Here is a 144,179-nt window from a genome sequence, read left to right as displayed (position 1 = left end):
AGGGGTGTGCGTTACCTCTGTGACAAAGGACCCTGGAAATTCTGCAGGATATCCTTTTCACCAAGGTCCCAGGCATCAAAGGTTGACATAGGTTTCCATCTGCCCTCTTGTGGTTTCTTGTGCTTATGGGTTCCTACTTTCCCTTGGTCTCCTCCATTTTATGAGCATCTTCCCTTTCTGACTGCCTCCCTAGGACTTCATGCTAGATTTTCCCCTTATTAAGTGTGATTACTTTGAGTTCAAACTCTCAAACTAGACTGTTGATATTAGCTTGGATCTTAGTTCATCTCTTTAGTATATTAGATTTCCCACCTGAAGCTTTGCTTGCCCTCAAGTCTTACTAAAAGTATTTTTTTTTATGTTTTCCTTCAAATGATAAAAATACTAATATTAAGAGGAAAGTTTCAAGGACAGTGTACAGACACATGCTACTGGTAGCTTCACCTTATCATGGCCTTCTAGTTCAATTGATATGTTGCTTTGCAGTGTTAGCGAAGTGTTCTCAGCATCATCCTTATCACACATTGCTGTAATTGTTTATTTACTTATCACTCTCAACAGCCAGACAGTAATATCCTTGGTGAAGGGACAAAGCCTAATTCAATTTTGTATTTTCTGTGCAATCACAATTCTTGGCATTAGAGAGGCACTCAATAATTATTTACTGAATGCTTAGGCTTCATTTAGAAGGATAAAGAGGAAATTCAAGAGATGAATAAAGTGGGGAAGGGTGTTTTAGCCAGTGGAAGCCATGAATAGCAGGGCACACTAGGAAAAATTGAGGACAAGCTCAGTACTGTTAAATTTCCTTTAAGGAATTCATACAATAGAAATACAGGTAGGCAAATAAACCAACCATCAGATTGGGCCTTCAGAGAAGCTTCACCAGGAGTTTCAATAAAATACTACAGGAAAATAACAGTGGGAACTACTGAAAGTAGTGTTCATGTTTTATTTTTAAAATTTTTTGGGTGTGAAACACTTTAAAAGTTTTCATTGAATTTGTTACAATATTGCTTCTGTTTTATGTTTTGGATTTTTGGCCCTGAGGTAGGTTGGATCTTAGCTCCCTGACCAAGGGTCGAACCCACACCCCGTGCACTGGAAGGCAAAGTACCAACCACTGGACAACCAGGGAAGTCCTGAAAAGCTCATATTTTAAAGGGCATAAAGTGGAGGCTGTCTTTTTTTGGTCTTATATCTGTTTTCAGACAGTTTAGTGTGACTTTTAAATGAGCTGGATAAACCATTGTGTTTTTCACTTAAAAAAAGAAGCTCAGAGCTAAGATATTTGAGCATTTGCTTTTGTTCTTTTAAGCAAGGATTTTTTTGATATTGATTTCTTCATTATTTCTTTGTTTCTCCCTTCCATCTTACACTAATGACTTTCATCCTAGTAAAATGAAGGGAGAAAAAGGGAGGGGAGAAAGGAAAAAGATGAAGGAAGGAAGGGCAAGACAGATGGAGGCTAGGATTAGGTTTATAGATTTTCTTCTGAAAGATTCTGAATCAATAGATCTGAATCAGATTGTACTGTGAAACTGTGTTTTTAGACATTTCCAGAATTGATGGTGATGTGTAACTCAGGTTGAGAACCATCATCTAAAGAGTTTGGTAACAAATTGAAAGAAAAATGAGCAGAATCACATAAGCTCATCTATAATATGAATCCAGTGTAAGCTACTGATTCACCATTAGAATATTAGTGACACGTACAGTCAGGATTGGATCAGTGAATAACTATCCTGGTTCTAGTGAAAGTAAAATTCGCCTAGTCATGTCCAACTCTTTGTGACCCCATGGACTATACAGTTCATGGAATTCTCCAGGCCAGAATACTGGAGTGGGTAGCCTTTCCCTTCTCCAGGGGACCTTCCCAACCCAGGGATTGAACCCAGGTCTCCTGTATTGCGGGCAGATTCTTTACCAACTGAGCCACAACGGAAGCCCAAGAATACTGAAGTCGGGAGCCTGTTCCTTCTCCAGGGGATCTTTCTGACCCAGGAATCCAACTGGTGTCTGCTGCAGTGCAGGTGGTTTCTTTACCAACTGAGTTATGAAGGTTCTAGGTCACATTCTATTGCTCTCTACCTAGGTCACCTGTAAACCAAACACCAGTAAATTTTCTGACTTGATCCACATGCAGAAAACTGGCCATTTTCTTAAAAAGATGCTGATATATTATTTTCAAAATTCTCAATATTTCATTTGTAATTAGAATAATTTTGAGGCAGTGAGAGATTTTCAGTTATATTTCTATTGATCCATTTCTCTTCTGTAATAATTAGATACAGGCTTATAAATTCAATAATATATATGAAAGAAATATAGCATTAAGGATTGCCTGTAAGAAAATGCAAATTATAGAGACTGGGTAGGTATAGGGTGATTATGGCAAGAAGGAGCTCTCTAAAGAAAAAAAAGATGACTCAGAATTGTCATTTCAACTCCATTAAGCTCATTCTCATATCAAAATTACCTGGAATATAATTCCAAATTATTCCATAACATAATATTGAAAAGTCTAAGAAAACAACTACACAGAATCTGAAGTCATAATAAATTTCAAAGTCATTGCTGTCATGAATATAACATAGAAGTATTAAGGAACATGAAAAATTCCCACCAAGCCAAACAAAAGAGGAGGAGATGGGGAATCTACCTGAAAAAGAATTTAGAATAATGATAATAAAAATGATCCAAAATCTTGAAAACAAAATGGAGTTACACATAAATAGCCTGGAGACAAGGATTGAGAAGATGCAAGAAATGTTTAACAAGGACCTAGAAGAAATAAAGAAGAGTCAATGAAAAATGAATAATGCAATAAATGAGATCAAAAACACTCTGGAGGGAACCAACAGTAGAATAATGGAGGCAGAAGATAGGATAAGTGAGGTAGAAGATACAATGGTGGAAATAAATGAAGCAGAGAGGAAAAAAGAAAAAAGAATTAAAAGAAATGAGGACAACCTCAGGGACCTCTGGGACAATGTGAAACGCCCCAACATTCGAATCATAGGAGTCCCAGAAGAAGAAGACAAAAAGAAAGGCCACGAGAAGATACTCGAGGAGATAATAGCTGAAAACTTCCCTAAAATGGGGAAGGAAATAGCCACCTAAGCCCAAGAAACCCAGAGAGTCCCAAACAGGATAAATGCAAGGCGAAACACTCCAAGAGACATATTAATCAAATTAACAAAGATCAAACACAAAGAACAAATATTAAAAGCAGCAAGGGAGAAACAACAAATAACACACAAAGGGATTCCCATAAGGATAACAGCTGATCTATCAATAGAAACTCTTCAGGCCAGAAGGGAATGGCAGGACATACTTAAAGCAATGAAAGAGAATAACCTACAACCGAGATTACTGTACCCAGTAAGGATCTCATTCAGATATGAAGGAGAATTCAAAAGCTTTACAGACAAGCAAAAGCTGAGAGAATTCAGCAACACCAAACCAGCTCACCAACAAATGCTAAAGGATCTTCTCTAGACAGGAAACACAGAAAGGTTGTAAAAACGCAAACTGAAAACAACAAAGTAAATGGTAACGGGACCATACCTATCAATAATTACCTTAAATGTAAATGGGTTGAATGCCCCAACCAAAAGACAAAGGCTGGCTGAATGGATACAAAAACAAGACCCTTATATATGCTGTCTGCAAGAGACCCACCTCAAAACAAAGGACACATACAGACTGAAAGTGAAGGGCTTGAAAAAAATATTTCATGCAAACGGAGACCAAAAGAAAGCAGGGGTCACAATACTCATATCAGATAAAATAGACTTTAAAATAAAGACTGTGAAAAGAGACAAAGAAGGACACTACATAATGATCAAAGGATCAATCCAAGAAGAAGATATAACAATTATAAATATATATGCACCCAACATAGGAGTACCGCAATATGTAAGGCAAATGCTAATGAGTATGAGAGGGGAAATTAACAATAACACAATAATATTGGGAGACTTTAATACCCCACTCACACCTATGGATAGATCAACAAAACAGAAAATTAACAAGGAAACACAAACTTTAAATGACACAATGGACCAGCTAGACCTATTGATATCTATAGGACATTTCACCCCAGAACAATCAATTTCACCCTTTTCTCAAGTGCACATGGAACCTTCTTCAGAATAGATTACATCCTGGGCCATAAATCTAGCCTTGATAAATTCAAAAAAGCTGAAATCATTCCAGTCATCTTTTCTAACCACAATGCAAAAAGACTAGATCTCAATTACAGGGGGAAAAAAAAAAAGATTAGAAATTCAAACATATGGAGGCTGAATAACCAACAAATCATAGAAGAAATAAAAAAAGCAATCAAAATATGCATAGAAATAAATGAAAATGAAAACACAACAACCCAAAACCTATGGGACACTGTAAAAGCAGTGCTAAGGGAAAGGTATATAGCATTACAGGCTTACCTCAAGACACAAGAAAAAAGTCAAATAAATAACCTAGCTCTACATCTAAAGCAACTAGAGAAGGAAGAAATGAAGAACCCCAGGGTTAGTAGAAGTAAAGAAATCTTAAAAATTAGGGCAGAAATAAATGCAAAAGAAACAAAAGAGACCATAGCAAAAATCAACAAAGCTAAAAGCTGGTTTTTTGAAAAGATAAACAAAATTGACAAACCGTTAGCAAGACTCATTAAGAAACAAAGGGAGAAGAACTAAATCAACAGAATTAGAAATGAAAATGGAGAGATCACAACAGACAACACTGAAATACAAAGGATCATAAGAGACTACTACCAGCAGCTCTATGCCAATAAAACGGACAACTTGGAAGAAATGGACAAATTCCTGGAAACTTTCCAAAACTGAACCAGGAAGAAATAGAAGATCTCAACAGACCCATCACAAGCACGGAAATCAAAACTGTAATCAGAAATCTTCCAGCAAACAAAAGCCCAGGACCAGATGGCTTCACAGCTGAATTCTACCAAAAATTTAGAGAAGAGCTAACACCTATCTTACTCAAACTCTTCCAGAAAACTGCAGAATAAGGTAAACTTCCAAACTCATTCTATGAGGCCACCATCACCCTAATTCCAAAACCAGACAAAGATGCCACACACAAAAAAGAAAACTACAGGCCAATATCACTGATGAACATAGATGCAAAAATCCTTAACAAAATTCTAGCAAACAGAATCCAACAACATATTAAAAAGATGATACATCATGACCAAGTGGGCTTTATCCCAGGAATGCAAGGATTCTTTAATATCCTCAAATCAATCAATGTAATACACCACATTAACAAATTGAAAGATAAAAACCATGATTATCTCAATAGATGCAGAGAAAGCCTTTGACAAAATTCAACATCCATTTATGATTAAAACTCTCCAGAAAGCAGGAATAGAAGGAACATATCTCAACATAATAAAAGCTATATGACAAACCCACAGCAAACATTATCCTCAATGGTGAAAAATTGAAAGCATTTTCCCTAAAATCAGGAACAAGACAAGTGTGCCCACTCTCACCACTACTATTCAACATAGTTTTGGAAGTTTTGGCCACAGCAATCAGAACAGAAAAAGAAATAAAAGGAATCCAGATAGGAAAAAAAGAAGTGAATCTCTCACTGTTTGCAGATGACATGATCCTCTACATAGAAAACCCTAAAGACTCTACCAGAAAATTACTAGAGCTAATCAATGAATATAGTAAAGTTGCAGGATATAAAATTAACACACAGAAATCCCTTGCATTCCTATACACTAACAATGAGAAAACAGAAAGAGAAATTAAGGAAACAATACCATTCATCATTGCAACAAAAAGAATAAAATACTTAGGAGTATATCTACCTAAAGAAACAAAAGGCCTATACATAGAAAACTATAAAACACTGATGAAAGAAATCAAAGAGGACACAAACAGATGGAGAAATATACTGTGTTCATGGATTGGAAGAGTCAATATTGTGAAAATGAGTATACTACCCAAAGCAATCTATAGATTCAATGCAATCCCTATCAAGCTACCAACGATATTCTTCACAGAACTAGAACAAATAATTTCACAATTCGTATGGAAATACAAAAAACCTCGAATAGCCAAAGTAATCTTGAGAAAGCAGAATGGAACTGGAGGAATCAACCTGCCTGACTTCAGACTATACTACAAAGCCACAGTCATCAAGACAGTATGGTACTGGCACAAAGACAGAAATATAGATCAATGGAACAGAACAGAAAGCCCAGAGATAAATCCACGTACCTACGAACACCTTATTTTGACAAAAGAGGCAAGAATATACAATGGAAAAAAGACAACCTCTTTAACAAGTGGTGCTGGGAAAACTGGTCAACCACTTGTAAAAGAATGAAACTAGAACACTTTCTAACACCATACACAAAAACAAACTCAAAATGGATTAAAGATCTAAATGTAAGGCCAGAAACTATGAAACTCCTAGAGGAGAACATAGGCAAAACACTCTCTGACATAAATCACAGCAAGATCCTCTATGACCCACCTCCCAGAATATTGGAAATAAAAGCAAAAATAAACAAATGGGACCTAATGAAACTTAAAAGCTTTTGCACAACAAATGAAACTATAAACAAGGTGAAAAGAAATGGGAGAAAATAATAGCAAATGAAGAAACAGACAAAGGATTAATCTAAAAAATATACAAGCAACTCCTGCAACTCAATTCCAGAAAAATAAATGACCCAATCAAAAAATGGGCCAAAGATCTAAAAGACATTTCTCCAAAGAAGACATACAGATGGCTAACAAACACATGAAAAGTTGTCCAACATCACTCATTATCAGAGAAGTGAAAATCAAAACCACAATGAGGTACCATTACACGCCAGTCAGGATGGCTGCTATCCAAAAGTCTACAAGCAATAAATGCTGGAGAGGGTGTGGAGAAAAGAGAACCCTGTTACACTGTTGGTGGGAATGCAAACTAGTACAGCTGAGAACAATGTGGAGATTCCTTAAAAAACTGGAAATAGAACTGCCATATGACCCAGCAATCCCACTTCTGGGCATACACACTGAGGAAACCAGATCTGAAAGAGATACATGCACCCCAATGTTCATCACAGCACTGTTTATAATAGCCAGGACATGGAAGCAACCTAGATGCCCATCAGCAGACGAATGGATAAGGAAGCTGTGGTACATATACACCATGGAATAGTACTCAGCCATTAAAAAGAATTCATTTGAATCAGTTCTAATGAGATGGATGAAACTGGAGCCCATTATACAGAGTGAAGTAAGCCAGAAAGATGAACACCAATACAGTATACTAACACATATATATGGAATTTAAAAAGATGGTAACGATAACCCTATATGCAAAACAGAAAAAGAGATACAGATGTACAGAACAGACTTTTGGTCTCTGTGGGAGAAGGCGAGGGTGGGATGTTCTGAGAGAATAGCATTGAAACAAGTATACTATCAAGGGTGAAACAGACCACTAGCCCAGGTTGGATGCATGAGACAAGTGCTCAGGGCTGGTGCACTGGGAAGACCCAGAGGGATGGGATGAGAGGGAGGTGGGAGGGGGGATCGGGAAGGGGAACACATGTAAATCCATGGCTGATTCATATCAATGTATGGCAAAAACCACTACAATATTGTAAAGTAATTAGCCTCCAACTAATAAAAATAAATGGGGGGAAAAACTGAAAAAAAGAAAAAGAAAACAAACAATAAATGCTGGAGAGGGTATGGAGAGTGTAAATTGGTTCAGCCACTCTGGAGAACAGTATGGAGGCTCCTTAAAAAACTAAAAGTAGACTTTACGATATGACCCTGCAATCCCACTCCTGGGCATATAACCAGAGAAAAACATGATCCATAAAGAAGCATGCACCCCTGAACAGCCTACCATGCTATCTCAAATTATTAAAATATGATTAAAATCTTGTTTCCTAACAACAAAAGAAAGAAAAAGAAGTATAAAAGAGAACATTATCTATTCAGAGTCCAGATTTTTTAACCAAAATAACTTCAATTGATTACAATGTTAAAGTTGGACTTTGCTGTAGTAGTTATATTTTTAGGCACCTTGACTTTTAGATGTTTAAAAGTATTTTCTAGTCAAATATCTTTAAAAATCAATCAGTATCAGATTAAAAAAAATCACAGTATCAGAGCTTCAGTGATGTGCAGTTTTCAAACTGCAATGCATTTCTGGTTTGTCTATTTTTACTACATAGTTTAATTTGAGAAAGATAGGAATTGAAAGTAGCTTAGGTTTTATCCTAGATTGAGAAAGTTGAAGTTTAGATGAAACAGCTATTGCTATTTGACAGAATTATGTTGCTATTTTAGTGCTACTAATCAAGTATACAAAAATGTTCTGATTATTTTTAAGTTGTATATAAACTTATATTTTAAAGGATAATGAACACTGCATTTTGCTTTTTTGTGAAATATTTGGCCTTCAGTCAAATATTCTGACTTCTTTATTCACATATTTTGAGGATACAGATTTATTAAACTGAAAAATATGTCATATGTATGAATTTTAAATAATATATATGAATATATATAGTTCTATATAGATGTGTGTCTTTTTATGTATAATTTGCACTGAATTTAAGTATTTTAAGGCCATCTCATTTACTTCCACTCCCTGAGAGTACCACTTCTGTAATCTGAGAGTTTCTGAATATTTTTTTTCTGTAGACAAAATAGAATTAAGGAAAATGCTCTAGACAAACTAACAAGTATTTTAGATGATTAATTACAATTCAGGTCAATAAAAGATATTAAATAGATAACTACTTCTAGTTATACTTTAAGTCTAATTGTATGTCTAATGGTATGAAATTTTTATAACATACATATAATGATGAAATTCCTCATTAGAAGATAATATAGAGAAAGATATTATTTTATAGTCCAAGTCTATTTATATGCAATGCAGGATGCAGCAGTAGAGTTGTCTGATGAATATATGTAATAGTTAAAGTTAAGTATTATACTTTCATAAAAGCAGCTTTGCATTTACTTTAACTGAAACTGGTGGTGGTGGTGGTTTAGTTGCTAAGTTGTGTCCGACTCTTTTGATCTTGTGGACTGTAGACTGTCAGGCTCCTCTGTCCATGGGATTCTCCAGGAAAGAATACTGGAGTGGGTTGCCATTTCCTTCTCCAGGGGATCTTCCTGACCCAGGAATCGAACCCAGGTCTCCTGCATTGCAGGCAGATGATTTACCAATTGAGCCATGAGGGAAGCCCAAGCTGAAACTGGTAGTCTATAAATAAGGTACAGATCCTACTTAATATACAGAGATGAGTACCTCTATACATTATACACACATGCACACACACAGACAACTAGACATGTTAGGACCAGATTCTATTTGACTGGAACTTTGGGAAATTCACATTTAAGACAAAAACTTGGCAATTGCTGTCAAAATAATAATTCTGAATTTTAAAAAATTTTGCTATGTATTCAGAGTCATTTCTGATATAGTCATTTTTGATTACTTTAAATATAAAACATTTTCTCTGTAGATTCTGAAGTTTTATTATATAATCTTTTTATTGAGGTATAGTTTATATATATATATAGTAGACATATCTATTCAGGAAAGTAAATATTGAAATATAAGGTACATTTTTGTTTATACATTATAATCTTATAAAGGCTAATGTACCAAGTATTAATCACTAATAAATGCTGATGTGCAAAAGTTGGATCACTTTTGAAATCAATATATGTAAGGTATGAGTCCTCATCTTACACTGAGAATGACATAGAAGGAAAGCTAGGGCAACTCTTAGTTCTATCATATGTCAGTCCTTCTTTACTTAGTAGTAAGTTGAAGATATACGTCCATGTGTCAGAAAGCAAAATAAAAACAGTTGAGTCACTTTTGTGCAGTACTTGGTAAGAACCAAATACACACACATATAAGCTATGAAATATGAATTGGGTGATTTCAGTGATTGTGCAAATGAGTTCAGTGCTCTTATATTTGTACCTAATCTGGGACCCCAGGTTTGCCATGATGAAGGTGTTTGTATAACTCAGTGAAGCTATGAGGCAGGCAGTGCAGGGTCACACAAGACAGAGTGGGGTCATAGTGGATCACAGCGGGTCATAGTGGAGAGTTCTGACAAAACGTGGTCCACTGGAGGAGGGGATGGCTCAACACTCTAGTGTTCTTGCTACTCCAGTATTCTTGCCACAAGAACTCCATGAACAGTATGAAAAGGCAAAAAGATATGACACTGGAAGAGGAGCCCCTCTGGTCAGAAGTTGTTCAATATACTACTGGGGAAGAGCGTAAGGTAGTGATAAAGATGAATGATAAAATTCTTTCTAATAATTAAAAACAAACTTCTTTACTCAGAACACCATTACATGGGAAATAAAAAAGACATGATAATTCAAGGGAGAGACCACAGAAGAAAGTAAAAACAACTGTATAGTTAAGTACTGGTAATGGAACTTCTTCCTGCTTTTTGAATAAGGGTCCTGCATTTGCATTTTGCACTGAGTTCTGCAAATTATTGAGTTATCTCTGCCCAACTTATAGAGGCTCTGGAGAGGATACTACAGTGGCTTACAGGTTGGTGATTCTGTCTCCCAGGTGCTGTAACAGATACTTTGACCATCCTTCCTGGCTCCACCATTGTGGCAAACCTCTCCAGATTCTCTAAGCCAGCTTGCTCAGGCCAGCTCACTCAGACGCACACCACTGCCCTGGCCTGCAGTGTTCACTTGCTTTGCCAACCATGGGGCTGGCATTTCTAAAATGTTTTTTTTTTTTCCCCCCACAGTATTGCCAAAACATTAGAGCTCTTTTCCTTTCTCTAAGGAGTCTGGCTGAGCCACAAACAGAGAATGTAATTCATCCCCTCACAGGTCTGAAAGATTCAGAGAACCTGCAGTACTTACTTTGCACCTGGCTCCTCCGTGGATCCCGTGATGGGAATGAACTTGCTGGTTACTTTTCAGGTTGGCTCTGTGCCAATGACTTTGCTGATGCCTCTACCTGTCCTTTTTATTTCTCCTCCATGCAGAAGCTCATCATAGAAGCCATCAACTGAGATTGCTGTTTGGGGCTGAGTGAAGAAAGCTAAGAAACTGCAACAGACTCCACTTTCCACCCAGACTTTTAAGACTAAGCCTAATCTATCTATCTACATATATATTGTCTCAAATGCATCCCATTTCACTCTTTTCAAAAGGAGTCTTTCACTTTTGCACTGATTTATCAGTATTCTTTTAATATTAAGAATATTGAAGCTTTGTAGATGACTCACTGTACATATTTTCTCCCCATCATTATTTCATTTCTGTTTTGTCATGCCTTTCATCATGCATGGCCTTCCCTGGTGGCTCAGAAGGCAAAGAATCCGCCTGCAATGTGGGAGACCTGGGTTTGATCCCTGGGTTAAGAAGAACCCCTTGAGAAGGGAATGGTTACTCACTCCAGTATTCTGACCTGGAGAATTCCATGGACAGAGGAGACTGGCAGGCTACAGTCCATGGGGTCACAAAGAATCGGACATGACTGAGCAACCGTGTATATATTTTATTTAAAATTTTACATAGGTAAAATTTGTGATTTGTTTTGTTCTTACTTTGATTGGAATTCTTATAGTATTCTGTTGTTAAGTATATAGTTTTGTTTTTGCTCAGTTCAGTTCAGTCGCTCAGTCGTGTCCAACTCTTTGCGATCCCATGAATCGCGGCACGCCAGGCCTTCCTGTCCATCACAAACTCCCGGAGTTCACTCAAACTCATGCCCATCGAGTCGGTGGTGCCATCCAGCCTAGATACCCATAATTACATAATACAAAGAAAGTTTTCTTCCATTCCTTGTTTACTCAAAGTTTTGGGTTATTGTTATAATAGAAAAATCGATGTTGACTTCTTACCAAATACATTCTGAGTAGGTATAGAGATAATTGGATATTTTCTCCATTAATATAAAATAGTAAATCACGTGCGTGGGTGTGTGCTCAGTCATGTCTGACTCTTTGCAACCCCATGGACTGTAACCTGCCAGGCTCCTCTGTCCATGGAATTTTCCAGGCAAGAATACTCCAGTGTGTTACCATTTCCTACTCCAGGGCATCTTCCTGACCCAGGGATTGAACCCACGTCTCTTGCAGTGGAAGACAGATTCTATAGTTTCCTAATGTTGAATTATTCTTTCAAAATATACCTCTTTTGACCTTGTGGTATTATTGCTAAATTTCTATTATGGTGTTGTTGGTGGTATTGCTAAATATTCAGTGTTTACATTATTAAGCCTATGTAAGTATATTTCACAGGTGATAATTTTAGCATATTATGAATATTTGTTTTCCTTCCTTTTTTTCTCTCTTGTGTGTGTTTGTGTGCATGTTTGTGAGAATTGCTATTTCCCTCCACCACTTATCATTAGTACCTCTAAGTATAATATAATTTTCAATAAGGTCAATCACATCTGGTAAATTCAGACATTTCAATTATTTTCCTGGAAACAACCCTCCTGGAGACACTCTTTTTCCTGTATGAGCTGGTTGGACTCTTTTTTTGAAGCACAATGGTCATTCTAGGATTCTTCTTTTCCTTCATACTTCGAATTTTTCATCTTCTCTTCTGGAACTATTGCTTGTGGCTCCCATCTCCCTCTTACTTGATTTGTTGCAGAGACAGGAATGAGAGCCCTCAACAAGTTACACTGCTCCAGTCTGAGTTCATGGTGCTTTGTGCTGCATGCATTTATCATATCCCTTCAGTGTCATCCTGATGATTTCTGTTCCTGTATTTCCCCCTTCACTTTGATTTACTCTCTTGATTTTGAGAAGGACTTTCTTCAGTAGCTTGCTGAGAAAACATATGCATAGGAGATAAAATTTTTGAAACAGTTCATACATTAACATGGTTTATTTCATTCTCATATTTGACCTTTCAACAGGGCTTTGAATTCTAAGTTGGAAATATTTTCCTTCAGAATTTTGGAGGTATTTCTCTTTTGCTAAGAAACATCAAAGCTATTCTATTTTCTGCCCACTTCTAATATCCCTTTCTCCTTCTATGGAAAGTATAGGATTTTCTCCTTGACCACAGTGTTCTGAAATTTCACAATGATGTGCCTTTGGAATGGGTCTATTTTCATTCATCTGACTAAAGGAACTCTTCAGCCTGCATTTCCTTCTGTTTTAGTTTTTGAACTATTAATATCCCATTGTTGATCACCTCCCCTCTGTTGTCTCTGTTTAATCTTTATTTGGCTGTTGAGCCTCTTGGACTAATCATTTAATATTCTTTTTCCTTTCTTACAATAATCTTTGTCCTTCTGCTCCACTTTCCACAAGATCTCTCTTAACTTTATTTTCCAAAATGTCTTTCATTTTTTCTATCATGTTTTAAAATCTGATCTCCTTTTGCTTTTCTAAATGTTCATTTGCATTTGTTCATTTTTTTCATAGCTGTAATATTATCTCAATATGAGGGGTTTTATGATATTTTTCTATTAAAATTTTTATATATATATATATATATATATTGCTTATAAACATGCTTTTTCTATTTTGGCTTCTCTTCCATATTAAATACTTCCCTGAGTGTTTGGCAACCTGGTAGTTGTTTATTTTTGTTTAAAATTGTGGGAATATAAATTTATTTTAATCACTGAGAGTGTATGGGACTTCTTTGACTTTAAACTTTACTTGATGATGGTCTTAAATAATATGTTTTGAGGGATCCTTGGGCTGGTCATATATTCTTGAAAATATTCTTTAGGTCTCCTATCTGTAAAGTAAATGTAATGGCTCATTAGTTAATGGTTTCCAGAGTTCAGTATTCAGTATGTGTATGGATATTGACCTCTTATTTTCAGTAAAATACTATGTGACCAACTCTATGGAGGCAGAATCAAATTGTACAGTCACACTGAGCCCCAAGAAGAGCCCTGTACTTGATTTCATCGTCTATTACTTGAAATTGTAATTTTTGAATCATAGACCCCACAAGTTATGTACCCAGTCCTGGGTATCTATACCCTCAAGTCTGCAGATCCAAGGCCAAAGACCCTCAGTTTTATCCTCTCCAATTCTCTCTGAGGGTAGAAAAAGGGCATTTGCCTAACAACATATAATACAAGTGGGCATCTAGGGATCTAACTGTTTCTAAGTTGGACCTCACAGAATTCACTAGCCCTGCCTTTTATCCTCCATCCCCCTTCCTCATAAAGTAGCTCTGCCTAAATATAGCTTTCCACTGGCACCAAGGCCAAGCCTACCGGAAGCTGATTTTTCTCTGCCACTCCTATATGTGGCCAGCAAGCCAAATTCAGAATGTCTGTTGATAAGTACTCTTTATCAACAGTGAGGTAGGGTCCTTCCTCTGACTGCCAGCCCTACATTGTGTGACAAGTGGAGAACCCTGGCCCTAGAATACCTCTCTGTGTGATAGGGGAGGTATTGGAGGACCTGTACCTGTCTTTCTGCTCATCACATACTTTGTGCTTTGCCAATAAAATCTGTTTCTTAGCCCATTAGACTGACTTGGTAGCAGCTTCAACAAGGCACAGTCCCAAATGGATGCATTCAATACTGTGAGGGAACAAAATTTGCCACCTCAAATTGTGGCTCTTTGGAATAAGGATTGATTTAGGCTGTTTTCTTTCTTTTAAATTCTTATTTCCTACTATTGACCATTACCTGCTTTAAAATTTTATTTGACCATGCAGCATGTGGGATCTTAGTTCCCTGATCAGGGATGAAACCCACACCCCTTGCAGTAGAAGCCTAGACTCTTAACCACTGGACCACCAGGGAAGACCATAGGCTAGCTATTTTTAAGAAACAGAAGACTTAAAACGTTGTTCTTTTTACCTTCCCCTTAACTACCTAACAGACTTTATATAGAGTGTCTGTTCCCAGAATAGAGCTATCATTAGGTCTATCTGCAAAGAATCTGGGCTAGGTGTGTTGCAGACTCAGCAAGGCTGGGAGAACAGAGCCCTCTTAATTTATTATTGTGTCTGGTCCAGACAATATTTATTTACCAAATATTTGCTTTCCCATTTCCATGTCAGTTGCCTTCCTTCCTTTTGATGTCACAAGGCAAGGGTTTTGGCCATTTTGGCTAGTTATTTAGCTTTCCTGGGTCTCTCCTATGTGTATACATGTTATGAAGCTTTTGATTTTCTCCTGTTAATCTATCTCAAGTTAATTTAATTCTTAGACCAGCCAGAAAAACCTAGAAAGGCAGGAAAAAAAATGTTTTTCCTCTCTGATAGCACAAAACTAAAAAAAAAATTACTTTTTTGAAACCTATAATAAAAATAGTAATTGCAACAAACATTCATATATTTTGTTTTGTCATTTGCAGTGCTGCCAAGACTGTTATTTTTATCTTTACAACACTGGCAGACATGCATTATCTCCCTATTTTATAGGAAAAGAAACTGAAGCTTGGGGCAGTTAAGTGATGTATCCAAATTTACAAAAAGTTTAAGTGGTAATGCTCAGTCTCAAAATTGCTGCCTCCAAACAGCCTCTTAACCAGTGTGAACATGCAAGACTGTCTTCTCCAGAAGCTGAGTTTGATCTTTTTTAATATTTTAAAAATATTAAATCCATTTTTGCTAAGTTATTCATTGAGGAAAGCTAATCCTCCTGTCTTTCCCTCTTTGTCAAGAGCTCCTTAAATAATACCTAAGTTTATTAACTAAACACTTTCCTTAGCAACCATTAATCTTCCAGAATGACTACAAAGCTTCTTTGTATCAGAACAAAAATCAGGGTAATGATTTATTTATTTATTTCTTATACCATGTCATCAAAAACACATTTATAGAGCACCTAACAGGTTGTAAAAACTAAGATACAGTGTGCTTTTTCGGCAACATTTTAATGCAAAAGTGAGGGCAACACTAAAGTTAAAACGTACATGGGTGCTCAGTCATGTCTGCCTCTGCGACCCCATGGACTGTAGCTTCTCTGTGACCTCATGAACATGCCAGGCTTCTCTGTCCAGGGGATTTTTTCAGGCAAGAATACTGACTGGAGTGGGTTGTTATTTCCTCCTCCAAGAGATCTTCCCGACCTGCCTCCTGCATTGCAGGCGGATTCTTTACCACTGAGCCATGGGGTTAGCCTGCGGACAGAACCACAAATGGCCAAATATCTAACTCTTGAGATCAAGCAGCTTTATTTAACTTGTCAATCTTGTTTTTTTTTTTAATTTATCAAAACAGTTAAAATTTATCAAAACAGTTAAAACATATTGGCTCTATTTTGAAATAAAACTCTCTGAATAAAATCAAATGTTTTGGATAAAAGTTGAGACGTTTAAATCATTTATAGTGGAAAATGTCCTCCCTCACCATCCCCTCCTTTACCTCTCACTTCTATTACAAAGGCTGAAATGAAATTTTATGCATCTGGCTTTGACATCTTTGATTTTGCCTTCTGTAAATTGCTTTATCTCTAAAATGTGAACTTGAACGAGATCTCTTTGAGAATCAGTCCAGGTGTGAAATCTTTACTTCCATTAGGCTAAATAATCAGATTATTGGATATATTCAGGTTATTTAATTTTCCTTTCTCATTCATATGTGTGGTTAGCCCTCTTCCCAATAGTTTTAATTAAACATTGTCACTTGTTTGAGCTTGCTTGAAATATGAGAAACAGGAATATTAAACAGATAATAAATGAATAATTCATTTAAATGAGTGGATAACTTTATTGTTCCAAACACAGAAGCAAAATGAAATTCTAAAATAAAATATGATTGGATATGACAGGAAGACGAGTCATAACTGTTCGATTTATAAATGCATCAAAAATTCAAGTATAAAGAGAGAAAGCAAAACAATACTAGAAGAAATCACACTTTTATATTTTTCTTAAAATAAGGAAGGCTTTTCTATATGTGGCAGAAGCAAAAGCCATTTTTTGAAAGATTAATTAATTTGACTGCATAACACATAATTGCTGGTGATAAAGTCATAAGACAAAAGGTATACTGGGAAAAGTTATCACCAAAACAAAATTGACAGTGACAAGTGACCCGAGCAGGTTTGGTTTCTCCTGAGGCTTCTTTCCTTGACCCTGTAGATAGCCATCTTTGCTCTGTGTCCTCACATGGCCTTTTCTCTCTCTGTACATCCTTGTCTCTTCCATAATCTTGGATTATGTCCAAGATTAGACATATTAGATTCTGAGCCCGCCCACATGACCTCATTTACCCTTGCTGTTCAGTCGCTAAGCCATGCCTGACTCTCTGCGACCTCATGGACTGTGTGGCACACCAGAACCCTCTGTCCTCCACTAGTTCCCGGAGTTTGCTCAGGTTCATGTCCAGTAAGTCAGTAATCATCTCCAAACACACTCACACTCAAGGAGGCTGGCAGGTTAAAATTTCAGTATACAAATTCTGGGGGAACATAGTGCAGTCCATAACACTTTGATCTGGCAAAGATATCCTTTTCCCTATCAACATCCTTCTGGTGCCAAGTGATAATAGCATATCAGGACTCAGTCTCTCCCTTTTCACCTTTATGCTGGGATGCCCAGAGTTGCCTCAGTAAGTACAGAGTGAGTCCCACAGTAAAAGGTCTGTATGCCTTTAAGTCATTTCTAGACTGAGTGGCTAGCAATAACTTGTTTCTATGCGAAAGGGATGGCAAAACACAAAATTTTATTTGAATAAATCTCTACCAAGTTGCTGTGGCCAGCGCAGCAGGTAGGGATTGAAAGTGGTCGACACACAGTTTGGGAAAAAGAAACTAGAGACAGAATTAAAGTTTTAAAGATGGGACTAGGGGACTCAAGACCTCTTGGATCAAGAGACCTGTTCCTCGGAGCCATATCACATTTATTCAGTGTCTTCGTAAGCAGAAAGTATCTGCTGTGCTATGATGAAGTCAGCCTCCTGTGTCCCCTGTCACGTCTCCCATTTTATTGATTACTTCAAACTATCTTTGTTGTTTTCTTGTACAAGGGATATTACCTAGCTGGACGTCATATGCCTGCATATGCCTTGGGAAAACATCTTGGTGTGTGAACAGGCAGCATTCTTGCTCTGACCTGGCATTCCAAGGTCCACCCTATGTTTTTCTTTAGCTTAGCAGGGCAAAACAACCCCAACTGATCAACCCGATGTACTTTTATTTGGGTTATGCTGTATCATTATATTTTGCTTTTACTTTTTTCCTATGGTGATTTTCTCATGGCTTAATCAGAGCAACAGGTGGCTGACTATTAACCCCTGCATATCTCTGTTTTTGTTTTTGTAGCAGAAGATATGTTGATCTCGCAACTTCTTTCTTTATTAGTTCTTGGAAGGTTTTTTGCATGCATCTGAGGACTAAACAGAAGATCATAGTGAAACAGCAAAACATAGCTAGTGTTCCAATGAGACCACCTCTGATGCCTTTGATCCACTTGAGAGGATTCAAGTTAAGGCCCTCTGCTTTTCCTTGAAGTGTACCTGTACCTGGTAATAGCCTAAGAGAAGCATGCTGCATGCCAATGACTTTTGCTTGTAGCTTTTTAATATCTAGAGTAAGGTTGTCAGCTGTATGGCCCTGCAAGTGCCATTTACCTTTTTCCCAGTAGTGTTCAGATTGGTTCTATTCCTGCAGGGTCACACAAAAAGTACTAATGTTCCAGTCACTCTTTAAATGTGTTTGTAATTTAAGATTTTGTACTTCTCCTAAGAGTAGCACTGTATTTTCTAAATCCACCAACCTGTGGTTAATCTCCTCATTTGTGTGACTTTGGCTCCCCAAGCAGAACTGGCATTTTCTGCGCCACTCCTGCACAAAGGTGGTGGTTTGTACCGACTGATGGAGAGCTATTCCTGCCATTGCTGCTGTGGTGGTGATGGCAATAACCCCATTACGGTGGCAATAAGGAGCCCAATAAAATGCTTGACTCTTTTCAAAATAGTATTTAGTACTGTGAGCAAAGTATGCATGTCACGGGAGAGTTCCCGAGGCCTATTTTGAATTACTGGGAGCCAAATTCCTAAACATCTATGCAAAATCACATAGGAATGAGTGAGTGATAGTTGTTCAGTCATGCCTGACTCTTTGCAGCCCCATGGACTGTAGCCTGCCAGGCTCCTCTATCCATGGATTCTCCAGGCAAGATTACTGGAGAGAGTTGACATTTCCTTCTCCACACATAGGAATGATTAGAGTTAAATAAAGAACTGTTCAAGCAGGTATACAGTTTTGCAATCCTGGTAGGACAGGTTCCTTTCTGTCTGATTAATACTTAATAGAGCCAATCACATATGGATCCCTAACACAGTTCAGTTCAATTCAGTTTCTCTGTAGTGTCTGACTCTTTGCAACCCCATGGACTGCAGCACTCCAGGCCTCCCTGTCCATCACCAACTCCCCAAGCTTACTCAGACTCATGTCCATTGAGTTGGTGATGCCATCCAACCATCTCATCCTCTGTCGTCCCCTTCTCCCACCTTCAATCTTTCCCAGCATCAAGGTCTTTTCAAATGAGTCAGTCCTTCATGTCAAAGTATTGGAGTTTCAGCTTCAACATCAGTCCTTCCAATGAATATTCAGGACTGATTTCCTTTAGGATAGACTGATTGGATCTCCTTGCAGTCCAAGGGACTCTCAAGAGTCTGCTCCAACACCATAGTTCAAAAGCATCAATTCTTTGGTGCTCAGCTTTCTTTATAGTCCAACTCTCACATTCAAATATGACTACTGGAAAACCCATAGCTTTGACTAGATGGACCTTTGTTGGCAAAGTAATGTCTCTGCTTTTTAATATGCTGTCTAGGTTGGTCATAACTTTTCTTCCAAGCAACAGGCATCTTTTAATTTCATGGCTGCAGTCACCATCCATAGTGATTTTGGAGCCCCCCCCAAATAAAGTCTGTCACTCTTTCCACTGTTTCCCCATCTTTTTGCCTTGAAGTGCAGATGCTATGATCTTAGTTTTCTGAATGTTGAGTTTTAAGCCAACTTTTTCACTCTCCTCTTTCATTTTCATCAACACAAACTTGAGTATAAAACGTCCAATTTGCTGATGTGTTGACTGTCAAAGTTTAATTTGTAGAATGAGAATAATTTCCATACCAAATTTGATATGTTTTTCAGGCTTGTGGCCAACTTTCATATTTCTGTTTGAGCCCTACCTAATTCGAGCTGTGGAGAAGGCAATGGCACCCCACTCCAGTACTCTTGCCTGGAAAATCCCATGGATGGAGGAGCCTGGTAGGCTGCAGTCCATGGGGTCGTGAACAGTCGGACACAACTGAGCGACTTCACTTTCACTTTTCACTTTCATGCATTGGAAAGGAAATGGCAACCCACTCCAGTGTTCTTGCCTGGAGAATCCCAGGGACGGGGGAGCCTGGTGGGCTGCCATCTATGGGGTCGCACAGAGTCGGACACGACTGAAGCGACTTAGCAGCAGCAGCAGCAATTCAAGTTGTGGCTATGGCAGAGACATGCCACTGCCATGGCAGATAATGGGATATTCTGAATGTGCAGTAATATTAGTGTGCTTGTGTACAGACACATGCCAACACACCTTCTTATAAGGACTGCAGGATGAGTTATGGTGTGAGCAATTAGAGACTGCATACCCCTTACGCGACTAGTCCCAGACAATTCCATGGGGACCATTAGGTAAGACCACCCCTCAATTCCGTGACAATTATCCCAGTGTATTTGATCTTGTCAGTTGGCCCGTATGTGTCTGTTCTCACATAAGGGTCTATCTGGCTTAGTTAGATTATTTTGATCAGTCTCTTGATATCCAAAGTTCAATCTAGTAAATACAGTTGAGCCTTAGTGTATATTCTATTCAAAGAATTTACAGAAAGCCAAGCCTGCATTGATAGATTAAGACAGCCCTGGTCAGCACCCAGGCAAACAGGCCAAGTATCATAACCCAAAGTACTATTAAAGGGGTCCTCTCTTCCTTTTGATGAGTGGGCAAATGCTTGTCTTCTGGACCAGGAGGAGTCATTAACATAAACAGGGATAGATCCTTCACCTCAATTAACAGGCCTTAGCAACAGGGGATTAGGTACACAGGCCCAATAGGTATAATTCTTTGCTTCTGCTGAAGCCAGGGGTATACTCACTGCGATGGTTATCAGGACAAGCATAATCATGATGAGGTTTCCTGGAGTCACTGGTTGTTTCTGCTCAGTTTTACTCTACGAGCTTGGATCTACAGAGGTTCTAGACTTTTTCCGGGGAGATACAAGCAAACCCTCTTCCCCATGTAATTAACTTCCCCGGTGACCAAGCATTTGTTAGTGGGTCTTCCACCAAATCACAGGCTTACTTGTATTTGTGTATGTAGCCTGAAAATGTTGCTCAGCTGAAGTTTCCATAGTTTGTGTCAAAATATTTTAAAAATTTGGAGTAAATAAAGCTTTATTCAATATTATTTATTGTCCCATGGCATCTCCCCCTTTTCGTTTTTGTATCACATGTTTAAGTGATTGATTAGCTGTCTCCATTATGGCCTGTCCTTGTGGACTATAGGGAATCCCAGTAGAATGTTTTATAGACCAAATTTTAAGAAATTGTTGGAATGTTCTACTGGTATAAGCAGGGCCGTTATCAGTTTTTACAGTTTTTGGTAGTTTTATAACAGAAAACAAGCATATAAATGTCTTTGTACATGTTTTGTAGTCTCACCGGATTGAGTAGTGGTCCATATAAATTGAGAGAATGTATCAATTTTCATATGTACATAAGAGCTTACTAAAGGAAGATCTATGAGTTATATCCATTATAACTATGGATTTCATATGGAGTTGTATACCATCATTATATCAGTGGCTCAGTCACACATTTGATAATGTAAGGGACAACAATTCTTGAAACAGGTAATATAGAAAACAACTTAGTTAGCAGTAACAGTAAAATCATAAGTAAGGACTTAAGAACTTTTATTAGGTATAGCCCAGTGACATCTTTAAGTAGTCTGAGTTAGTTTATTAAATGACTATACCTTGTTGTTCGGAGAAGGCAATGGCAACCCACTCCAGTACTCTTGCCTGGAAAATCCCATGGATGGAGGAGCCTGGTGGGCTGCAGTCCATGGGGTTGCGAAGAGTCAGACACGACTGAGCGACTTCACTTTCACTTTTCACTTTCATGCATTGGGGAAGGAAATGGCAACCCACTCCAGTGTTCTTGCCTGGAGAATCCCAGGGATGGTGGAACCTGGTGGGCTGCTGTCTATGGGGTCGCACAGAGTTGGACATGATTGAAGTGATTTAGCAGCAGCAGCAGCAGCATACCTTGTTGTTAATTTTCTGGTTATGTAGAGCATCTGATATTTTTTTAAAGACTTACTGAGATAAGCTTTAGAAACAAACTTAGAGTGTCCTTTTCAGTGAAGGATCTTTTTAATTTAACTAATGAATGTCTTTTACAATTTAATTTAATGAAGCCTCTTAGCAATGTAACATAACCACAAGGAACTATTTAAGAAGTGAGTCTTAGTAAATATGGACACTAATTATCAAAACTAGAACTTAAGATTCAGTGAAACATATTAGATGTCATAGACTTGACATCAGTTAGATGGATTTTTTTTTTTTTTAGAGCTCCCCAGTATACTCTGAGATTTTTGTATATGTCTGGAGACAGTCTTTTTTGTACCTTGAAGTAGCTGTTCAGAACTCAAATGTCTCCAGTTTCTGGAGGGATGAGGCAGAGAGAAAAGAAAAATGTTTTAATTTTACTCACAGGTGTAAATCACTAAACTGTTTTAAACCATCAGTGACTTGAAGAGAAGAGTTTCTTTATATCTGAAAACAAAGATTAGAAGCCAGTAACATGTCAGACAAAAAAAATCATGAAAATTGTAGTCATATTTAGCAGTCTGTTCAATCTCATGTAACCAATCCTTTTGTTTTGTGGTTCTTGCATGACGACAAAGGATGTCAGTGAAAGTAATAGTCTCCAAGAAGCTCATGAAGTTTTTGCAGTGTCTGTATGACCTGTCCAGCAAAGTGGGTGCCCTGATCACTGGAGATTGCAGAAAATGTATTTTAACCATTTTTTTTCCACTGTGAGATATTAACCCTACAGCCAGGAAAGGCTTTATCCTATCAAATAAAAGTGAGGTTTGTCAGGGAGCCAGGAAAAGCCAAGCGGTCATCTTGGACCTCCCTGAGCCCTGACTGTTTGGTTTATAGCCATTATTTACCCACTTTAAATTTCCTGATGAGGGGTTAATTTTGTAGAGGCAGAATGAGCTTTGTCTATGTGTGTCATAGCCTCCATAGATCATTGAGAAACAACACTCATTCATTTTATCAAAGTAACAAAAGATTTTAAAAGCAAGTGTGAATCACTTAAAGACAAATAAATTTACATAGTCTGTTATCAAAACCTATACTCCAAGAAGACTTTGATTTTTAACAGGAAGAGAAAACCAAATTCCAGATTGGTACCAGCTTATATTCATTGTGAAACAATAGATATTCACTATTAGTCAAAGTGACAATAGAATATTTCAAAGGCAGTGTAATGTCTTAATAAAGTTGCATCGTGCACAAAACTCTCTTCCACTTGCTGCAGACATTTTTTACACATCTGTATTCATCACTTTATTTGCCCATTCAGAGAACAGCCACCTGTAAGTTCAGATTTACTTCCTTTTTCCTTAACAGAATGTAATTCCATGCTTGTATCTTTTCATTGAAAGTACATATCCTACTTTCCTTCAGCAACCATGAACTGTACTTTATATCATCATTCTGTAGATTGGTAAATATAAACCACCCAAAGCTATGTCATTTGCAAAAGTATCTTCACAATGTCTATGTGAATTAGATTAGTAAACAGACATTAATACCAGGTATCAGTTCAATAGTGAATGTTTCCTAGTTCACACAAGCCTGAAATTCATTTTAGTTTAATATTTTTGAATTTAGAATTGTTTGATTGGTAAGCACTTACTTCTCTTTAGGCCAATTAAATAGAGCTCATGGATGGAAAAGCCTTGTAGGCTGCAGTCCATGGGGTCACTAGGAGTCGGACACGACTGAGCGACTTCACTTTCACTCTTCACTTTCATGCATTGGAGAAGGAAATGGCAACCCACTCGTGTTCTTGCCTGGAGAATCCCAGAGACGGGAGCCTGGTGGGCTGCCGTCGATGGGGTCGCACGGAGTCAGACACAACTGAAACGACTTAGCAGCATTGACCAATCAGCCTTTAGTAATTTTGTCCAAGGACAGACACACACTGAGTCACATATAAATTTAGACAGATAGACAGAGATCTCATAGTTTTCTACTTGATATTTAAAATGTCTTTGTCCCTTCTTTTTTTCTTGGTTTGAGTTCTACCAATTTGTTCATGGCTGGAGTCCCAGACAGAGTGGGCTGTGTATCCCAAGGACATGATAAGAGTTACTTTAGGTTTTTTCCCAGGCCTGTTTTTGTTTCTCTGGAAGAACTGGAGCTCCAACAAAGTATTTTAACAAGCCAACTTTTTTCTAATTGCACGTGCAAGGAGAACCGGTTTTGCAATTTCAAAAAAGATTTTATTTTAACCAGTTTTCTCTGGAGTCTAAATAATATCATGACCATTCAGTGTCAAAAATGCCTTCTCTCTCTTTTTGTGGTCATAGTTTCATAGTTAAAAATTGAACCAGAAAATGTTCAAATTGGCTCTGATGACAGGGGTAGTCTGACTAAATAAGATATTGTCCTAGCAGGGATTGTCTCTCTGGGGAGCTGAGGTCTTCTCTTGAAGTAAGGAAAGCCTGTCCCTTAACTTCTATTTTCTCCCAGGCTTTTATGCAGTATCACCTCACCTGTTCTATAACCTGATCTTCCATAAGCACTTGATCTTGAGTTGTCCCCCAATTTCCACTGCCTGTCAATTGATCTAAAGCAATGGGGATCTGTCTGGCTTGGTCATGAAGCACCATAATCAAATGGGAGCCCTCAGCTAGTCCCTGCACTATTTCCAAGGTAAAAGGAGAATTTACTTCATAATTTTGAACAGTTTGCTTAAGTTCCTTTAGTATTTTGAAGGGAATAACAGCCTCATACACACCATTAGGATTATTAGGATCTGTCCCAGGAGCTACTCATTCATGTATTGTCATTAGAAATGTCATAGTCATAGCCTCCAAGTCACCCTCCTGTTGAGCTCACCAAATACCTTTCTGGAGGGTGACAGAACTGCTGTTCGTGGCAAGGAAGGAAAAGCTTAAATCACTCCATTGGTTAAGACAGGAGGGGGAGGAAGTGGGGGTAGAGGAAATTCATCCTCCGCTAAGGCACAGAAGGAACTGTACTTTTAAGATCCTCCTGTGTTTTTTGTTCTATCTCCTCTGGCTTGCATATTCAGGTCCTCCCTCTGATGGGGATTCACATTCATCCTCATCCCCTTCTGAGCTTTCTGGGGTCTGAAAAGTTTCTAAAATAGATTTTATCAGTGTCCAAGTTGACCAGATAGATACAGGCAAGGGCACTCCCTTGCAACGAAGTTTCTCTAATTCACTACCTACCTTCTTCCATGGTCCTAAATCTAAAATACCCAGAGAAGGGAACCATGAGCAATGTTTCTCAATGGTTTGTAAAAGATCCAGTAGCTGGCCCTCACTTATTTTTGTTCCCTCTGCTTTTAGAACCTGCTTTAAGAGGCATATATATGGCCGGTACTGTTTCAAGCTTTCTGAATTTCCCATGCTTAACCCCAGTTTCAATACCTGAGAGAGTAATACTTACCGCAAAAGGGGATTTTCTGAGGCCTCACCCCACTCTTCTTCAGGACCGTGAGCCAATATTGATATTTCAGCTATAGTTTTGCACTCTGCAATCCTTCACTTTCCAGCCCAACATTGGGCGCCACTTGCTGGAGCCAGTGCAGCAGGGAGGGATCAAAAGTGGTCGATGCACAGTTTGGGGAAAACAAACTAGAGACAGAATTAAAGTCTTAAAGATGGGACTGGGGGACTCAAGCCCTCTTGGATCAGGAGCCCCATTCCTCGGAGCCACATCACTTTTATTTAGTGTCTTCGTAAGCAGAAAGTATCTGTTGTGCTATGATGAAGTCAGCCTCCTGTGTCCCCAGTCATGTCTCCCATTTTACTGATTACTTCAAACTATCTTCGAATATTTCAAAAAACTATCTTTGAATAGTTCAAAATATCACAGTAATCCAAGTCTATGCCTCGATCAGTAATGCTGAAGAAGCTGAAGTTGAACGGTTCTATGAAGACCTACAAGAACTAAAGGCCAAAAAAGATGTCCTTTTAATTATAGGGGACTGGAATACAAAGGCAGGAAGTCAAGAAACACCTGGAGTAACAGGCACATTTGGCCTTGGAGTACAGAATAAAGCAGAGCAAAGGCTAATAGAGTTCTGCCGAGAGAATGCACTGGTCATAGCAAACACCCTCTTCCAACAACACAAGAGATGACTCTACACTTGGGTATCACCCGATGGTCAACACTGAAATCAGACTGATTATATTCTTTGCAGCCAAAGATGGAGAAGCTCTATACAGTCAGGAAAAATAAGATCGGGAGCTGACTGTGGCTCAGATCATGAACTCCTTATTGCCAAATTCAGACATAAATTGAAGAAAGTGGGGAAAACTGATAGACCACTCAGGTATGACCTAAATTAAATCCCTAATGAATATACAGTGGAAGTTAGAAATAGATTTAAGGGACTAGGTCTGATATACAGAGTGCCTGATGAACTATGGACAGAGGTTCATGACATTGTATAGGAGGCAGGGAGCAAGACCATCCCCAAGAAAAAAAAATGCAGAAAAGCAAAATGGCTGTCTGAGGAGGCCTTACAAACAGCTGTGAAAATAAGAGAAGCCAAAAGCAAAGGAGAAAAGGAAAGATATATCCACTTGAATGAAGAGTTCCAAAGAAGATCCAGGAGAGATAAGAAAGTCTTCCTCAATAATTAATGCAAAGAAATAGAGGAAAACAATAGAATGGGAAAGACTAGAGATCTCTTCAAGATACTCAGAGATACCAAGGGAACATTTCATGCAAAGATGGGCACAATAAAGGACAGAAATGGTATGGACCTAAGAGAAGCAGAAGACATTAAGAAGAGGTGACAAGAATACACAGAAGAACTGTACAAAAAAATATCATCATGACCCAGATAATCACAATGCTGTGATCACTCACCTAGAGCCAGATATCCTGGAATGTGAAGTCAAGTGGGCCTTAGAAAGTGTCACTTAAACAAAGCTATTGGAGGTGATGGAATTCCAGTTGAGTTATTTCAAATCCTAAAAGATAATGCTGTGAAAGCGCTGCACTCAATATGCCAGCAAACTTGGAAAACTTAGCAGTGGCCACAGGACTAGAAAAGGTCACTTTTCATTCCAATACCTAAGAAAGGCAATGGTATAGAATGCTCAAACTACCACACAATTACACTCATCTCACACACTAGCAAAGTAATGCTCAAAATTCTCCAAGCCAGGCTTCAACAATACATGAACTGTGAACTCCCAGATGTTCAAGCTGGTTTTAGAAAAGGCAGAGGAAACAGCGATCAAATTGCCAACATCTGCTGGAACATTGGAAAAGCAAGAGCATTCCACAAAAACATCTATTTCTGCTTTATTGACTATGCCAAAGCCTTTAACTATGTGTGGAGAATTCTGAAAGAGATGAGAATACCAGACCACCTGACCTACCTCTTGAGAAATCTGTATGCAGGTCAAGAAGCAACAGTTGGAACCAGATATGGAACAGACTGGCTCCGAATAGGAAAAGGAGTACATCAAGGCTGTATATTGTCACCCTGTTTATTTAACTTATATGCAGAGTACATCAGGAGAAACGCTGGGTATGAAGCACAAGCTGGAATCAAGATTGCCAGGAGAAATATCAATAACCTCAGATATGCAGATGACACCACCCTTATGGCAGAAAGTGAAGAAGAACTAAAGAGCCTCTTGATGAAGGCAAAAGAGGAGAGTGAAAAAGTTGGCTTAAAGCTCAACATTCATAAAACAAAGATCATGGCATCCAGTCCCATCACTTCATGGCATATAGATGGTGAAACAGTGGCTGACTTTATTTTATTGGGCTCCAAAATCACTGCAGATGGTGATTGCAGCCATGAAATTAAAAGACGCTTACTTCTTGGAAGGAAAGTTATGACAAACCTGGACAGCATATTAAAAAGCAGACACATTACTTTGTCAACAAAGGTCCGTCTAGTCAAGGCTATGGTTTTTCCAGTAATCAGGTATGGATGTGAGAGTTGGACTGTGAAGAAAGCTGAGTGCCAAAGAATTGATGCTTTTGAACTGTGGTATTAGAGAAGACTCTTGAGAGTCCCTTGGACTGCAAGGAAATCCAACCAGTCCATCCTAAAGGAGATCAGTCCTGGGTGTTCATTGGAAGGACTGATGTTGAAGCTGCAACTCCAATACTTTGGCCACTTGATGTGAAGAACTGACTCATTTGAAAAGACCCTGATGCTGGGAAAAATTGAAGGCAGGAAGAGCAAGGGACAACAGTAGATGAGGTGTTTGGATGGCACCACCGACTCGATGGGCATGAGTTTGAGTAAACTCCGGGAGTTGGTGATGGAAAGGGAGGCCTGGCGTGCTGCAGTCCATGGGGTCACAAAGAGTCGGACACGACTGAGCAACTGAACTGACTGAACTGAAGTGATCTTTGTTATTTTCTTGTATAAGGGGTATCACCTAGCTGGAGGTCATAGACCTGCATATGCCTTAGGAAAACATTTTGGTTTGTGCACAAGCAGCGTTCTGAACTTGAGCTGACCCGGCATTTCAAGGTCCACACTGTTTTTCATTAGTTTAGCAGTGAGAACCACAACTGGTCTACCTGACATACTCTTATCTGGGTTATGCTGTGTTGCTATATTTTGCTTTTATTTTTTTCTCATGGTGAGTTTCTCATGTCTTAGCCAGAGCAACAGATAGCTAACTATTAACCCCTGCACCAAGTGTATCTTTAATTCCCTTCTAACAGGATCTCCAAACCAGTCACAGCATGTCATTTGATCTGTGAGAAAGTATGATGCATGAGAAATTAGAGTAGAAATAGATGGCCCTATTAAGTAGTTTCAGTTAAAAAACTTACTTTAGCAGATTTCACAAAAGAATCATACAGAAAATGAACACAATACTATGTCCCAGTCCCAGAGCCTTAGAATGCATCTGTATGAATCAGGGATCTGACTTCCCCTTCTAACCAGACTTGCCTGTTACTGAGATTGGAAGGAGTGTCTGTATTTGATACAAGTAGAAGTTATATTAGGGCTTCCTAGGTGGCTCAGTGGTAAAGAACAAATGCAGGCCACTCAAGAAATGTGGGTTCAACCCCTCAGTCGGGAAGATCCGTCAGAGTAGGAAACAGCAACACACTCCAGTGCTCTTGCCTGGAAAATTCCATAGACAAAGGAGTCTGGCAGGTTACAGTCTCTGGGGATGAGATGGTTGGATGGCATCCCTGACTCAATGGACACAAGTTTGAGCACAGTCTAGGATGCGGTGAAGGACAGGGAAACCTGGTGTGCTTCAGTCCATGGGGTCACAAAGAGTTGGATTCAACTGAATGACTGAACAACAACAGCAATCACCTGTTTATATTATTTAGCTCCCTAAATTTGGAAACAGTGTGTGGTTTACCTTTGTGTTCCGTGTGCCACAATGTGCAACACACAGTTGTCACAGAGTTGAACTAAAGAAAAAACCTCAAGGAGTGTCCCTGATGGTCCAGCGACTAAGACTCTGAGCTTCCAATGCAGGGAACCCAGGTTCAATCCCTGATCAGGGAACTAGATCTCGCATGTTTCTACAATTGTGGCGTTGGAGAAGACTCTTGAGAGTCCCTAGGAATGAAAGATCAAACCAGTCCATCCTAAAGGAAATCAGTCCTCAATATTCATTGGAAAGACTGTTGCTGAAGCTGAGACTGATGTACAGGGAAGCCTGGCGTGCTGCAGTCCATGGGGTTGCAAAAAGTCAGACATGACTGAGTGACTGAACTGAGGATCTTGTGACACCCTTTCCACTCAATGATGGCTTAAGGAAAAAAAAAAAACTGAAGATTTCACAGCATTATTTTACTACAAAAAAAGGGAAAACATAGAAAACAGAATATATTTTGCCTATAGTGAGCCTTTAACAAGTAAAAAACAGAGCACACTAAAAGTACTATTTTTTTTAAGACATGGCAGGACATAAAAAGACCTATTTCCAGGTTGAAAAGAGTTGTAATGTAGTTGGGAAAGAAGATATAATCACATAATAACTAAACATGGTCCACTGGAGAAGGGAATGGCAAACAGCTTCAGTGTTCTTGCCTTGAGAACACCCATGAACAGTATAAAAGACAAAAATATATGACACTGGAAGATGAGCTTCTCCAGATCGGTAGGTGTCCAATATGTTACTGGGGAAAAGCAGATAAATAACTCCAGAAGGATTGAAGAGGCTGGGCCAAAGAGGAAATGACTCCCAGTCATGGATGTGTCTGGTGGTGAAAGTAAAGTCCAATGCTGTAAAGAACAATACTGCATAGGAACCTGGTATGTCAGGCCCATGAATCAAGGTACAATGGACGTGGTCAAGCAGGAGATGGCAAGAATGAATAATGACATTTCAGGAATCAGTGAACTAAAATGGATGGGAATGGGTGAATTTAATTCAGATTACTACTATAGCTACTACTACTGTGGGCAAGAATCCCTTAGAAGAAATGGAGTAGCCCTCATAGTCAACAAAAGAATCTGACATGAAGTACTTCTGTACAGTCTCAAAAATGACAGAATTATCTTGGTTCATTTCCAAGTCAAACCATTCAATACCACAGTAATCCAAGTCTATGCCCCAACCTCTAATGCCAAAGCTGAAGAGTTCTACAAGACCTTCTAGAACTTACACCAAAAACAAATAAACAAAAAATTCCTTTTCATCATAAGGGACTGGAATGCAAAAGTAGGAAGTCAAGAGATACCTGGAGTAACAGGCAAGTTTGGCCTTGAAGTACAAAATGAAGCAGGGCAAAGGCTAACACAGTTTTGCCAAGAGAGCACACTGGTCATCACAAACACCCATTTCCCACAACACAAGACATAACTCTACACATGGACATCACCAGATGGTTGATACCGAAATCAGACTGACTATGTTATTTGCAGCCAAAGATGGAGAAGCTCTATAAGGTCAGCAAAAACTAGACCTGAGGCTGACTGTGGCACAGATTATGAGCTCCTTATTGCAAAATTCAGACATAAACTAGAGAAAGTAGGGAAAATCACTAGTCGATTCAGGCACGACCTAAATCAAATCCCTTATGATTATACAGTGGAAGTGACAAATAGATTCAAGGGGTCAGATCTGGTAGACAGAGTGCCTGAAGAATTATGGACAGAAGTTCATAAGATTGTACAGGAGGCAGTGACCAAAACAATCCCAAATAAAAAGAAATGCAAGAGGCAAAGTGGTTGTCTGAGGAGGCCTTGCAAATAGTTGAAGAAAGAAAAGAAGCAAAAGGCAAAGAAGAAAGGGAAAGATATACCCAATTGAATACAGAATTCCAAAGAATAGCAAGGAGAGATGAGAAAGACTTCCTCAGTGAACAATGCAATGAAATAGAAGAAAAGAATAGAATGGGAAAGACTAGAGATCTCTTCAAGAAAACAGGAGATACCAAGGGAACATTTCATGCAAAGATGGTGCAATAAAGTATAGAAACAGTATGGACCTAACAGAAGCAGAAGATATTAAGAAGAGATGGCAAGAATACACAGAAGAACTGTACAAAAAAAGTTCTTAAAGAACTAAATAACCATGATGTTGTCTTCATTCACTTAGACCCAGACATCCTGAAGTCTGAATTCAAGTGGGCCTTAGAAAGCATCACTACGAATGAACCTAGTGGAGATAAAGGAATTCCAGCTGATCTATTTAAAATCCTAAAAGATGATGCTGTTACAGGGCTGCACTCAATATGCCAGCAAATTTGGAAAACTCAGCAGTGGCCAAATGACTGGAAAAGGTCAGTTTTCATTCCAATCCCAAAGATGAGCAATGCTAAATAAAGTTTAAACTACTGCACAGTCACGGTCATTTCACATGCTAGCAAGATTATGCTTAAAATCCTTCAAGTTAGCCTTCAACAGTATGTGAACCAAGAAATTCCAGATGTACAATATTTAGAAAAGGTAGAGGTACCAGAGATCAAATTACCATCATTTGCTGGATCATAGAAAAAGCAAGAGAATTTCAGAAAAAAATCTACTTCTGCTTCATTGACTACATTAAAGCCTTTGACTGTACGAATCATAATGAACTGTGGAGAATTCTTAAAGAGATGGGAATACCAGACCACCTTACTTGTCTCCTGAGAAACATGTATGCAGGTCAAGAAGCAACAATTAGAACCAGACATGAAATAATGGACTGATTCAAAATTGGGAAAGGTGTATGTTGTCACCCTGCTTATTTAACTTATATGCAGAGTATATCATGAAACATGCCAGGCTGGATGACTGCCAATCTGGAATCAAGATTGCTGGGGGAAATATCAACAACCTTAGATATGCAAGTGATATATCCTAATGACAGAAAGTGAAGAGGAACTAAAGAGCTTCCTGATGAAGGTGAAAGATGAGAGTGAAAAAGCTGGCTTAAAACACAACAATCAAAAAACTAAGCTCATGGTATCTGATCCCATCACTTCATGCAAATAGATGGGGAAAAAGTAGAAAAAGCAGCAGATTTTATTTTCTTGTGCTTCTAAATCACTGTGGATGGTGACTGCAGCCATGAAATTAACAGATGCTTGCTCCTTGGAAGAAAAGGTATACAAACCTAGATAGCATATTAAAAAGCTGAGACATTACTTTTCCAACAAAGGTCCATATAATCAAAGCTATGGTTTTTCCTGTTTGTCCTGTACAGATGTGAGAGTTGGACCATAAAGAAGGCTGTGCACTGAAGAACTGACATCTTTGAACTGTGGTGCAGGAGAAGACTCTTAAGAGTCCTTTGGACTTCAAGGAGATCAAACCAGTCAATCCTAAAGAAATCAACCCTGAGTATTCATTGGAAGGGCTGATGCTGAAACTGAAGCTCCAATACTTTGGCTACCTGATATGATGAGCTGACTCATTAGAAAAGACCCTGATGCTGGGGAAGAACGAATACAGATGGAGAAGGGGGTGACAGAGGATGAGATGGTTGCATAGCTTCATCAATTCAATGGACATGAGTTTGAGTGAGCTCTGGGAGACAATGAAGGACAGGGAAGCCTGGTATACTGCAGACAATGGGGTGGCAAAGCATCGGACATGACTTAACAACTGTATAACAACAGATATTTAAATGGAGACTGCAACAATGAAGGCCACAGACAAGGATGTAAATTATTAATTGTCAAATTAATCCCAGGGATAGCAGGAATGAGATAAAAGCATGATAGAGAAAAGCATTGGATAATTTATGGTGGAGGACAAGCTACTCAATTTAGTGGCTTAAAGCAATAGTGTTCTTGTATCTCACAATTGTGTGGGACAGGCATTCAGGCAGGGCTCAGCAGAGCAATTATTCTGCTTCAAGGAGCAACATGTGGCACTCATTGGGTCTTGTTTTAGGCTTCAAGAAGGGTCCTGCAAAAATCTAGTACCTATTGACCCTCACGCCGTCTTTCTAAATGGCATCTCATCCTTCCAGGTACTCCATGTAGTCTGGGCTTCTCACAGCATGGTGGTCTCAAGGTTGTCACGCTTCTGGCCTGACAGCTGTCTTGTAAGAGAAGGGAGGAAGGAAATGGAGGCTCCTGCGGTCTAGCTACGGAAACTCACAGAGTGTTACCTCAGCAACATTCAGCATGTCAACAGGAGCCACAGTGACCACTCAGCCCGAGGACAGGAAGTGCAGGACACGCAGCGTACCTCATGACAGGGACCATGTCAAGGCAGGTGTGGCCTTATTTAATTCACCATGGAGGGAAAGGTTAGTTTGGACCAGAAAGATCAGAAAAAGCTGTATATGGAAGGGAGTATATAAACTGGTTTTAAAGGATATGGATCATTTGAAAAAAAAGGAATGGAAATAAGGCTAAAAAATATTAAGTATGTAAATATAAGACAGGAGTAATGGGGAAAACTTTCAAAATACTTAGCCAAACAAGAATTATATTTCTTCATCAATTTACTTTGCTCTAACAACAAAAGGCAAGTGGGAATTAGCTTCAGCGTGGCAAGTTACTTTTTCCTGGTCACAGACACATTGATTTGCCTGGGAAGATAATTTTTCTTTAACTGTGGTCAGCTTATTTGAAAAAAGGTGAATTTGAGCTTAAGGATATAATAGAGTTAACTGGGGAAGGTGGGTCGAGTACATTTTGTTTTGAGAAGTGTTTACTGTTAGAACTCTCCAAAGGCCTAGGGAAACACGTGTAGATAGTCTTGAGACAGGATGCAGGGCAGCAAGACAAGGATGTTATTTAGCAAACAATGATCTGGCAGTTCAGATTTAGCAAGTCTGCTCAAGGTCCTAAGAGGGTAATGGTGATACGTGTTTAGCCCTTGGGTCTCTCATAAGGTTTCCTTCAGAAAGGTTTAATCATTATAGCCACAATTTTCTGACTGAGAAGAGGGATTCCTTAGGTTTGTAGTTCACAGATAAATAGCTCTCTAGATTAATGTGCATGCAGTACATGTACGGAACACAGTGCCTGGTACTTGGTAGATGTTTAACACTGCTTAACAAATTGTATTACTCATCTTCTCTGTCTTCAAATTTAGATAACCTACCTTTTCCCTCAAAGTTTTGTCTATGTAATAAGCTGGAAACAGAGGAGTATTTTTACAATACATACCAACTAAAAATTAGTCATTCCTGTAGGAGGGGAGCATAGCTCTTGTTTAGCGCTTCACTTTTCAAAACGTGGATCTAACATTTTCTTTCAATTTTTTTTTTTTGGCACTGATAAATTTTGAATTCATGACTATCAAGCTTAACATTGGAAAAACAAAGGGAGAGGGAACAAAGCTCATGAAAAATACTTTAAAATGTATCTTTTAACGTATTATAACATCTTGGAGAATTATCACATCTTACTGCTCTTTTATGTTGTGAAAACTTACTCTTTGTATATTTAATCATTTTTAGCCTTATCCCCACTCCATTTTTTTTTCTCAAAGATCCATAGCCTTCATCCTCCTCCTCAGATAAAGCAGTAGCTTTTAGTTGTTTTATTTCATTGGGAGCACTGAAAAATTCCAAGCTACAGTAAGCAAGGGATAACATTAGTGTCAGAGTTTGACAAAGGTCAACAGGCTTGTGCATTTTACACAGTTGTCTACTTTGGATAGTTTTGTTTCTGGAGCTCTAGGTGGCTTCTCAGAAACTGCTAGGCTAAGCAAACGAAAGGAAAACATACATTGGGACACCCTGAGACTCTGAAAGCTTAATCTAGAGCGAACCGGTTAAGCCTTCAGAGACCAGCGCCGAGGCTGTGTACGATTGGTAGGCAGAGCAAAGACTGATTAGCCCAGGATGCGGGGCGGAGGGACACTGCCTTCCCCCAGCGAGTACAGAAGCCTCCTTATTAACACAGGATGGCCGGGCTGAAGAAATCTTTTCCATCCGCATTACCACTAAAGTAAATAAGTGAACCTTGGTTTATATGAGCTGCAGAGATGTGTGCCCCTCTGCGCATATAGTGTGCTGATGAATCTGTAGATATTAAGGGTTTGGCTCTCTCCCCCAGGAGATGGGCTAGGCGTCGCCTGCCAGCGTCTTTTGCAATCTCCCTCCCTGACCTGCCCGGCGGAGAGGACAGAGGCGGGGGTGACCACCGCGCATCCGGGCGCGCCGGTAGGCGGCAGCGCGCTGCTTAATTGATGGAGAGCCGGACGGCCCTGCGGGTCGGCTGCGGGCGCGGTGCGAGTGTCTCGGCGTAGGAGGGCAGGGCGGCCGGCCCCTCCCACCCCGCCTTTTCTCGAGTGTCCATACCCGGGCCTGGCAGCCGGCGCCGAGCTGCGGGCCAGTTGCGCGGCGACACCGAAGGCGGTTGGGTGTACGAGGACCGCGGCTGACCTGTCGGCGTCATGCGCGCCCTCCAGGGTCTGCGGGGGCCCCGGGCGCCGGCCCTGCCGCTGTTTCTGCTGTGCTTCCTCGCCGCGGTGCGCCGGAGCTTGGAGGACGGCCTTTCCACAGGTGTGATGGTTGCAGGGCCAAGGGGCGGGCGGAGAGCGCGCGGGCGTCGGGAGCCAGAGGTCCCGGGATGCTGGCGGCCGCGGGTGGGGGCGACGGCCGCCTTCGCCTGTGGGCCACGCGTGGGTTATCGAAACCTGCCGGGAGACTGGGGCGCCCCGCGGCACGGGGACGTGGGTAGTAGGGCAGTGTTGGTGTGTTTCTAGGTGAGGTTGCGGGTGGGAGCAAGGCAGCGACTTGGCCTGTCTGAACTGGCAGGATTTCTGAAAGACACGTTTTCCAAGGCCACCTCCCTTCACTTGAATCGATGCGTGTGTGCTCAGTCGCGATAGTGAGGCTTAAATATCACCTCCTCCTTCCTGGCAGGCGGGTTGGCTTTGAGGATGTTTTTTAGAGCTGAGTTTAAATAACAACACAACACAGCCAACCATCCAACTAACCAAACAAAGCCCCACGACAGGAGGATAATGTGAGTGTGTATCTGCTTTTACACCTTGGTCTTTGAAAACGAAAGACTGTAGGTTTTTCGTTTGTTTATTTTTGTTTTTCTGGTTGTGTAAGACACTTTGAAAGAGGGATTTTTGGTGCAAAGCATCACCAGATTTGCCCATTTTCGCTTCACCTGTTTATAATTTTCATGATGAAAGTATTTCATCTCACGTACATTCTAATGCAAGTTTCTGTGTTATAAATTTCAGAGTATTACCTGCTAATTAGGATAGTAGATCACCTCTAGCTTGGCAAATATTGCCCACCAGTAACTCAAGTCAGGATCTTACTCTACACAAGGTTTTGAACGTTTCATAGGAATTCATTTTTATGAGCTTATAACGTGTAGACTTGTAACATATTTTAAAAATGGAAAGATAATCAAATAATAAGATTGTTTATTTTTTTAGTTAGGTTGCAGGAGACCTGTTTTTTTTGTTTGTTTGTTTGTTTTTAATAAAGGAAAAAAGCTTCTGTTTAAAAAAAAATAAATGCAGTTTAACAGGTGTAGCTGTTAACTACTTGGACAAAACGTCTTGGGTTGCCTCAGTTTCCAAATTTCCTTGCCCCACTTTCTCATTCATACCACTTATAAAGAATGGCCAAGGACATTTTTTTCTCCACCCTGGGGCTATTACGCATTCACGTGTCATTCACCTGAGAGTATTGCACTTCTGAGGACCAGTGCATCTTAGGTGTGTGCTAGAACTTGGTTTCTCAACTTGACTGTATGTTCGAATTACATTAAAAATACTGATACGGTGAATCCTGCCTTAAAAATTCTGATTCAGTTGTCCTGGGATTCAGTCTAGATGTGAGGAGGTTTAAAAGCTCCCATGTGATTTTTATCATATGATCCTAAGCAGGTTGAAAACCACTGCTTTAAAATGATACAACCTAAAGAGTGCACTGTTAGATAGGTATTCCATCGGTATCAGGGAGTCAGGTTTAAATTGACGCTTGAGTAGACTTCTAAAAGAGAAAAAAGTAGGAAACAAATGAAGGTGGAATAAATTAACAAATGAATCTTAAATAGAATGATGTACGCTATGTATGTTACGTCGAATGTCTGTGTACATATGTAGTGTAAGTCCTGAACTTTTAACTGCCACTTAAAGCTAAAATTATGGAAGAATGTGACATATAAAAAAACATGAGGTTAGCATCTCATTTCAAGGGAGAATTAAAAATTGTCAGGCAGCCTCATCTCACTTTATAGATGCTGTATCGAACTTGATGAGATTCAGTTTCCTCTTTGCTAAAGACCATTGTGAAGTTTACTCCCTTTTTTTTTTTTTAACCTAGGTGCTTTGAACTACTTGAAAAGAGATGTTCTATAAACCTAAGATTTGGGGCCAAATTTGAAAATAAAAATGGTTATTGTATTTTTTTTATCATAAATGTATCATATTTACTATGTAACAACTGTATGCCAGACATTGCACTATGTATTTTATAGCTCTATGGGTTAGTTTTTATTATTCCTCACTTTCAGATGAGGAAATTGGAATTTAAAGAGCTAAATAGTTGCCCAAGTACACATAATTAGTTAAGCAGTAGAGCAGGAAGTTTAGCGTTGTTCAATCTGACTCCCAATACTGTTTTCTTACACACAGTACTCACTTGTCTGTCTGGAGTGGGTGTGTATGTGTATGAAAGTTTGGAATCACTGACCGCAGAGTGCATAGATATAAATACTTTATTTACATATGGACTGAAGGGCATGCTGACTCAGTCTACAGTCCTAGAATAAAGTTTGGCACAAGGACTCACCTTAACTCTTAGGCTATTTCTTAATTAAGAAATGTAAAATAGCTTTATTGAAGGAGAAATATTACATAAGTGGGAATATTTAAATACCACTATTACTCTTTGGGGAGGGGAACAAATTGAAGGAATGAGCCATGCTTATCTAGTGAAAAATGTTGCAGGGGAATCATTTGAAGTGATCATTTTTAACTCTGGATGATGTTGCTTACATGCTTCCTTGATCAATGCTCCCTTCTTTTCAAGAGACACACAGAGCAACTGCCCAGTAATAAATACTCATTGCCATAGATATTATTCAAGCACCTACATATGCCTGACATTGCTGGTCTGTATCTAAGTATAAAACCTTAGCTGTTTTTACTTTTCATAGTGTTTAAACTTTAAAGGAACAGATTAGCTATAAGCCTGTCTTTAATAGGGTTGTATCTGATGGATCAAAATTTTGACCCTAAATTGTTACATTTACAATTATATTATATACACATTGTTCAACTGGTTCTTCCTCTTCCCTGTCTTTTGTCCCAACCTTCCCTCCCTTCTGGGAAGCAGGCCTAATAGCCATTAGGCAGGGAAAAGCAGGAATCATCCCCCTTGGTGAAGAGAACCTGAGGATTCAGGTCAGGGCATTAGAGCTAAGCCAGTCAGGATGGCCTCCAGGTAGAAGAGCCGCCCAGTGTGAAGGGTGAGAGCCTCAGCTCAGGAGGTGGCTGTTGGTGCAGAAAGCTGGTGCCAGACCTCAAGCTTTAGAAGCAAGGGCTTCTAAACAGCCATGACTTGGGGGTCTGATCCTGATCATGGGATGGAGGTCAAGTATGCAGGAGCTGACAGGGCCGGACACTGGAGCCTGAGTGGGTGAGGAAGACACTTCTTGGAGCTATGAGTGGCAGCGGCAGTGGGAGACTAGATTAAGTGAAGTTGGCAAGGATAATAGAACCCAGGTTTTCCTCTAGAGAAGAAGGAAATCAACAGGGAAAACTAAAATGAATCTTGTGGTGTTAGATTGCAACTGGCAGCATTAGTGTGAAGTTGTGACTTTAAATATCTATCTGTATCTCTTATGTCTCTCTCTATATCTATATAAATGGTTGCATCGATATGAACATGTATGTATAAATATATGTATAATGCATATGCATGCGTGCATGCTAAGTCACTTCAGTTGTGTCCAACCTTTTGTGACCCTGTGGACTGTAGCCCACCAGGCTCCTCTGTCCCTGGGATTCTCCAGGCAAGAACACTGGAGTGGTTTGCCATGCCCTCGTCCATGGGATCTTCCCAACCCAGGGGTCAAACCTGTATCTCCTGCATTGGCAGGCAGGTTCTTTACTACTAGCACCACCTGGGAAACCCATATAATGCATATGTATGTCATATATATTTACAGGTGACCACTGAACAACACAGCTTAATCTTTGTATAATTTATAGTCAGCCTTCTGTATCAGTGTGGTTCCTTTGCATCCGAGGATTGAATCAACTATGGACCACATAGTAATCTGTTTTTTACTACTGAAGAGATATGTGCAGACATGGATCCTTAAAGTTTGAATCTTCATTGTTCATGGCCAACTGTATATATATTATGACCATTACATATAGGTGTATATAAATATGTGTTATGCATCTGTGTGTATGAATATGCACAATGTATTCTTAGCTCTGTTCAGTGAAATGGAGCAAAGACTTTCCCATAGTGATGAGCATACTTAGCACCCAAATCTTGATTCTAAATACATTTCTTCCTAATAATAACTAGAACTTTATATAGAAATGGCTGATTTTAGGACTGGAGTCGAGAGAGGATGTGATAAGCTTGGACCCTCTTGTGCCAGAGAGCAATGAAGTGTTCAAAGAATGATGAGTAATGGAAAAGGATGCAGAAGCCAGAGGGAAAGGGCTCCCACTTGATAAATAAAGCATCAAAGTAAATAATAATACTGATGGACTAGTATCCATAGCCACTGAAAAATGTCCATTGACTTATATAGGTATTCATGAGTACACATTTAACTGAATTAATTAAGTTAATTGAAAGTTTGATGAGGCACAAAATTATATAGTTTCAAAGTGAGTGAGTGAGTGATAGTCATACAGTTGTGTCCGACTCTTTGTGACCCCATGGGCTGTAGCCCGTCAGGCTTCTTTGTCCATGGAATTCTCTAGGCAAGAATATTTATTTATCCAGTTTCAAAGTATCTTCCCACAACGTTTTGGGAAGTAACTTGCCACAAAATATTAATGAAAAGAGAAAAAGAATAAAGTGGAGAATCCTGGCTGACATCACTTGGTTCAGATGATCAAAGTGTAAATCATTAAGGAGAAAAATAAAAATTGTGTATCATCTGGTAGGATGCAGTGAGAGGGAGGCAGTGTCTCCTCTGTGATACTCCTGCTGAAGATGTCCACTCTGAATCTAATTGTGTTACAACGTACCTATCCTGGAACTCTCATAAGCATCAAGGTCATAAAAGTCAGGAGAGACCAAAGCTGTGAGAGTGAATAGAGAGACGTGGTGGCTCATGTGATCCTGAGCTGAGACCTTTGAATAAAAAGTATATTACAAAGACTTTTGTTGAAACTCCAGTAAGGTGTGGGATGAGATCAGAGGGCATAAAATACTAATTTCCTGATTTTCACAGCAGTATTGGGGTGTTTTGAGGTGTGTCCTTTGTAGGAAACATACTGTATTTTTCCCAAGGTCAAGTGGGTCTTTAGGTCAGTAACTTATTCTCCAGTGGGGGAAACACGTTTTATTCTGAACTTAAAACTTTTCTGTTAGTTTGAGATGGCTTGAAAAGAAGCAAAGGAAGAAAAAAAAGTTACCTCTGAGAAATCTTGAGTTGACTGATGCACCACAAGTATAGTTGAGAAACAGTCATTGGTTTATATAATTAGGCACTGTTTTCCGAAGGAGTATTTGTCCTCAGAGACAGATTTTAAGTGTTGAGACTCTTTGTCCTGGACTGTAATCGTTTCAAGTTACTTTTGTATAGCTGGCCTCACATATTTCACAATACTAGGTGAACCTTGGAGATAAACAACTTTGAACACATACATTGACGTAGAAGAAAAAAAAACCTCACAGTATTTTACTAAAAATAAACTCTCTATTCCCAATAAAATGTCACTATTCAGGCACATCTCAATATATTTTAGTGTAGAAATAATAGATATTATGTTTAAAAATGGTGTTTCTCTTTTACTTGGAAACAATATTTTTCTGGTATCTGTAAAGTTATTGTGGTTTTATCATTACTAATGTATCCCTACTCTCAAGATAGAATCTTTTTTATTACAGCCTCATAATTACATAGTTCTGAGATCCTGAAAGGGAACTTGAATGTCTTATCTGATTGATCTTGAAGCCTAGAGTGCTTTTGTGAGGTAGCCAAGAGCCTGGAGCTAGCTAATGACTAAGTGGTTTCTTGGTTTGCATTTTAAAACCTCATGTAGCACTTTGCGCATCTTTGTAACAAGTTCTCGAAACAGGCCCCAGCCATGAAGGTTGCAAGAAAAGTTCACACTTTAAAATAGCTGCACCTAAACCTGTGAAATAGGAACTCAGAGCCACAGGGTCATATGAAGATTTTTAAATACTGCATTGAGGAGTCAGGGTTGAAGATGTACCTGTTTTGAAATCAGGGTTTCTCAACCTTGGCAGTATTGACCTTTGGGGCTGGAAAATTCTCTGCTGGGGCAGTGCAGGGGTGGAGTGGGGTGGGGGGGCATCCTTTTGAATGCTTGGCAGTATCACTGGTCTCTACCTGTGAGTGGGTGTATTGTGTCCCCACCCCCTCAAATGTTCAAGTCTTGACCATTGGTACCTATGAAAGTGAACTTGAGAGTAGGGTCTTTGTAGATGTAATCACAGTAAAATGAGGTCATGTTAGATTAAGGTGGACCCTTAACCCAGTGACTGGTTTTTATGAAAGAAGGGAAAGGGAGATTGGGATAAAGAGATACAGACACACAGAGGAAAGATGGCCAGATAAAGATGGAGCCAGAGATTGGAGAGATGCAGCTACAAACCAGGGAATCCCAAGAATTGCTGGCAACCACCAGAAGCTAGCAGGGGCTGCCCAGTTTGCTCAGTGGTAGAGAATCTGCCTGTCCATGCAGGAAACGCAGGGGGGGTTAATCCCTGGTTTGGGAAGATTCCCTGGAGAAGGAAATGGCAACCTACTCCAGTATTCTTACCTGGAAATCCCATGGGCATAGGAGCCTGGTGAGCTACTGTCCATGGGGTGGCAAAAGTAGGACACAGCTCAGTGACTAAACCACCATACCCTATATAAATAAAGGGAGAGATGAAAACAAGAGGGGAAAATTGTGAAGATATATAAGTATATACAAGACAATACAAGAAAGAAAACGTTAAAAAAAAATGGGTGGAAGTTAAGGCCCTTCTTTGTGTGGATGGTCACCAGGTCATTACTGCCATCTATGACCATGTGTCCTCAGCTAACATCTCTGCTAGTTGGGTTTTACATGGTAAAACCTTTGAGATTGCAAAGAATCAGACACAACTTAGTGACTGAACACGCACATACTTTCTCTCTCTTTCTGTCTCTCTCTCTTACCCTCTCACCCACCCCCTAACCCACCCACCCCAGACGCTAGGAGAGGCAAGAAAGAATTCTGCAGTTCAGTTCAGTTCAGTTGCTCAGTCGTGTCCAACTCTTTGCGACCCCATGAACCACAGCATGCCAGGCCTCCCTGTCCATCAGCAACTCCCGGAGTTCACCCAAACCCATGTCCATCGAGTTGATGATGCCATCCAGCCATCTCATCCTCCGTCGTCCCCTTCTCCTCCTGCCCCTAATGCCTCCCAGCATCAGAATCTTTTCCAGTGAGTCAGCTCTTCACATCAGGTGGCCAAAGTATTGGAGTTTCAACTTCAACATCAGTCCTTCCAATGAACACCCAGGACTGATCTCTTTAGGATGGACTGGTTGGATCTCCTTACAATCCAAGGGACTCTCAAGAGTCTTCTCCAACACCACAGTTCAAAAGCATCAATTCTTTGGTTCTCAGCCTTCTTTATAGTCCAACTCTCACACTGGAAAAATCATAGCCTTGACTAGATGGACCTTTGTTGGCAAAGTAATGTCTCTGCTTTTTAATATGCTGTCTAGGTTGGTCATAACTTTCCTTCCAAGGAGTAAGCGTCTTTTAATTTCATGGCTGCAATCACCATCTGCAGTGATTTTGGATCCCAGAAGAATTCTTACCTAGCACCTTTAGAAGGAACAAGGCCCTGCACCTTGATTTCAGGCTTCTAGCCTCTAGAACGATGAGAAAATAAACCTCTGTTGTTTTACAGCACTGTATTTGTTGTAATTTGCTATAGCAACCCTATGAAACTAATATAACCTACTAGATACAAGTAGTACCCTACAAATTGTGACAACTTGAATGTCTCCAGACATTGCTAAGTATTCCCTTTGCATGGTGATGGTGGGGGGCAGAATCATCCCTAGTTGAAAACTATGGAACAATATCTCAGTCTCCAAAGAATAACCTAGTCAGTGAAACACTTAAAAAACCCAGTCTCTAGAAAGAGCAGAAATGCTAGTTTTATTTAGCATAAGTTCACTGTTAAAATATCTTGATGACCTATGTAAAAGTAGTTTAAAATATGGGTTTCCACACTGCCCTTCAAAATATATTTTATTGCAAACATCATATTTAAAGAGAAGTTCAATTTGTTTGCATTTCTGTGTGACCAAGTTTTAAAAACAGGTTTATAAGGCTGTGTAAAAGTATACATTGCTTTTGTCATTAGGCTTTTTAATTGTTTTTTAATTTTTTAAAAATGAATCTAAAATGGGAAAAAAAATGAATCTAAAAATGACCTTCTTGTCTAATAGTCCCCATGCTATGTAAAAAAAAATATGCATTCCCTATCTAGATTGTTATCTGTCCATGACTTAGAAAGTCTTACTTATAAATGTTCCCAGCAGGAATTTATTTTCTTAGGAAACGTCTTTTCTTGACACACTCTCTCCGGGGTCTGTAGGAATCGGGTAGCCTTATTCTTTTTCATTTTTGTACTGCAGCTGTAGATAGGGGATAGAAATACTATATTTCTAGAACCCAGAGATAGAACTCTAAATGTATTGCTTACAAGCAGTATTGGTAATTAGATATTTTAATGCTGTAGTTCAGCTGTATCATGACTTAAATGGCTTTTAGAATTTGGCCTGGGATTCATGGTTATATACAGTATTCCTTCTATGGGGAAATATATTCTGAGTTCCAAACCTTTGTTTTATAAATAGTATACATTATATATTCCTAGGTTATTTTGTTTCTGTAACTGAGTTGCATGTTTATAATGCTATATGTGTGCTAAGTTGCTTTAGTCATGTCTGACTCTTTGCAGCCCTATGGACAGTAGCCAGACAGGCTCCTCTGTTCATGGGATTCTCCAGGCAAGAATACTAGAGTGGGATGTCATGCCCTCCTCCAGGGGATCTTCCCAACCCAGGGATTGAACCCACATGGTTACATCCACCTGCATTGGCAGGCAGCTTCTTGACTACTAGCACCATCTGGGAAGCTCATAATGCTATATATCAGAATGCTAAAACTAAGACTTATTAAAATAATTTTAATTTTACAATATCTTGATAACAATCAATAAAGGCTTCCCTGGTGGCTCAGCAGTAAAGAATCCACCTGCAATGCGGAAGACCTGGGTTCCATCCCTGGGTTGGGAAGATCCCTTGGAGAGGGCATGGCAACCCACTCCAGTATTCTTGCCTGGAGAATCCCGTGGATAGAGGAGCCTGGTGGGCTATGTAGTCCATGTAGTCACAAAGAGTCAGACAGGACTGAGTGACTAAGCACAGCACAGCATATTATGTGAATAAAAGAGAGGCAAGGAATGGTGTTTATCCTACCAATAGCTTTTACTTACACTTTTTTCTAAATGGAGTTCAGATCCTTTTGAGATTATAAAATTTAAGAGATTTTCAGGAGGGGTTAGAGAAAATACTTATTCTTAAACAGAGGTATAGTTGAACTTATTTTCTGACTTAAGTAAAAGCAAATGTTAAAACCCAATGCAATTTTCTAGTGTTACTTATCGCAAGCTGGAATCAAGATTGACAGGAGAAATATCAATAGCCTCAGATATGCAGATGACACCACCCTTATGGCAGAAAGTGAAGAACTAAAGAGCTTCTTGATGAAAGTGAAAGAGGAGAGTGAAAAAGTTGGCTTAAAGCTCAACATTCGGAAAACTAAGATCATGGCATCTGGTCCCATCACTTCAAAGCAGAGAGATGGGGAAACAGTGGAAAGAGTGACAGACTTTATTTCGGGGGGCTCCAAAATCACTGCAGATGGTGACTGCAACCATGAAATTAAAAGATGCTTGCTGCTTGGAAGAAAAGCTATGAGCAACCTAGACAGCATATTAAAAAACAGAGACATTACTTTGCCAACAAACGTCCATCTAGTCAAAGCTATGGGATTTCCAGTAGTCATCTATGAATGTGAGAGTTGGACTATAAAGAAAGCTGAGCACCAAAGAATTGATGCTTTTGAACTTTGGTGTTGGAGAAGACTCTTGAGAGTCCCTTGGACTGCAAGGAGATCCACCCAGTCCATCCTAAAGGAAATCAGTCCTGAATATTCATTGGAAGGACTGATGCTGAAGCTGAAACTCCAATACTTTGGCCACCTGATGCGAAGAACTGACTCATTCGAAAAGACCCTGATGCTGGGAAAGATTGAAGGTGGGAGGAGAAGGGGATGACAGAGGATGAAATGGTTGGATGGCTTCACTGACTCAATGGACATTAGTTTAGGTAAACTCTAGGAGTTGGTGATGGACAGGGAGGCCTGGCGTGCTGCAGTCCAGGGGGGTCACAGAGTCACAGAGTCCTACACAGCTGAGCAACGGAACTGAACTCATCCTCTTTTTTTTCTTCCGAATTAACTTCAATTGAATAGGGCCCCATTTAAATATGTGAAAATGTTTCCTTAATATTAGGTAGAAAGCATGGCATGCTTATTTCATTAAAAAAAATGTTAATAGCATAAATTATAAACCCTTCCAGCAATGCCTATTTTAAAAGGTAACATGTTAAAGATATCTAAGTAGAGACCATTTTGCAATTTCCCATGAAACAATAATAACGGATGAAAACAAGATGTTACTCAGTTCTTTGACACAATACCCTCATGCCCCGTTTGCCAAGCGCGGTGTGCCTGCTCAGTGATGTGTGACTCTTTGTTGTCCCCAGAATGTAGCCCTCAAGCCTCCTCTGTCCATGGGATTCTCAGGCAAGAATCCTGGAGTGGATTGCCATTTCCCTCTCCAGGGGATCTTCCCCACTCAGGGATCGAACCCACGTTTCTTGCATCTTCTGCATTGGCTGATGGATCCTTTACCATTGTGCCGCCTGGGAAACCCAGTTCCTTGAGGAGAGAAAGAGAATGTTTTAATCTCTGGCACAACTACTAGAAGCTAGCTACTCTCTTATGTTGGCATTTTGGCCACTACCTGTAAAAGAATACTGAGTGGAAAGCCTGCAGCAATGACTAAGAAAGGAGTGAGCATGGTCACTTGGGGGATGTGTGTTCTGATCTCGGTGGCATTACTCAATATTATGCAGCTTTTCCGATCCTCCTTTCTTTCCTCTGTGAAATGAAGCCCCAAGGGAACGCGTCAGTGGCAGTATTTGGATCAGGATACAAATTTCTGCTTCTCCATTTTGTGTACTTCTCTTTTGTGACTCAGCCTAATCCTTTCAGGGAAGTTTTCAAACCACATCTGCCTGACTCTCCTGCCAGTTTCCTTCAAACACCATCATTGGCTGAGTCAGCCTCCTGTCGTCTTACTGAAAGCAATAAGGTTTACATTCTCACTTTATGATTAAAACATATCTTGGCTAGACAAAGAACTTCTCACTTTGCTGTTCTGACACCTTGTGCAGACTGCCCTGCTCTTGTACTGAAGACTCTTAAAGGTCTTCCCAAGACAAAATTCACAACAGTTAGACATGACCTTTTGCACTTGGGTCTTCTTCAGTGGAATCCAGAGCCTGATCATGAATGCTTTAAAGGCAGTATGAAGTTAGGATACGGGTGGTGGCTGGTTTATGGATGTCTGATTGTATTTTTAATATAGGAGCTGGCAGTTGGAAGTAGTCATAACAGCTAGAATAACTGGAATTATCCCAGTTTCCCTACTCTTTAAGCTTGGTTTTTCCTTTTTCTCCTATTCCTTCAACTTTTGTAAATTCAGATTTTTGTCCAAGCCAAGCATAGACCCTTTTTTTCCTTCTTGCTCTAATGTAGGCCCTAGATGGGCCCATCCACCCACGTCCTGATGATGCAAAGTGTGAAGATAACCCAGCCTCAGCACTCATCTCCCTAGTGTCATCTCCAGTTCTCTTCCCCCACAAGAGTTGTTCAAAGATGTAGATCATGCTTCATATTCTGTAGATCACATGCAAGCTTGTATACAACACACAGGCTAGTTATAGTCAATATTATGAATGGGTGCTACTCTGAAATTTTAGTGACTCTCAGTCACAAATGGTGGGCCTCAGTCAATATCATTATGATCCATGTAGCTTTATATTCCATATTGACATCCTGCATGTATGCTCTATATGTTCACTTATTTAAGTGAAATGAGAATGAGTGTGTCTTCCAGCTTATACTCATATTGTTGTTGATAGTGTGGATAATAATAATGATAATAAATGTCAGACCATCTCAAAAGGGTTATGAGCTTATTTTAGGAATAGAGAGTGTGATGAAGACCTTCATGATGGTATTCCACTGTACAGTAGGCTAGGCCAAGTGGAAAGACCTCCCGAGCAAAGGAAGTACAAATATCCAAGCTTGTGTCTGCAGGCTTCACAGAACAGATGATAGAATGGAGGATCTGTCTTGATCTCCTTAAGATACTCTCTCTTTAATGCAACCTCTAAGTGAGCTATGCCCAATAACAAAAAAAAGGAACTTTAGTGTTGATAAACTTTTTGGCAATGTCTGTGTGTTTGAGAGAGAGAGTGACAGAGAATATGAATGAATGAATATTAGGTGTGGATGAAGGAGAAGTTTGTATTCCTGACAGCCTAGTGAGAAACTCAGGGCATATTTTCCTAAATAATCCCTGTCAGAGAGCAGTGTGATTTAGGAATGTTATTTGTTAAAGGATATGAGAAACTGCATTCCACCTTCTAAGATGCTATTAGAAGTGATCAAATCTTTGTTCCATGACTTATTGGAATTAGGCTCCTCTGTCCTTGGGGATTCTCCAGGCAAGAATACTGGAGTGGGTTCTATGCCCTCCTCCAGGGGATCTTCCCAACCCAGGGATGGAACCCAGGTCTCCTGCATTACGGGTGGATTCTTTGCCATCTGAATCACTGGGGAAGCCCACCATAAATATAAAGCATACATATACTATACAGTCCGTGGAATTCTCTAGGCCAGAATACTGGAGTGGGTAGCTGTTCCTTTCTCCAGGGGATCTTCCCTACCCAGGGATCGAACCCAAGTTTCCGGCATCGCAGGCGGATTCTTTACCAGCTGAGCCACCAGGCAAGCCCCAAAGAGCAGTGTGATTTAGGTATGTTATTTGTTAAGGGATTATTTTATGAGAAACTGCATCCTACCTTCCAAGGTTGTATTAGAAGTGACCAAATCTTTGGAACATGGTATATTGGAGAGTTAGATTCTGTGAAGTACTTTTTTTTAAAAAATTAGGCAATATTGTAAAAGCAGTGTGTAGCTGAAGCAACAAAAGTGATAACTTCTTTGGTAAGATTTTTCATACATGTTAGAAAAAGAAACAACTAGAAATCTAATCTTGCAAACGGAATAACTTTTTAAGCAGAGAATTAAAAAATGTGGTATAAAAGAGGCCCAAGTTTAAAGTTTTCAGAATGCAGTCAAGTTTACAATAATGAGCCTTTCTGCTTCTCTGCCTTGTTTGGTAGAGTTGGGGTGGTCTTCCTGGGAGGTAATGTCTGTGTCCTAAAGTCAAAGAGAGAATAGCTAGTGTTTAAAAATAAAAGGAATTTTTAAGGAGAGTACGACAGGTGGAAACAGAAACCTTGCTTTTTTGATGAAAGTTTTCGAAAGAAGAGATGAGTGACAGAGCAAGAGCGAAAGTCAGTTTGGCCGAGGGCAGACTGGACTGCCACCGTAACTGGAAAAGGGAGGGCGGCACAGACTCTCCCGTCGATCCGCTGTGTGTGCCCTGTCCTCCAGCCGCTGCCACACTCTCTTCTTCCTTTTTTAATGTTCTTTATTATGGTCTCTCTGTCCCTTTTTGTCCTCTTATCTTCCCTCTGCCTTTCTATGCCTTTGTTCTCCCCCCTGGTACTTTTATCTAATTCCTCAATGTCTTCATTTATATTTTATAAAGACATTACAAATTGTAGGATGAGAAAAGCTTTGTTTTTTAAGCCCCTTGATGTAAAGCAATAGGGATTTTTCAGTAAAAAAAAAAAATAATATAGAAAGATGGGAAATTTTGGTACATTTAGTAGCTCTGTGTATTTCTGAATGTCTGTGGAACATAGAAGCCCTAGTGAATGAGAGTTTCCTGAATACATTATTTTTCATTAATAGTATGCAGTACAGCATTTTAGCTGTTGTGTGAAGTAGCTTTTAGGCAGTCAGTTAACCTTAACAATAATATGTAATCACATGTTCTTTTTCTTACAGCTGCACCTTTTACGAGTCTACCTGTCCAGGAAGAAATTACCACAAAGTACTCTAATCTTTCTTCGGAGAGTCATAACATATCAGTGACTGGTAAATGCATCGTGTTTCTAATAATTTAATAAGCAGATAATTTTTTATATTTAATTAAGCCACTGTATTTTCCTTGTGGAGTACTGATCTCTACTCACAGTCTGGAGGAAGAAAGACACCAGTACCTAATAGAGCTGTAATGTAGCATGATGAGAGTCGAATGTGAGGAGGGCAGTGTGCCCCGGTGCAAGGAGGAGGCAGGCAGTCCAGCTAGGAGGGTTAAGGAAGGCTCTCTAGAAGGAGCACACCTGGGGAGAGGGGAGGGTTCATTTTAATTTTAGATACGCTTCTGTAGTCTTCACACCTTGCTGGTACAGCCACTTAAGTCACTTTGCCTTGAGAGGGGAATTTATGTAATCTACTGGAAAAACGTTAGTCAGAAAGATCGAAGATGTTATCTATGAGTCAGGGACAGTGCTGTGGGAAAAACAAGTAAAGAATCCTGAAACAAAATGCAGGTCTGCTTTTCCTCACAGTTTTGGATTCCAGTGTTTTAAAAGTAATCTAAGACTTTACATCTCAGACTTGTAGTTAAATGACTAAGAGTAGTTATCTGTTTTAGTAACAATATTAAAAGTATAATTAGAATTCTAAACCTGTTTATTAAGTCACTGATAAGTTTTATCCAAGTGTATGTCCAGTCTTTAACTGTCCTCTAGTCTTAAGAAAGGTTTCTCTGCCTCTGTTTAATGTGAGTAAAAGGCGTGCCCTCCCTGGAATCTGATACCACTGGAATGTTGGCAGTGAGGTTTCTGACAGGAGAACATCTCTGTGACTTTGTGCCACTCCTGTTTGTTTCCGGATGTCCCATTCTAGTGTCTGGAGTGTGTTCCTTCCTGTGAGAAGGGCTCACCACACTCCTGTTTGTTTCCGGATGTTCCATTCTAGTGTCTGGAGTGTGTTCCTTCCTGTGAGAAGGGCTCACCACACTCCTGTTTGTTTCCGGATGTCCCATTCTAGTGTCTGGAGTGTGTTCCTTCCTGTGAGAAGGGCTCACCACACTCCTGTTTGTTTCCGGATGTCCCATTCTAGTGTCTGGAGTGTGTTCCTTCCTGTGAGAAGGGCTCACCACACTCCTGTTTGTTTCCGGATGTCCCATTCTAGTGTCTGGAGTGTGTTCCTTCCTGTGAGAAGGGCTCACCACACTCCTGTTTGTTTCCGGATGTCCCATTCTAGTGTCTGGAGTGTGTTCCTTCCTGTGAGAAGGGCTCACCACACTCCTGTTTGTTTCCGGATGTTCCATTCTAGTGTCTGGAGAGTGTTCCTTCCTGTGAGAAGGGCTCACCACACTCCTGTTTGTTTCCGGATGTCCCATTCTAGTGTCTGGAGTGTGTTCCTTCCTGTGAGAAGGGCTCACCACACTCCTGTTTGTTTCCGGATGTCCCATTCTAGTGTCTGGAGTGTGTTCCTTCCTGTGAGAAGGGCTCACCACACTCCTGTTTGTTTCCGGATGTCCCATTCTAGTGTCTGGAGTGTGTTCCTTCCTGTGAGAAGGGCTCACCACACTCCTGTTTGTTTCCGGATGTTCCATTCTAGTGTCTGGAGAGTGTTCCTTCCTGTGAGAAGGGCTCACCACACTCCTGTTTGTTTCCGGATGTCCCATTCTAGTGTCTGGAGTGTGTTCCTTCCTGTGAGAAGGGCTCACCACACTCCTGTTTGTTTCCGGATGTCCCATTCTAGTGTCTGGAGTGTGTTCCTTCCTGTGAGAAGGGCTCACCACACTCCTGTTTGTTTCCGGATGTCCCATTCTAGTGTCTGGAGAGTGTTCCTTCCTGTGAGAAGGGCTCACCACACTCCTGTTTGTTTCCGGATGTCCCATTCTAGTGTCTGGAGTGTGTTCCTTCCTGTGAGAAGGGCTCACCACACTCCTGTTTGTTTCCGGATGTCCCATTCTAGTGTCTGGAGAGTGTTCCTTCCTGTGAGAAGGGCTCACCACACTCCTGTTTGTTTCCGGATGTCCCATTCTAGTGTCTGGAGTGTGTTCCTTCCTGTGAGAAGGGCTCACCACACTCCTGTTTGTTTCCGGATGCCCCATTCTAGTGTCTGGAGTGTGTTCCTTCCTGTGAGAAGGGCTCACCACACTCCTGTTTGTTTCCGGATGTCCCATTCTAGTGTCTGGAGTGTGTTCCTTCCTGTGAGAAGGGCTCACCACACTCCTGTTTGTTTCCGGATGTCCCATTCTAGTGTCTGGAGTGTGTTCCTTCCTGTGAGAAGGGCTCACCACACTCCTGTTTGTTTCCGGATGTCCCATTCTAGTGTCTGGAGTGTGTTCCTTCCTGTGAGAAGGGCTCACCACACTCCTGTTTGTTTCCGGATGTTCCATTCTAGTGTCTGGAGAGTGTTCCTTCCTGTGAGAAGGGCTCACCACACTCCTGTTTGTTTCCGGATGTCCCATTCTAGTGTCTGGAGTGTGTTCCTTCCTGTGAGAAGGGCTCACCACACTCCTGTTTGTTTCCGGATGTCCCATTCTAGTGTCTGGAGTGTGTTCCTTCCTGTGAGAAGGGCTCACCACACTCCTGTTTGTTTCCGGATGTTCCATTCTAGTGTCTGGAGAGTGTTCCTTCCTGTGAGAAGGGCTCACCACACTCCTGTTTGTTTCCGGATGTCCCATTCTAGTGTCTGGAGTGTGTTCCTTCCTGTGAGAAGGGCTCACCACACTCCTGTTTGTTTCCGGATGTCCCATTCTAGTGTCTGGAGAGTGTTCCTTCCTGTGAGAAGGGCTCACCACACTCCTGTTTGTTTCCGGATGTCCCATTCTAGTGTCTGGAGAGTGTTCCTTCCTGTGAGAAGGGCTCACCACACTCCTGTTTGTTTCCGGATGCCCCATTCTAGTGTCTGGAGAGTGTTCCTTCCTGTGAGAAGGGCTCACCACACTCCTGTTTGTTTCCGGATGCCCCATTCTAGCGTCTGGAGTGTGTTCCTTCCTGTGAGAAGGGCTCACCACACTCCTGTGTTGCTGCGTGTGGTTTGCCTTTCACAGGTTCTAGTGGTTGTTTTCCTTTCTTAGGGCGGAGTGTTTCTTTAAGAGAGGTTTATGTAAGGACATAAGCTTGCAAATCTGTCCATTAACCTGGTAATGCTGGCAGGAGACGCCCCTCATGTATCCTGTATAGCTGGAGCTCAGTGAAAAAAGGATCAGGTGCCCACTGAAAGACTGAAAATTGGACTTTTCGTTGATGTCAGGCTGATTATTTACTTAACCTGTTTGGAGGGTTTCACTCCTAACCGCTCTTTTGTTCTGATACTGCTATTAAAACCAGTGTTCCTACACTATCCAAGAGAGCAGGTGTTCACAACTGCCCATTACTCACTGTCTGCCTCGGCCTGATCACATTGGAATCAGGCTTTTCTTTTCCTCTCAGACCCCTGATCTTCGGCTTGCCCCCCTCCTGAGCAAGCAATAATGCATGACCACACTCCAGTGGTGCTGTCTGCTTTGCCCCACTAGGTTGCCCCATTTCTTCTGAAAAGTTCTTTCCAGGCCTCTTACCCCTCTGTATAAAGGAAAAGTGTTTGTTTTTCTATTTGACACTTGAGATGCCTGTAGATCCAAAGCTTGTAGCATTTCCCTGATTACAGTAGAATTTTTGGAATAAAGACTCTCCTTATTTGGGCTTCGGTGGTGGCTCAGTGGTAAAGAACCTTCCTGCCTATGCAGGAGATAACGGGTTCTATCCCTGGGTCAGGAAGATCCCCTGGAGAAGGAAATGGCCACCCATTCTAGTATTCTTGCCTGGGAAATCCCATGGACAGAGGATCCTGGCATGCTGCAGTTGTGGGGTCACTGAAGAGCTGGACAGGACTTAGCAACTAAAAACAAAACCAAACAAGGCTGTACTGTCCCATAGCTGGTAAACAGCAGCACAGGCTTTCCTGTGCATGAATTGTGTGTTCTCTGTCCTCCAGCACCCAGTACATTCTCTGTCTTCACTTTTTATGCCCTTTATTATGATCTGTCTGTCCTTTTTTGTCCTTTCATCATCTCTCTGCCTTTCAATGTCTTTTATTTTCTGGCCCTCTTTATGTAATTTCTCAATGTCTTCATTTGTGTTTTAGAAAGAAATTACAAATTGTAGGATAAGGAAATTTTTTTTTTTTTCAAGCCAACTGATACAAGTCAGTAGGGATTTTTCAGGAAAAAAAATAGAAAGACTGGAAATTTTGTACCTTCATTAACTCAGTGTATTTCTAAATGTCTATGGAGCATATAGAACATAGTGAATCAGAGATTCCTAAAAACATTTTTCATTAATAGTATACAATATAGTATTTTAGCTGCTGTGAAATAACTTTATGCAGTCATTCAACCTTGATAATAATATGTAATCATATGTTCTTTTTCTTACAGCTGCACCTTATACAAGTCTACCTGTCCAGGAAGAAATGATGACAAAGTACTCTAACCTTTCCTTGGAGAGTCATAACATCTCAATGACTGGTAAATGTATCATGTTTCATGTTTCAAATAATATAATACCCGGATAATTTTTATTTTTAATTAAGCCACTGTATTTTGCCTTATGAAGTACTAATCTCTGCTCACAGTCTGGTGGGAGAAACACACCAGTATTTCATACAGTTAAAATACTGTGAGGTGCTCCAGTGCAGGGAGGAGGTGGCCAGTCCAGCTGGGAAGGTTAAGGGAGGCTCTGTAGAAGAAAGACACCTGGGGAGAGGGGAGGGTTCATTTTAATTTGCAGATACTATTCCGTTGTCCTCACACCTTACTGGTACAGCCAATCAAGCCACTCTGCCTTGAGAGGAGAATTCATGCATCTACTGGAAGAATTTCAGGCAAAGAAATTAAAGATGTTATCTATGAGTCAGGGACAGTGCTGTGGGAAAACCAAGTAAAGAATCCTGAAATCCAGATTGGCTTTCTCTTTTCACAGTTTTGGATTCCAGTGCTTTAAAAGTAATCTCAGAGCCCTTTAAATGACTAAGAGTAGTTATCTGTTTTAGTAACAATATTAGAAGTATAATTAGAATTCTAAACCTGCTTATTAAGTCATTGATAAGTTTTATCCAAGTGTATGTCCAGTCTTTAACTGTCCTCTAGTCTTAAGAACGGTTTCTCTGTCTCTGTTTAATATGAGTAAAAGGCGTGCCCTCCCTGGAATCCGATACCACTGGAATGTTGGCAGTGAGGTTTCTGACAGAAGAGCATCTCTGTGACTTTGTGCCACTCCTGTTTGTTTCCGGATGTCCCATTCTAGCGTCTGGAGAGTGTTCCTTCCTGTGAGAAGGGCTCACCACACTCCTGTGTTGCTGCGTGTTGTTTGCCTTTCACAGGTTCTAGTGGTTGCTTTCCTTTCTTAGGGCGGAGTGTTTCTTTAAGAGAGGTTTATGTAAGGACATAAGCTTGCAAATCTGTCCATTAACCTGGTAATGCTGGCAGGAGACGCCCCTCATGTATCCTGTATAGCTGGAGCTCAGTGAAAAAAGGATCAGGTGCCCACTAAAAGACTGAAAATTGGACTTTTCGTTGATGTCAGGCTGATTATTTACTTACCTGTTTGGAGAGTTTCACTCCTAACTGCTCTTTTGTTCTGATAACTGCTATTAAAACCAGTGTTCCTACACTATCCAAGAGAGCAGGTGTTCACAACTGCCCATCACTCACTGTCTGCTTTGGGGCTTCCCTGCTGCCTCAGATGGTAAAGAATCTGCCTGCAATGCAGGAGACCCAGGTTTCATCTCTGGGTTAGGAAGATCCCTTGGAGAAGGACTGGCATCCCACTCCAATATTCTTGCCTGAGTTTTCCATGGACAGAGGAGCCTGGTGGTCTACAGTCCATGGGGTCACAAAGAGTCGGACATGACTGAGCAACTAATACAACACCCGTCTACCTTGGCCTGATCGAACTTGAGTCGTGCTTTTTTCTTCCTCTCAGACACCTGGACTCTGGCTTACCCCAGTCTGTGCAAGCAGTAAATGCATTACACCATTCCAGTGGTGCTGTCTGCTTTTACCACTGGGTAAAAGCTTCATTTCTTCTCAACAGTTCCTTCCAGCCCTCTTATCCTGTCTTATAAAAGTGTTTTTCTTCTATTTGACATTGAGATGCCTGTAGATCCAAAGCTTGCAGCATTTCCCCTATTGCAGTGGACATTTTGAATATAGTTGTTCCTTATTTAAGTCTGGATTTGATTTTACTCAAAAAAAAAAAAAAATGACCTTAACTTTGGGTTTCCCTGTGGCTCAGCTGGTAAAGAATCCGCCTGCAATGCAGACCTGGGTTTGATTCCTGGGCCGGGAAGATCCTCTGGAGAAGGGAAAGGCTACCCACTCAGTATTCTGGCCTAGAGAATTCCATGGACTGTATTACAGTCCATGGGGGCGCAAGGAGTCAGACACAACTGACCGACCTTCACTTTCACTTTTCTTTGAAACACAGCGTCTCTGAGCTGTGACCCTTTTCATCATAGGCTGTTGTTCTGGTTGCCTTTCCATCTAAAAGTTTGGTTTTAGGAACTGCTTTTATTGAAATATGGAATTTAAATCTGAAGGTGTACTTAAGTTTATTAGGAACCATAGGCTTTCTTCTCGGAGAAGGCACCCCACTCCAGTACTCTTGCCTGGAAAATCCCATGGACGGAGGAGCCTGGTAGGCTGCAGTCCATGGGGTCACAAAGAGTCGGACACGACTGAGCGACTTCACTTTCACTTTTCACTTTCATGCATTGGAGAAGGAAATGGCAGCCCAGTCCAGTGTTCTTGCCTGGAGAATCCCAGGGATGGGGGAGCCTGTTGGGCTGCCGTCTAGGGGGTCGCACAGAGTTGGACACAACTGAAGTGACTTAGCAGCAGCAGCAGGCTTTCTTCTTATTGTTATCACTAGGATTTTTAAGGTACTTCATCAAGAGAATGTTTTCATGTATTTTCACCTTGTTTATTTGAATTGTGCTTAACAACATTTCTGTTTTGTTGCTTATTATTTTTTCTTTTCCTCTGGCCTTTTTAACAGTTCATCTCTTTTGGGACAAAATGTCTTGTAGAGAGATCTAAATGTGAACACTGGTTGCAGAGTGGACCCCAGTTCACAGCATACTGACTCACAGATGCTTGAGACTGAGAAACAGGTCCTGTGCCTTGGAGAGTGAACAGCATGACCTTTGAGTCATGATAGCAAATTGTCTACTGGTTTTATGTTTTAAAAATATTGCTAGTAATTTACCTAACAGATACAAGGTAATGTCTAGGTGCCAGGTGTGTATTTTTACACATAACTGAGCTTAAACCTCATAAGAACCCTAAGCAATAGATATTGCTACTATTTGCAACTTGCTCATGAGGAAAAAGAAGCACTGAGAGACCAAGTGAGCTGACCACAGTCACAGGTGGTAAGTTGGGAGTTTGATTTTCAAACCAGACTCTCTGGCACCAGGGGCTCTACTATTAACCATTATACTATGTACACAGCCTTTCTTTTTTTTTTTTTTTTTGGTATGCAATCTTTCTTAATGCCCAGTTACTCATTTCTTTCAACAGAGTTCCTAATATAATTATACCTATTTTAAGGAAACTTAGCTTTGTTTTTGAGACTATGGAAACAGTTTCAAAACCAATGAAAACGAGGGTATTTTAATTGCTTCTTGCTCAATAGGTTTGTCTTGGAAATTGCGCTTGCTAAGATAGTGGATATATTTGTAAAAGTATAACTGACTTGACTAAGAATAAGGTATGCTTTTTTTCCAGTTGTCTGATACCACTGGGTTTCAAAATTGATCTTTTAACAATGGACTATTTTTATATCACTGTGCTAGGTTTCCCAGTGTCAATATTCAGAAGTCATTGTTTGCATTACAGCAATCAGAATGTTTCTTTATTGTTTTATTTTTTTCTTTCTCTGTGTATGTTATGGTGATTGGTGTCTCCATCTGTGTGTTACCGTTTAACCAAAGAGGTTACAATCAAAACATCTGCTGGCAGTTTTCTTGACTACCCTGGTAATGTTGGCATAGGCTGTCCCCACTGGCACATTTTATTTACCATTTTAAGATGTGATTAGCTGTCCTGGCAAGGACCTGATGAAACAGGGAGGTAGACAAAGCAGGCATTGGAGGTACAAATGAATATATTAAAGCATAGAGTAAAATTTGGGAAGATTAGTCCAGGTAGGGAAAGGCAGCCATGTGGTTTAGACCAGCTAGGCAGGAAGTCTGGGTTAGAACTCAGATTCCAGGTTCAAGTGACTGGTCAGTGAGTTTGAGAAAATGTAAAGAACTGATGTTGAAGCTGAAACTCCAAGATTTTGGCCACCTGATGCGAAGAGCTGACTCATTTGAAAAGACCCTGATGCTGGGACAGATTGAGGGCAGGAGGAGAAGGGGACGACAGAGGATGAGATGGTTGGATGGCATCACCGACACAATGAACATGGGTTTGGGTGGACTCTGGGAGTTGGTGATGGACAGGGAGGCCGGGCATGCTGCAGTTCATGGGGTCCCAAAGAGTTGGACATTGCCGGAGCCTGCTGGCAAACGAACTGGTCGAGAACGCAATTACCAGAGTACCTAGGAAATAAGACTCAGAAAGATGGGGTTGAGAGGGACGGAGTCAGCTTGCGTCTGATTCCAACAACTTTATTGAAGAATACCACACCTAAATATATGCTAACAGGAGTTACTAAAAATAGATCAAAGGTTTGCATATGTGCAGAGCTACAGGCACAGATGTTTTAAATTCCTCCACTTAAGATCAGTAAAGCATTACCCTAGCACCCACCCAACATGATTAAGATCAATAGAACATTAACTAGATAGAAAACAGGCTTCAAGCATGATGCGTTTATCAGCACCAGGAAAACAGGCAAAAGGTCACCGGGGTGTTTTTTCCCTGAAGGGGACAAATGCCAGTCTATACTTTAACAAGAAGTGGCGGCAGGACAAAGAGAGACCCTTTGTTCTCTCTTAGGGCCGTAAGGGGCCTGTATGTTCAGGCCGGCTCCCTGCAGCTCCCCCTTTTCTTTAAACTATTGGCAATTATATCTCCCTCAGGGGAACCCGTTGTGCCTGTAAATGAGAAAACATCAACAATTCCACAAACCCATCGGGTATTGTTAGGAGTTACTCATCTTATACCAGGATTATTGTTCCAGTCTGACCCAGGCCACACAAAGGACTTATTAGTATCAAACGTCACATCTATCACAATTTTACATTTGTAGGTAAGTAACAGTCCCATATGTTTCATCAGGTTTCCTGGGAGTGTTCAGCCTTCAAATGTTGGTATGAGTCTTTTGCTCCTAGCAAATGTTGGCAGGGGTCAGTAGCTGTGTAGCTGTCCTTTTTCAGGGGTCATCCAGAAACATTCATCCCAAACTTGATAATAATCACCTTCAAATCAGTCAGGAGCACTGGGGGAAAGCGTGATTAATTACTGCACGTGCTAATGTAAGAACAATATAGGCCAGAGCAGATCGGGGTTGAGCAGTGTCAGCGGCCATCCTTCTTGCTTTTAAGATGAGCTCATGCATCTGCTGAGCTGTCGGGAATGCATTTCTCTGCTGTAGAGACAGCCGACTCCTTTGCTGGTTCAGTGATCTTCTCCGTCTGGCGTACCAGCCTTTCCGGGAGCTAGCACGGTGTTTCGGCATCCTGTGAGAAAACACATACATGACCCCTCCCCCAAATTAATACCGGATCCGGACCATGCCATGAATTGTCTAATGGGTCTTTCCATAATACCATTGGTTTCTTACTAGAGATTTGAGGGTCCCAAAATCTCTGGGCAGCTGAGTGTCCTTCTTTATCTAAAATTAAAAAATTTAAAATATATAAAGCATGATTAAGATAATTTCGAGGTAAAAGGGGGTAGAGCTCCCCCTTTTGTATTTTTTGTAGTTGCAATTTCAGGATCTGATTGGCACTCTTGACAATGCCTTGGCCCTGGGGATTATATGGAATTCCTGTTTTTAAGGTAATGGAAAAGGAGGAACAAAAAGTCTTAAAGGCAGAGGAAATGTAACCGGGGCCATTGTCGGTTTTTATAATTTTTGGCATACCTAAAATAGAGAAGGCATACAGGCAATGTGAAATGGAATGTTTTGCAGCTTCGCCAGTTTGTAGGGAAGCCACGATATAACCCAAAAATATGTTAATAGATACATGAACATATTTTAAGCGACCAAAGGAAGGAACATGAGTGACATCCATCTGCCAAAGGTGATTAGGTAAGAGTCCATGAGGGTTGACACCTAGATGAGGGAGTGGAAGAAATTGAGGACAAACAGAACAAGATTTAACAATTTGTCGGGCAGTTTCTCGTGGGATTTGAAATTGCAGATGAAGGGTATTGCTATTTTGATGATGTAAGGCATGTGATTGTTGTGCTGCATCTACCTGTGAAAGAAGGACTCGAGTATGAGAATCAGCTATTTGATTTCCCATAGATAAAGGTCCAGGAAGCCCAGTATGGGCACGTAAATGCCCAGAAAAGCAAGGTGAGGCACGCTGTTGAAGAAGAGATTGAATTGAGCGCAGTAAATACTGAATATTAGAATTAGTAGTGGAAATGAAGGGAACAGTTTCTATATATTGTAAGGCATGAACAATATATTTACTATCCATTAACAAATTAAAAGGCTGTAAGAGATATTGAGAACAGACTTTGTGAACCGCTGAGAGTTTGACTTCTTGAGCGGAGGTATATCCAGTCTGCCAGGAAAAAGAAGTATTATTAACCACAAAAGCAGCAATTCCATTAGAACTAAAAGCAAAGTGATGACAATCGTTAGGATGTAGAAGTATAAAAACAATCTTTTAAATCTATAATTATTTTATAGGTTGCACGGGGTATCCCAGCAGGTGAGGGCAAGCCGGGCTGGAGTGGTCCCATAACCACCATAGTTTCATTAACTTTGCTAAGGTCTTGTAACAACCTCCACCTGCCAGACTTCCTTTTAATAACAAATATGGGGGAATTCCAAGGGGAGTTGAATGGCTCAATATGTCCTAATTGCAACTGCTCCTGTATCAATTGCTCAGCTGCAGAAATTTTCTCTTTAGTCAGGGGCCACTGATCAACCCAGACAGGTTCATCAGTTTTCCAACTGATTGGGTCTGCATGGATTACAGGAGAATTAGTAGCCCCCGTTAAAAACAACCTAATCCAGATCTAGAAGGTTTAGAAATAGGCATAACTGGTTGGGTAATACCTTGATTATTTCTTCCTAACCCCTGCTGGGGAAGTAACCCTTGATTCATCATCATCTTGGAAATAATCTGATTTGGAGCAAAAATATAAACCCCCATTTGTTGCATTACATCTCTTCCCCATAAGTTAACTGGGAGATGAGGGAGAATGAAAGGTTGAAATCTCCCTCATGTCCTTCAGAGTCTTTCCAATGTAGGATACTGCTGCTCTGCTGTGGATTTTGAGATTGTCCTATTCCCCGTAACGTGGAAAAGGCCTCCTGTTTGGGCCAATGCTGAGGCCAGTGCTCTTCAGCTATAACTGACACATCCACACCAGTGTCTAAGATCCCTGTAAATTTTTTATTTTCAATAAAAGATCTAGTTTGGGACGCTCAGCAGAAATGGACTGCGCCCAATATACATCAGAAGAGCCAAAACCGTCAGTCTTTCGTTCTCGTTTAGAAGCAGTTTTCCCCTCTAAATGAAGAGGTAGCAAAACCAGTTGTGCTATTCGTTGATTGGTGGGAATGCTAATTATATTTGAAGGTGCATGGGCCATAATTTTAAGTTCCCCCGTGTAGTCTGCGTCAATCACCCCTGGGGACACTGACAACCGTTTCATAGTCCCAACTACTTCTACCAATAAGTAGTGCTACAGCTCCTTTTGGTAACGGCCCGAAAACTCCAGTTGGAATGGCTTGCATTCCCACATCAGGCGTTAATACTGTGTGGGTGGTGGCACACAAGTCCAGTCCTGCGCTGCCTGGGGTGGCTCGGAAAAGGCTTTTAATGCCGAGTCGATTAGATTTGGCTGAGGCTCGGTCTGAAGTGCCCCATAACATTGTTTTGGGGCCTGGGGCTGGCCCCTCACCCAGTTTCCCGACTGTGGAGGAAGAGGTTTGCCTTCTATATCCATTTTTGATCTACAGTCCCTGGCCCAATGTTTTCCTTTTTTGCATCTGGGGCATACATCAGGATTCTTTGTACTATCTAAATTATTTTTCTTAGGACATTGGGCCATATGATGTCCCAGTTGTCCACACGAAAAGCAACTCCCGGGAGGCCCTCCCTTTTTCACACTACCCTTGTTCTAGTCTGTTTATATAGAACTTCCTGCGAGAGGAGGGGGAAGGAATGGGACGGGCGGTGGCAGCGGGTCAGGATCTAAACCGGCTACAACAGATGGCGTTTTAGAATGCAATGGTTTTGCTGTATCCAAAGGTAACAAGTCTAGTTGTTCTATTCTCTGAGATATGGATGTTAACATATCTTTAAGTTCAGAAAAGGGGGAGCCTTTATCTTTATTTTTGTGTTTAGTTACTATAAAGGCATCCCAACTTTCTTTATTATACTCAAAAGCCTGCTCTCTTAAATCGTCTCGGTCTTCAGGGGAGAGTCCTGAATCAGAATCTTACTTGAGAACAATAGTCTCATCATCATTTTTTCTAGGACCTGGAATTATTGGGGAGTCATATATGTGCTCCGCTACCCTCTGGGAAGTATTTGAACATTTGGGTGTTATAAGTTTCAAAGCTGTTTCAAGTTTCTTGCTTTTGTGTTCTGGGTTCAAACAATCTCTTATTAAAGTCCATAGGGAATAAGCATCAAGAGGAACCCTATCTGGCCCATGGAGAGTATAAGCAGTTTGAATTTGTTCTCCCACCTTTGCCCAAGTCTCCAAGTTAACAGTTCCTTCCTCCGGGAACCAAGGACAAGTTTCCTCTACGAAAGCAAGAAATCTTACCAGTTTCCGCTGAGACACCGAAACTCCTCTAGCTTTTAACATGGTTTTTAACATAGAAACAAAGAACTGTCTACTATTATCTTGCCCCATGATTTTTACTCTCAACTATACCCTCTCCACCCACAATTATCCACAATGCCTGAACTCGTAGAAACCTCCCGTGGGATAACTTTCAGTCTTTGGGTGGCTGTACACTGGAATCCGTTTAAGTCCCTGTTTGGGCGCCACTTGCCAGAGCCTGCCGGCAAATGAACTGGTCAAGAACGCAATTACCAGAGTACCTAGGAAAAAAGACTCAGAAAGATGGGGTTGAGAGGGACGGAGTCAGCTTGCGCCTGATTCCAACAACTTTATTGAAGAATACCACACCTATATATATGCTAACAGGAGTTACTAAAAATAGATCAAAGGTTTGCATATGTGCAGAGCTACAGGCACAGATGTTTTAAATTCCTCCACTTAAGATCAGTAAAGCATTACCCTAGCACCCAACATGATTAAGATCAATAGAACATTAACTAGATAGAAAACAGGCTTCAAGCATGATGCGTTTATCAGCACCAGGAAAACAGGCAAAAGGTCACCGGGGTGTTTTTTCCCTGAAGGGGACAAATGCCAGTCTATACTTTAACAAGAAGTGGTGGCAGGACAAAGAGAGACCCTTTGTTCTCTCTTAGGGCCGTAAGGGGCCTGTACGTTCAGGCCGGCTCCCTGCAGGACATGACTGAGCGACTGAACTGAACTGAACTGAATGAAATGAGTGTCCCTTAAATTTGGCTGCTCAGATGCTTTGTTGCAGAGAAGATCTGAGAATGATTCCAGTGAGGCGTACTTGTTTAGGATGTTTCTCAGAAGCAGATCACCAGCTATCAAATCTTAAGTAGACTGTTGATGTACAGAGGAAAAGGACTGTGAATCCTAATATACACAAAGAGTGAAAGAGAAGATGGAAGAGGGATCCGTCATATAACACAATTGATAATAGCTGTCAGCAGCTTTTTTTGTGCTAGAGTGTCTCATTATCATAAACACTGACATTTTGGGCTAGATAATTCTCTGTTACTGGGGTCAGGGGGATGCATGTTTGGGGGCACTGTAGGATGTTTAGCATCATCCTTGGCTTCTATCCACTAGATCTGAGCAGCACCTACCAAGTTGTGACAACCAAAAATGTCTCCAGATATTGTCACATGTCCCCTGGTAGACAAAAACATCCTCAATTGTAAACCACTGCTTGGCACATAAAAAAGAATACCTATGTTACTGTTCCCTGTCCCCTCAGCGTGGGGAGACAGATGATTTAATAATCACATGGTTGTTAACATTTAATAAAAAATTTCACCTAAAGGTTAGATGATGGTGCTGAGCATAAGTGGGACAGGGAACCTGATCAATTAAAAGCCTTTTCTGTGCCCTTTTGCTGATTTCAAATCCTCCCCATCTTTGAGAATTAAGTTAAAAGCTATGTCCCCCATAAAGCACAGATAGAGAAGTACTGTTTCTATTTCTCTTATATGTATCCAGTATTTTTAAAATTAATTTTAAATTACATAAATAAAAATGAATTCATTTTAAGAAATACTAAAATGTTATTTCTAGCCCACAATAAATTAGAGACTCTGACAGTTCTCTTGACACATCTAGAAAATCTAAAATATAGCAAACATTCATTCTTTTAAATATAAAATCTTTTAAGTATATATATATATAGCTAAGTACTGCCAAAAGATATAATCAATAAACCAGTCTATAATAGAAATGGAAAAGAGTGTTATTTGAGCCAAATGGAAGACTATAGCCCAGGAGACAGATTTAGGAAGCACTTGAATTGTGTTCCACTGGACTACAAAATGGGGAAGTTTATAAAGGCAAACACTGTAAAATTAATTTAAGTTGTTTGTCAAGAATTATAATTAGATCAGGGATCTAATTGTGGATTGATGTCATATTAGGTTTCCTTGTGTTTGTTGCCGAGGCACTTGAGTTCTCATAGCCACAGACTTAGAACAAGGCCTTGAATTTAGGCAAGGAGGGGAGTTGGAACTGAAAAGCCCCAGAAAGCTGAAGCTGAAAACCCTCAGAATTCTATAAACACAGAGAAAGGATTCACACAGTGTAAAAAACAGCTGGTTAGCACAAGGAGATGCTCAGCTGGCTTCTTGGTTTTAGCCTTGTTCTGCACCGAAACAAAAGACTTCCATGAGCTTTCTAAGACAAAAGCCTGCTCTCCCTGAGGCTGGAATTCAGATTTACATTACTTGCATGATACAGGAGCTTCCAACCTGAGAAATAACACAAAAATGACCCCTGACAGGTGATACTTCTGCAGGAAAGCAAATGAAAAACATCTGTGGAAGAAGGAGTCTTTCTCCTTGGCTCTGCAATTCATATTTGGAGCTGCTTGCAAGACAGAAATGTGAAGTGCAATGAAGCAGTTCTAGTACTGAGCATCCACTAAGGAGCAGTAGGATTACACCTTCCAGCACTTCAGACTCTAGAATAGGGAAGAACGTGAAGGAAGAAATACTTGAAACATGAGAAAAGAACATTATGCTATTAAAAAAAAATCTGTTGGGGGATATCTGTATAAGGTGATGGACAATCATTTTCCAATATATGTAGGTCTAGTCATTATGATGTATGCACTGAACTTATACAGGGCTGTATGTCAAGCATATCTCAGTAAAACTGAAAGGGAAAAAAAAATCACTTTTGAAAAATAGCTGAATAGAACTTCTGGGGTTAAAAACTAAACTTGTCAGACTTGACTGTTCACTGTCTCCATTCTCAGATCTCTCTCTTTTCCACTGGTAACCTCTGTTCAATGTATGTGTAGTAACCATAGAAACTTTATAGTATTTTTGGCTACTCTTTAATATTAATAGTATAAACCCATATGTATCCATCTGAATATTGCTTTATTTTGGTCATCATTCAACATTAATTCTGGGGGTTCTAGCCATATCATCTATGCGTGTAGCATGTTCTTTACCTGTATGCATAGTATAGATACACAGGCTTGGGTATTATTCTCTTAAGAGACCTTAATTTGCTTAAATTTTTTTCTAATGTAAACCACAGAGCAACAGACACTTCTCCATATCTCTTTCTGGGCATGGTTGTTTTTGTTCTTCTAGGATAAATACCACAAAATAGAATTGCTGAATTAGAAACTATGCACATTTTAATCCCTACTTGCAAACTACCCTCCAAAGTATCTTGATAATTTGCTCCTCTCCCCCACTTGCATATTTGAGTATAGTTTTCTCTAGATCCTGACCAGACTTGATATTAAACTCTTTGCTATTACGAGCATGAAAAGGTCTACCCGTTGTTTTAATTTGCATTCTGGAGTTAGACATACATATATATGTGCGCATTTATATGTTAATATCATTTATTCACTTGTCTGTTGGGCTTATGAAAAAAGTGAAAGTGTTAGTTGCTCAGTCATGTCTGACTCTTTGCGACCCAAGAGATGGTAGCCTGTCAGGCTCCTCTATCTGTGGAATTCTCCAGGCAAGAATACTAAAGTGGATAGCCATTCCCTTCTCCAGGGGATCTTCCAGACCCAGGGATGGAACCCAGGTCTCCTGCACTGTGGGAAGATTCTTTACTGTCTGAGTCACCAGGGAAACCATTGGGCTTATATGGTCTTGAGTTCACACAAATGAGACAGCTGTAAATTTTGAGTAGCAATTTTTACTTTTTATAAAAATTGCAAATATTCTTTCTTTAAAATTTTATGTTTTTTATTATGTATTAAATTTTATTTATGCACCTCTGTTAATATTTTCATAGGAGTTTTTTAACTTTCCATTTTTAAACCATTTAAAACATGGTTTTTGTATTGTGTGTGATAGAACACTAACTTTATTATATAGATGTATTATTTTATATAGACATATTTTATATAGATATATTATTTTACATATGTAGCTAATGTGCCCAAATCCTTGCCTGAATAGTTCTTTTTTTCCTTACTATTTTGAAATACCACCCTAGTCATATTACAAATTCCCCTATGCTATTTTGTTTCTCTACCGTTTCAATGTTTTTCAAACTTTTAATAGTGCTCTACAAAGTAAGCAATGATTTACCTTGTGAACTGATGTACTACCATGCATGCATGCACATGTCAAGCAACACCCACATGTAATAGATGTGTTACACTTTAATGATTTCTCTTTTACAACCCATTAAAAAAAAATCTGGTGGTAACTAAGTTGATTTCCTGGTCCACTAATTGTTTCCAACTTGCAATCTGAAAAATTCTGCTTATTTTATATCATTGATTTTCTTGGTGTTTTCCAGCATCACTAACAAATTAATATTACTTCTTGAAACATTATACTTTTGTTAATTTTTTTTACAAAAAATAGCTTTTCCTAATTCCTGTACTTTTACTCTTTCAAGTGGATTTTTTGTTTGGAGCCAAGTTCCATAAAAAATACTTTTTTGGATCTGACTAATTTTTAACTGAATCTATGGATTATTTTGGGGGGAGAATTAGTATTTTTATAATACTCTGTTGTCACCTGTGATTTAGATCTCATTTGACTTGGAGTATCTATTTAGTTAAATTTATATATATATATATATATATATATACACACACACACACTTAAAATTTGTACATAGATATACAACATGACTATATATATGTATATATACACACACACACATACATATTGCTACAGTCAAGCTAATTAACATGTCATCTTTTCACAGTTATCATTTTTTGTGTGTGAAGAATGCACTTGAAATCTACTGTCTTAGCATATTTCCAGTGTTCAATACAGAATTATTAATTATAGTCTTTATGCCTATATATTAGGCATAAAGTCTTAGACTCTCTAGTCTTACTCATTATATGTAACTGCAACCTCATACATACCCTTTGATCGCCCCATCCCCACCCCTCTTTCTGTCCCTGATAACACCAACATTCTGCTCTCTGCTTGTTTGAATTCAACTTTCTTTTTAGATTCCACATATTAGTGAAGGGGCTTCCCTAATAGCTCAGTTGGTAAAGAATTTGCCTGCAGTGCAGGAGACCCTGGTTCGATTCCTGGGTTGGGAAGATCTGCTGGAGAAGAGATAGGCTACCCACTCCAGTATTCTTGGGCTTCTCTTGTGGCTCGGCAGGTAAAGAATCTGCTTGCAGTGTGGGAGACCTGGGTTTGATCCCTGGGTTGGGAAGATTCCTTGGAGAAGGGAAAGGCTACCCACTCCAGTATTCTGGCCTGGAGAATTCCATGGACTATACAGTCCATGGGGTCACAAAGAGTCGGAGATGACTGAGTGACTTTCACTTTCATATTAGTGAAATCACACAGTATTTTTCTTTCTCTTTCTGGGTTATTTCACTTAGCAGAATGTCCTTAATGTACTTACCTCCTTTTAATAAGAGTATCTATTTTTAAAGCATGTTTGAAAACACTGTCCTATGTGCAAAATTTTCATTGGCTTTTTCCATTTGTTTCTTTTTTTTAATGCAAGAACAAAGTAGATTTTTACTTCACATGATATGATTCCTAAATGAACCCATTGAGGTCTAACTGTTGTCATTTCTCTGAAGGTTGCAAATGGCTTAAAGGTCCACATACTTTTTTCCCCTTCCAGTTTTATTGAGGGATCATTGACATATAGCACTGTTTAAGGTGTACATCATAATATGATTTATATACATCATGAAATTATTACCATATAAGTTTAGTGAATATCCACCATCCTATGTAGATAAAAAAATTAAAAGAGAGTTCCCTAGTAGCCTAGTGGTTAGAAATCCAGGCTTTCACTTCTGTGACCCAGATTCAATCCCAGGTTAGAGAACTGAGATCCTGCAAGCCATGTGGTATGAGCAAAAAAAGAAAAAGTTTCATTATGATGAGAACTGTTAGGCTTTACTCTCTTAACAACTTTCATATATAACAAACAGCAGGTGTTAATCATATTTATCCTGTTGTACAGGATAACATCCCTTTTTGTTGTTGTTGAGTTGCTAAGTTGTGTCCAACTCTTTGCCATCCCGTGGACTGCAGCACACCAGGCTTCCCTGTTGTTCACTACCTCCCAGAGTTTGCTCAAACTCATGTCCATTGATTTGGTGATGCCATCCAACCATCTCATCTTCTGTCATCCCCTTCTCCTCTTGCCCTCAGTCTTTCCTCGAATGAGAGTCTTTTTCAATGAGTCTGCTCTTCAAATGGCCAGAGTATTGGAGCTTCAGCTCTAGCATCAGTCCTTGCAGTGAATATTCAGGGTTGATTTTCTTTAGGATTGAATGGTTTGATCTCCTTGCTGTCCCAGGGACTTTCAAGAGTCTTCTCTAGCACCACAATTCAAAAGCATCAGTTGTTCAGTGCTCAGCGTTTTTTATGGTCCAGCTCTCACATCTGTACGTGAATTGGAAAAGTCATAGTTTTAACTCTATGGACTTTGTTGGTGAAGTAATGTTTCTGCTTTTTAATATGCTGTCTATGTTTGCCATAACTTTTTTCCCAAGGACAAGTGTCTTTTAATTTTATGGCTTCAGTCACTGTTTCCAGTGATTTTGGAACCCAAGAAAATGAAATCTGTCACTATTTCCACTTTTCCCCCATCTATTTGCTGTGATGTGACGGGACCAGTTTCTGTGATCTTAGTTTTTTGCATGTTGAGTTTCAAACCTGCTTTTTCAGTCTCCTCTTTCACCCTCATCAAGAGGCTCTTTAGTTCTTCACTTTCTGCTATTAGAATGGTATCATCTGCCTATCTGAGGTTGTTGATAATTCTCCTGGCAATCTTGATTCCAGCTTGTGATTCATCCAACACAGTATTTCACATGATGTACTCTGCATTTAAGTTAAATAAGCTGGGTGACGATATATAGCCTTGAGATACTCCTTTCCCAATTTTGAACCCAGTTCATTGTTCCATATCTGGTTCTGTTGTTTTTTGATTTGCAGGACAGTAGAGTGGCACAGTCATGTTAAAGTCAATTCCCATACCCGCTGGGTAGGCGATCCACAAACTGGAGAACAGTAATGCCAAAGAATTTCTCACAATGTTATGAAGGTTCTAGGCTCCACATCAGACTTCCTAACCTGGGGATACAGCAAAGGGACTGGGAATCCCCAAGGAATCTGACTTTGAAGGCCAGCTAGATTTGATTATAGAACTTCCATGGGATTCAGGGAAGCAGAAACTCTTGGAGGCCACAAACAAAACCTTGTGCAGGGGGCCCAGGGGAAAGGAGCAGTGACCCCCCACGGGAGATTGAACTAGACCTGCGTGTGTGTGTGTTAGGGTCTCTTGTGGAGTCATGGGTTAGCATTGGCCTGCTGTGGGGACTGGGACACTGGCAGCACCAATCCTGGAAGGCACTTGTTGGCATAAGTCCTCTTGATGGTCAGCATTAGCTCTGCCATAGAGCCTGTTAACTCCAGGACTGGGTCGCCTCAGGCCAAACAACTAACTGAGAGGGAGCACTGCTCTACCTATCCCCATACAATTGGATTAAAGATTTACTGAGCATGGCTATGCCCATTGGAGCAAGACCCAGTTTTCCCCACAGGCAGTCCCTCCCATCATGAAGCTTGCACAAGCCTCTTATCCTCATCCAACAGAAGGCAGACAGAAGCAAGAAGTACATTACATCCCTCAGTTCAGTTCAGTCGCTCAGTCGTGTCCAACTCTTTGCGACCCCATGAATTGGAGCACGCCAGGCCTCCCTGTCCATCACCAACTCCCGGAGTTCACTCAAACTCATGTCCATCGAGTCGGTGATGCCATCCAGCCATCTCAGCCTCTGTTTTCCCCTTCTCCTCCTGCCCCCAGCCCCTGCTGGCATCAGGGTCTTTTCCAATGGTCAACTCTTTGCGTGAGGTGGCCCAAGTACTGGAGTTTCAGCTTTAGCATCAGTCCTTTCAGTGAACACCCAGGACTGATCTCCTTGAGGATGGACTGGTTGGATCTCCTTGCAGTCCAAGGGACTCTCAAGAGTCTTCTCCAACACCACAGTTCAAAAGCATCAATTCTTAGGCACTCAGCTTTCTTCACATTCTAACTCTCACATCCATACATGACCACTGGAAAAACCATAGCCTTGACCAGATGGACCTTTGTTGGCAAAGTAATGTCTCTGCTTTTTAACATGCTATCTAGGTTGGTCATAACTTTCCTTCTAAGGAGTAAGCGTCTTTTAATTTCATGGCTGCAGTCACCATCTGCAGTGATTTTGGAGCCCCCCAAAATAAAGTCTGACACTGTTTCCACTGTTTTCCCATCTATTTCCCATGAAGTGATGGGGCCAGATTCCATGATCTTAGTTTTCTGAACGTTGAGCTTTAAGTCAACTTTTTCCCTCTCTTTCACTTTCATCAAGAGGCTTTTTAGTTCCTCTTCACTTTCTGCCATAAAGGTGGTGTCATCTGCATATCTGAGGTTATTGATATTTCTCCCGGCAATCTTGATTCCAGCTTGTGCTTCTTCCAGCCCAGCATTTCTCATGATGTACTCTGCATATACGTTAAATAAGCAGGGTGACAATATACAGCCTTGACATACTCCTTTTCCTATTTGGAACCAGTCTGTTGTTCCATGTCCAGTTCTAACTGTTGCTTACTGACCTGCGTATAGGCTTCTCAAGAGGTAGGTTAGGTGGTCTGGTATTCCCATCTCTTTCAGAATTTTCCACAGTTTATTGTGATCCACGCAGTCAAAGGCCTTGGCGTAGTCAATAAAGCAGAAATAGATGTTTTTCTGGAACTCTTGCTTTTTGATGATCCAGCAGATGTTGGCAATTTGATCTCTGGTTCCTCTGCCTTTTCTGAAACCAGCTTGAACTTCTGGAAGTTCACGGTTCACATATTGCTGAAGCCTGGCTTGGAGAATTTTGAGCATTATTTTGCTAGCGTGTGAGATGAGTGCAATTGTTCGGTAGTGTTGATCATTTCGAGTTACATTCCTAGTACTTATCTATCTTATAACTGGAAGTTTGTACCTTTTGGCCACCATCCTATTTCCCTTCCCCCCACCCCCGCCTCTGGTATAATCACAGGTCTGATACCTTTTTCTATGAGTGTGTTTGTTTTTACAGTATAACACTACAACACTATTTTAGTTCCTGGTGTATAGTATATTTCTCTATATTTCAAAATGATTAACACTATAAGTCTAGTAAGTCTACACCATCTATAGTCATAACAAGATGTTACATTATTATTGGCTGTATTCCCCACACTGTATATTTCTCATCTGTGACTTCTGTATTTTGAAACAAAGTTTGTATCTCCTAATCTCTCTCACCTATTTCTCTCAGCCCTCTACCCACCTCCCCTCTGGCAACCATTTGTTTGTTCTCTGTATCTGTGACTATGTTTCTGGTTGGTTGTGTTTGTTCAGTTGTTCTGCTTTTTATCTCCATATAGAATTGAAATCACTTAGTAATTTTCTTTATCTGACATATTTTGGTTTGCATAATACCTCTAGGTCATTCATGTTGCAAATGGAACTGTCTTTTTCTAACTTACTTTGGTTTGCATAATACCCTCTAAGTCATTCATGTTGTTGCAAAATGGCAAGATTTCATTTTTTTTTTTATGGCTGAGTAATATTCCTGTGTGTTTGTGTGTGTGTGTGTGTGTGTACATTACATCTTCTTTATCAGTCATCTATTATTGAGAACTTAGGTTGCTTCCATATCTTGGCTATTGTAAATAATGCTGCAGCAGCTATAGGGGTGCATATATCTTTTAGAATTAATGCTTCTGTTTTTTTTTTTTTTTAATAAATACCCAGGAATGGAGTTTCTGGATTGTTTTGGGTTTCTATATTTAATTTCTTGAGAAACCTCCATAGTGTTTGCCATAATGGGTGCACCAATTCATATTTCTGCCAGTAGTGCACAAGGGTTCCCTTTTTTCCACATTCTTATCAGTACTTGCTATTTGTTGTCTTTTGGGTAATAGCCATTTTGATAGGTGTGATATCTCACTGTGCTTTTGATTTACATCTCCCTTTATGATTAGTGATGTTGAGCATCTCTTCATGTGCATGTTGACCATCTGTATGCCTTCTTTGGAAAAGTTTCTATTCAGGTCCTTTGCCGATTTTTTATGCAGTTTTTTTTTTTTATGTTGAGAAAGGTTCATATACGTTTAAAATTTTAAGACTATATTAGGACAGAGGTACATTACTCTATGATTTAAAGAACATTCTTTTTAAAAATATAATTCAGAAACTGAGCAAATAAGTATGGTCTGAGAAATATAGATGTTATGGATGCTTTTATAACACAGTGAAACAGCAGAAATGCATTGTAATTATGGAGTTTTGGGGAAGTTGAAACATTGTCCATTGAATTAAATAGACAGACTAGTTTTTTGCTAACCAAAAATATTTCCATGTTAGAGATAAAACTTTTTACATGTTTTCAGTGCTTGTGATTTCCTCACGGGAGGGAAATCAGGCTGCAGAAACACCCTAGCATATATAAAAAGCAGTGAGATAACAGGGCTTGGAGAGTGACTCGGCAAGAAGAAAGGCTACACTGCACTTTTAATGGAAGCATTTAGTTGAAAGTATAAATGTTTAAAATATGTTGATCAAGGTAAAATATATTTTCTTTTTCATTTATTTTCTGTCTGTATGAGGTGATGGATGTCCCTTAAACTTTTATGGTAGTCATTTCATAATTACATAAATCAGAACATTATGCTGTAAACTATAGTGTTATATGGCAATTATGCCTCAAACTGGAGGTGAACAGAATTTTTAATTAAAAATGTTAATCACATCATTCATCTAGTAACACACTACTGTATTGCTTTGTTGTTGTTTAGTTGCTCAGTTGTGTCTGACTCTTTGCTACCCCACGGACTGCAGCATGCCAGGCTTCCCTGTCCTTCACTATCTCCTGGAGTTTGCTCAAACTCATGTCCATTGAGTCAATGATGCCATCCAACCATCTTGTCCTCTGTAGCCCCCTTCTCCTCCTCCCCTCAGTCTTGCCCATCAGCAGGGTCTTTCCCAGTGACTTGGCTCTTCCCATCAGGTGGCCAAAGTATTGGAGCTTCAGCTTCAGCATCTGTCCTTTCAATGAATATTAAGGGTTGATTTCTTTTAGGATTGACTGGTTTGATCCTTACTGTCCAAGGGACTCTCAAGAGCCTTCTCCAGTACCACAATTCAGAAGCATCAGTTCTTCGGTGCTCAGCCTTCTTTATGGTCCAGTTCTCACATCTGAACATGACTACTGAAGAAAACCATAGCTTTGACTATATGGACCTTTGTTGGCAAAGTGATGTCTCTGTTTTTTAATACATTGTCTAGGTTTGTCATAGCTTTTCTTCTGAGGAGCAAGCAGAAGTAGTATATTGCTATGTTATAAATTTGTTTCATCTTCTGGTAGTGTTTTCTTTCATTTAAAATCTTGGTTCAGTAGTTTGAAAGTGATGAAGTTATTTCCATTGTCATGAGCATTTCACATCTTTGAGAGCTGGGATATACTATTTATTGGTTATGAGAATCTGGACTTAGCCACACCTGAGTTTGAGAATCTCTGCTATTATTATCTTTATGCTTGATTTTGGGCAAGATAGTCAACCTCTGCTTGCTTTAGCTTTCTCATCCATGAAATAGTGAGAGAATAGTGGTACTTAACACTGTAGAACTGCTGTGAAGATTAAATGATATAATTAATATATAACTTTTAGCAACATACATGATAACTTTGTTATATCCCCCAGTGAGATAAATGGTGAGAGGAAAGAAGTGGGTAATTATTCAGCAATTGCTATGTTATATGACTACTCCTTTTCTCATGATAGCTCATTTCATCCTTTCTATTGTCTCATAAAATATGTATTGTCCCATTTTATAAATGGGGAAATTGAAGTGTCCAATATACTTTGTTTTGCCCTTCCTCTACAAGAGCCCCTAACATCAGGCCGCTCTCTTGTGAAATGAGGGAATGATTCATATTCTAACTTCCTGCTATGTTGGGAGGCTCCAGTTAACTGCATCACCAAGAAGAGCATGGTGCCCTGGAACCACCTTCTGGAACATAAATATCTCTACACTGCTTCCTGCTAGGAGTGATAATGGCACTGCATCTCCCTGCCAGTTCTCCCCAGGAAAGTTTGTCATCAGCCTATGAGGGGCCAGAGGTATAATGCAAGAATCAAATAGCCTTTTCTGGGTTCTCTACCTTCAGCATCTCTTGCCCTGCAGTGAGGCCCGGCTCTCCTTGCTCTGAACAGGGGAACCCTGCAGGAGTTAAGACTTGGACTTAGCAGCATTCAGAATTCAGCAGGAATAAACTCAACTCAGACCTGGGAAAGAGATTCACAGATGTCTACAAAGACTTTATCCCTAAAGCAGAGTTTTGTCAGATATGAAAGGGTGTTTTGGAGATTTGAGTGATGGTGCATCTATCTGCCACATCTCCTAGACACTTTGACTTCCTGAGACTTTCTTTACAAACTAAGCTTTCCTTTAAAAAATGAAGGAGGGGAATAAACCAAACTAGTTCAGTCTTCTGAGGAGCCATGCAGTACCAGCAAAGGCTGTGACTGCTATGAGCAGAGACTACAGGATGCAGACCCCTCCATATGTGTGGAATTGTGTAGCGTTTGTCCTGTGGCTGCCACATTTCACATGGTGTGGTGTCCACGGGCATGGTATCCTTAGAGTTCGTCAGTGTTGTTGTATACTGCTGAATGAGTTACCTTCTTTTTTAAGGCTGAGTGATGTTTCACTGTTTGTGTATACCCCATTGTTTTTGTCTGTTCATCATTGATGGATGGATGGGGTGTTTCTGTATCTTGGCTGTTGTGATAGGAGGTATCCAAAATAGTCAAATTCAAAGAAGCAAGGGCTTCCCTGCTAGCTCAGATGGTAAAGAATCCACCTGGAATGCATGAGACCCAGGTTTGAGCCCTAAATTGAGACGATCCCCTGGAGAAGAGAATGGCTACCCCCTTAGTATTCTTGCCTGGAGAATTCCATGGACAGAGGAGCAAGGTGGGCTTCAATCCATGGGATCACAAAGAGTCAGACACAAGTAGTGACTGACACTTTCATGGAAGCAAAGTATATAGTGGTAGTTTCCAGGGGCTAGTGGGAGGGGGAAATGGGGGAGGTACTAGTCAAATGTACTAAGTTTCAGTTATGCAAGATGAGTAAGTTTATTATACAACAGTGTACCTACAGATAAAATGGTAGGTCTCATGGTAAGTGTTCCTTCTAGGATTAAAAGAAAAAGAATACCCCCCCCCCCTTTTTTTGGCAGATGAAAGGTATCTAGTCAGGGCAGATAAATAATCCAAGTTTTGCTTTAGAAGGACAACTTTGTTGTTGTTATAGAGAACAAGTAGAAGAAGAAGAACTGTAGTCAAGAGAAGTTAGGAAGTCATTTTTCTGGTCCTGGTGAAAGATAATGAAAGTGTAGGGGAGGAAAAGATTTTCCTGGGCCCTCTTAGGGGGTCCCTGACTGGGTCTGAAAATTAAACTGAAAAAACAGATTAATAGGAGAAAAGCATGAATATTAACTTAATGTAAGTTTTATGTTACACACATCCTTCAGAAGGAAATGAAGACCCAAGGAAACAGTTAAATCTGCATATTTTTATGCTAGGCTTGATGAAAAGTGGACAGTTGTAGGAGAATATGATAGAGAGTATGAGATACATGTGGTAAACTGGGAGAAATTTAGAAAATCCTGTTAGAATTCTTCTATGTGTCCCTTTGTCTTTAGAGATAAAGATGCTCCTTCCATCAGGGTTTTATGAGCTGTTTCAGGAGAGGTGGGCAAGGGGAATGTCAGTGACCTTCCTGCTTCTGCTGTTTCCACAAACTCCTTCAGCTTAAGATATTTAGTATACCAAGGTGCCATATTTTGGGGGTAGCATGTTCTCAATCTCATCAAAGCCCCACAGTAAGGGGGATTAGAGACAACTGGGCAAATCTGACATTTCAGAGATAAAAATCAACTGAATTCTACTGGATGTGATTTTTTTAGGGATCAGGAGAAGAGAAGGCTAAGGAATCTCCCTTGGCTCTTTTGAGTTTGAAGAACATTTGGAATATCTAGATTTAGATGCTTAGTAGACAGCTGGAGCTGTGGGCCTGGAGGTCAGGAAGAAAGTCTTGAATGGAGCCAGCAGTTTTACAAATAAAGGATATTAGAAATAATAGTTGAGTCCAACCTGGGAAGGTCAAATTGAAAAGAAAAAGACTAGCGAGCAGAGTCCCAAGGGAAACCAACATTTAGGGGTAGTTGGAAGAATTAATGTACACATTAATTAATGTACACATTTTCACAATGTTAGGATTGTGAAACAGGAGCAAAGTTAAGGGAATTTCGGGTTTCTCAGGTGGCTCAGTCATAAAGAATCCTCCTGCCAATGCAGGAGATACAGGAGACACTGGTTCAATCCCTGGGTCAGGAAGATCCCGTGGAGAAGGAAATGGCAACTCATTCCAGTATTCTTGCCTGGAGAATCTCATGGACAGAGGAGCCTGGTGGGCTACAGTCCATGGGGTCACAAAGGGTCGGACACGACTGAGCAACTAAGGACATAGAGGTAGTCTCTGGCAACATCTGATATTTCAAAGACATCAGACAAAACATGAGCTTGGAAAAGAAGTCATCAGGTTAAATAGGCCATTTTTAACCCAAGAGAAAGCACTTTCTGTAATGTGGTAAGATAGAATATTCTAGATTGAAATGAGGATGTGGGTGAAGACAGACTCTTAGGAAGAAATAGACTTCTTTGACAGACAGGACTAAGATTTATGGCTATCCTAGAGCAAGGAAATTTTACAGAAAACAGAAGCTCAGGACCAAATACAGCAGATCTAGAAACATTTTCTCCTGTTATTAGTATCTAGTATAATTTGTGCATGTACATATGCTGAAATGTATAAATCCCTTCAGTTTTACCTGACTCATATTTTTTTCTCCTGTATAATTGGATTTTGTTAAGGTCTTTCCATACCTCGGAGTTTTGTTTTGTTTTGCTTTTGGGGCATAAAATTCAATTCAGCAGTGTTGGAATTACATGGGTAGTCATTTCAAGCATGTGCTCACTCACAAAGCACTTCACACTAGCTGTACTTCACTGTTCGAAAAACTGCACCTAGCCATTGCTTAAAGAAGCATTTTTGTAAAGTTTTAAATGTAATTAAGAGTGATGTTATGCTGTTTTAAATTCAATTTTTTTTTCTTTCTACATTTTGGCTTTGCATTACACTTTTAATGATACTATATTATTAAACATGAGATGGAAAAATGTGTTTCTATAAAGCAATGTCCCCTCCCAAACCTACCCCTTTCCTTCCCAGTTGAAATAAGCATCGTTGTTCTGATTTTTGTATAGTCTCTTCCTTGCTTTTTAAAATTGTTTTATCACTTAGGTGTACATCCCTAAATATTATAGTTTATTTTACTTTTTAAAAAATTCATGTTTTAAAATATTTTCCTATTCTCTGTTTTCCTAAAAACTAGTAATTGGATTGAGAGACTTAAGTTTTAGGGCTCCCTTCCACTTTACTTTTTTTTTTGGACACACTTAATACTTAGGTAATGGGGTGTTCCTCTTCAGGAGACACACAATTCTGTTTTTGAGATGATTTCAGCGATCGATGCAAAATGCCTGTTCCTATGATTTCTGCATTTATTTGTTGGAATTCTATACAGAGAAAGTTATCCTTCTTTATTATTTGATTACCAGTGGTACAATTATTATAGAAAGAGCAGTGTGCCTACTTGATTTTTTTTTAAATTTACCACTGTTCAAAATTAAGTTGGCTCTACATATCTTCCTAAAGTTTGATACATATATATATATTGATATTTACATATTCCTATTTATATATAGATATATCACCTAATGGCTTTGTACTGGTATTTCAAATTCAGTGAAAATTCAGAACTGCAGGATGTTTATTTAAATTCTTCTGTCTCACAACTGCATCTTTATCCCACCCCTACAAGTTCTTAAGGATTTAAGAAAACTGGGAATGAGAGAGTTAGTATATCACACAAAATATATTCACAAGACATTCTTGTAGTAACTACCAATGACATGATTAGTCTCACAACTGCATCTTTATCCCACCCCTACAAGTTCTTAAGGATTTAAGAAAACTGGGAATGAGAGAGTTAGTATATCACACAAAATATATTCACAAGACATTCTTGTAGTAACTACCAGTGACATGATTAGTAAAAGGAGTTAAAACAGTCAGATCTTTCTATCCCCACTAGTTTTTGCTTTTACAGTTGTTCTGTTTCTACCCTGTCAAGAGCATATGGCACTTCTTTAAATAGAACTCTTCCCCCTATATCCTTGTCAGCTAGCAAGAGTTTGAGTAGATTAAAATCATAGAGTTAGGCTTTTGTGATTCCATTACTGTTGCAACAAACCTTTTTTTTTCAGCTATGCCTATGAAAGAAAATAATAAAGGGAACCAAATCTGTGTTGACAGAGGAATAATGCTTCAAAGGAATGTTACATTAGGTAACTGTAGATATAGCACTGTTGTTGATTATTTAAACTTTTTATATGTTGAATTTTCCCTAAATGTAACTTTTACATCTTTTTTTTGTTTGTTTTATTTTGTGGCTAGTAGAACAGTCCAATATGCCAGTAGAAAAAAATATCACTTTAGAAAGACCTTCTAATGTAGAACTCACATGCCAATTCACAACATCTGGAGATTTGAATTCAGTAAATGTGACTTGGAAAAAAGGTGATAAATTACTTGAGGATAATTATCTTGTCAATGCAACGGGAAGTATCCTGTATACCCAGTATAGGTGAGTATACAAAATTTTAACCTGTATGGCTCGATGAAATCAGTTAAATTCTAGATACTTTTGCTGACTGAGCATTCTTTCCTTTGCTGTCACTTGAATGTTATTCTAATACTCTAATTTGCAGAATTGTTTCTTTTTTAAAATTTTGATTAATGGCTGAGTCTTTCATTTTCATTAAGAAGCATTTTTGAGAACAAAGCCTGTATTAATAACATAAATTATCATGAGAAAAGTGCTCAGGGCTGGTGCACTGGGAAGACCCAGAGGGATGGGATGGAGAGGGAGGTAGGAGGGGGGATGGGGATGGGGAGCACATGTAAATCCATGGCTGATTCATGTCAATGTATGGCAAAAACCACTACAATATTGTAAAGTAATTAGCCTCCAACTAATAAAAATAAATGGAAAAAACAAAACCAACCAACCAAACAAACAAACAAATAATAACATAAATTATCTTTAGGGTCGCCGTCATTGGCAGCAAACAGATGGGAAGCTATTCTTGTTTCTTCGGCGAGAAAAAGCAACACAGGGGCACGTTTAACTTGAAAGGTCAGTACTAATCACTGATAGAGTGGTAACTTTAATCTAGCGCTATATTCATAGAATTCTGAATCCTCAAATTTTACAATCATTATTACAACACTAAGAAAGTCATCATATGCTTTCTGTGGAATTATAAGTGGTGATGTTGAAAATGGAGTTTCCCAGTGCCTTCCCAGTTGAAAATACAGGTTTTAGTTTGAAAGACCAGGCTGCCAGGTTGTTTATACATTTCTTGTAGCAGTCTTTTGCATTTATTTATTTATTTAGCTCTCTAAACTCAGTGCTTTCATAATATTCTTCTGGGTGTCTGAGTTACTGTACTCCTAACCTGTGAGATTATGCTTTTGGTGTTCTGTATCAGTGGCTCTAGGACTTGAGATTTTAGGGACCTGTAAAATTTCAAAATAATAAGAAAGAAAGAAAGTGAAGTCGCTCAGTTGTGTCTGACTCTTTGCGACCCCATGGACTGCAGCCTACCAGGTTCCTCCATCCATGGGATTTTCCAGGCAAGAATACTAGAGTGGGTTGCCATTTCCTTGTCCAGGAGATTTTCCTGACCCAGGGATTGAACCTGGGTCTCCTGCATTGTAGGCAGACGCTTTACTGCCTGAACCACCAGGGAAGCTCTAAAATAAAAAAAATATAATAATAATAATAATAAGGGGATGCACAAAGGTTGCCTGCTTTTGCTTTAATCAGATAAGGTCAAACCCTAGAATGTAATCCACAGCTCTCCCATCATGGGAAAAAAAAAACAAGTCAAAGTATTTTACTCTTCCCATCATTAAACCGAAACTTTAAAGGTCTTAACCTCATAATATAGACTAGTTGTTCAAATTGGGTAATTATCTTCACAAAAAAATCATATTTTATGATATTAACAGCTTAGTGAATGTCACTGTCTCTGATGGTAATTGGGAAATGCAGTCTGTTGCCATGTTTTGGGCTTTGTTTCATGTTAATTTCCCAGGGCACACGAGAAATTTTTTTTTATGTTTCCTAAAGATTGTGAAATCTGACTAGCTGCTCTGACAAAATATGGATACTGTCCCCAGAGTCCCATCAATAGCAGGATGGCCTGCTCCATCATTGCCATGATTTCAGATCGTTCCCTCATTCATGCCTCCCTGTAGTCCCTCTGCACATAGACTCATTTCCTTCAGGTGGTTTTGTGTATGTTCCTACTGAATAAATATAATAAATCCTGTATTTATGCACTTTGGTCTTTGCAAAGGCTGAATCTGTTATCATCTTTTGATTATTTTGATCATGGATGTTCTCTTTTAACCATCTTTCCTCCATTTGCCTAATTTAACCTAGTGAATGTTAGATACGTCATATAAATTTCCTTCCCTTATTTCTTTTCTTCCATTCCCTTTTCCTTTCTTCCCCTAGTCTTTTTCTCTGCCCCCTGCAACCATTCTAATGAGCTAACAGATACTAAACATGTGGACACACACACAACCCTAGTAAACAATTTATTGTGTCTCCTTTAAATGCATAAAGAAAGGCTAGAGGTCTTGAGGAAATGCGTATCAAATCTTGAGGCTTAAAGTGCCTCCAGGCGATTCAACTTTAAAAATAGCTTTTTCTCTTCTTCTAAATAGGACTGTTTTCTCGAAGTATGTATTGTCATAACTGTTCAAAGTTTAAATATTAAATTCATTTTTTCTTATTAGAACTCATAATAAATTACTTACATTGCTACTTGCAACTAATCATTCTGGCCTCTAATGTGAAGAGAAGCATCTTGATTTTCAAGGTACCATGTTTTGGGGACTTCCCTGGTGCCTCAGATAGTAAAGAATATGCCTGCAATACAGAAGACCCTGGTTTGATCCCTGGGTTGGGAAGATCCCTTGGAGAAGAGAATGGCTACCCACTCCAGTATTCTTGCCTGGAGAATTCCACGCACAGAGGAGCCTGGTAGGCTACAGTCCATGGGGTAGCAAAGAGTCAGACACGACTGAGTGACTAACACTTTAACACTAATAAATTTAATGCCAGTTTTGAAAAAGGCCTCTTGATTTGTGTCTATTTTGAGTAACTAGGCTGATGCTGGCTTTTGTTAGAAGCACTTACACAGGTCTAGGTTTGAAATCAAGTGCTTGAGGAATTCAAAGAGCCATTGAATATTTACTTTTTTGCTTTTGATAGTTTTCTTGAAGCAGTTTATTTTCAGTTTATTAGTTTTAAATGCCCACTTAACAGTGTAACTTTTAAGTTTGTCCTATATCTTAAAGATTTTATATAGTTAATAATTTGGGCCCTTCCAGATTCTTGTTGGTAAAATAATTCAGTTTATTTAAGGCGACTATTACTTGGAGGAATTACTTCATTTGAGTATAATTTAATGGCATTTGTAGAATAATTCATATTATAGTTGTTCAGATCTTGTAAGACTTCTAGACTAGTGTATATTTTTACAAATATCCTGTATTACTGTTTTTCCATGTGGATTGCTTATGACTTTTCCTAAGGAAGGTTATCTTTTCAATTGAGTGTAGATGAAAAGCCCATTTTATCCTCTATTTGAGCCTATTTTATTCTCTAATTGACGCCCCCCCCCAAATTCTGCTGTTGATTACATGAGTCAACTAGATTGCTTGCGCCTGAGACCTCCAGTTTATCAGCAAAGTCCCTCTTTCTCCTTTTATGGGAATTGGTTGATTTATTACTGTTGTTTTTCAGTCAGTAAGTTTGTGTCCAACTCTGTGACCCCACAGACTGCAGCACACCAGGCTCCTTTGTCCTTCACTGTCTCCTGGAGTTTGGTCAAATTCATGTCCATTGAGTTGGTGATGCCATCTCACCATCTCATCCTCTGCTGCTTCCTTCTCCTTTAGCCTTCAGTCTTTCTAAGCATCAAGGTCTTTTCCAATTAAAATTAATAATTCCTGCTAAGGCCCACTTAACTTCAGACTCCAGGATGTCAGGCTCTAGGTGAGTGACTATACCATCCTGGTTATCTGGGTCATTAAGACCTTATCTGTATAGTTCTTTTTTGTATTCTTGCCACCTGTTCTTAATCTCTTTTGCTTCTGTTAGGTTCTTACTGTTTCTGTCCTTTATCACGCCCATCCTTGCATGAAATGTTCCCTTGAGGTCTCTGATGCTCTTCAAGAGAGATTGCCCATCTTTCCCATTCTATTGTTTTCCTCTGTTTCTTTGCATTGTTCATTTAAGAAGGCCTTCTTATTTTTCCTTGCTGTTCTTTGGAACTCTGCATTCAGATGGATGTATCTGTCACTTTTCTCCTTTGCCTTTCATTTCTCCTCTTTCCTCAGCTATTTGTCAGGCCTCCTCAGACAGCCATTTTGCCTTTTTGCATTTCTTTTTCTTTGGGATGGTTTTGGTCACTGCTTCTAGTACAGTGTTACAAACCTCCATCCATAGTTCTTCAGGCTCTCTGTCTACCAGATTGAATCCCTTGAACCTACTTGCCACCTCCACTGTATAGTCATAGGGGTTTGATTTAGCTCATCCCTGAATGGCATAGTGGTTTTCCCTACTTTCTTCAATTTAAGCCTGAATTTTGCAAGAAGGAGCTCATGATCTGAGCCACAGTCAGCTCCAGGTCTTGTTTTTACTAACTCTATAGACCTTCTCCATCTTTGACTCTACTACAAGATTATAAAAAATCCTGAACATCCCTGATTAGTATGTTGTGGAAAAAAACCTGCTGACTTTGTGTGTTTGTCTGTTGGTGACAGTACAAGGGAAAGCAAAGGTCACACCTGAAGCTTGCAAAGGCTAATATGTCAGTGATTACCTTTCACCAAGAAAGAGCAGTGATGGCCTACCATGTTTTTCAGTAGAAGGTGAAATATTCTAAAGTGGATACTGAAAATTCCTATAACAATAACCAGTGTTAAAATCTCTTAGTACAAAGATGCAGAAACTTTGTTGGTAAAGAATAAGTAATAGGACAAAGAACTTCTTAGAAGACATAATGAGATTTTGATCATACCGAGTGCTATGAAACCTCGCTTCTCCCAGCCATCTGTCCTCACCTGGGAGCATCCAACAAGTCAAAGTAGGGAAGAACAGAATAATAGAAACAGTTGGAACTTCAGCTTCAAAGTGTATTGATAGAAGTGTATAGTGTATTAATAGAATGCTAGTTAGCTGGCTTTGAGTACATGGAAGAATCTTTTTCTAATTCAATAACACCTAAACATCCTTGAGCCAAAAGTGACACAGGCTGATATTTTCTAGTCCACAAATATGCAAATAGAAATCTCTAAGCTTACAACTCCATAGGGCTTTCATTTCCACTGAGTAGTTCCTAGACCTTACCTTCCCTGACATGTCTGAATCAGCAAATTTACTATCTTAAAACTTGAATTCTTTCAACCCAAAGAGTGTGTGTCCTACTTTATCCAGAGTTCCATTAAGTCAACAGGACACATTAGAATGCTCTAACACTGTCCTTCTATTCATAAATATTTCTAAACATAAGCAGAAACCCAGAACCAAGTGTTACCTCTGGAGAAGTTTGAACAAATTAGTGTTCCCTGAGTATAGTGCCTTTTCCAATTTGGATGCACATCACTCTTCTCAGCCAAAGAAAGCATACCAGAGCAGTGATTAATGTCATTTGGCTTTTAGTTTAGGGTATCATCAAGGAAACAGAAGAGATGCAAAGAATACAAAATGTGAGTTTTGTTTCCCTGTGGTATCCCTCAGTCACTGTCAGTTATCTGCAGTTAACATTTAACTGGGATGCTTTCATAGCATACCCATGTGTTCCTCACCCAAACCTCATAAAATATGCAGGATTTTCTTGAAAAGCACCCTTCAGCTCCCAGTTGTGGCTCCCAAGACTGTGGCTCTTAGAGGCTTACTGCAGACCAATGTATATTCTGCCGTCTCAAATGTTACCTGTCTTCCACTTTTGATTCTTAGCTTGTGGGTGAATTTCAATATTTTGATCATATTTCAACACACATTCCCCTGCTGAAGCATTGCCTGATTAATTTCCAAAAAGAATCATGCTGAAATTGAGAAGCAGGATAGGTGTCTGGGAGATCCACAAGCTGGGAAAGCAGAAACTGTGCCCTTAACTGGTGCTTAACAAAACCAGTTTCACAGTCTGTCTTCAAAGCAGTGCTTGTTTTAATGTGAGCCTAGCCTGGCTCTAGAAATAACTGTATCAGAGCTACACTATGAAAAAGCAGTGCCAAATATGTACATGTTGTACCTCTCCATGTGGAATTCAAGAAGGGTGGCTCTGTTCCATCTGAGGTTTGTAAGGAATCTTGTGGCTTCAGAAAAGAATCCCTATTTAGCCAAGCTCACAACTGCTTAATCTGCAGGTCTTTCGTTGCTTACTCACTCAGTCATGTCTGATTCTTTGCAATTCCATGGACTGTAGCCTGCCAGGTTCCTCTCCATGGGATTTTCCAGGCAACAATACTGGGTTGCCATTTTCTTCTCCAAGGAATCTTCCTGACCTAGGGATTGAACCCATGTCTCCTGCATTGGCAGGTAGATTCTTTTACCCTCAGCCACGAGGGAAGCCAGTCTTTTAATTGAGGCCTCTCCAAAAGTAGAGTTGATCTTTCCCGGTAGGACTTTATCCCTCAAAGTGCTTCTGTGTTCTCATACTCCATTTAGTAGTAAAACCACATCAGTGCTTGGGAATATTGGGATGGAGTCTGATTAGAAAGTGCTACTGAGCTGATGGTGTTTTGTCAGGAGATCCAAGAATAACTCCATTCTTACCTGGTACAGTCATTCCTCTTCACAACAAAATCTCAAATATGGAAACACACACAGAAGAGAGACACCAAAGAAAATAACATCTCATTATTGGCCAGACTTGGCTGCAAACCTTGATGAAATCCTTGGGTGGCTTCTTTTTTCTCAGTTAGGTCTTACTAACCTTAAACCAAAGCAGAGTCACCTATTCTTTCACAGTCCAAGCTCAATTTGGTACTTATTTCCCCAGATGGGAGGAGAGCCCCTCACAAACCAGAAAAAAACCATGCTGAGTATGAGAATGAGTTATTTATACCTCCAGATTCCTAGCCCTAGAAAACAAGGCCCAATCTGTGCCCTGGAATATGACCCATCCAGGACTCACCGCCCGCCCCATACCCCCGCCCAGGACTGAAAAACTGGAGGGCTGAATGAGAGTAGGGAATTTAATACTAAGGTCACCGGGGAATTCAGTCCAGCCCCTGCCCAGACTTCTGTTGTCTTCTTCTCCAGTGCCGCGTGAGGAAACTGGCTCTACCATAAGAAAAATGAAACAAAATGTGATGTTCTGTGGTTCAATCTAAATTAAACATTTTAACATTGTGACGTTCAAAGTTATTGTCTTATTTTTCAGGGACTTAAAATACAGTTCTTATGTTCATGTCAGTATGTATAGTCAGTCTTCTCTTGGGTGCTAGCTTTGCTTCCGGTTTTCTTATATGGGTTCTTCTATTAAGAGTGCTGTCTGGATCTACAAATGGCCCTGAAGGGGTAGCCACAGACTGAAGAAATTGAACTGGATAACAAAAATAACTTGATCTAGTAAGAACACTTACATGAGAGATACCCTCTTTACTTTTATTATAAAAAGACACATGTGTATAGTATTTAAAAATTTAGCTCACAGTGTATCAAAGTATTATTTGCTTTATTCTGCCTTACTAAATTCAGTAGGTGTTGAATGGGCCATTTCCTTTATATTCTTAGGTTTTATAATAATATGTAAAGTTATTATTCAATTTATTCTTTCTGCTCCATATACTACATAGGTCTGGAAACAATAATTTCTTTTTAACTTTTTACCAATTTCATTTCTTTTTATGGTAAGGAGAGGTAATTAGGTCCCCTGATTTAAATTGTTCTAATTTATACTTAAATTGTAATTCTTATGCAAGCAAACTCTTACTCTTATTCATCTGCGTTAGCCAAGGACTTGAATGAGTTTTTCAAGCACTAGAATTTGTTTTACAGCTTCACAGCAAAGTTTTAAAATATATATATTATTAAAGGATGAATTGGTACCACCACCAGCATCTCAAAGCTACTGTTTTTTCATTTTTCTGGGCCTTGTCCCCTGTGAATTCATTTTTTATTTTCCATCATTTTAATCCCTTTTAATCACCTTTCTCAGATGAGCTGGGTGTTCTGTAAAGGACTCAGTTTGGATGCTTTTCCTCATTCAGGGGTGTTTGTATACATTCTTAAAGTTCTGAAATGAATTCAGATGAATTTCCAGTTCTTTCATTCTATGTTTTATTTCTTCTGTCTTCCACATAGCCTAGAAATCTTTCCTGCACATGCCAATAATCCACGCCATTAAGCTGGCTAATGTAGGAAGGCCATGGGCATTATAAATTATGAGAAAGCTCTATAAAGAAGAGTAGTACCCGTACATGGACACAACAAAAGTTTGAATTTTGTGGTGTTCACTCTACACCAAGGGCCTTCCTGGTGGCTCAGCGGTAAAGAATCCGCCTGCCAGTGCAGGAGACGTGGATTTGATCCTGGGTCAGGAAGATCCCTTGGAGAAGGAAATGACAACCCACTCCAGTATTGTTGCCTAGAGAATCCCATGGACAGAGGAGCCTGGTGGGCTACAGTCCATGGAGTCGCAAAAGAGTTGGACACGACTGAGCGACTAAACCACAACAACTGCTCTGCACCAAGCAACGTTATATATTGTGTTCCCGTGTTACAGTAACACTGTAGGGGAGGGTATAATCTACCTGTGTCCTCAACACTAGTAACACTGAGACTATAATTCTAACTCAGATATTTCCTAAATCTTACGTTTGTCACGTCACTGTCACATTGTGCTGACTAATTCGTGATCTGGTCTTTGAAATGGACAAATAATGACCACATTTCCCGGAAAGTCCTTTAGCCTCATGGTGACCAAAAGGGACTCTGGGACACTAGTAGCCTCCCAGGAGGAGTGCTCGGAATATTCTCTGGCAAGGTCGGCTCACCAGTTTCTTGTGACTGGGATGACCTCAGTCACAACAGTCACACGTGTTTCACATCTCTCCTTCCTCAGGAGCACCCTAGTGGTACCTTACTAAGTGCTCATAAACTGTTAGTAGGGGTGATTATAAATTATGATGGGCAGTTCACACATTTGGTTAATGTAAAATTGTACACCATTCCATCTTGTCAAAACAGGTTTCCTTGGTTATAATAGGTATAGTAATCATTGACTTATAGATTGCTCTGTCGTCTTAAGATTTCTGGAACATTTGCACTGGTGATATATCTTTCTCATTTGCATCTCTTTATTTTTAGCAGTACCTCATTCAACACTGTGCTGGGCAGATTTGCTTATGAAGGAGAGGGTGATGTGTGCAATTGTATTTAGCCCCATGTGAAACCATAAGGAAAATGGAAGACTTCCCACATTCATCACTATAACATTAATCACCTAAAGACAAACTGTGAAGAAATCCAACCCTATTTTTATCCCCTATACATGTGGTTATGTGGAGGGGTGTGTGTGTGTGTTTTAGTTGTTCAGTTGTGTCTGACGCTTTGCAGCCCCATAGACTGTAGACCGCTAGGCTTCTCTGTCCATGGAAATCTCTAGGCAAGAATACTGGAGTGGGTTGTCATTCTCTTCTCCAGGGGATTGTCTCGATTCAGGGATCAAACCCTGGTCTCCTGTATTGAAGGCAGATTCTTTACCATCTGAGCCACCAGGGAAGCCTAAACAAGTGGATATAGAAGTCAGAATTTATTTTCTAGTTATGATTATTTTCCCCTTCCTCATCTTTATAATTTACATATCCATAAAATGTTCAGTTATCTTTGGGTAGTAGAAAGCCAAGAGCATTTACAAAATGTATTTATTCTGGAAACCTAATGTAGCAACTAAAATTGATCTTTCCATTTCCCACCCTGACCTTCCCCAAAATAAAATCTAAAAATAGGATAACAAATGAATAGCAAACAATGTCTATAAAATTTGTCAACATAATATTATTAAAATGTACACATAATTTCAAACACTCTCTGCTAGCAAACCAACAAAAAGGAAAAAAAAAAAACACAAAACCTGCTAAAATTAGTAAAAGAAAACATATCAACAAAAGTCATCTTTGTTGATAAGTATCTCCAGTATAAGTGTACATTCTCTAATACATCCCTTGAGGTCCATCAGAAGGAATTGATTTCATCATGGAGGCTACTGGTTGACCTTTATTGCTTTGCTTATGTTGTTCTGTTTTAATTTTCTTACCAAATTATTCTGGAGAAGGAAATGGCAACCAACTCCAGTATTGCCTGGAGAATCCCATGGACAGAGGAGCCTGGAGGGCTAGAGTTCACAGGGTTGTAAAGAGTTGGACATGACTGAAGTGACTTAGCACACACATACCAAGTTATTCATAGCCTTAAAACTTAATTTTTCTAAATTCAGTACTCAGTTTCAGTCTGTTACTAATGGCATCTGCTTCTAACTTTATGAAATATGATGATCACAGTGACTATTAGGTGTTTGGTTTTTGTTTTTTTTTAACAAAACCACATGTAAGAATTTTTCATCTCATTTTCTTTCTTTTCTCTCTTAAATTTCCATTGTTTGTTTCTCATCTTCTCACCTTCTCTAACCCTTTTCATAAATTTGTATGAACTAAGAATTTTAAATCCTAAAAATTTTATCTCCTTACTTAAGTGCCATCTAAGGGTAAACTTTAAGAGAAATATTTGTTCTAAAGTAATTTACTAGGTGGGATGAAAAAATAGACTTGAAAAACATGAAGTTTCTTTCGTATCCAAACTATGTAACAGTTTATTACAATATTTATAACTGTTATTAGGCTCATAATAGAAGACCTTTCTTCTGTTTCTATACTACTGACAATTACATTGCACTACCTACCTACTACAATGGTCTGTCCTAACTACTGTACATTGATTCATTTTATATAGAACTAAAACTACAGAAAGAAAATCATATATAAATGAAAAAATGAAAGGATAAATTCTATTCAACTTGAATACATCCCCCCATTCAGACTTTTTTAGTAATATGTATATTTCTACATTTTCCTTAGTTCCTGAAATTAATGGAAAAAACAAACCATTGATCACTTACGTGGGGGATTCAGTTGTCTTGATGTGTAAATGTCAAGATTGTCTTCCTTTAAATTGGACCTGGTACGGTGTCAATGGGAGTGTACAGGTAAGATAATATTTCTTTGGCTTACAAAATAAACACACTTATTTGATAAGTAATAAGATTGTATTATACTCAAAGTTCTTAGGACTATTTCTACTTCTCTTTTCTTCTTCTTAAATACATGATCATGGAGAAAGAGCAGTGATGAATGGAGTTGTTTCATGTTTATAGCACTTTACATTATACATCTGAAGATACTCCCAATGTTTCATTAGCTGGTACTTTGTTTTTACATTTAGCAATTTATTTTAATTCACTGAAAGTTACAATTCATTTTTAGTTGATAAGCTTAAGTATAACCCCAACAGAAATGATTCTTTTTTTCCTTATCATTTCATGAAAATAACTTGAAAAAAAAAGATGTTATCTTTTCCTTCTGTCTCTGGAAACATCTGTGATAGAATGCAATATAGTGGCACTATTTAAGGAAAGAATGAAAATTAGGTAACTTAAACTTAGGTTTTGGGTTCTTTTAGAGTCATTGACCTCTTTTAGGCCTCCAGGTACCTAAGGGAAGCCAGATACTTTAAATTCCTACTAAAAAATGAATGACTTTTCAAAGACCTGATATTAAGAAAAACATGCTGCTGCTAAGTGCTCAGTCCTGTCTGACTCTCTGCAACCTCATGGACTGTAGCCTGCCAGATTCCTCTGTCCATGGGGATTCTCCAGGCAAAAATACTAGAGTAGGTTGCCATGACCTCCTCCAAGGGGTCTTCCCAACCCAGGGACTGAATCCAGGTCTCCTGCATTGCAGGCATATTCTTTACTGTCTGAACACCAGGGAAGCCCAAGAATACTGGAGTGGGTAGCTTATCCCTTCTCCAGGGGTACTTCTGGACCTAGGAATTGAACCGGGATCTCCTGCATTGCAGGTAGATTCTTTACCAGCTAAGCTACCAGGGAAGCCTGCATATGTCATACTAGACAAAAAAATAGACAAATCTAATTATATTGAACTTTCAGAATACAGTCTGTGCTTCTTTCCATCTTACTAAGTGTCTCTCAATTTAGCCCCAAGCATGGATCATATTAGGATATAAGAAAAGTGCAGCGAAGAGAGTACAAGTCAAAACTTTAGGTCAAGTGTTTTTTTAAAATGTGCATGAACCATCTGCATCAGACTCAACCTGTGGTGCCTACTAAACATGCAGTGCTTTGATTTATCAGCCCTGAGGTAGGGAGTACCTTTGTAAAAAGATCACAGGCAATGCTGTGCACAGAGAGCCAGGTTGATATAATTTTTGGCCAATATTAAAATCACAGTTCTTCATCACATAATCTCCAAGAATACTTGCATTCAGATTAAAATTTATTGATCACTGCAGTTGAATGATAGAGCAGTGAAGGCAGCAAATGGCCTAAGAATAAAAGTTAATTTAAATAGATTAAATAAATCAGCCCCCAAATAGCTTGATATGGATCTTAAAAGACTGAAGAAAACCCAGTGAATTCCACAAACCGAATTGACTGAAAAACAGGGAAATTGAGCTTTGAAAAGACAGAAAGTATACAAACCACCTTGTTTACCAGACTTACAGGAAGGTCTACTAGTCCTTCTACATCAGCTTCAAAGGCCTGAAGATTTCCTTTCCAGTCTGAGGAACTCCCAGTGTCAAGAACCAGGAAGCTTCCTTAATAGGAATGATCAATTTAATAGCTTTATTAACTTAATAGTTGATTTAATGAATGTATACCTGCACTTGTGAAGGAGGAAGTACTTTGAACAACTAGTCAGGGATTCTAACATGAAGCCTGGAAGACTGGAATTTTCCTGTATGTCTACTTAAATAGAATATTTAACCATGATGACTTGCATGCTGTCCTTTTAAACACTCAATGCTAAGCACTTAAAGAAAAGTATCCTTTTCCTTTGTTTTCTACCTCTGAAAGGTCAAACTCTGATAAGAATTGAGCTATGTTATGTAGCAGTTCAGTTCAGTAGAGCTGCTCAGTCGTGTCTGATTCTTTGCGACGCTATGGACTATAGCACCCCAGGCACCCCTGTCCATCACCAACTCCCAGAGCTTACATAAGCTCATGCCCATTAAGTCAGTGGTGGCATTCAACCATCTCATCCTCTGTTGTCCCCTTCTCCTTCTGCCTTTAATCTTTCCCCAGTGTCAGGGTCTTATCAGTTGAGTCAGTTTTTCATATCAGGTGGCCAAAGTATTGGGGTTTCAGCTTAAGCATCAGTCCTTCCAATGAACACCCAGGACTGATCTCCTTTAGGATGGACTGGTTGGATCTCCTTGCTGTCCAAGGGGCTCTCAAGAGTCTTCTCTAACACCACAGTTCAAAAGCATCAATTCTCCTGCACTCAGCTTTCTTTATAGTCCAACTCACACATCCATACACGACTACTGGAAAAACCATAGCTTTGACTAGATGGACCATTGTTGGCAAAGTAATGTCTCTGCTTTTTAATATGCTGTCTAGGTTATTCATAGCTTTTCTTCCAAGGAGCAAGTGTCTTTTAATTTCATGGCTGCAGTCAGCATTGGAGGTGATTTTGGAGACCCCCGAAATAAGGTCTCTCCCTGTTTCCATTGTTTCCCCATTTATTTGCCATGAAGTGATGGGACTGGATGCCATGATCTTAGTTTTCTGAATGTTGAGTTTTAAGCCAACTTTTTCACTCTCCTCTTTCACTTTCATCAAGAGGCTCTTTAGTTCTTTACTTTCTGCCCTAAGGGTGGTGTCATCTGCATATCTGAGGTTGTAGATATTCCTCCCAGCAATCTTAATTCCAGTTTGTGCTTCATCAAGTCCAGCATTTCTCATGATGTACTCTGCATATAAGTTAAATAAGCAGGGTAACAATATCCAGCCTTGATGTACTCCTTTCCCAATTTGGAACCAGTCTGTTGTTCTATGTCTGGTTCTAACTGTTGCTTCTTGACCTGCATACATATTTCTCAAGAGCAGGTAAAGTTGCCTAGTATTCGCCCATCTCTTGAAGAATTTTTCACAGTTTATTGTGATCCACACAGTCAAAGGCTTTGGCGTAGTCAATAAAGCAGAAGTAGATGATTTTCTGGAACTCTCTTGCTTTTTTTATGATCCAGTGGATATTGGTAATTTGATCTCTGGTTCCTCTGCCTTTTCTAAAGCCAGCTTGAACATCAATAAGTTCATGGTTCATGTATTGTTGAAGCCTGGCTTGGAGAATTTTGAGCATTACTTTACTAGTATGTGAGATGAGTGCAATTGTGTGGTAGTTTGAACATTCTTTGATATTGCCTTTCTTTGGGATTGGAATGAAAACTGACCTTTTCCAGTCCTGTGGCCACTGCTGAGTTTTCCAAATTTGCTGGCATATTGAGTGTAGTACTTTTAACAGCATCATCTTTTAGGATTTGAAATAGCTCAACTGTAATTCTGTCACCTCCACTAGCTTTGTTCTAGTGATGCTTCCTAAGGCCCCCTGACTTTGCATTCCAGGATTTCTGGCTTTAGGTGAGTGATCACACCATTGTGGTTATCTGGGTCATGAAGATCTTTTTTGTACAGTTCTTCTGTGTATTCTTACCACCTGTTCTTAATGTCTTCTGCTTCTGTTAGGTCCATACTATTTCTATCCTTTATTGAGCCCATCTTTGCATGAAATGTTCTCTTGGCATCTCTAATTTTCTTGAAGAGATCTCTAGTCTTTCCCATTCTGTTGTTTTCCTCTGTTTCTTTGCAGTGATTACTTAGGAAGGCTTTCTTATCTCTCCTTTCTGTTTAGAACTCTGCATTCAAATGGGTATATCTTTCCTTTTCTCCTATGCTTTTAGATTCTCTTCTTTTTACAGTTATTTTTAAGGCCTCCTTAGACAACCATTTTGCCTTTTTGCCTTTCTTTTTCTTGGGGATGGTCTTGACCAGTGGGGGGCTCCTGTACAGTATCATGAACCTCCATCCATAGTTCCTCAGGCACTCTGTCTAATCCCTTAAATCTATTTGTCACTTCCACTGTATAATTGTAAGGGATTTGATTCAGGTCATACCTGAATGGTTTAGTGGTTTTCCCTACTTACTTCAATTTAAGTCTGAATTTGGCAATAAGGAGTTCATGATCTGAGCCACAGTCAGCTCCCAGTCTTGTTTTTGCTGACTGTGTAGAGCTTCTCCATCTTTGGCTGCAAATAATATAGTCGATCTGATTTCAGTATTGACCATCTGGTGATGTCCATGTATAGAGTCGTCTTTTGTGTTGTTGGAAGAGGGTGTTTGCTATGACAGTGCGTTCTTTGGCAAAACTCTGTTAACCTTTGACCCGCTTCATTTTGTACTCCAAGGCCAAATTTGCCTGTTACTCCAGGTAGTTCTTGACTTCCTACTGTTGCATTCCAGTCACCTATAATGAAATGGACCTGTTTTTGGGGTGTTAGTTCTAGAAGGTCTTGTAGGTCTTCATAGAATCATTCAAATTCAACTTCTTCAGCATTACTGCTCGGGGCATAGACATGGATTACTGTGATATTGAATGGTTTGCCTTGGAAATGAACAGAGATCATTCTGTCATTTTTGTGACTGCATCCAAGTACTGCATTCCAGACTCTTTTGTTGACTATGATGGCTACTCCATTTCTTCTAAGGGATTCTTGCCCACAGTAGTAGATATAGTGGTCTTCTGAGTTAAATTCACCCATTCTAGTCCATTTTAGTTCACTGATTCCTAAAATGTCGATGTTCACTCTTGCCATCTCCTGTTTGGCCACTTCCAGTTTGCCTTGATTCATGTACCTAACATTCCAGTTTCCTGTGCAATATTGCTTTTTACAGCTTTGGACTTTACTTCCATTACCAGTCACATCCACAACTGGGTGTTGTTTTTGCTTTGGCTTCGTCCCTTCATTCTTTCTGGAGTTTTTTCTCCACTGATCTCCAGTAGCATATTTGGCACCTCCCGACCTGGGGAGTTCATCTTTCAGTGTCCTATCTTCTTGCCTTTTCATACTTCATGGGGTTCTCAGGGCAAGAATACTGGAGTGGTTTGCCATTCCCATCTCCAGTGGACCACGTTTTGTCAGAACTCTCCACCATGACCTGTCCATCTTGGGTGGCCCTACACAGCATGGCTCATAGTTTCATTGAGTTAGACAAGGCTGTTACGTATAACTTCTCACAAATTTCAATATGCCCTTTTGCTACTAAGCTGTTTTCTTGGTACTGAATTGTAGCTTTCACTCAAAACTAGATCATTCAGGACATACATTTTTTATGCACTATGACAGGAATGGATTTTAATGTCTCCTTATATTAGGTTCCTATTGGTGTTCCAGTGAATGATAAGTATGTGATCAGTGGAAAACATGCTAATGAAACAAGGCTGAAGATAACACAACTTTCAGAGGACGACCAGGGAACTTACTGGTGCCATGCAATATTCGAGTTAGGGGAGAGTGAAGGACACGTTGAACTTGTCGTGCTCAGCTATTTGGTACCCCTTAAAGCATTTTGTGCAATAGTTGCTGAGGTCGTTCTCTTAGTGACTGCTATTCTGCTTTTTGAAATGTATACTCAAAAGAAAAAGAAGCCCTCAGGTAAGATTTGTTTTTTTAGATAACATTCTCATGTTATGACTTACTACATTACAGTGGCTTTAGAGTTTTGGGGGAAAAAACCTAACTTTTGTTATTTGTAGTGGTATTTATGTTAATATTAGTGATGACTGTGAGCTAGGAGCTTATATTGATGGACTTCTTTTTTTAACTTCCTAAACAGCTTTAGTGTTAAAATATGCCTTTTATCCCCTTTTCTTTGGTGTTACTGGTACCAACACGCCACTTAAGTGATAACATGCTTTGGTACTAGAATATTAGAAAATTCTGTGACAACTTAATAGAAAAGATCTCAAAGATAAGCAGTTATTCTTTCACTTAGATAACTCGTTTTTAAAAATGTTTTATCCGACATTTTTGAATTCTCACGAAAGAGCCGTTGTCTGCCAGACCTGTTTTCACGGCCTGTTTCTGATGGATTACAGACTGAGAAACCGTTGGCCCCCAAGGAAAATTTATCTTGCATTCTGTATTTTTTCCTATTTTGTGCTGTTTAGTAACTTTAATAATTACAAGTCAGTCAGTCCTGTTTTTGATGATCCCAGGCACTAGACTAGGCTTGATCAATTTTTTGTCAGTTATACCTCAGCATGCACCTTGTGTTTAGTGGACTGTAACCAGCCAGGTTCCTCTGTCGATGGGGTTCTCCAGGCAAGAACGCTGGAGCAGATTGCCACGTCCTTCTCCAGGGGATCTTCTCCATCCAGGGATTGAACCCGTGTCTTCCATGTCTCCTGCATTGCAGCTGGATTCCTTATGCACGGAGCCATCAGGGAAGCCAGTGTTTTGCTTGATCAAAGCTGCAAGTCAGGACAGCAGGGGAGGAGCGGACATGGCAGACGTGCCGCTGTCGCCTCGCACTGCAGAGCAGGAGAACAGCATGGGCGGTCAGGCATAGAGAATCCAGGGGAAAGTAGAATTGAGCATATATGTGCCACAAGAATAATAAACCAGCCTTACAGTCAAGTTCTTCTTTGTTATACAGGTGATGGGAAAGAATTTGAACAAGGTGAACAGATGTAAGTATTATTTTTTATAGAATAATTTTCCCTTGAATAAAATACAGATAGATATGAAATTAAATAAAATGTTTGCAGTTAGAGGAAAAAAAGGTACAAGAGTATATTGTGTGTTATTTTCTGCACATGTCCATTTGTGGTGAAGAGTGGCATTTACCTGTCTGCAACGCCTTGCTGTACTTCCGTTTTCTCTTCAACAAAATGGGTTTAATGACATTACCACATAAGGTTTCGGGATTAAATGGCTTTCTCTGTGTAAAAGTGCTTAGCGTAAGCTTTGGTTATGGATTGGCTTCTATGCCTGAGCATCTATATTTCTTTAAAGTCTCCATCACTGATTTTGATTCTCTGTCATGCTGAAGATCACTGACCTAAGATTCTATTTGTTATTATTTTTCTTAGAACACACATTGTGTCACTATTTCTTTTACAGTCCCCTTTGTTTAGAGTTGAGCTGAGCAGGAGAACTAGAAAGAAAATTACCAGTGACGTCATTTGGTTTGGTGACAGTGGGCGTTGTTGGTTCCACCATGCCAGGGAACTGAGAGTGGCGCCCAGCTCCACTGGGCTGAGGGAGTTGCCCGAAACTGGGTTTGAAGTTCAAGTATTAGAGCCAGGGTCTGGAAAATGAGACCAGAGTAAAGCAGCCAAAAGAAACCTAGGACAAGGGAAGCCTGAACAACTGTTACCAGCCCAAATGGACACTTGCAGTCTGTCTTCGTCAGTCAAGACGAGCTTTGAGGTGTGCGCTCTATAACCACAGCTAAATAGCAAGACTAGGGCGGATAGTTGTCATGCGTATATTCATAGACATTATTCAAATGGTTGTTTTTACTCACTTCACTCAAATCAACAGGACACAAGCTTCTAAAGTCAGGGCATACAATAGTTATATCAAGAGTTCCATAATCCCAGATAAGGGAAAAAAAAACAACAAAAACTGTTAGTCTTAGAATCAGACTCTTATGATTGAAAAGGATGTGAACCTCTTTCTAGAGAACTTGTTCGTATTAATTTGAACATGTTATCTTTCTGATTTGCATGTACTGATTAACACTCTTACACTTGGAATCATGAACAACATGACAGCTACTCAGATATTTGAAACTATTATTCCCTTGCCTGGATTCTTTTGTTCTCCCAGCTCAGCCTCCCCAGTATTCCCCTCCATTTCCTTGCAGTCACATTTCTCATCTTTAGGTTTTGTTAGTATCTCTAGATTTAATACAAGTATGAAGGGCACTTGGACTCATTTAGAGCAGCCTTTCACCAATGCTTTTTTTAGAATTTTTAGTTTAGGAGATAAATTTGTCTTTAAAGAGAATATTGTTAACAAAGCATTGTGCATGCTTTGCCATGATAACACAACAGATGAGTACTTAATATATCTCAGGAGGGCTTCTAGAGATGAAGACATTTTGGCAGAGTTTTGAAGGATGAGTATCATAATTATTTGTTTACATGCTTTGTTAGCATTTAGCCATATAATACTGAAATTTGATGCTTGTACATGACCACCTGAATAAATTCTGGGAAAGTTGTAACCAAAAAAAAATTAAAAAAAAATAAAGAGAATATTGTTTATCAATATATTTTATATTTGATGCTTATATGTGTGTTTAGATACTAGCCATTCACAGAATGAAAGACTTTTAAGATGACTTTTAAAAATAGTACTAAGAGTATAATAAGCTACTCATTTAAACAGTTCAGTGAAGAGCTCATTAATTTATCTAATTTATCTAAGAGCTAATTAATTGATCCACCAAGATATTTAATCCACACAATTTTACCTACAACTCCTCCTCCCAATTTTGATGTAACTGATTATACGGTTGAATTCATTATCTGATGAGACTAGTTTAATACGCTCAAGCCTGCCCATAAGATCTAGAAGGGTATTAATTATGTACCCTTGTAACCTGGTTTAGTCTTTCTTAAGAATCTGGAGCCCACATTGTGGTCTTATTCTGATGCACTTTGAGGAGACAAAGAGCCATGCTTAACCTAATTCAGTGTAGAAACATGTTGGATTATAGCACCTTTATCTACATACTGGCTGACCTCCACAGTGGCTATTATCTTGATGGGTCAAAGCAACATATGTTAGACCATATACTGAAGCCTTCACTCACGCTTGGGGAAAAGCAATTCTCTCTGCATAAAATAAACAGGCCTTTGTCACTCATTTGTGGCAATGGTTCCTCTCCAAGCAATGGCATGCAAATAAAATCAACATTATGAGTTAAACACCATTTTTAGCAAGAATAAATCCTATCTGTATTGACCTCATATTTTAACCTGATGGCCATGCTGTTGATGGTGTACTGACTTAGTCTGATGCAGTGTAACATACAGTAATTTTCTTTTTTGTTTTCTATACAGGAAATTGGACGATAGCAATGGTATAGAAAATAGTGGCCCTAGGCACAGAAAAAATGTAAGTTGCTTCCAAATGATTACCTTCTAAATAAAATGTAAAATTCAATATGCACAGCCTGTTAATCCATCTCGTGTTTTTAGTTTCATAAAAGACCTAGTCATTCACTATGTGCTTGGATATTATAAGAGAATATACTAGTTACACAGTAAATAAATGGCATCCTTTTCCCACCAGAGAACATGTAACAACCAATCTAAAAGTGAATCAGTTGCACTGCAGATGTATATTTTTTCTTCTGTCACCACAGGCCAAATTATTTTATAACTTTTTATGTAGTCTTATTTTTTTTCTGTTCCAGTTTTTCTTGATTCTCCTATTTTATTCTCACATATTCCTACACATCTAATCTGTGAATGAATCAATATTAGTTTTATTTCTTTACTGATAAGGATCAAAATTTCCTTATTTCATCATGTTTCTCTTGAGTATTTAGGAACTGTTTGGTTTAGCAATTTTGTATCACCTCCTTCCAGAAATTTTTGCTTTGCTAAAATGATAATAAGTTGTTACAGAATAACCAAGATGTGCTAATTATGTTTCATTATACTTTATGTAACTCAGGAATCCGTGGGCCAGTGAGTGACAAACATCATGTCAAGAGTCACAGGAAGACGTACAAAGAGTTTGCCTTTCAGCTTTATTTCTGCTTCTTGTTAAGAACGTGTGATTTTCTACTTTTAAAAGGATGAAAAGTTTATGTAACATGCTCAGTAGTAGCTTTGCAATTGCAGATCTACAGATATATTTTCATTCTGTATTTTACAATAAAGCAAGGTAAATTGCATTAAGTATGTGCTATGAGCTATAACCCAGGATAATTAATTTCATTCCAGTCCTTAGGGACATGCTGAACAGACACCAGCAAAACCAAATAGTACACAGAGTGAATGTCACTCAAGACCTGTTTATAACCAAAGAATTCATGAAGAACAAAGCTTTGCCATTTGTCTTAAAAAGGTTTTTTCCCCAATCGTGTTTACTAGGTGTAGAAGTGTTTGTAATAATTTCATGTAAAGTTCATTCTTCAGTCATATTGAAAAGAAGTGTCATCAAGGGGGAATTAGCACTTTCTACCCTTGTTAATGGCGGTTACTGTGCAGTCACCACAAGGAAAACATACTTTTCCTATGAAAACATTGGTTGAAGGCAAAGAAATAAAACCGTACACTTGCCCCGATTCTCCATCACCACAGAAGCAAATTTCTCAGTCTCATTCCACTCATCTCCACTGTTTCCCCACATTAAGCTAAAGTGATTCTTAGACTTCCTAGAGAGCATTTTTTATTTTAAGCTGTGGGTTTTGGATTTCTTCAGTTACAGCTGTTGCTGATGTAGGATTAAGGTTCACATAGACATGATGTCTCACTGCTGTAGGCATGCTTCTGTGTTTCATGGTGGTTCACTGGCTAAATATCTCAAAAAGCATCATTAGCGGTTTATAATACTAATGCCTTTGTCTGAAATCAAGAAGTATTAAAGTTGTTCTATGTTGTTGTCAGTGCCTTAGGCTTTCTATTGTGTGTATAACTAAACTATTTTATAAAACTCATTGTAACCAAGTCGAATGAAATCTGAATAGACATGAAAAGTTGTCAGTGGCTTTGAATGGAATATTGGTATCATGCAGCAGGATACTAGGTTAGGTTGAAGACAATATGTGAAGCCTGCTGGGGGATCCTTGGTGCTTATGAATCCACTGTCCCCCATCTCACAGTGCGGCAGGGATCAGAACAATTACAGGCAAAGAGGGACGGTTTGGGATGGTGGTGAAGAACCCACAGTCTTGGTGACCTAGGGGATTAATGCTTGAAAAAGAGAAGTTCAATTATTTGAAAAAAAAAATGCTTTATAGAAATTTGTATGATATTCTGGGTGAAAAAATTATAATAAAATTGAGATAGTGAAAAATTATGCTTTATATGACATCTTAACTAACGTTAAAATATTACTAGTATGAATAATACACATGAAGTGTGACTTGGAAGGTTTTCTGTTTGTTGCAGTGCTGTTTTGCATAAAACATGTGAACTATCCACAAAAGTTTTATTGACTAGACTACATCATTTAAGTAATGAGAGGTTTCATCATATTCTTGTCTCAGAGCCACAAACCAGGCATTTGTTTTGGTTTAGTTAATCATTAATTTGACAAAATGATCTTGGGTGGTATCTCTATGATGGCAACCAAGCAGTTCACTTAATCTGAACAATTTGAATTCAATGAAAAATTAGTCAGACCCGCTTTTTGACTAAATCCAATTCAAATGCATTTGTGACTAGATATATACAAATCCCTATACAATTTGTAGCTCACGTGCAATATGTATTCTTCTATTTTGCCACCATTATTTTTTAAAATGATTCTCAGGCAGAAAAATTGCTGTCCCAGTGTAAAATAATCTGAAATATTTATGTAGTAAATTGAAATTTTAAATGTCAGTGTTTGCTATTTTTCCTAGAAAAGAAAATTAAGTCCAGTAACTTTAAGCAGAAAAGATACTCAGGAAATTAAAGTTGAATTTTGACTTTTCAGAGTCTCTGTGGGGAACCTCCAGAAAATTATTTCACCACTGTTAGGTTAAAAAATGGAATGCTTCCATTAAGTAACCTCATGGAAATGAATGGATTAACTAAAAATGACCAATTGTAAATTGACTAAGCAAGCAGAAAAGCTGAAGTCGGAAAATTACACCATGTTTATATATTAGACACCTTGGGAAATTCTATTCATCTTTCCAGCTAACAGAGTTTTGCTGCATATTAAGTAGATTTAATGATGTCTTAAAATTCCCAGGTATTTTCATATTCAGTTTATGCTTTAATAGAAATCTTCACTTTGTAGTCTTTTTTTTTTTTCTTAGCATATAGTTACCCAGGCCGAAACCTAAAGTTCACTGTGCCATTTTCTTCTCCTCTATTAACTGATATTTATTAGTCATGAATCTCTGTTCCTTTGGCCTCATCAATCCACTCATTGCCTCCCCTACCCCCATGCTCACCAGCTGCAACAACTAAGGTCTTGATTTTCCTACCTCTGCCTCATCTACTGTTAATCCATTTTGTGCATTGCTTTGTGTGTGTGTGCACTTAGTTGCTCGGTCGTGTCCAACTCTTCACAACGCCATGGACTGTAGCCTAGCAGGCTTCTCTGTCCATGGGATTTTCCAGGAAAGAATACTGGAGTGGGTTGCCATTTCCTTCTCCAGAGGATCTTTCCACCTCAGGGATCAAACCCACATCTCCTGCATTGGCAGGCAGGTTCTTTACTACTGAACCACCTGAGATGCCCCTTTAGCATTGCTGCCAGGCCATATTTCTAAAACACAACTCTCGCTGTGGAGCATAATGTCCCAGTTCCCATGACAGACCTCTATAGGCTCCCCTTTGCCATATCTTAATGCTGCAGTTTTTCTCCACTGTCTTGATTTAGCCTTGACAAAGAGAGAGTCTATCCAGAATGCCGCCCCCTGTGCTCCTCCCCTTTGATGAACTCAAGTTTAGCCTTCAAGACTTGAATCTGATGTTACTTCCTGGCAGATCCCTCATTCCCAGTTGACTATGTACCATCATATGTGCTCAAATAACTCCCTATTTTTTGTGCTTATTTACCTGTATTATACATATGCTTTTATATGTCTCCTTCTTGGATTCTGATTTTATTTGCTTGTCCTGTACCTACCACAGAGAAGATACATTGTAGATGTCATGAAGTGTGTAGTGAATGGATAAATGTATAGGTAAAAATAAAATTTTATAAATTTATACTTATTTTTAGAAGAACAGTCTAAATTGTGACATCAGAAGTGAAACAAAATATTTTAACAAAGATAAACCAATCCTTTATAACTTAGGTGTTTACTTCCACTTCTTTGAAAAACAGTAGCAATATAATAAAAACTTCTGTTGAATTTTAATAATGTGTAACAATGAGCAAAGAGAGTTCTGATTCCTAAACTATTATACAGGGTATTATACAAGCTTTCAACTTATCTAAATTCCCATTGTCCTTTACTTTTTATGGGTAGTGCAAATGTTAACTTTATTTTTATCCTTAATTTCATTAAGGTAATGTATTGACTTTATATATATATAAAGAATTTTAGCAATTGTAGTTCTCTGCATGGCACTGTAGATATTAGTGTCCACTCCACTAACTTTCTTATTCCTCTTCCCTGCCAATACCTCATAGTACCTTAGAATATCTCAGAATCCAATTCAAAAATTTATCTTAAATATATTTTTTAGAAAACTTTCATTGTTTAGTTTTGGTCCCTGTAAGTTTGTCTTTACTTTGGTCTCTGTAAGTTTGTATTTGATAATCAAATACATCAAAAAAAATGTCAGTTCTTCTCACATACTTCCTGGGTTTTCATCTTTGAGGCATTTAAGCAGATTTATGCAAAATACTTACTGAATCTACTTCTTTATAGAAAATGAATCTTCTCTAATGGAACAAGTTTTGCAATGAATTAGGTACTTCCTATTAAGATTTTTAGGTGGGAGCAAGTTCAAAAGTGTGTGTTCTAGTATTAATTAAAAGGCACACTGACCTATTATAGCTTTCTCTGAATTAATATTTATTGAATGAATGAAAAATAGATGAATGACTCAATTATTTTGGAATCTTAAATTATACATATGTATGTTATCTACTTTGATTTTGATTAATTAACTGAATTTATCTTCTCTAGCAGAGATATAAAGAAAACTGGAACCCTATGTGTATTTCTTTCACATGATATTTAGGAATGTATTTGCAGTATATCTGGAAGGTCAGTTACATGTGCAGCTTATCAACTGATTTCTTTATTGATGGTATATCATATTGTTAAATAGTAATGACTCACATTTGTTGAGTGCTTAGCATGTGACAGGTACTGTGCTAAATACTTTGAAATGTTTTATCTCATTTAATTTCCACATCATCATATGCTATAGAAACTATTACATACTTTGTTATACATGAGGAAACAAGCTTGAGAGATGAAGTATTTGGACTGGGAATTGAAATCCAAGGAGTTCTCCTTAAGAGTCTAGGTTAAACAACCATGGTGAACAACTTTGGCCTTCTACTAAGGAGAGTCTTAGAAAAATCAGGCTATTATCTATAAACTGTCTTTAAAAAAAATTGGACTCCTTTAGATGGTTAGTTAAATAATAAGTTCCATAATTCTTAAGGCTTATAGAACCTATGCTGTGGCATATTTATGCTGTCCCTGCAGTGGTGCTAAGAATCAATATATTTTTGCTTGTTTGGAGAGTCTTAATTTTTTTCCCTGATTTTACTTCTTAATAACTAGTGTGACCATAAAATTTATCATCCAAACAATGAGAATGAAAGAAAGAGCTATGTATAATTTTATCAGGACAAATGGAAAACAGATGGTAAGTCACATTTTTAACCTGTAGGTAGGAGCGAAGAATTGAATGGATAATCTAGCCTAGGTACAGGAGTAACATCTGTAATCTGAATAATAAACACTTTGAAATTCACCTTTAGGGAAAGAACTATCCTTAGTAAATGCTAGGTGAGATGCCTATGAGACAATTTAGTAAGCTTAAAGATTTATTACTTTTCAGCAGTACTATGATTAAAATGTATCAGCATTCAAAAATGTGATTCACAAGTTGTAAGAGAATCTAGGAAGCAAAGTTGTATTTTTGATGGCCTGTGAAATGAACAGGACAATTATTTGGATTTGCTTATCTTCATGATTAATGTGTCATAATGATAATATCTGTATGATTCTCAATAAGTCAGGAATGCCTGATTATGCCTTTATAATGAAATTTATTTATGAAATCAGTAAAGCTCACTCATGACTAATATTGTCAAAATTACTTTATTCATGTGATTGACCTATAACATCTATTTCTTCATTCCTCATGTCCTAAATGGGAGAAAGCTAGTGAAACTTGTTTAGAGTATTGGTTAAAGTCCTTGTATTATTTGGTGTGTTATCTATTATGTTTAAGCACTTTTGTTCATAAAAGTTGATTCTGCTATTTAATTTGTAATTTACTTCAGAATATAATTAGCACAAATTATTTTTTAAAGATTATTTGATAAAAAATGAAATTATTAGGCTTAATAGTATTTGTAATTAACTGTAATGCTACATAATGCTACAAAAATATCACACAGTATGATTACATGAACTGCTTTTGTGTCTTTTAAGATAGAAATCTGTCCATATATTTTACTTTAAAAAAAAATCAAGGACTATGATTATGGCATATTTCCAAATAATTGTGGTTTTCTTTTTTTAACATGTATGTCTAAATTATCATTAATGCCATTTTGCATTATGTAAATGGTACAGAAAATGTTTGTATTAGAATGTTTAAATTTTTTGTTGTGCTAACTCAAAGAATATGCCTATATGTAATTAAATTCAATAAAATGTGCTCTGAATTAAAATTTAAACATTATATAATGTATTTTAAATTTTTAATTATTTAAATGTGAATTTAAAAGCACTAGATAATAGAAAACACTGACTTTTAAAAATTATACACACAGGAGATTCAAGTCTTGTAAAACAATTCATCCTTCCCAAGTCCAACCAAAAAAGTGTACCTACAACTGGGATTCTGTATTTTGACACATCAAATAGGAAGTTAGAAAGGAATTTTCAAAACATACCAAGATATATTTAGAAATAAAAAAGACAACAGTGGCCTTGACATTAATGGACATTTAAATTGAATTAATGTATGGGACATATTTGTCCTGCACAAAATTTTTTTTCAACATTGCAACGTCATTTTCAATTGATTTTAGTAAAACTGTTTACAAAATATTTCAAAATTTGTAATCTACATAAATGTCTACTGCTACAAAAGAGAATCAATATTCCAAATAGAGCATTTTAATGATCCTAACAGTTAAGGCAAAAAGAAAAACTCATTAAGGAGGATAATAGCATATTTCACTATATATTATACTTGACTCAACTGCATTATATATACATATTAAACTGACAAATGGCTAATAAGTGTTTGTGTTGTAAAGCATTTTAGGTCAGTTTAAAGGGGGGTGAGTAATTGTATTTGGGTAGTGACTAGATCAAACAAACAATGATTGGGGAGATCCACTTCTGGAAAGATGTAGTTGACATATTTTCCCCTATTCTGCTCCCTAAATATAGCTAACAACATTTTGCCTTATTAAAAAAACAGTAAAATATTCTGAAATGTGGAGAGAAGAACGCAGACCAACTAGGAACTTTGGGACACAAGGTATGACACACCAGTGAGATTCCTGATTTTTCTTGTTGCCTCATATATCCCAGACTAGGTGCTACAGAAGCCAACAGTCTGGAAATACCAGTGAGTTCAGATACAGTAAACTCTCTCTTTAGCCAAAGAACCATGAAAGAAATAATCTAGTAAGACAGAAAAACATTTAGATAGTAACTGTCCTACTCCAGCCAAACACTCCCACTGTGGCCCCACCCCCACAACCAGCACCAAAAGCAGAGCGGGGAGACTTTTACCCCACCTGGTGGGGTAACACCTGGAAGGGTAACAAGGCCCCCTCCTCACTCCTGGTGGAAGGCTGAACGCCCACTTCCATCCTAGAGGAGCAAGGTACCCCTCCTTCCTTAGATGTCAGTGAAGGCAACAGAATTCACATTTCCAACTCTTCCTGACAGTAATCAGTAATCTTTCCGCATTGGAGTGTCTCACAATACCTAAAGAGTCCAAATTTCAATAAAAGCCTCACTTGTTATATCACAAATCATCAACATCTCTCTTTGAATAAGAACAATCAACAGATGCTAATATCAGGATGAAAATAGAATTATGTGATGATAATGTTCAGTGAACATTTATGAGCAAATGTAAAAATAATGAACAGAAAGCATCAGAAAATAAATAGAAGATATAAGGAGAACCCAAATAGAAATTTCACAACTGAAAAATGCAATACCTGAAATTTTAAAAGACTTAATGGGTAAGCTCAACAGCAGGGTGGAGGTGACAAGAACAAACCAATGATACTGAAGACAACAACAGAAATTGCCCAATCAACAACATAGATAATGTAGATTAAAAAACATGGACAGAGCTTCGGGACCTGTGGGATGACAACAGAAGATAAACATTTGTGTCATTTGAGTGCCAGAAGGAAAAGGGAAATAGTAGCACTGAAAAAGTACTCTGAGAAATAAATAATGGCTAAAACTTTACCCAAATGTGGCAAGTGACATAAACCAACAGATTCCAGAAGCTGTGCAAATTACAAACCAAAAACCTGAAGAAATTATGCCAAGACACACTGTAGTCAGTGCTGTGAAAACTAAGAATAAAAAAATAATCTTGAAAGCAGCAATACGGAAACACTTTACTGAGGAAAAAAATGAATGATTGCAGGTTTTTTTTTTTTTTACCAAAAACCATGAAGGACGGAAGTGTCAGAGCATTTTTCAAATGCTCAAAATTTTGTAAATCTAGTGTTCTATGTCTGGTGAAATGATCCTTCAATAATGAAGTAGAAATCAAGACATTCTCAATGAGGCATAACTAAAAAACTTGGTCACCAGCAGACCGACCCTAAAGGAATGATTAAAAGAAGTTCTCTGAGGAGACAGGAATTATAAAAGAAGAAATTCTGGAATATTATAAACAGAATAATGGGAAGAGTTAAAATATCAGCAAATACAGTAGACTTTCTTTTCCCTTTGACTTTTTTATTTTTGATTATTAAAACACAAGTCACAACATTTCATGATTTGGGTGTCAATGTAGTGCAAATGTAAAGAAAATATTTAATATCCTTATATTATAGACAGAAGTATAAAGGGACGTAAGAGAAGATAAAGTTTCTACACTTCACTCAAACTGGTGAAACATCTACATCAGTAAACTGTAATAAATTATGTATTATAATAAGATACCTAGAGCTAACAAAGATATATAAAGCCATTATGGATAGATCAAAATGGAGTGTAAAGCAATGTTCTGGTAACCCACAGGAATGCGAGAAAAAGAAAATGGAATGATAAAGCAGTAAAGTAAAAGAATGGAAATACATGCCATGTAAATCAAAAGAAATTAGATATACAGATTTATATGTTAAAATACAATAAAATTGTATCCTGAAGATATTTACTAAACAATAAATAAATAAAGCAAAATTATTCTAAAATTTATTTGAAAAGGGAAAAAGAAAAGCTGAAATGCTATTTAAAAATCAGAATAAAGTTGGAGGAATTGCTTCATTTAATTTTAAGATTTATTACATAACTGTTACACAAGACTGTGGTACTGACAGAAGGACAGATATACAGAAAAGTGGAACAGAATAAAGAAATCAGAAATAGCCCCATACAAGTACTGCCAAAGAGTCTTTCAACAAATGTTGCTAGAGGAATTGATTACCCAAATGATGAGCCTCATCTTAAACCACACATGTTTTGCAAAAATAAAATGGATCACAAATTTCATTATAAAGCTTACACCTAAATCTTACATATCCATGTTCATACAACAAGCACTATTCACAATAGCCAAGGGTGGAAGCAAAGCAAAAATCAACAATAGAATAGAAAAGACTAGAGATCTCTTCAAGAAAATTAGAGATAACCAAGGGAACATTTCATGCAAAGATGGGCTCAATAAAGGACAGACATGGTATGGACCTAACAGAAGCAGAAAATATTAAAAAGAGGTGGCAAGAATACACAGAAGAACTATACAAAAAATATCTTCATAAGCCAGATAATCACAATGGTGTGATCATTCATCTAGAGCCAGACATCCTGGAATGTGAAGTTAAGTGGGCCTTAGGAAGTATCACTACGAACAAAGCTAGTGGAGGTGACGGAATTACAGTTGAGCTATTTCAAATCCTAAAAGATGATGCTGTGAAAGTGCTACACTCATATGTCAGTAAATTTGGAAAACTCAGCAGTGGCCACAGGACTGGAAAAGGTCACTTTTCATCCCAATCCCTAAGAAAGGCAATGCCAAAGAATGCTCAAACTACTGCACAATTGCACTCATCTCACATACTAGTAAAGAATGCTCAAAATTCTCCAAGCCAGGCTTCAACATTATGTGAACTGTGAACTTCCAGATGTTCAAGCTGGCTTTAGAAAAGGCAGAGGAACCAGAGATCAACTTGCCAACATCCAATGGATCACTGAAAAAACAAGAGAGTTCCAGAAAAACATCTATTTCTGCTTTATTGACTAGGCCAAAGCCTTTGACTGTGTGGATCACAATAAACTGTGAAAAATTCTGAAAAAGATGGGAATACCAGATCGTCTGACCTGCCTCTTTGAGAAACCTGTAAGCAGGTCAGTAAGCAACAGTTAGAACTGGACATGGAACAACAGACTGGCTCCAAATAGAAAAAGGATTGTGTGAAGGCTGGATATTGTTACCCTGCTTATTTAACTTATATGCAGAGTACATCATAAGAAATGCTGGGCTGGATGAAGTACAAGCTGGAATCAAGATTGCTGGAGGAAATATCAATAACCTCAGATAAGCAGATGCTGCTGGTGCTGCTGCTGCTAAGTCACTTCAGTCGTGTCCGACTCTGTGTGACCCCATAGACGGCAGCCCACCAAACTCCCCCATCCCTGGGATTCTCCAGGCAAGAACACTGGAGTAGGTTGCCATTTCCTTCTTCAATGCATGAAAGTGAAAAGTGAAAGTGAAGATGCTCAGTCATGTCTGACTCTTAGGGACACCATGGACTGCAGCCTACCAGGCTCCTCCATCCATGGGATTTTCCAGGCAAGAGTACTCAAGTGGGTTGCCATTGCCTTCTCCGATAAGCAGATGACACCACCCTTTTGGCAGAAAGTGAAGAAGAACTAAAGAGCTTCTTGATGAAAGTGAAAGAGGAGAGTGAAAAAGTTGGCTTAAAGCTCAATATTCAGAAAACTAAGATCATGGCATCTTGTCCCATCACTTCATGGGAAATAGATGGGGAAACAGTGGCTGACTTTATTTTTCTGGGCTCCAAAATCACTGCAGATGGTGATTGCAACCGATAAATTAAAAGACGCTTATTCCTTGGAAGGAAAGTTATGACCAACATAGACAACATATTAAAAAGCAGACACATTACTTTGTCAACAAAGGTCTGTCTAGTCAAGGCTATGGTTTTCCCAGTAGTCATGTGTGGATGTGAGAGTTGGACTATAAAGAAAGATGAGTGCCAAAGAATTGATGTTTTTGAATTGTGGTGTTGGAGAAGACTCTTGAGAGTCCCTTGGACTGCACGGAGATCCAACCAGTCCATCATAAAAGAAATCAGTCCTGGGTGGTCATTGGAAGGACTGATGTTGAAGATGAAACTCCAATACTTTGGCCACCTGATGCAAAGAGCTGACTCATTTGAAAAAAGCCCTGATGTTGGGAAAGACTGAAGGCCAGAGGAGAAGGGGACAACAGAGGATAAGATGGTTAGATGGTATCACCGACTCAATGAACATGAGTTTGAGTAAACTCTGGGAGTTGGTGATGGACAGGGAGGCCTGGCTTCCTGCGGTTCATGAGGTTACAAAGAGTCGGACATGACTGAGCGATTGAACTGAACTGAATTGATACAGACTTTTGTTGGCAAAGTGATGTCCTTGCTTTTTAACACATCGTCTAGGTTTGTCATAGCTTTTCTTCCAAGAAGAAATTGCCTACTAACTTCATGGCTGCAGTCATCATTCACAGTGATTTTAGAGCCTAAGAAGAGGAAATCTCTCACATCTTTCACTATTTCCTCCTTTATTTGCCATAAAGTGATGGGACTGGATGCCATGGTCTTAGTTTGTTAAATATTGAGCTTTAAGCTGGCTTTTTACCTCTCCTCCTTCACCTTCATCAAGAGATTGTTTAGTTCTTCTTCACTTTCTGCCATTAGAATGCTATCATCTGCATATCTGAGGTTGCTGTTATTTCTCCTGGCAATCTTGATTCCAGCTTGTAATTCATCCAGTTTCTCATCTCACGTGATGTGCTCTGTGTGTAAGTTAAATAAACAGGGTGACAATAAAAGCAATGCTGTACTCCTTTCTCAATCCTGAACCAGTTGTTTCATGCAGGGTTCTGACTGTTGCTTCTTGACTAGTATACTAGCTGTGAGAACCCCACGAATTGTTTAAAAAGCATAGCAATACAATGAGATTTATTCAGCTTTAAAAGAGAAGAAAATCCGGTTTCCTGCTACAACATGGATGAACCTTGAGGACATTATGCTAAGTGAAATAAGCCAGTCACAAACACTGTATGATTTCACTTCTGTGAGGTATCTAAAATAGTCAAATCCATAGGAAAAAAAAAGGAGAATCATGGTTACCAGGGGCTGGGGAGGAGGGGTGAAAAGAAGGTTTGTTTGAGGGTACAGAGTTTTAGTATTGCAAGATGAAAAAGTTCAGACCTTTTTAACAACAATGTGAATATACCTAATACTACTAAACTGTATTCTTAAAAATTGATAAGGTGGCAAATTTTATGTTCTTCCTAACAAAAACTACAGTGAAAAGAGTTATAGGCTAAAAAATAACCTGTGAATCCTTTAGTAGAAAAATAGGAGAAAATATTTGGAACCTAAGGCTTGGTAAAGAGTACACAAGAATGATATCAAAAGAACAATCTGTAAAAGAAGAAAAAATGGTAAATTATTATCCATCAAAATTATAAACCTTTACCCTGCAAAAGACATTTTTAAGAAGATGAAAAGACAAACTACACACTGGTTGAAAATATTTGCAAGTCATATATCTGACAAAGAACTCATATTTAGAAAATATAAAGAACTCTCAAAACTCAATACTAACAACAAAACAAACAATTCAAGTAGAAAGTGAGCAAAAGGCATGAAGAAGCTTTTCACCAAAGAGTATATGTAAGTGGCAAATAAGAACATACAAAAGTGTTCAACATCACTAGTTACTATGGAAATAAAGATCACAAAGAGCTATCCCTACATACATATGAGACTAGCTAAAATAAAGAATATTAACAATACAGCTGCTGACACAGATGCACAGAATGAGATCTTATATATTGCTTGTAGGAATGTACAGACACTCTGAAAGATGGTGCAGCCGACTCTTAAAAATAATAAACATGACACAACAACCACATTCCTAGGCATTTATCTCAGATGAAAGAAAACATAGGTTCACACTAAAAACCTGTACATGACTGTACACAGCAGCTTTAGTTATCGTAGCCTGAAACTGGAAGCAACTAAATTGTTTTACAAGGGTAACTATTGATATTTATGCAATCTGCACTACATCCACACCATGGAATATTGTTTAGCAATAAAAAGGAGCAAATATGCAACAACTTAGATGGATTTCAAGGTTTGCAATTAATATGTAGCTTAATTATGCTGAGTGAAGAAGCCCATCTCAGAAGGTATGATTCCATTTCTATGACATTCTTGAAATGAGAAGATGATAAAGATGGAAAACAAACTAATGTTTGCAATGACAGTAAAGAGGTAGAATTATGATACTTATAATGATGTCTTACTTTTGTATCTCAGTGGTTACATGCATCTTGCTGTTGTTCAGTCCCTATGTTGTGTCCAAATCTGCCACCCCATGGACTGTAGAACGCCAGGCTCCTCTGTCCTCCACTGTCTCCCAGAGTTTGCTCAAAATCATGTCCACTGAGTCAGTGATGCTACACATGTGATAAAAACCTTAGAATTATACATACACATTTTACCAATGTCACATTTTACCATACACATTTTACCAATTATACATACACACTTTACCAATTTTCCTGCTCTTGATATTGTGCTATAATTTTTTAATTTGCAACCACTGGGAGAAATGGGAGTAAAGATGAATGGAGCCTTTGCATGCCAGGCTCCTCCGTCCTCCACTGTCTCCCAGAGTTTGCTCAAATTCATTTCCACTGAGTCAGTGAAAGACTAGAGATCTCTTCAGGAATTAGAGATAGCAAGGGAACATTTCATGTAAAGATGGGCTCAATAAAGAACAGAAATAGTATGGACATAACAGAAGCAGAAGATATTAAGAAGAGGTGGCAAGAACACACAGAAGAACTATACAAAAAAGATCCTCACGACGCAGATAATCATGATGGTGTGATCACTCACCTAGAGCCAGACATCCTGGAATGCGAAGCTAAGTGGGCCTTAGGAAGCATCACTACGAACAAAGCTAGTGGAGGTGACGGAATTACAGTTGAGCTATTTCAAATCCTGAAAGATGATGCTGTGAAAGTGCTGTACTCAATATGTCAGTAAATTTGGAAAACTCAGCAGTGGCCAAAGGACTGGAAAAGGTCAGTTTTCATTCCAATCCCAAAGAAAGGTAATGCCCAAAATGCTCAAACTACTGCACAATTGCACTCATCTCACATACTAGTAAAGGAATGCTCAAAATTCTCCAAGCCAGGCTTCAACAATACATAAGCCGTGAACTTCCATATGTACAAGCGGGTTTTAGAAAAGGCAGAGGAACCAGAGATCAAATTGCCAACATCCAATGGATCATCGAAAAAGCAAGAGAGTTCCAGAAAAACATCTATTTCTGCTTTATTGACTATGCGAAATCCTTTGACTGTGTGGATCACCATAAACTGGAAAATTCTGAAAGAGATGCAAATACCAGACCACCTGACCTGCTTCTTGAGAAATCTGTATGCAGGTCAGGAAGCAAGTCAGAACTGGACATGAAACAACAGACTGGCTCCAAATAGGAAAAGGAGTACATCAAGGCCATATATTGTCACCCTGCTTATTTAACTTATATGCAGAGTACATCATGAGAAACGCTGGGCTGGAAGAAGCACAAGCTAGAATCAAGATTGCTGGGAGAAATATCAGTAACCTCAGATATGCAGATGACACCACCCTTATGGAAGAAAGTGAAGAGGAACTAAAGAGCCTCTTGATGAAAGTGAAAGAGGAGAGTTAAAAAGTTGGCTTAAAACTCAACATTCAGAAAACTAAGATCATGGCATCTGGTCCCATCACTTCAAGGCAAATAGAGGGGGAAACAGTGGAAACAGTGGCTGACTTTATTTTGGGGGGCTTCAAAATCACTGCCAATGGTGACTGCAGCCATGAAATAAAAAGACACTTTACCAACAAAGGTCCATCTTGTCAAGGCTATGGCTTTCCCAGTAGTCATGTATGGATGTGAGAGTTGGACTATAAAGAAACCTGAGTGCCGAAGAGTTGATGCTTTTGAACTGTGGTGTTGGAGAAGACTCTTGAGAGTCATTTGGACTGCAAGGTGATCCAAAAAGTCCATCCTAAAGGAAATCAGTCCTGAGTATTCATTGGAAGGACTGATGTTGAAGCTGAAACTCCAATGCTTTGGCTACCTGATGCAAAGAGCTGACTCATCTAAAAAGACCCTGATGCTGGGAAAGATTGAAGGCAGGAGGAGAAGGGGACGGCAGAGGATGAGATGGTTGGATGGCATCACTGACTCCATGGGGATGAGTTTGAGTAGACTCCGGGAGTTGGTGATGGGCAGGGATGCCTGGAGTGTTGCAGTCCCAGGGGTCACGAAGAGTGAGGCACGACTGAATGACTGAACTGAAATGAAGAGACATTGATGCTACACATGTGACAAAAACCTTAGAATTATAATACACATTTTACCAATGTCAACTTCCTACTCTTGATATTGTGCTATAATTATTTAATTTGCAACCATTGGGAAAATGGGATTAAAGCCAAATGGAACCTTTCTGTATTATCTTGGCTATTTCCTACGAATATATAATATTTTTTCAAAAAAAAATTATGAATCAACTGAGTAGTCTGAGCATTATTAAGTAATCAGAATTAGAAAACATGGTAGGGATTTCTTCCCTTTTTTATGTTCATGTAGAAAATCAACCTAAAACTTCCGTTAAAATCATTGACAATGTGTGACAGAACCCACTACAATATTGTAAAGTAATTAGCCTCCAACTAATAAAAATAACTGAAAAAATAAATAAAACATAACCTAAACAACTGCCCTGAAAAAAAGAAAAAAACCATTGACAAAATGTATAGGATTAGTTACAAGTCCCTGTGCTATATTATAATACATTATCAGAATAGTACTTGCAAAAAGAAGATAAAAATCTATTTTTCATTCTTATTTGGATGACAATAAGGGGCTTCCCCAGGTAAAGGGTCTTTCCCAGTGGCAAAGAGTCTGGCAGCCAATGTAGGAACCACAGGAGACAGAGGTTCCTTCCCTGGGTCAGGAAGATCCCCTGGAGAAGGAAACAGAAATCTGTTCCTGTATTCTTGCCTGGAAAATTCCATGGACAGAGGATCCTGGTGGGTTATAGGGTCATGAAGAGTTGGACGTGATTGAGCAGCTGAGCACACACTCAAGTGACAATAAAGTTTATAAATTCCTCCCTACCACTGAATTATTGACAATATTTTTGCACAGACTTGAGAACAATCATCTGAGCATAAGAATTTTTATTGTGTATTATTGTAGTGAAGATTAAAAAAAATGCCGTGTGCCATTCTAGTAGACAGTGAATGTTGCCCACCATCAAGCTGCTAAGCCATCAGCCACTATAGTTGTCCTGAGGAGAATTCAGGATGCAGAAAAAGAGCAGGATATTAGCCCTACATGGTTAAGATGCATATCTAAGGACTAATTTCAATGATCCCAGACTCTTGCATCTTCCCATACATAGAAAAGCACTAAAATCAGTAACTTGACATGTCTGATTTTAGAGATTAGCAGTAATCTTTCGATGTTTGACTATATGTTTCAGGAAAAAACTCATATAAGTCCTGGTTCCACCCTTACCTATTTGGAATTGTTCCTCACAGATACCTGAATAGCCTGTCACCAGGCTATAATCCTCAGTAAGGTCCTTGAATAAACATAACTCACAACTCTTTTTTTTTAATTGGTTAGTTTATTTTAATTGGAGGCTATCTCCTTGTAGTCCAAGGGACCCTCAAGAGTCTTCTCCAACACCAAAATTCAAAAGCATCAATTCTTTGGTGCTCAGCTTTCTTTATAGTCCAACTCTCACATCCATACATGACCACTGGAAAAACCATAGCCTTGACTAGAAAGACCTTTGTTGACAAAGTGATGTCTCTGCTTTTTAACATGCTGTTGGTCATAACTTTCCTTCCAAGGAGTAAGCATCTTTTAATTTCATGGCTGCAATCACCATCTGTAGTGATTTTGAAGCCCATAAATATAAAGTCAGCCACTGTTTCCACAGTTTCCCCATCTATTTCCCATGAAGTGATGGGACTGGATGCCATGATCTTAGTTTTCTGAATGTTGAGTTTTAAGCCAACTTTTTCACTCTCCTCTTTCAATTCCATCAAGAGGCCCTTTAGTTCTTCTTCACTTTCTGCATATCTGAGGTTATTTATATTTCTCCCGGCAATGTCGATTCCAGCTTGTGCTTCCTCCAGCCCAGCGTTTCTCATGACGTACTCTGCATATAAGTTAAATAAGCAGGGTGACAATATACAGCCTTGACATACTCCTTTTCCTATTTGGAGCCAGTCTGTTGTTCCATGTCCAGTTCTAACTGTTACTTACTGACCTGCATACAAATTTCTCAAGAGGTAGGTCAGGTGGTCTGGTATTTGCATCTCTTTCAGAATTTTCCAGTTTATGGTGATCCACACAGTCAAAGGATTTCGCATAATCAATAGAGCAGAAATAGATGTTTTTCTGGAACTCTCTTGCTTTTTCGATGATCCATTGGATGTTGGCAATTTGATCTCTGGTTCCTCTGCCTTTTCTAAAACCCGCTTGAACATCTGGAAGTTCACGGTTCACATATTGCTGAAGCCTGGCTTGGAGAATTTTGAGCATTCCTTTACTAGCGTGTGAGATGAGTGCAATTGTGCAGTAGTTTGAGCATTCTTTGGCATTGCCTTTCTTTGGGATTGGAATAAAAACGGTCCTTTTCCAGTCCTGTGGCACCTGCTGAGTTTTCCAAATTTGCTGACATCTTGAGTACAGCATTTTAACAGCATCATCTTTCAGGGTTTGAAATATCTCAACTGAATTCCATCATCTCCACTAGCTTTGTTCGTAGTGGTGCTTCCTAAGGCCCACTTAACTTCACATTCCAGTATGTCTGGCTCTAGGTGAGTGATAACATAACTAGCAGAGTACATCATGAGAAACACTGGGCTGGAAGAAGCACAAGCTGGAATCAAGATTGCTGGGAGAAATATCAGTAACCTCAGATATGCAGATGACACCACCCTTATGGCAGAAAGTGAAGAAGAACTAAAAAGCCTCTTGATGAAAGTGAAAGAGGAGAGTGAAAATGCTGGCTTAAAGCTCAACATTCAGAAAACTCAGATTATGGCATCTGGTCCCACCACTTCATGGGAAATAGATGGGGAAACAGTGGAAACAGTGGCTGACTTTATTTTTTTGGGCTCCAAAATCACTGCAGATGGTGATTGCAGCCATGAAATTAAAAGATGCTTACTCCTTGCAACGAAAGTTATGACCAACTTAGATAGCATATTAAAAAGCAGAGACATTACTTTGCCAACAAAGGTCCGTCTGGTCAAGGCTATGGTTTCTCCAGTGGTCATGTATGGATGTGAGAGTTGGACTGTGAAGAAAGCTGAGCGCTGAAGAATTGATGCTTTTGAACTGTGGTGTCGGAGAAGACTCTTGAGGGTCCCTTGGACTACAAGGAGATCCAATCAGTCCATCCTAAAGGAGATCAGTCCTGGGTGTTCATTTGAAGGACTGATACTGAAGCTGACACTCCAATACTTTGGCCACATAATAGAAGAGCTGACTCATTTGAACAAACCCTGATGCTGGGAAACATTGAGGGCAGGAGGAGAAGGGGATGACAGAAGATGAGATGGTTGGATGGTATCACCGACTTAATGGACATGGGTTTGGGTGGACTCTGGGAGTTGGTGATGGACGGAGTGGCCTGGCATGCTGCGGTTCATGGGGTCCCAAAGAGTCGGACACTACTGAGCAACTAAACTGAAATTACTTTACAATATTGTAGTGGTTTTGCCATACATTTATATGAATCAGCCATGGGTGTACATGTATTCTCCATCCTGAGTCCCTCTCCCGTCCCCCTCCTGATCCTTCTCTCTGGGTCATCCCAGTGCACCAGCCCTGAGCACCCTGTCTCATGCACTGAACCTGGACTGGCGATCTATTTCACATGTGGTAATACACATGTTTCAATGCTATTCTCTCAAATCATCTCACCCTTGCTTCCTCCCACAGAGTCCAAAAGTCTGTTCTGTACATCTGTGTCTCTTTTGCTGTCTCACATATAGGATCATTGTTACCATCTTTCTAAATTTCATATATGTGTGTTAATATACTGTACTGGTGTTTTTCTTTCTGACCTACTTCACTCTGTATAATAGGCTCCAGTTTCATCCACATCATTAGAACTGATTCAAATGCATTCTTTTTAATATCTGAGTAATATTCCATTGTGTATATGTACCACAGCTTCTTTTCCATTTGTCTGCTGATGGACATCTAGGTTGCTTCCATGTCCTGGCTGTTGTAAACAGCGCTGCAGTGAACACTGGGGGGTACATGTGTCTCTTTCAATTCTGGTTCACTCGGTGTGTATGCCCAGCAGTGGGATTGCTGGGTCATGTGGCAGTTCTATTGCATTTTTTAAGGAGTCTCCACATTGTTTTCCATAGTGGCTCTACTAGTTTGCATTCCCACCAACAGTGTAAGAGCATTCCCTTTTCTCTGCACCCTCTCCAGCATTTATTGCTTGTAGACTTTTGGATAGCAGCCATTCTGACCGGCGTGAGATGGTACCTCATTGTGGTTTTGATTTTCATTTCTCTGATGAGTGACATTGAGCATCTTTTCATGTTTGTTAGCCATCTGTATGTTTCTTTGGAAGAATATGCTTAGTTCTTTGGCCCATTTTTTGATTGGGTCATTTATTTTCCTGGAATTGAGCTGCATGAGCTGCTTGTATATTTTCGAGATTAATTATTTGTCAGTTGCTTCATTTGCTATTATTTTCTCCCAATCTGAAGGCTGTCTTTTTACCTTGCTTATAGTCTCCTTCATTGTGCAAAAGCTTTTAAGTTTAATTAGGTCCCATTTGTTTGTTTTTGCTTTTTTCCCCATTACTCTGTGGTGGGTCATAGAGGATTCTGCTGTGATTTATGTCAGAGGGTGCTTTGCCTATGTTTTCCTCTAACTCACAACTTTTAAGTGTGCTTTTTTCTTCAGTGACAGCAATTATACAAAAGGTAGAAATTATTTATAAATAGTATATATAATATAAATTACATATATAAATTATAAATAAATAATTTCTATTAAATCTCTCACTGTTCCTAACCAGAGCTACAAAAGCCACTTTAGCTTTCTGCTGACAAGAAAAAAAAGTTGTTTTATTTTGGAAATAAATCCATAATCAAGGTTGAATCAAAACGTTGCCCATTTATAAAAATATATCTGCACACATAAAATACCAGAATATATATATATTACCATTTATGTCACCTCCCTATCCTATTACATTCATTCATATATTTGTTTCTTTGAGTAGAGGTTCTGGGGTGATTATAGTAGCTATCATGTGGAGCAGGAGATAAGGGTGATCAACCAGTGCTCACAGTGATGATAGTGGCAGGAGACAGTTTGTGGCTAAGACAGTATTCAGCACTATAAGTTTGCAAGTGAGACATACACCAGTCTCTTGATGACACTCTTCTAGGTCAGGTAGCTCAGAAAGCATTAAAATTCTGAGTGAAGAAATATTCTGTTTTAACAACGTCTCCTGAAATTCTGAAAACAATAATCAAATTATAGCCTAATTTTGCTTTCAAAGATGCACTGAAGGTTCCTTAGCTGGTGCAAAGAAAAATCTTTAGTTAAATTAAAAAAAAAAAGAGTTAAAGCTCTATAAAATATGTATATTTTATCTAAAGAGAAATCAAAGTTTTGTGCTCTTTTAAAATGTTACGAAAGTATATGAAGGAATGACAGAAATGATAGAAATTTATTTGGGGAAAACCACAATTTAGAAAATTGATCCTTATTTATGGATATTAGATTTCTGGTTTCACACCTATTAAGTGGTGCCTTGCTGTTTTCTATGGTATTGTTTGGACTTAATTCATGGTGAAAGTACAGTCTGAGTTCATGATGCAAAAATGTGTACATTAAAGTCAGTTGTAGAAAGAAATCATATTCCTTTGTTAAATGGCAGCAGACATTGTATGATTTGGGGCACTTAACCTGACTTTAAACCATGTGAAATGTGTCTGTCATTCTTACTTTTCTGTTTTAATCATAGAAATTTGCCAAAGTACTAATTATTTTGTATCTGTGTCCCTACCATTGTGCACTAAACTAAATGGGCTCAATTACACAATATGTTTCAGAAGAGCAATCAGTATCCATAGGACTGAGTTTAGCTGGAAAATTCTCAACCCAACTGAGACATTAAAAGACAGACGCCCTTGTACTGGACTGACTTGAGAAAGAATGTTGCCAAATGAATGGACTATGACAGTCAATTGCAAAATCCTGTGATCTGTAGCAAACAGTTGACTTCTATGAGCTTTGAACCACTGAGAATCAAACAAAAACTTAACATGTTCATTTTCTATCTGGCTTTCCTTTTATACCACATAGAATTCGGTAGAGTTTACTAAGTTATACCTAGCAAAACTGTTGCAAACTAGTTATCTAGTGAGGGAGAAAGCTGGGCATCAGTCAACCCTTTACTTTAGCCTCAGAAACCTCAAGGACTTGCCTTTGGGGAAGGAAATTAAGGTATTTAAGAGAGACCATAATTTGAAGCTAGGTTGTTTTCTTAGAATTAGATCTCAGTTGGGTGGAGAGAAAGGCATCCATTTATTCCCATGTTTCTTCCCAGGCCCCAAGCGCATGTGCTTCGTTTCTAAGTCCTGTCTGTCTCTGTGACCCCAAGGACTGTAGCCCAGCAGGGTCCTCTGTCCATGGGACTTATTCTGGCAAGAGTAGTGGAGTGGGGTGTCATTTCCTACTCCAGGGGATCTTCTCAACCCACAGATCAAACCCAGTATCATCTCCTGCTTTGCAGGCAGATTCTTTACTGTTGAGCCACCAGGGAAGGCCCAGGCTCTCTCCCACTCCAAATTCTACTTTTGTATGTCTTGAAAGACAGAATAGGAATGGCAAGAATGATGGAATTAAATTATTTAATTTAAGTGGTACAGAGCATTCTTTTCACTTCATTTCATATCCTCTTCTGTGACAATACCAAGAGCATTTTTGCAGTAAGTGTTACTGAAATTTTCTTTGCTCATTTTTTAGTGTGTGATTGTAAAAGGCCCTCAGCACCACTTAAGATTCAATTAACATTGTTATGACAAATATTTTATGTACATTCTTTCATTCAAATCATGGGCATGACTGTAAATGCTCTGAGAAAGGCTTGTTTATGCCTTCCACAAGCAATTATTGAGGATTTACTTTGCTCAGTAGGGTGCTAGCCACTGGGAATACATAGATGAAAGAAACAGGTCCTAAAGAATTTATAGGCTAGAGCTGGGGGGAAAATAAGCAGCAATTTTCAGTACAATGTGAAAAATGCATTTTTCTTTGCTGAAAACTTTCTGGACAAGACAAGAAAAGAAAACACAGAAGAGATCTTATCTAGGTAGCCTTCACTAAAATGGAATTACCCTCCCAAGGGCTTTAGTGCAAAAATGAATAGCTTCTTAAAAATTCTCAATTTTAACAATTTGTGACAGTTTTTCAGAGTTCAGGCTCTGGTTTGTCCGTCCAACTTCCTTTTAGGCTATGATGATGCTGCCTCAGCTGTACTGCCTGGGTTAATTGCCACTATTTTGGGGACAGACCTGGCACTGTGAATCTTGGAAGAGGCTTCTGCTTTCTCTCTTATTCATTCTAAGATGTGGAATAGTTTCCTTTCTCTTTATTCATCATGACATGGAAAATATTTATGCAGATGTTATTGAAGGCTTGACCATACTGGAAGGGAAATATCACATAGAAAATAATTTATATTACTCAATGATAAGCCCTATACGACAGCATGCTTACCCAACTTCATTCCTGTTTAAATCCAGCCTGCCTTTACCAATAGCACTCCCAGTATCTCTCTTAGAGCCCAGGCTGCATGTCCAAAATGTTTAGAGAAGATGAAAGCTTTTCAAACTTTTCTGCCTGTGGCACACCACTGCAGGTTGATTTTCTTCCCCAGAGTTAACATCTTACCAGTATGACTGACTGTATAATAATTCATTGAGGGAAAATTCCACTCTTGCTCATAAATCAATACAGCCAAACAATCCCATAGTAGTGTGAGATCAGTGTATGTCCTGAATTCTGAATTGTAATAATGTGAGATTATACCTTGCCAAAAACAGTCAAAATCAGGATGGGATACATGGAATTCACTGCATTTCCATTTTGATCTCTTCCCATCAAAAACAAACAAAGAAAACTAAATTAAGGGTCTTATTTCACTAAGATTCTTCTGTTTCCTGTGTGTAAAAATGAAACCAACAACATGAAAATGAACAAAATGGAACTTTGAAGGATCTAAGGGAACTTTAACAAACTCATAATCAAAAAATGATAAGCATCATATTAGTTTACCAGCTTAAACTATCCTGGGTATAACAGGTAGGATAATAATATAAGAAGAATAAATGGGTATGTACATGAATAATCAACTATTCATATGCTCATACATTGAAGAATGCACACCGGAATGTGCATTCTTGGTCTCCGGATGGACCAAATGCCTGGACTGGTTCTTGGTCTGGGAGGCAGAGGGGCAATTAAATGTGTACCTCATGGAATTTAGCTTCTAGGGGGAAGATAGATAAAGAGGCAAATAAAAAACACATTAACTGGGATTAATACATGCTATAAAAAATAAAGTAGATGATGAAAGATTAACTTGTGCTTTTATTTAAGATACACTGGTTAGACGTCTTTTCTAAAGGAAATCCAGGCAGAGACCAGACATGCACAGGAGTCCCGTGCTTCAGGACAGCATGGCAGACTGAAGGATAAAAAGCACCTAGACCCAAAGATAATCATGTGCTTGATGTGTCCAGTGAGTAGCAAGAAGTTCAGTACAGCTGGAATAGACTGAATGTGGATGAAGGGTATGAAATAAGGGATAAAATTAGCCAAGGAACATGTAGGGCATAGAGAGAATTTTAATTTTATTCTCAGTCACGTGAAAGTTAGAATTAGGTACAGCTGCAAATGATGAAAAATTTATATTTAGACTAGCTTCTGAAAGATAGAAGATTGCTTGTCTTTCATATAAAGACATCAATATACAGACACCAAAATTTCAAAAAATTGGCAGGGTCATAGCTCCTTCTATCTTGCTTTTCAGTTATTCTAAGAATGGCTTTTAGCCTCAGGAATTGAGATGACTGAAGGAGCTCCAGCTATCAACTCTGCATTTCAATCATCAGAAAGTACAAGGGAGCAAAGAAAATGCTTCTACAGTTAAGTCCCTACACACAAATGTTGCAAAATTTCAAGGACGTGAACACATGCTTAAATGTCCAATCATGTAAGTGAGTTCACACATCTAGTGTACACTGTCACTATAAGTAGTTGCGCTTTTGTGTATTTTATTATACAGTATTGTATTAGAGTGGGGCTTCCCTGATGGCTTAGGTGGTAAAGAATCCGCCTGCAATGTGGGAGATCTAGGTTCAACCCCTGGGTTGGGAAAGAAGGGAATGGCTACCTACTCTAGTATTCTTGCCTGGAGAATTCCATGGACAGAGGACCCTGGCAGGGAACAGTCAATGGGGTTGCAAAGAGTCAGACACGACTGAGTAACTAACTCACACACAGTATTGTATAGAGTACAGTAGTACCATATCTTTATTTCAAACCCAGGATGTCCAGAAGCAAGTGTAAAAGCAGCAGTGATGTAGCTGGTACTGCTAAGAAGCATCAGCAGTTGTTTGGTACTACTGCATTCTTCAAGGTACTGTACTGTAAGATTAAAAATGTTTTACTTTTGTTTACTTTTTAATGTATTATTTGTGTAAAAATATTGTAAACCTATTACAGTACAGTACTAAATAGCCAATTGTGTTAGGTGAGTACCTAGGCTAACTGTTGGATGAACAAATTGGACTTAACGAAAGTGCTCTTGGAATGGAACTCATTCCTATGAAAGGGACTTACTCTATTTATAAAGTTATATCCCAAACAATGTTCAAGATATTTTTAAATTAAAAATACACTTGACTTAAATGCTGTTTTAGTTTCTGGTGTACAGCAAAGTCATTCAGTTATAAATACATATACATTTTTTCCCCCATGATGGTTTCTTTCAGGCTATTGAATAGTTTCCTGGGCTATACAGTAGGTCCTATGGTTTATCTATTTTATATACAATAGCTTGTAGCTGCTAATACCAAACTCCTAATTTATCCCTTCCCCACACACTGTACCCCTTCATAACCATGAGTTTGTTTTCTGTGCCTGTGAGTCTGTTTCTATGTCATAAATAAGTTCATTTGTGTCATGTTTCAGATTCCACACACAAGTGATATCATATAATATTTGCCTTTCTCTTTCTGAGTTACTCACTTAGTATGCTAATCTCTAGGTCCTTGTATGTTGCTGCAAGTGGCATTATTTAATTTTTTTTAAGGCCAAGTAGTATTCCTTTGAATATTATATCACACATTCTTTATCCATTCATCTGTAGAAGGACATTTAGGTTGCTACCATGTCTTGGCTATCATATATAGTGCTGCTATGAACACTGGAGTATATATATCTTTTTTTCCAGACATATGCCCAGGAGTAGGACTGGTGGATCATATGGCAACTCTATTTTTAGTTGTTTTAAGGAATTCCATACTGTTTTCCACAGTGACTGCACCAATTTATTTTCCCATCAACACTGTAGGAAGGTGCTTTCTCCACACTCTTCCAGCATTTGTTTTTTGTATATTTTTTAATGATGGCCATTCTGACTAGTATGTGGCGGTACCTCATGGTAGCTTGATCTACATTTCTCTAATAATTAGTGATGGCCATCTGTAGGTCTTCTTAAGAGAAATGTCTATTTAGGTCTTCTTCCCATTTTTTGATTGGATTGTTTGTGTTTTTTCTGCTATTGAGTTGTATGAGCTGTTTGTATATTTTGGAAATTAAACCTTTGTAGGGCGCATGGTTTGCAAACGTTTTCTCCTAGTCCATAGATTGTCTTTTTGCTTTGTATGTGGTTTCCTTTGCTTTGCAAAAGCTTGTAAGTTTGATAAGGTCCTACTGTTTATGTTTGCCTTTATTTCTAGTCTTGGAGACTGATGTAAAAAACATTTCTATGATTTATGTCAGAGAATGTTTTGCCTCTGTTCTCATCTAGGAGTGTTATAGCATCAAGGCATAATTACATTCCATTGAATAAAGCTTTGTCTTATGGCCACACCTAGTCCTGAGAGAAAGTGGAACACACAGTGTTCATTCTAGACATTTGTGAATATATCAACGGTTAAACTCTCAAAGAAGAATGACAGATATTATAAACAGGTATTTTCTTATGTCAGCAACACGCAGGCTCTGACATAAGAGTCATAGGATGTTGTTGAGCAGAAGCATGGCATGACCTGTTTTTTTTACATTCTTTACATTTTTACATTCTTAAAGGATTGCTTTGACTGCTGTGTTGAGAATGGAGGATTGCAAATGTTGAAGCAGGGAGATGAGCTGAAACTGTACAGTAGTTATCTAAATTCTTTAAGGTCACCTTAGTTATGGTTTGGCTTCCCTGGTGGCTCAGATGGTAAAGAATCTGCCTGCAATGCAGGAGACCTGGGTTCGATTTCTGGGTCAGGAAGATCCCCTGGAGAAGGGAGTGGCAACCCACTCTAGTACTTTTGCCTGGAGAATTCGAATTCCATGGACTGAGGAGCCGGGCAGGCTACAGTCCATGGGGTCACAAAGAGACATGACTGAGATTAACACTTTCACTAGTTATGGTTTAATAGATACATATATTCAGTCTTTGTAGGGTTTACCTTGGAACAAGCAAATACCAGTTGTTGGTGTTAATTCCCCAAGTTTATCTTTCCTTAATTATTCACTTAATACTCGCTTCAAAAACAAGGTAAAGTCAATTGACAATAGAGAAGTCTTTTTCTGAACCCTATTCCAATGCGGTGCACATCAAATCTCATTAACAGGAAATTCCATCTGTATATTAAACATATAAACTAGTGCAAAAATTATGATAAAACAAATTAATATATGTTTGGTGATACTAGCAGTCCTTAGAGAAATCACTGAAATCAAGCTGAAACACTGCAGAGTATAATCTTGGTACAAAGCATTTTGCCATCATTCTCTTGCCAGTCTACATGGATTAGAATTTAAAAAATTATTCCCACTTAGTAGAAATCTCTTTCCAGTTCTCCTATTCTATTCTCCTGCACAAGAATGCAGGCAACGGTTGAGAGTGAGATAAAGACAGAGAGAAGGAAGGAACAGAGAAAAAGAAAGAAAAGACGACAGTCATCCTTTTGGAAGGAAGGTCATGGCTAAAAGGCAGCAAAGAAGATAATCTGGCAAGGTTACTAACAGTTTTGACTGTTTTCCTACTATTTTTCATATTAATAATTCTTACCAAATTTTTAAAATAACATTTGTCTTTTTTTTTTTTTTTGATGGAGGAGAGAAAAAATTATGCTCTGCCTCTGAGCAGACACATCTTCCAACTTGGCTGGAAAAAATGCAATTCGTGTGCATGCTTGAGAGCAAGGTAGAAGGAGAGAAAAATAGAAAGTAAGAAAAGTAGCCAGGAAACAAGTCATTATTTTTTCATCAGCTAAAGAGCATTAAACTTGATTTCTGAAAAGGCCTGTGTTTGGTGTCGATATCAAGGCCAGCTGTCTGTGCAGTGGTCTGATTTGAGGAATATTAGGAAAATTCCACTAATTATAAAAATTTCCTACACTCCTTTGGTGAAATAATTGATTTGGCAAAGCACCACTTAGAAAGTCAGGGGCATATAAAGAAGACACCAAAAGTCAATTTTGTAAGGGGCAGTTTGGTGGATGATGTAGTGCCTGCCTATATATAGGCTAGGAAGAATAATGTTTCAATATTTTTATACTTCATTTTAGTATACTTTGGGGTTTACCAGAATTATATCAAGAAGCTCTTCAATAAACAAAATTAAAAAAATCAGTATCAAACTTATGCCATAAAGTTGGAGCTATAAGGACTAGGTAAATTTAAGTTGATAAGAACAATCCCCACAGTCTAAGAATGGTTAGGAACTGAAATGCAGTAATTCCTTTAGAATCTTGAGAGTCATAATGGATTGTCAGGGAATTAGACTTCCCTGAAGTTTTATTTCCTTGTTATTCTGCTGTAAATGTTTGTATATAATGCAAAGAACACCCAGGTTCATGAATCCAGGGACAGTATAGGTCAATTACCCCACAGTTATAAATTAGACAATATCAAAGTGGCCTGTTTTTACAAAAGCCTGGCTTTCTAAAAAAAAAAAAGCTCATGATTATGTTTCATGTAGCAGTTAGACAAGAGTAGAAAATATTCATGCTAGTAATAAAAATCCAGGTATTTAATAATACAATTTTTCTGTGTCTTTAAAATGTCTCTTTGGAAGAAAATGAAATATTGCAGGAACTGAAACTTGATAATGTTTATCAAGGAAAAGTTCACCATATGTTATCAAAATGCTAAGTGGGAATTCAACTTTAATGAGTCATAGATGATTGATTTACTTGAATTTACTCATTTTGTAGAGAAGGAGAAAAATATTCTCTTCTAAGTTACTTCTAGTCATCCCATGCTGATGTACCAATATGAAGAGTGGGAAAGGACTCCTAATTTGAGTTCTTTTTATGTGATCATAGAGTAAGCATTTGATTACAACTAAAGGAAGAAAAAGGTAGAAACTCAATGGACAAATAGTATTTTTAACTACTGAATAATTAATGGAGACATTTGTCAAGGAGAAGAAAGCATAAATAAATGTACAGAGATAAGAAATACAAGGCAAAATCAAGGAATGCTAAAAATTGTAACACCAATTACTGAAAGGAAGGACAGAAAGAGGAGACTAGGAGTTAAGTGTTGGTTAATGAACCTACAAAAGTAAATTAGATCCATAACATGAAAAATCTTAAAATCTTCAGGAGTTAATTAAAAGCTTACTGATAGAACACAATTACTATTCTTTAAATTATGTACCTTAATTTGGGATAGTCAAAGTAATGGGAGCCACTTAAATTAATATCTGCCAACATATCTTTCAAAACTATACAAATCAACAAGGATAACAAAAAAAAAAAAAACACACACACACACACACAAATCCCAAGCCTTCAGTGTGTGTGGGAAACAGAGGACACTACAACGTCAACTTGTCTGTAAGCAGAAAAACAAGCACCACTTTGAGATGAGCTATTTCTTGAGTTCCTACCAAATGTTTGCACGCAGTAAAGGGTAGACATCTTGAAAAAACTGTCTGGAAGATAGGAGAAGGAAATAGAGGACCTAATATTGAACTAAAATCACCACCATAAAAAAGGAAGTCTATACTAAGTGCTAAAATACTGCCAAAAAACCCTTGTATATCAGAGCACTGGTTATAGATACAGGACTCCAAAGTATACAGTTTAGAAAGTTATTTCTGTGAAAAATAGGATAGAAAGGAAGAGAGAAGCAGACTCTGGAAATTGTACACAGGAAGAGAAAAAGGAGCAAGTATGGAGAAATTTTGAAAGACACAACAAAAACAATAAACTCAAAACACAAATATTGCCCCTAAAGTGCCATACTATTAAAAATACTGCATTATCCTATGCTGACAAATGGGTAAAAAAGAGTCACTTTTTGACTAAGAATACTCCTGACCACAACAAAGAAATACATCGCTTTGTTCATAAAATGCAATGCAAATGAATTTTTTGATCTCCACAAAGCTATTATAAGACCACAGTTCAGTTCATTTCAGTTGCTCAGTTGTGTCTGACTCTTTGCGATGCCATGAATCGCAGCATACCAGGCCTTCCTGTCCATCACCAACTCCCAGAGTCCACCCAAACCCATGTCCATTGAATCGGTGATGCCATCCAGCCATCTCATCCTCTGTCATCCCCTTCTTCTCCTGCCCTCAATCTTTCCCAGCATCAGGGTCTTTTCAAATGAGTCAGCTCTTCACATCAGGTGGCCAAAGTATTGGAGTTTCAGCTTCAACATCAGTCCTTCCAATGAATATTCAGGACTGATTTCCTTTAGGATGGACTGGTTGGATCTCCTTGCAGGGACTCTCAAGAGTCTTCTCCAACACCACAGTTCAAAAGCATCAATTCTTTGGCATTCAGCTTTCTTTATAGTCCAACTCACACATCCATACATGACTACTGGAAGAACCATAGCCTTGACTAGACAGACTTTTGTTGACAAAGCAATGTCTCTGCTTTTTAATATGCTGTCTAGGTTGGTCATAACTTTCCTTCCAAGGAGTAAGCGTCTTTTAATTTCATGGCTGAAATCACCATCTGCAGTGATTTTTGGAGCCCAGAAAAATAAAGTCATTCACTGTTCCCGCTGTTTCCCCATCTATTTGCCAAGAAGTGAAAAGATCACAAATAAGAATTAAACTGTTCTAGCTAATGAAAGTTTCCAGTACACACACACACACACATCACAGAAGGAAACTAGCCAATATTCTGAAATAAAATATTCCCAAACATTTGTTAATATAACAAAGTCCCAATAATAGTGAATCAGAAATTTTAAAAAGAACAGAACTGTACCAAAACTATAAAGAAATAAAATGATGATTGATCTGAAAAAGGGAAATAGAAAAGAGAGCAAAATAATATAAGACTAAATTACAAGATACCTCAGAAATAAAACTAGAAAAACATCAAAGAGAATAAAAATTAAAATAAAGTTAGGAGTAAAATTCATCAGAGAGGCAATGGTTGAAATAGACAAGCAAAGAAAATCTACATAGGTATAACAAATTACTAAAGAAGGAAAAACACTGGAATAATATTAATATCCTATATTTATTAGACAAGAACACTTTCCAGAAATAAAATAGATATAAATCTGCAGAGCTTCCCAGTTATCTGTGAAAACTGATCTAGAATAAGCAAGCCATAGGTATATTTCAGTAAACTACTGAACTTTAAAAATAAAGAAAGAACTTAACATGGCCTCCAGGCATAATCAGACAAACAAATCAAAATTAGACTTTCATCAGTTTCCTCAAAAGCAATCATAAAGAAAGAAAACAATTAGCAATATTTTCAGACTACTCAAGAAAAGAACATATGAATAAGGACTTTTTTTTACCTATTTAACTGTCTTTAAAGTGTTAAAGTGACAGATGAAAATGTGAAGCGTTCAAGATTTTAGGGATCACTTTTTAAGCAATCTAAGAGAGCAGAAACTTTATTCAACCAAGAGCAAACTGCAGCAAAAGAACAGATAGTGAGCATTTAATATTTTAAACTGATAATCAAAGACTGAAAAACCTGTGGAATGGAGCATTAAAGAATAATTTAATAGCATATCTTAAGATGATAGAAATAATAGAGTGAGAGAAGGGGGTGGGAAAAATAGTAAAAATAAATCCATTAACTGTTGTACCGATGATATGTGTAGTTAAAGGGTATCATTACAAACTAATGAGATAGGAAAAATTAAATAAGAAGACTAGAATAAAGGGACTCTTGTAAAAGGTATAAGGATAACCATTAGGACAAGAACACAATTATTTATTTTTAAAAACAAACATGTAAAGTAAGCATATCTCTTCGAGAAAGTAAATATAATAGACATAGTAATTGTAACATAAATACTTGGACAGATAGAGACTAAACATATTAGACTTTAAAAACAAATGCATGGGCATAACTCATCTATTGAAAGGAAAAAGATTTTCAGATTAACTGACAAAGTGGGATTCAACTCTGTAATGCATTCAAGAGCACACCCAAACAAAAGATTTATGAAGGTTAAAAACAAAAGGATGGACAAAGGTATAACAGGCAAATGGAAACAGTAAGAAAGCATGGGTTGCAATGCTGATATTAGACAAGAAGAACTTTAGTCAACATGTATTAAGCATGGGAAAAAAAAGTTACATCTTATCTCAAAGCCAAAATTTAAATTGAAAATGTAATCATTATGAATATCTATGCACCAAATAACTGTATAAAGTGGACATTACACACAATGTAAGGAAAACACTGATAGAAACATACTTTTAAAAATAAGAGACTTTTTACATATTTTTCTAAGATTAAAATCTTCCCTGGTGACTCAGATGGTAAAGAATCTGCTTGGAATGCAGCAGACCTGGGTTGGGAAGATCCCCTAGAGGAGGGCATGGCAACCCACTCCAGTACTTTGGCCTGGAGAATTCCCATGGACAGAGGTGCCTGGTGGGCTATAGTCCAAAGGGCCACAAAGAGAACAAACAGTAAGTATATAAAAGATCTGTTCAATGAAATTAACTAGGTAGACCTTATAGTTAGATTCTGTTTTCTACACACTGATAAAACAGAATAGACTGATTTTTTAACAATGCAATAAATCTAGAAATCAGTTACAAGGCACAAAAATCAAAAGAGTCTTTCCACCAGAAATAAAAGACTTCTATTAAAAAACTGATTATTTTAAAATATGGGTTTTATTATTATTTAGGTATGACAACATCAACAGATCGGGAGACAACTGTCATTGAAAAGATAGTTTGTTATACTCACAGATCCCAAGAAAAAGGGGCATACCTTGCTTTGGGGGTCCACAGAGAAGCACCAGGGCTGGTCAGAAAGCAGAGTAAAAAAAAAAAAACATATATGTGTGTGTGTGTGTGTGTGTGTGTGTGTGTGTAGGCAAGAACTTTTATTGTGGTTTCTGCTTGAAGGAACAGGCAAGGCTGTTCCAGGAGAAACAGGTTTTGGATTGGCTGGTTGTTGTTCAGTTGCTCAGTCATGTCCAATTTTTTGTGACCCCATGGACTGCAGCACCAGGCTTCCCTGTCCTTCACTATCTCCTGGAGCTTGCTCAAACTCATGTCCATCAAGTCACTGATGCTATCTAACCAGCTCATCCTCTGTCATCCCCTTCTCCTTCTGCCCTCAGTCTTTCCCAGCACCAGGGTCTTTTCCAATGAGTTGGCTCTGTGCATCAGGTGGCCAAAGTATTGGAGTTTCAGCTTTAGCATCAGTCATTCCAATGAATATTCAGGAGTGATTTCCTTTAGGATTGACTGGTTTGATCTCCTTGCAGTCCAAGGGACTCACAAGAATCTTCTCCAACACCACAGTTCAAAAGCATCGATTCTTCGGCATTCATTCTTCTTTATGTTCCAACTCTCACATCCATACATGACTACTGGAAAAACCATAGCTTTGACTATACAGACCTTGGTTGGCAAAGTAATGTCTCTGCCTTTTAATACGTTGCCTATGCACTGACTAGCACAAAGAATTTTAGCAGATTCTAGAGCAAAGCGGCTGTCTCTAGTTGTCTGACACCAGGCTTTGGGGCATTTAGGACAGGAAGACAGTGGCCCAGATTGTGAAAACCTGATAAAGGAAGTGGTTGGGAGTATGGGCTTTGAATCGTTTGATTTTCTTATGAAAGACGAGCTCCAGGTAAGTTGTTTACTGTCTATAAGAATTAGGTTGCCTTGAGAGGGTGGTCTCTCCTGAGTCAGTAAGTCTCCAAGATGTCAAGGGATGAAAAATACATAAAAGACAATTTACATATTGGTGAAAGAGAAAACACAATTTAAAATGAAAGAACTTCAAAAAATAATGATAAAAACTATAGCCAGTGCAATAAAGTAAGAAAAAGAATAAAAATGCTTACAGGTGGAAAGAAAGAAATAAATGGCTTATATTTACTGTTGCAATTATTGCTTATGTAAAATATTACAAGAGGCTTCCCAGGTGGTGCTAGTAGTAAAGAACATGCCAGCCAATGAAGGAGATATAAGAGATGTGTTTGATCCCTGGGTGGGGAAGATCCCCTGGAGAAGAAAATGAAAACCCACCCCATTATTCTTAATTAGAGAAACCCATGGACAGAGTAGCCTGGCAGGCTACAGTTCATAGGGTCAGGCTACACTTCCAAAGAGTCAGACATGACTAAAGCAACTTAGCATAGCACAGCACACAGAAAAATAAATTTCTCAAACTAAAAAAGTGAACTCGGGTTACAGGATACAAGGTTAACAGGACAAAAATTAATTCATGTACTAAGAATGAAATCAAACCAAAAAACACAGTATCACAGTTGCTCCAGAGAAAATGAAATTCTTAAGTAATAAATGTGCAAAAATGTAAAATTCATGTATGGTTAAAATTACAAAATATGGATGAAGAAATATAGAAAGATCTAAATAAATGAAGGGGCATACTATGTTTATTTACTGAAGCCTCAGATGGTAAAGAATCTGCCTGCAATGCAGGAGACCTGGATTGCATCTCTGAGTTCAGAAGATCCCCTGGAGAAGGGAATGGCTACCCACTCCAATATTCTTGCTTAGAGAACTCTGTGGACAGAGCAGCCTGGTGAGTTAAAGTCCATGGAGCCACAAAGAGTTGGACATGACTGAATAATTTAACACTTTCACTTGTCATGTTCAGTATAACAAAAAAGTCAGTTCTCCCCAAATTGACCTATAGCTATAATGTAATGTCTATTTAAAAAAAAAAAATTTCAGCAAGTTTCTTTTGTAGACAAAGATAAGCATATCCTAGAATTTACATGGAAAATCACTGGACCTAGAATAATGAAAATACTTAAAAAAAAAAACAAGAATAAAATGGGAGGAATGAGTTTACCTGATAGTAAAGCTCTTTATATAGCTATAGCAATCAGAACTATGTGGTATTGGTAGAAGAACAGCTATATTTTTGCAAACATAGTTTGAGCAAAGATGTAATAGCAATGCAATTGTGGAAGGATAGACTTTTCAACAAACAATGCTGGAGCAACTGGGCATAGGAGAAAAAATAAACGTTAATCTAAATCTCAAACCTTTTACAAAAATTAACCAAAATGGATTATGAACTTAAGTGTAAAATGCAACTCTATCAGATTTTAGAAAAAATATAGAAGAAAATCTTCAAGATAAAGGACTAGGTGAAAAATTCTTAGATTTGATACAAGAAGCATAACCCATAGGAGTAAAAACTGATAAAATGGATCTCATCAATGTTATAAATCTTTGTTCTACAATACCTTTACTCTATCCTGTTAAGAGGATGAAATGACAAGCTAGAGGTTGGGAGAAAATATTTGCAAACTGCATATGTGAAAAAGAACTTGTAGCTAGAATATGTAAAATAAAACTCTCAAATTCAACTCTAAAGTAATAAAAATATCCAATTAAAAAATTGGTAAAAGACATAAGAAGACATTTCACTGAAGAGGATATACAGATGGCAAATAAGCATGTGAAAAAGGTACATTATTTACCAGTAGGAACATGCAAATTCAAACCAAATTGAGGTAGTCCTATCATGTGTCAGAATGGCTAAAATAAAAAAGTAGTTATAAAAAAAAAGTAGTTATAACACCAAATGCTAATGAGGATGTCGAGAAAGCAGACCACTCATATTTTGCTAATGGGAATATAAAATAATACAATCACTCTGGAAAAAAATATGGCAGGTTTTTTATAAAACTAAACTTGTTTACTCTACAGCCTAATAATTAAACTCTTGGACATGATTTCAAGGGAAACAAAAATGTATGTCCATGCAAAATCCTGTACATGAATGTTTGTGAGAAGTTTTATTCATAACAGCTAAACCTTGGAAACAATTCAGATGTCCTACCATAGTGGCATCCTACAATCATGATCCTAAGATCATTGCATCCAGTCCCATCCCTTCATGGCAAATAGATGGGGAAATAATGGAAACAGTGAGAGACTTTATTTTTTTGGGCTCCGAAATCACTGCGATGGTGACTGCAGCCATGAAATCAAAAGATGCTTGCTCTTTGGAAGAAAAGCTATGACAAACATGGACAGCATATTAAAAAACAGAGACATTACTTTGCCAACAAAAGTCTGTCTAGTCAAAGCTATGGTTCTTCCAGTAGTCATGTATGCATGTGAGAGTTGGATTATAAAGAAAGCTGAGTGCTAAATAATAGATGCTTTTGAACTGTGGTGTTGGAGAAGACTCTTGAGAGTCCCTTGGACTGCAAGGAAAGCCAACCAGTCAATCCTAAAGGTGATCAGTCCTGAATATTCACTGGAAGGACTGATGCTGAAGCTGAAACTCCAGTACTTTGGCCACCTGATGGGAAGAACTGACTCATTTGAAAAGACCCTGATGCTGGGAAAGATTGAAGGTGGGAGGAGAAGGGGACAACAGAGGATGAGCTGGTTGGATAGCATCAACGACTCGATGGACATGAGTTTAAGTAAACTCAGGAAGTTGGTGATGGACAGGGAATCTTGGTGTGCTGCACTAAATGGCATCACAAAGAGTCGGACACGACTGAGTGACTGAACTGAACTGAACCATAGGCAAATGGTGAAATAAAGTGTCTACATGCATGTCATGGAATACTATTCTGCAATAAAAAGGAATGAGCTATAGATGTACACCACTTGGATGGATCTTAAAGTATAAGGCTAAGTGAAAAAAGCCAATCTCAAAAGACTATATATGTTTCCTTCCATTTATACAGGATTCTTGAAATTACAAAACTATAGAAATGAGGCCCAGATTTATTTGTTGCTAGGGATCAGACTGCCAACACAAGGGGTCTTTGTAATAAAACTGCTCAGTAGATTGTGATGGGTAGTTATACAAATCTATACAAGTGATAAAATTGCATAGAATTAAATACACACAAACACACGAAAAACTGGTGAAATGTGAATAAGGTTCATAGATATGCAAATTGTTATCACTGGGGAAAGCTCAATGAAGGATACACCGGATCTCTGTATCACATTTTTAAAGTGCATGTAAACCTACAATTATCTTAAAGTAAAATGTTAAATAATTACTACATCTCAGAATTTTTGAAGAATCAATGAAAAATGTATATATAACCTTAAACATTTTATTAATAAAAATGAAAAAATGAAAATTAATACAATCCCAACTCAAAAATCTAATAAAAGAACACCAAATAAAGCAACACATACATATCAAACACACACAAGGAACTAATAAATATAAATGAGGTAGAAACATAAAAACATTGTATATAATTTATAACTAAAATTTTTATTTTTTTGAAAAGAATAAACCACTAACAGGTTTAATTAGAAAAATGGAAAGAAACACCAAAAAATGGAAGAAAAATGGAACAAAACAGAAAATGTAATATATGACAATGAGTAAAATAAGATATTGAGAATAAATTTTAAGCATATGAAACTGCTGACATTTCCTATAAATAATATAAAAGCCTAGATTAAAAAGATAGTGTTTCTAGAAGACATAACAAGTTCTGTAGAAGAAATAGAGAACATTTTCTAAGAAATACTCTACATAAAAACACCAATGTCAGATATTTTTACAAGAAAATTCTACAAAACCTTTAAAAATAAAATTTTCCCAATGCTATGTGAAATTTCTTAATTCTTTTTTAGATGAAAGTGTAACAATGATGCCCAAACCTGATGAGGTCGGTACAACAATATAAAATTACTGTCTAATGACACTTATAAATGTTATTGCAACAATATGAAATAAAATATTGGTGAACAGAGTCTATTACCACAGTAATGAAATAATGCATTATAAATAAATGGAATTTACTTCAGGAATTCAAGTGTTTAATATTTTGAAATGTAATAATATAAAACACCTAGCAATCCTACTTTTATGAATTAAGTCTGAAGATACAGCTCCAAAAAGAGAAAAACTTGTTTGCTTAAATTGAATTGCAACATTATTTGTTAGAGTGAGAGTGGTTACTCACAGTGAAAGGGTGAGATCACAGTGGGGGAAATAAGGGTTATGAATGGGGGGAAGGGATGTGGAGAGCATTGATAGTTCTCTGAGTGTATATTTTGTATAGGTTTGACTTCAGAGTGAAGGAGTGAACAAATGAATAAAACTAACAGAGACTGAAGAAAAAAATCCTAAAATGAAATACAAACAGAAACAATCCAATCTAAGGATATTTCAAATAAATACCAAGAGCACACTGAAGGGAAGGAAAAAAGAACACGAGTAACCTCTGAGCACAGTGACTGAATTACAGACCTTAAGATGAAAAAACAGCTACACCAGTGTTGAACACTAGTTACTAGTTTTCCTCCTTCAAACCCTCAGTGAGATAGGTTGGCAGTTGAAAATACTTTTGGTATATTCTAGTGTTGAACAAATAAGTAGATATATATTGGTAGCAATCAGATTTGGATATGTTAAAACGAGGATCATAGTGAAAACTGTGCGTCCCCAAATCCCCTTTATGGACTAAGGGAATTTTTCTCAAAACTTGCTGGGAATGCTGCAGGCAGGCAGCTCTCAGCTGTCAGCCATCCAGGAGAATTACCCTTGGCTAAATAGAACTGCCTAGCCAATTATAGAGTGTTGGATCCAAAAATACAACTTACTACTCACAGAATTCTTTGATTCTTATTTTAAATAATGTGCATGAAAAATAATGTTAATCAGGGATTGGCAATCTACGACCCATGGGCCAAGTCCAGACTACTATATGTCTTATAGTTAAAATGTTGCTGAGCTACAGCCGTGTCCAGTTGTTTATGCATTGTCCATGGTTGCTTCCTTCTGTATCTTCAGAGCTGAGAAGCTGCAACAGAGACATATGGCTCACAAAGCCTGAAATATTTGCTATCTGTTTTTTTCCAAAAAAGCTGACTTCTGGTCTAAACTATGATATTATAAATTTAGTTGCTTTATAAAATATGAATCAAGGTAAAAGGACTTATAGGACTTAAGTCAACTATATTTTATCATCTCTATAATTAACAACAAAAAGAAGGAACACACTCAATGCATATTTTATTGATAGGTGAAGTCAAAATTTTCTAACATTTCTTGTGGGAAATATTGGTCTCTGAGGATATTCTTTTTTAAAAAAGTTATGCAGTTAAATAATTTTGAAACATTGCACACATCTTCCTCTCCTGCAAAGTCCCCACACTCATAGCCATGTATAAGGCCCTAAGCAGCCAGATTTCCAATTTTCTTTGTTAAAACATGTACCTATGACTTATGATTCTCTTTAAAAAAGCACATAATAGTCCAGAAAGGAAAAGATTAGATTAGCCTCTAATCTCACTTTACACATAACACTAGTGGTATTAAAAGCAATTAGAAACAACAGTAAAAACTATAGACATACAAAGATAACTAAGCAGTATGGAAAGTTACAGGTTTAAAATGTAAAAATTTCCTCCCCTATTTTCTCTCATTCCACCTTCCAAAGGCAGTTATCATTAAACTTTTAATTTTTTTCTGAGTTCTTCCAGTTTTTTCAAAAAGAAGGCAAAAGAAAATTGAGGTGTGTCTTCACATATATTCTTTCTGTTGCTATTTCATACAGAAAGGAGATCATATAATACACCACATTTTGCACCTTGAATTTTACATTTGACTATGCACTTTGAAGAGCTTTAACTACTAGCAGTCATTTTTGTTTTCCATTTTGGTAAGTATTCCCAAGCGCATTAATCTCCTGTAGACAAAATAGATTTTGTACTTGGTGTTTTGTTGTTGCTGTTATTTGCAAATATGACATCCTTGACCATATATTTTGATACAGTTTGTGGATTTATCTATAAAAACAAAATCCTGACACTGGGATTTCTAGCTGAAAATTTTAAATATAATTCAGTTCAGTTCAGTTCAGTCGCTCAGTTATGTCTGACTCTTTGCGACCCTGTGAATCACAGCACGCCAGGCCTCCCTGTCCATCACCAACTCCCAGAGTTTACTCAAACTCATGTCCATCGAGTCAGTGATGCCATCCAGCCATCTCATCCTTTGTCGCCCCCTTCTCCTCCTGCCCCCAATCCCTCCCAGCATCAGGGTCTTTTCCAATGAGTCAACTCTTCACATAAGGTGGCCAAAGTACTGGACTTTCAGCTTCAGCATCAGTCCTTCCAATGAACATCCAGGACTGATCTCCTTTAGGATGGACTGGTTGGATTAAATCATCATTAATAAATATGTAGGGGTAAGCATTGGGCTGTTATATACTCAACAGTGAGTGTGGTATTCTTTCTCTGTACTCCTACCAGTAATAAAAATCTTTTTACTTGAGAAACACCTTTAAATGTCTTATATTTAAAGGTAAATACTGAGGAAATATAGTGCTCTCTCATAATTAATTTTTTTGTGAAAAAATGCACATGAATAGTGACATGAATAGGTCAATAAAAATGAATTAAGTAAGCACATTATATTTATTATTCATAAGGATATTATCTATCCCTTATAAAATATTTAGAAAGTTGAAATTTATGAAGATATATTATTGAGTTCAAGAAACTTAAGTAGCATTAGTTAAGAAAGATTTCAGCTGATTATTTAGGCAAATTAATATTATGTGATTATTAAATTTTAAACTTATCAGTATAATTCCTAAGAATTCCTTCCTAAAATTAGATGGCTCAAATACTAGAGAAAGTATATTGGTGTCCTGTAGATGGTATTTTTACAATTGTTCACATTTGTTTGCCTGAGTCAATTGGCCAGGGATTTGAAACATAACTCATGACCTCCATTTGTTTTCCTGTTTGTCCTTGTTGTTAGGTAATAATCCTGTTGGGTATTTTATATTTCTCTCAGGAATATCACGTTTACATTAACCACAGGCCAACAATGAGAGGCTATAGCCCTGGAGAGAATCAGGTGTAGAGGTAAGGTTTGTGTAGAGACTCAGATTTCCTCCTTTGTTTATCCCTAGCGTGCCTCCTTTACTCACATTGAACACCTCATTTCTGACACTTCAGGTCACCAAATGTGTGACATTTTCCCCCCTACACTAAGCAATTTTCTGTAACACCAGTTGGGTATCCTACAACTTAGCTAAATTCTAATACTCTGAAACTAGACAGAGTGTCGGATGCCACAGATTAAGGGCTCAGTCCCACAAGATAGCTCCCACCCTACTTCAGATGCTAACTACAAGTAGAAGGTCCCTAGGTTGTCCATAACTTTTACAAATCAAAGATTCCCCATGACACTTTCCTGAGGTTTGATTAATTTGCTAGAGAAGCTTAGAGAACACAAGGAAATACTTACATTTACCAGTTTATTAAAGAAAACGATAAAGGATACAGATAAAAAGATATATAGGGCGAAGTCTGGGAGGGCTGTGTGGGAGCTTCTGTCCCGTGGATTTAGGGGAGAGAGTGTTACCCTCCTGGCAGGTGGAGATGTTCACTCACTTGGAAGCTCCCACGCTATTGGGATTTTTATAGCAGCTTCTGTATATTGTTGTTGTTTTGTTGTTAAGTCATGACCTCATGATTCTTTTGTGACCTGGACTATAGCCTGCCAGGCTCCTCTGGCAATGTGAAGTTCCAGGCAAGAATACTGGAGTGAGTTGCCAGCCATTCCTTCTCCAGGGGATCTTCCTGACCCAGGGATCAAACCCAAGTCTCCAGCATTTCAGGTAGATTCTTTCCTGCCTGAGCCACCAGGGAATGGGCATGATTAGTTATTAACTACATTTTCAGCCTGTTTCCATTCTCTGGAGAAGTGGGGGTTGGGGGAGATTGAAAATTCCAAGCTTCTAGTCATGGCTTGTTCTTTGTGATGACAAGCCGCTATCAAGGAGTGCCCCCAAGGTCACCTCATTAGAAGAAAAGATGTTCCCAGTATTTTCATTTGGAGAAGGAAATGGCAACCCACTCCAGTATTCTTGCCTGGAGAATCTCAGGGACAGAGGAGCCTGGTGGGCTGCCATCTATGGGATTGCACAGAGTCAGACACGATGAAGTGACTTAGCAGCAGCAGTGTTTTCATTACTTAGGGAATGTAAGGGTTTTAGGAGCACTGTACAAGGAACTAGGGGCAGAGAACAGCACGTATATTTTTTGTAACGGAGCAGGACCCTATAGGGTATTGCTGGAACAGACCCTGTCCCCATGTTCTCTGATCTAGTATCTTTCTGACTATTTAGATAACAGTGTCTCATGCACATTTCTTGAGTTGCTTTACTGATGCTAAAATGCCCATAAAACAGAAGTTAAGCACTTGGTGATCATGAGTATGTAGCCCCAAGACCTACAGGAGCTTGAGGATTAATAATGTTTACTTCTGTGATACTGCACTGTTACTTTACCATCAACCAATCAGGGGATCATACATGAGCTGATTTGGTCACAAACCCTGTGATCACCTTGCCTTTAAAAATGCCTCCCTGGAAACCCACTGGGGAACTTGGGCTTTTTGAACATTAGTTGCCCCAGGCTCCTTGTCTAGCACATTACAATAAACTGCCTTCTCCTCCACCACAACCCAGTGTCAGTAGATTGACTTTACTGCTTGTGGGCTAGTAGATTCAAGTTTGGTTCAGTAGCATTTTCTGTTATGTCACAGGACTATAGCTGTTTTCACAAAGAACTTCTCTCTGGCAGCCTTTCTGTAGCCTTCTGTTTGGCAGACAGTCTGATTCTTCAAAATGAAGGCTTTTGGGCATTGGTGCCATTTTGGCATTTGGCACTAAATGCATTTATATGTGTATTATGATGAATGTAATGATACAGTAAAAATTTACATTTAAAGGAGATTGTGAAAGCTTTTCATTTATAAGTTGGTCTCTTGTCTGATTTAGAAAGTTAAGATATTCTCTTAACTAAAATGGTAAGAACCAGATAGTTTCTTACTGTTCCTTCCCTTTCTGTGACTTTTAACTCCTGACATCTCATGGAGTCAGAGTCGAGAATCACTTAAAACACTGGAAAATTCCACATTTCCAACTGTCAAGAGTCACGACAAAAGTCTTTTTTCCAATCACATTTGAAAGGAATAAGTGTAGGTTAGGCTGTTTTTCTTGTGGTTCAAGGAAAATGTTATATTCCTTCTTGAACTTCTGGCCCTCCTCCCTTCTCCCAGCTGGAACACTTTTTTTTTTTTTTCCAGCTCCTCATTCTAAGGGGAGTCACACTTAAAATCTCCTCCCGCAAGTGTTCCCTAAAAACTTCAGAATCTGTTGCCAGATTCTTCTCTGAATTTCTATATGAATGTTCTTTACTTTTGAAAACGCTTCATTCTAATTGATTCCACAATTGAATGTGAAATAGGCACAACATATAGAAATTTGCTTATTTTATAGAGTGTAGCAGAGAAGAACAAACCTGAGTCCATATTGAATCTGTTCCTCTAACCCTAACCTCTGTGCTCTGTTGTCTGTGCTTATTCACGTTGGCTCAGTCCCTCTGTAAAAGGATGTTGCCTATAGACAGAATTATAAATGACAGCCCATTTTCAAGGCACTGCCTCCCAGGCTTAACTTTTAAAGGTAGAGTGAATAGTCTCAGAAAACAAAATAATAATTGTCTTGTTGGAGTTTTATAGGAATACTGTAGCCAGACCTAGGACGGCTGCGAGAACAAAGGATTCCAGAACCAAAAAGTTTTCAATAACCCACCATATCCCCTCTTTTAGTATAAAAGTAGTTTGAATTTTAACTCAGGTAAGATGGTTCTGTGGGACACTACACTAGTTCACCATCTTCTCAGTTTACTAACCTTCCAGATAAAGCTGCTATTCCTTACCCCAACACCTCATCTCTTGATTGATTGGCTTGTCCTGTGATGAGCAGTATGAGCTTGGACAGAGTAACAATAGTAATAATGAGGCTTGTAGGTTAAATAACTTGTGCAAAATTGGCCAGTGAGTAAGAGATAGGGCTGATACTAAAGGCACACATCTATTTTCAACTTCATTGCTCTTTGCCTCAAAATGTTGCCTATTTGATGATAATAGGATTATCCTGCAATTGTTTATTGAGTGCAAATTATGTGCTTGATAATCTATTTGATACTGAAGGCAGATATGACAGATGTTAAACATATCCTGAGCTTCTAATGTATGTATAATCTAGTTGGGTTGAAAGAAACATAGATAATTGAGGAATAAAATAAATTAAAGGAATATTGAGAAGGGGAAGAAAATGTGATTCAGAAAGGTTAAAGGTCAATTGTGAGTAAGACCCAAAACATGAGTAGAGAATGAGTTATTGGGGTGAAAGACAAAAGGAAGGCACTTGAGATGCCATTTTGAGGAATATCCTACTTGGAGTTGAGGGCAATGAAAATTAGAAACCCGGAACTGAATGTAGTAGACATTTGTTCATTTCTTCTCTGATATTTATTCCACCTTTATGATATTCAAAGTATTCTTTCCTGTTTTCAGCTATTGGGATTAAATTGTTTAAGCTAATAAATTTGTACCACTTCTAACCTCAGTGATTAGTACAGGATTGGGCAAATTAAAGTCATTTATATGTGGTATCTAAAAAATAAAACAAACAGGAAACAGACTTACAGATATAGAGAACAAGCAGTAGTTACCAGCAGGTAGAG

The 144,179-nt window shown here is 38.6% G+C and overlaps 1 protein-coding gene and 1 long non-coding RNA gene across 6 annotated transcripts in view; both read left to right on the top strand.

The window, feature by feature from the left end:
• Positions 1-30,988: 30,988 nt before the first annotated feature.
• EMB (embigin) lies at positions 30,989-100,426 on the top strand. 5 transcript variants are annotated; one of them, XM_070476660.1, is made up of 12 exons: positions 30,989-31,189; positions 33,702-33,949; positions 50,150-50,239; positions 54,588-54,677; positions 79,550-79,630; positions 79,740-79,929; positions 80,393-80,481; positions 90,507-90,634; positions 95,883-96,162; positions 97,166-97,199; positions 99,585-99,639; positions 100,204-100,426. In XM_070476660.1, exons 2-12 carry the CDS (start codon positions 33,859-33,861, stop codon positions 100,219-100,221), a joined length of 1,146 nt encoding a protein of 381 aa, XP_070332761.1. In that variant the 5' UTR covers positions 30,989-31,189; positions 33,702-33,858; the 3' UTR covers positions 100,222-100,426. The 5 variants fall into 5 exon arrangements, with proteins under 5 accessions (XP_070332761.1, XP_070332760.1, XP_020736770.2 ...); XM_070476659.1 differs by lacking the exons at positions 30,989-31,189; positions 33,702-33,949 and adding an exon at positions 35,610-36,194 and having other exon boundaries at positions 79,743-79,929; XM_020881111.2 differs by lacking the exons at positions 30,989-31,189; positions 33,702-33,949 and adding an exon at positions 35,610-36,194.
• A 40,753-nt stretch (positions 100,427-141,179) lies between these two features.
• The window catches only part of LOC110129638 (uncharacterized), a 25,027-nt gene continuing 22,027 nt past the window's right edge, over positions 141,180-144,179 (top strand). The window contains exon 1 of the long non-coding RNA XR_011491109.1: positions 141,180-141,262. This is a non-coding gene — a long non-coding RNA (uncharacterized lncRNA). The remainder of the gene's footprint in view (positions 141,263-144,179) is intronic.

This window comes from Odocoileus virginianus, chromosome 14 (genome assembly GCF_023699985.2).
Source record: "Odocoileus virginianus isolate 20LAN1187 ecotype Illinois chromosome 14, Ovbor_1.2, whole genome shotgun sequence".
NCBI classification, from domain to species: domain Eukaryota; kingdom Metazoa; phylum Chordata; class Mammalia; order Artiodactyla; family Cervidae; genus Odocoileus; species Odocoileus virginianus.
This window is presented reverse-complemented; position numbering and strand designations above follow the sequence as displayed.

Excerpts from the sequence above, each read along its gene's own strand:
- EMB (XM_020881111.2), top strand. The coding sequence starts at position 36,086 with ATGCGCGCCCTCCAGGGTCTGCGGGGGCCCCGGGCGCCGGCCCTGCCG. Across the intron at positions 50,240-54,587 it reads TCATAACATATCAGTGACTG|CTGCACCTTATACAAGTCTA; the intron begins GTAAATGCATCG and ends TTTTTCTTACAG. Across the intron at positions 96,163-97,165 it reads AAAGAAAAAGAAGCCCTCAG|GTGATGGGAAAGAATTTGAA; the intron begins GTAAGATTTGTT and ends TTTGTTATACAG.